At 44.6% G+C, this 144,179-nt stretch overlaps 1 protein-coding gene across 5 annotated transcripts; it reads right to left on the bottom strand.

Moving 5' to 3' along the window:
• Nucleotides 1-75,594: 75,594 nt before the first annotated feature.
• On the bottom strand, nucleotides 75,595-143,555 carry GP9 (glycoprotein IX platelet). 5 transcript variants are annotated; one of them, XR_010791061.1, is made up of 2 exons: nucleotides 142,842-142,904; nucleotides 75,595-75,685 (listed from the first exon to the last, which is right to left on the bottom strand). XR_010791061.1 is itself a non-coding variant. In XM_066594588.1 (2 exons), the coding sequence occupies exon 2, from the start codon at nucleotides 127,484-127,486 to the stop codon at nucleotides 126,872-126,874; it is 615 nt and encodes a 204-aa protein (XP_066450685.1). In that variant the 5' UTR covers nucleotides 127,487-127,492; nucleotides 143,537-143,555; the 3' UTR covers nucleotides 126,682-126,871. The 5 variants fall into 5 exon arrangements, 3 of the variants coding, with proteins under 3 accessions (XP_066450685.1, XP_066450687.1, XP_066450686.1); XR_010791062.1 differs by lacking the exon at nucleotides 75,595-75,685 and adding an exon at nucleotides 119,923-119,970 and having other exon boundaries at nucleotides 142,842-142,906; XM_066594588.1 differs by lacking the exons at nucleotides 75,595-75,685; nucleotides 142,842-142,904 and adding exons at nucleotides 126,682-127,492; nucleotides 143,537-143,555.
• Nucleotides 143,556-144,179: the final 624 nt, after the last annotated feature.

Here is a 144,179-nt window from a genome sequence, read left to right as displayed (position 1 = left end):
CCAATAGCAATAGTGCGCCCCCTTAATGTCCCCAATAGCAATAGTGCACCTCCTTAATGGCACCAATTGCAATAGTGCTCCAATGGTAATATTGCAGTATTATTTTTGAAACATTAACTATAGTGGCCTGAATACTAATAGTGCACTCTCTTAGTGGCCTCAATAATAGTGCATCCCCAATAGTAATAGTATTTCCCCTTAGCGCCCTTGAGCAGCAATCATGGGAATTAGTTTTACTCACTGATCCTGATTCTGTGTGTTAAATCTGTATTGGCTCACTGCTTATCTAAACTGATTACCCATTACTGACTCCAGGGCTTGTTGTTTTCTTTGTTGCCTGCTTACTCCACCAGTCAGCGACTACTCTGGAGATGCAAGCTAGGGATTCGTAGTAGCGGAGTCCAGATCCCTGTACAGGGGTTAAAGGGTGAAAACCTGCGGTCCCTAGCCTCTGCTACCCAGAGTAGCCAGCGCCAAGTCTGGCTGTGGTAGTGCAATTGCTGAACAGGCAATTCCGAACACAAAAATGTTAGAGGAATTTAGCATTATAGAAAATGTGTTTGTAAAAAATTAAAAGTTAGGTTTGAGAGGTTATATGGGAGAGGGGTGGGGTTTGTGGGATAGGGAGGGAGGTGGTGGGGGCTTGTGGGATAGGGAGGGAGGTGGTGGGGTTTGTGGGGTAGGGAGGGAGTTGGTGGGAGGTAGTGGGGTTTTTGTGCTATAAGGAGGGAGGGTGTGTATGGGATATTTATATGTTAAACTTGGCAATGTTTTAAGAGTATTCCGTTTCCAACAGGTTAGCCCCTAATGGCCCCAATTGCAATAATGCGCCCACTTATTGGCCCCAATAGCAATAGTGCACCTCCTTAATGGCGCCAATAGCAATAGTGCTCCAATGGTAATATTGCAGTATTATTTTTGGAGACATTAACTATAGTGGCCTGAATACTAATAGTGCACTCTCTTAGTGGCCTCAATAATAGTGCATCCCCAATAGTAATAGTATTTCCCCTTAGCGCCCTTGAGCAGCAATCATGGGAATTAGTTTTACTCACTGATCCTGATTCTGTGTGTTAAATCTGTATTGTCTCACTGCTTATCTAAACTGATTACCCATTACTGACTCCAGGGCTTGTTGTTTTCTTTGTTGCCTGCTTACTCCACCAGTCAGCGACTACTCTGGAGATGCAAGCTAGGGATTCGTAGCAGCGGAGTCCAGATCCCTGTACAGGGGTTAAAGGGTGAAAACCTGCGGTCCCTAGCCTCTGCTACCCAGAGTAGCCAGCGCCAAGTCTGGCTGTGGTAGTGCAATTGCTGAACAGGCAATTCCGAACACAAAAATGTTAGAGGAATTTAGCATTATAGAAAATGTGTTTGTAAAAAATTAAAAGTTAGGTTTGAGAGGTTATATGGGAGAGGGGTGGGGTTTGTGGGATAGGGAGGGAGGTGGTGGGGGCTTGTGGGATAGGGAGGGAGGTGGTGGGGTTTGTGGGGTAGGGAGGGAGTTGGTGGGAGGTAGTGGGGTTTTTGTGCTATAAGGAGGGAGGGTGTGTATGGGATATTTATATGTTAAACTTGGCAATGTTTTAAGAGTATTCCGTTTCCAACAGGTTAGCCCCTAATGGCCCCAATTGCAATAGTACGCCCACTTATTGGCCCCAATAGCAATAGTGCGCCCCCTTAATGTCCCCAATAGCAATAGTGCACCTCCTTAATGGCACCAATAGCAATAGTGCTCCAATGGTAATATTGCACTATTATTTTTGGAGACATTAACTATAGTGGCCTGAATACTAATAGTGCAGTCTCTTAGTGGCCTCAATAATAGTGCATCCCCAATAGTAATAGTATTTCCCCTTAGCGCCCTTGAGCAGCAATCATGGGAATTAGTTTTACTCACTGATCCTGATTCTGTGTGTTAAATCTGTATTGTCTCACTGCTTATCTAAACTGATTACCCATTACTGACTCCAGGGCTTGTTGTTTTCTTTGTTGCCTGCTTACTCCACCAGTCAGCGACTACTCTGGAGATGCAAGCTAGGGATTCGTAGCAGCAGAGTCCAGATCCCTGTACAGGGGTTAAAGGGTGAAAACCTGCGGTCCCTAGCCTCTGCTACCCAGAGTAGCCAGCGCCAAGTCTGGCTGTGGTAGTGCAATTGCTGAACAGGCAATTCCGAACACAAAAATGTTAGAGGAATTTAGCATTATAGAAAATGTGTTTGTAAAAAATTAAAAGTTAGGTTTGAGAGGTTATATGGGAGAGGGGTGGGGTTTGTGGGATAGGGAGGGAGGTGGTGGGGGTTTGTGGGATAGGGAGGGAGGTGGTGGGGTTTGTGGGGTAGGGAGGGAGTTGGTCGGAGGTAGTGGGGTTTTTGTGCGATAAGGAGGGAGGGTGTGTATGGGATATTTATATGTTAAACTTGGCAATGTTTTAAGAGTATTCCGTTTCCAACAGGTTAGCCCCTAATGGCCCCAATTGCAATAATGCGCCCACTTATTGGCCCAAATAGCAATAGTGCGCCCCCTTAATGTCCCCAATAGCAATAGTGCACCTCCTTAATGGCCCCAATAGCAATAGTGCTCCAATGGTAATATTGCACTATTATTTTTGGAGACATTAACTATAGTGGCCTGAATACTAATAGTGCACTCTCTTAGTGGCCTCAATAATGGTGCATCCCCAATAGTTATAGTATTTCCCCTTAGCGCCCTTGAGCACCAATCATGAGAATTAGTTTTACTCACTGATCCTGACTCTGTTTGTTAAATCTGTATTGGCTCGCTGCTTATCTAAACTGATTACCCATTACTGACTCCAAGGCTTGTTGTTTTCTTTGTTGCCTGCTTACTCCACCAGTCAGCGACTACTCTGGAGATGCAAGCTAGGGATTCGTAGCAGCGGAGTCCAGATCCCTGCACAGGGGTTAAAGGGTGAAAACCTGCGGTCCCTAGCCTCTGCTACCCAGAGTAGCCAGCGCCAAGTCTGGCTGTGGTAGTGCAATTGCTGAACAGGCAATTCCGAAGACAAAAATGTTAGAGGAATTTAGCATTATAGAAAATGTGTTTGTAAAAAATTAAAAGTTAGGTTTGAGAGGTTATATGGGAGAGGGGTGGGGTTTGTGGGATAGGGAGGGAGGTGGTGGGGGTTTGTGGGATAGGGAGGGAGGTGGTGGGGTTTGTGGGGTATGGAGGGAGTTGGTGGGAGGTAGTGGGGTTTTTGTGCTATAAGGAGGGAGGGTGTGTATGGGATATTTATATGTTAAACTTGGCAATATTTTAAGAGTATTCCTTTTCCAACAGGTTAGCCCCTAATGGCCCCAATTGCAATAGTACGCCCACTTATTGGCCCCAATAGCAATGGTGCGCCCCCTTAATGTCCCCAATAGCAATAGTGCACCTCCTTAATGGTGCCAATAGCAATAGTGCTCCAATGGTAATATTGCAGTATTATTTTTGGAGACATTAACTATAGTGGCCTGAATACTAATAGTGCACTCTCTTAGTGGCCTCAATAATAGTGCATCCCCAATAGTAATAGTGTTTCCCCTTAGCGCCCTTGAGCAGCAATCATGGGAATTAGTTTTATTTACTGATCCTGATTCTGTTTGTTAAATCTGTATTGGCTCGCTGCTTATCTAAACTGATTACCCATTACTGACTCCAAGGCTTGTTGTTTTCTTTGTTGCCTGCTTACTCCACCAGTCAGCGACTACTCTGGAGATGCAAGCTAGGGATTCGTAGCAGCGGAGTCCAGATCCCTGTACAGGGGTTAAAGGGTGAAAACCTGCGGTCCCTAGCCTCTGCTACCCAGAGTAGCCAGCGCCAAGTCTGGCTGTGGTAGTGCAATTGCTGAACAGGCAATTCCGAACACAAAAATGTTAGAGGAATTTAGCATTATAGAAAATGTGTTTGTAAAAAATTAAAAGTTAGGTTTGAGAGGTTATATGGGAGAGGGGTGGGGTTTGTGGGATAGGGAGGGAGGTGGTGGGGGCTTGTGGGATAGGGAGGGAGGTGGTGGGGTTTGTGGGGTAGGGAGGGAGTTGGTGGGAGGTAGTGGGGTTTTTGTGCTATAAGGAGGGAGGGTGTGTATGGGATATTTATATGTTAAACTTGGCAATGTTTTAAGAGTATTCCGTTTCCAACAGGTTAGCCCCTAATGGCCCCAATTGCAATAGTACGCCCACTTATTGGCCCCAATAGCAATAGTGCGCCCCCTTAATGTCCCCAATAGCAATAGTGCACCTCCTTAATGGCGCCAATAGCAATAGTGCTCCAATGGTAATATTGCAGTATTATTTTTGGAGACATTAACTATAGTGGCCTGAATACTAATAGTGCACTCTCTTAGTGGCCTCAATAATAGTGCATCCCCAATAGTAATAGTATTTCCCCTTAGCGCCCTTGAGCAGCAATCATGGGAATTAGTTTTACTCACTGATCCTGATTCTGTGTGTTAAATCTGTATTGTCTCACTGCTTATCTAAACTGATTACCCATTACTGACTCCAGGGCTTGTTGTTTTCTTTGTTGCCTGCTTACTCCACCAGTCAGCGACTACTCTGGAGATGCAAGCTAGGGATTCGTAGCAGCGGAGTCCAGATCCCTGTACAGGAGTTAAAGGGTGAAAACCTGCGGTCCCTAGCCTCTGCTACCCAGAGTAGCCAGCGCCAAGTCTGGCTGTGGTAGTGCAATTGCTGAACAGGCAATTCCGAAGACAAAAATGTTAGAGGAATTTAGCATTATAGAAAATGTGTTTGTAAAAAATTAAAAGTTAGGTTTGAGAGGTTATATGGGAGAGGGGTGGGGTTTGTGGGATAGGGAGGGAGGTGGTGGGGGTTTGTGGGATAGGGAGGGAGGTGGTGGGGTTTGTGGGGTATGGAGGGAGTTGGTGGGAGGTAGTGGGGTTTTTGTGCTATAAGGAGGGAGGGTGTGTATGGGATATTTATATGTTAAACTTGGCAATATTTTAAGAGTATTCCTTTTCCAACAGGTTAGCCCCTAATGGCCCCAATTGCAATAGTACGCCCACTTATTGGCCCCAATAGCAATGGTGCGCCCCCTTAATGTCCCCAATAGCAATAGTGCACCTCCTTAATGGTGCCAATAGCAATAGTGCTCCAATGGTAATATTGCAGTATTATTTTTGGAGACATTAACTATAGTGGCCTGAATACTAATAGTGCACTCTCTTAGTGGCCTCAATAATAGTGCATCCCCAATAGTAATAGTGTTTCCCCTTAGCGCCCTTGAGCAGCAATCATGGGAATTAGTTTTATTTACTGATCCTGATTCTGTTTGTTAAATCTGTATTGGCTCGCTGCTTATCTAAACTGATTACCCATTACTGACTCCAAGGCTTGTTGTTTTCTTTGTTGCCTGCTTACTCCACCAGTCAGCGACTACTCTGGAGATGCAAGCTAGGGATTCGTAGCAGCGGAGTCCAGATCCCTGTACAGGGGTTAAAGGGTGAAAACCTGCGGTCCCTAGCCTCTGCTACCCAGAGTAGCCAGCGCCAAGTCTGGCTGTGGTAGTGCAATTGCTGAACAGGCAATTCCGAACACAAAAATGTTAGAGGAATTTAGCATTATAGAAAATGTGTTTGTAAAAAATTAAAAGTTAGGTTTGAGAGGTTATATGGGAGAGGGGTGGGGTTTGTGGGATAGGGAGGGAGGTGGTGGGGGCTTGTGGGATAGGGAGGGAGGTGGTGGGGTTTGTGGGGTAGGGAGGGAGTTGGTGGGAGGTAGTGGGGTTTTTGTGCTATAAGGAGGGAGGGTGTGTATGGGATATTTATATGTTAAACTTGGCAATGTTTTAAGAGTATTCCGTTTCCAACAGGTTAGCCCCTAATGGCCCCAATTGCAATAGTACGCCCACTTATTGGCCCCAATAGCAATAGTGCGCCCCCTTAATGTCCCCAATAGCAATAGTGCACCTCCTTAATGGCGCCAATAGCAATAGTGCTCCAATGGTAATATTGCAGTATTATTTTTGGAGACATTAACTATAGTGGCCTGAATACTAATAGTGCACTCTCTTAGTGGCCTCAATAATAGTGCATCCCCAATAGTAATAGTATTTCCCCTTAGCGCCCTTGAGCAGCAATCATGGGAATTAGTTTTACTCACTGATCCTGATTCTGTGTGTTAAATCTGTATTGTCTCACTGCTTATCTAAACTGATTACCCATTACTGACTCCAGGGCTTGTTGTTTTCTTTGTTGCCTGCTTACTCCACCAGTCAGCGACTACTCTGGAGATGCAAGCTAGGGATTCGTAGCAGCGGAGTCCAGATCCCTGTACAGGAGTTAAAGGGTGAAAACCTGCGGTCCCTAGCCTCTGCTACCCAGAGTAGCCAGCGCCAAGTCTGGCTGTGGTAGTGCAATTGCTGAACAGGCAATTCCGAACACAAAAATGTTAGATGAATTTAGCATTATAGAAAATGTGTTTGTAAAAAATTAAAAGTTAGGTTTGAGAGGTTATATGGGAGAGGGGTGGGGTTTGTGGGATAGGGAGGGAGGTGGTGGGGGTTTGTGGGATAGGGAGGGAGGTGGTGGGGTTTGTGGGGTAGGGAGGGAGTTGGTGGGAGGTAGTGGGGCTTTTGTGCGATAAGGAGGGAGGGTGTATATGGGATATTTATATGTTAAACTTGGCAATGTTTTAAGAGTATTCCGTTTCCAAGAGGTTAGCCCCTAATGGCCGCAACTGCAATAATGCGCCCACTTATTGGCCCCAATAGCAATAGTGCGCCCCCTTAATGTCCCCAATAGCAATAGTGCACCTCCTTAATGGCCCCAATAGCAATAGTGCTCCAATGGTAATATTGCACTATTATTTTTGGAGACATTAACTATAGTGGCCTGAATACTAATAGTGCACTCTCTTAGTGGCCTCAATAATAGTGCATCCCCAATAGTAATAGTGTTTCCCCTTAGCGCCCTTGAGCAGCAATCATGGGAATTAGTTTTATTTACTGATCCTGATTCTGTTTGTTAAATCTGTATTGGCTCGCTGCTTATCTAAACTGATTACCCATTACTGACTCCAAGGCTTGCTGTTTTCTTTGTTGCCTGCTTACTCCACCAGTCAGCGACTACTCTGGAGATGCAAGCTAGGGATTCGTAGCAGCGGAGTCCAGATCCCTGTACAGGGGTTAAAGGGTGAAAACCTGCAGTCCCTAGCCTCTGCTACCCAGAGTAGCCAGCGCCAAGTCTGGCTGTGGTAGTGCAAATGCTGAACAGGCAATTCCGAACACAAAAATGTTAGAGGAATTTAGCATTATAGAAAATGTGTTTGTAAAAAATTAAAAGTTAGGTTTGAGAGGTTATATGGGAGAGGGGTGGGGTTTTTTGGGATAGGGAGGGAGGTGGTGGGGGTTTGTGGGATAGGGAGGGAGGTGGTGGGGTTTGTGGGTTAGGGAGGGAGTTGGTGGGAGGTAGTGGGGTTTTTGTGCGATAAGGAGGGAGGGTGTGTATGGGATATTTATATGTTAAACTTGGCAATGTTTTAAGAGTATTCCGTTTCCAACAGGTTAGCCCCTAATGGCCCCAATTGCAATAATGCGCCCACTTATTGGCCCAAATAGCAATAGTGCGCCCCCTTAATGTCCCCAATAGCAATAGTGCACCTCCTTAATGGCCCCAATAGCAATAGTGCTCCAATGGTAATATTGCAATATTATTTTTGGAGACATTAACTATAGTGGCCTGAATACTAATAGTGCACTCTCTTAGTGGCCTCAATAATTGTGCATCCCCAATAGTAATAGTATTTCCCCTTAGCGCCCTTGAGCACCAATCATGAGAATTAGTTTTACTCACTGATTGAGACTCTGTTTGTTAAATCTGTATTGGCTCGCTGCTTATCTAAACTGATTACCCATTACTGACTCCAAGGCTTGCTGTTTTCTTTGTTGCCTGCTTACTCCACCAGTCAGCGACTACTCTGGAGATGCAAGCTAGGGATTCGTAGCAGCGGAGTCCAGATCCCTGTACAGGGGTTAAAGGGTGAAAACCTGCAGTCCCTAGCCTCTGCTACCCAGAGTAGCCAGCGCCAAGTCTGGCTGTGGTAGTGCAATTGCTGAACAGGCAATTCCGAACACAAAAATGTTAGATGAATTTAGCATTATAGAAAATGTGTTTGTAAAAAATTAAAAGTTAGGTTTGAGAGGTTATATGGGAGAGGGGTGGGGTTTGTGGGATAGGGAGGGAGGTGGTGGGGGTTTGTGGGATAGGGAGGGAGTTGGTGGGGTTTGTGGGGTAGGGAGGGAGTTGGTGGGAGGTAGTGGGGCTTTTGTGCGATAAGGAGGGAGGGTGTATATGGGATATTTATATGTTAAACTTGGCAATGTTTTAAGATTATTCCGTTTCCAAGAGGTTAGCCCCTAATGGCCCCAATTGCAATAATGCGCCCACTTATTGGCCCCAATAGCAATAGTGCGCCCCCTTAATGTCCCCAATAGCAATAGTGCACCTCCTTAATGACGCCAATAGCAATAGTGCTCCAATGGTAATATTGCACTATTATTTTTGGAGACATTAACTATAGTGGCCTGAATACTAATAGTGCACTCTCTTAGTGGTCTAAATAATAGTGCATCCCCAAGAGTAATAGTGTTTCCCCTTAGCGCCCTTGAGCAGCAATCATGGGAATTAGTTTTATTTACTGATCCTGATTCTGTTTGTTAAATCTGTATTGGCTCGCTGCTTATCTAAACTGATTACCCATTACTGACTCCAGGGCTTGTTGTTTTCTTTGTTGCCTGCTTACTCCACCAGTCAGCGACTACTCTGGAGATGCAAGCTAGGGATTTGTAGCAGCGGAGTCCAGATCCCTGTACAGGGGTTAAAGGGTGAAAACCTGCGGTCCCTAGCCTCTGCTACCTAGAGTAGCCAGCGCCAAGTCTGGCTGTGGTAGTGCAATTGCTGAACAGGCAATTCCGAACACAAAAATGTTAGATGAATTTAGCATTATAGAAAATGTGTTTGTAAAAAATTAAAAGTTAGGTTTGAGAGGTTATATGGGAGAGGGGTGGGGTTTGTGGGATAGGGAGGGAGGTGGTGGGGTTTGTGGGATAGGGAGGGAGGTGGTGGGGTTTGTGGGGTAGGGAGGGAGTTGGTGGGAGGTAGTGGGGCTTTTGTGCGATAAGGAGGGAGGGTGTATATGAGATATTTATATGTTAAGCTTGGCAATGTTTTAAGAGTATTCCGTTTCCAACAGGTTAGCCCCTAATGGCCCCAATTGCAATAATGCGCCCACTTATTGGCCCCAATAGCAATAGTGCGCCCCCTTAATGTCCCCAATAGCAATAGTGCACCTCCTTAATGGCGCCAATAGCAATAGTGCTCCAATGGTAATATTGCACTATTATTTTTGGAGACATTAACTATAGTGGCCTGAATACTAATAGTGCACTCTCTTAATGGCTTCAATAATGGTGCGTCCCCAATGGTAATAGTGTTTCCCCTTAGCGCCCTTGAGCAACAATCATGGCAATTAGTTTTACTCACTGATCCTGATTCTGTTTGTTAAATCTGTATTGGCTCGCTGCTTATCTAAACTGATTACCCATTACTGACTCCAGGGCTTGTTGTTTTCTTTGTTGCCTGCTTACTCCACCAGTCAGCGACTACTCTGGAGATGCAAGCTAGGGATTCATAGCAGCGGAGTCCAGATCCCTGTACAGGGGTTAAAGGGTGAAAGCCTGCGGTCCCTAGCCTCTGCTACCCAGAGTAGCCAGCGCCAAGTCTGGCTGTGGTAGTGCAATTGCTGAACAGGCAATTCCGAACACAAAAATGTTAGATGAATTTAGCATTATAGAAAATGTGTTTGTAAAAAATTAAAAGTTAGGTTTGAGAGGTTATATGGGAGAGGGGTGGGGTTTGTGGGATAGGGAGGGAGGTGGTGGGGTTCATAGGATAGGGAGGGAGTTGGTGGGAGGTAGTGGGGCTTTTGTGCGATAAGGAGGGAGGGTGTATATGGGATATTTATATGTTAAACTTGGCAATGTTTTAAGAGTATTCCGTTTCCAACAGGTTAGCCCCTAATGGCCCCAATTGCAATAGTGCGCCCACTTATTGGCCCCAATAGAAATAGTGCGCCCCCTTAATGTCCCCAATAGCAATAGTGCACCTCCTTAATGGCGCTAATAGCAATAGTGCTCCAATGGTAATATTGCACTATTATTTTTGGAGACATTAACTATAGTGGCCTGAATACTAATAGTGCACTCTCTTAGTGGCCTCAATAATAGTGCATCCCCAATAGTAATAGTGTTTCCCCTTAGCGCCCTTGAGCAACAATCATGGGAATTAGTTTTACTCACTGATCCTGATTCTGTTTATTAAATCTGTATTGGCTCGCTGCTTATCTAAACTGATTACCCATTACTGACTCCTGGGCTTGTTGTTTTCTTTGTTGCCTGCTTACTCCACCAGTCAGCGACTACTCTGGAGATGCAAGCTACGGATTCGTAGCAGCGGAGTCCAGATCCCTGTACAGGGGTTAAAGGGTGAAAACCTGCGGTCCCTAGCCTCTGCTACCCAGAGTAGCCAGCGCCAAGTCTGGCTGTGGTAGTGCAATTGCTGAACAGGCAATTCCGAACACAAAAATGTTAGAGGAATTAAGCATTATCGAAAATGTGTTTGCAAAAAATTAAAAGTTAGGTTTGAGAGGTTATATGGGAGAGGGGTGGGGTTTGTGGGATAGTGAGGGAGGTGGTGGGGGTTCATGGGATAGGGAGGGAGTTGGTGGGGTTTGTGGGGTAGGGAGGGAGTTGGTGGGAGGTAGTGGGGCTTTTGTGCGATAAGGAGGGAGGGTGTATATGGGATATTTATATGTTAAACTTGGCAATGTTTTAAGAGTATTCCGTTTCCAACAGGTTAGCCCCTAATGGCCCCAATTGCAATAGTACGCCCACTTATTGGCCCCAATAGCAATAGTGCACCCCCTTAATGTCCCCAATAGCAATAGTGCACCTCCTTAATGGCGCCAATAACAATAGTGCACCTCCTTAATGGCGCCAATAGCAATAGTGCTCCAATGGTAATATTGCAGTATTATTTTTGAAACATTAACTATATTGGCCTGAATACTAATAGTGCACTCTCTTAGTGGCCTCAATAATAGTGCATCCCCAATAGTAATAGTATTTCCCCTTAGCGCCCTTTAGCAGCAATCATGGGAATTAGTTTTACTCACTGATCCTGATTCTGTGTGTTAAATCTGTATTGGCTCGCTGCTTATCTAAACTGATTACCCATTACTGACTCCAGGGCTTGTTGTTTTCTTTGTTGCCTGCTTACTCCACCAGTCAGCGACTACTCTGGAGATGCAAGCTAGGGATTCGTAGCAGCGGAGTCCAGATCCCTGTACAGGGGTTAAAGGGTGAAAACCTGCGGTCCCTAGCCTCTGCTACCCAGAGTAGCCAGCGCCAAGTCTGGCTGTGGTAGTGCAATTGCTGAACAGGCAATTCCGAACACAAAAATGTTAGATGAATTTAGCATTATAGAAAATGTGTTTGTAAAAAATTAAAAGTTAGGTTTGAGAGGTTATATGGGAGAGGGGTGGGGTTTGTGGGATAGGGAGGGAGGTGGTGGGGGTTTGTGGGATAGGGAGGGAGTTGGTGGGGTTTGTGGGGTAGGGAGGGAGTTGGTGGGAGGTAGTGGGGCTTTTGTGCGATAAGGAGGGAGGGTGTGTATGGGATATTTATATGTTATACTTGGCAATGTTTTAAGATTATTCCGTTTCCAAGAGGTTAGCCCCTAATGGCCCCAATTGCAATAATGCGCCCACTTATTGGCCCCAATAGCAATAGTGCGCCCCCTTAATGTCCCCAATAGCAATAGTGCACCTCCTTAATGGCGCCAATAGCAATAGTGCTCCAATGGTAATATTGCACTATTATTTTTGGAGACATTAACTATAGTGGCCTGAATACTAATAGTGCACTCTCTTAGTGGCCTAAATAATAGTGCATCCCCAAGAGTAATAGTGTTTCCCCTTAGCGCCCTTGAGCAGCAATCATGGGAATTAGTTTTATTTATTGATCCTGATTCTGTTTGTTAAATCTGTATTGGCTCGCTGCTTATCTAAACTGATTACCCATTACTGACTCCAAGGCTTGTTGTTTTCTTTGTTGCCTGCTTACTCCACCAGTCAGCGACTACTCTGGAGATGCAAGCTAGGGATTCGTAGCAGCGGAGTCCAGATCCCTGTACAGGGGTTAAAGGGTGAAAACCTGCGGTCCCTAGCCTCTGCTACCCAGAGTAGCCAGCGCCAAGTCTGGCTGTGGTAGTGCAATTGCTGAACAGGCAATTCCGAACACAAAAATGTTAGAGGTATTTAGCATTATAGAAAATGTGTTTGTAAAAAATTAAAAGTTAGGTTTGAGAGGTTATATGGGAGAGTGGTGGGGTTTGTGGGATAGGGAGGGAGGTGGTGGGGGTTTGTGGGATAGGGAGGGAGGTGGTGGGGTTTGTGGGGTAGGGAGGGAGTTGGTGGGAGGTAGTGGGGTTTTTGTGCGATAAGGAGGGAGGGTGTGTATGGGATATTTATATGTTAAACTTGGCAATGTTTTAAGAGTATTCCGTTTCCAACAGGTTAGCCCCTAATGGCCCCAATTGCAATAATGCGCCCACTTATTGGCCCAAATAGCAATAGTGCGCCCCCTTAATGTCCCCAATAGCAATAGTGCACCTCCTTAATGGCCCCAATAGCAATAGTGCTCCAATGGTAATGTTGCAATATTATTTTTGGAGACATTAACTATAGTGGCCTGAATACTAATAGTGCACTCTCTTAGTGGCCTCAATAATGGTGCATCCCCAATAGTAATAGTATTTCCCCTTAGCGCCCTTGAGCACCAATCATGAGAATTAGTTTTACTCACTGATTGAGACTCTGTTTGTTAAATCTGTATTGGCTCGCTGCTTATCTAAACTGATTACCCATTACTGACTCCAAGGCTTGCTGTTTTCTTTGTTGCCTGCTTACTCCACCAGTCAGCGACTACTCTGGAGATGCAAGCTAGGGATTCGTAGCAGCGGAGTCCAGATCCCTGTACAGGGGTTAAAGGGTGAAAACCAGGGTCCCTAGCCTCTGCTACCCAGAGTAGCCAGCGCCAAGTCTGGCTGTGGTAGTGCAATTGCTGAACAGGCAATTCCGAACACAAAAATGTTAGATGAGTTTAGCATTATAGAAAATGTGTTTGTAAAAAATTAAAAGTTAGATTTGAGAGGTTATATGGGAGAGGGGTGGGGTTTGTGGGATAGGAAGGGAGGTGGTGGGGGTTCATGGGATAGGGAGGGAGGTGGTGGGGTTTGTGGGGTAGGGAGGGAGTTGGTGGGAGGTAGTGGGGCTTTTGTGCGATAAGGAGGGAGGGTGTATATGGGATATTTATATGTTAAACTTGGCAATGTTTTAAGAGTATTCCGTTTCCAACAGGTTAGCCCCTAATGGCCCCAATTGCAATAGTACGCCCACTTATTGGCCCCAATAGCAATAGTGCGCCCCCTTAATGTCCCCAATAGCAATAGTGCACCTCCTTAATGGCGCCAATAGCAATAGTGCTCCAATGGTAATATTGCAGTATTATTTTTGAAACATTAACTATAGTGGCCTGAATACTAATAGTGCACTCTCTTAGTGGCCTCAATAATAGTGCATCCCCAATAGTAATAGTATTTCCCCTTAGCGCCCTTGAGCAGCAGTCATGGGAATTAGTTTTACTCACTGATCCTGATTCTGTTTGTTAAATCTGTATTGGCTCACTGCTTATCTAAACTGATTACCCATTACTGACTCCAGGGCTTGTTGTTTTCTTTGTTGCCTGCTTACTCCACCAGTCAGCGACTACTCTGGAGATGCAAGCTAGGGATTTGTAGCAGCGGAGTCCAGATCCCTGTACAGGGGTTAAAGGGTGAAAACCTGCGGTCCCTAGCCTCTGCTACCTAGAGTAGCCAGCGCCAAGTCTGGCTGTGGTAGTGCAATTGCTGAACAGGCAATTCCGAACACAAAAATGTTAGATGAATTTAGCATTATAGAAAATGTGTTTGTAAAAAATTAAAAGTTAGGTTTGAGAGGTTATATGGGAGAGGGGTGGGGTTTGTGGGATAGGGAGGGAGGTGGTGGGGTTTGTGGGATAGGGAGGGAGGTGGTGGGGTTTGTGGGGTAGGGAGGGAGTTGGTGGGAGGTAGTGGGGCTTTTGTGCGATAAGGAGGGAGGGTGTATATGAGATATTTATATGTTAAGCTTGGCAATGTTTTAAGAGTATTCCGTTTCCAACAGGTTAGCCCCTAATGGCCCCAATTGCAATAATGCGCCCACTTATTGGCCCCAATAGCAATAGTGCGCCCCCTTAATGTCCCCAATAGCAATAGTGCACCTCCTTAATGGCGCCAATAGCAATAGTGCTCCAATGGTAATATTGCACTATTATTTTTGGAGACATTAACTATAGTGGCCTGAATACTAATAGTGCACTCTCTTAATGGCTTCAATAATGGTGCGTCCCCAATGGTAATAGTGTTTCCCCTTAGCGCCCTTGAGCAACAATCATGGCAATTAGTTTTACTCACTGATCCTGATTCTGTTTGTTAAATCTGTATTGGCTCGCTGCTTATCTAAACTGATTACCCATTACTGACTCCAGGGCTTGTTGTTTTCTTTGTTGCCTGCTTACTCCACCAGTCAGCGACTACTCTGGAGATGCAAGCTAGGGATTCGTAGCAGCGGAGTCCAGATCCCTGTACAGGGGTTAAAGGGTGAAAGCCTGCGGTCCCTAGCCTCTGCTACCCAGAGTAGCCAGCGCCAAGTCTGGCTGTGGTAGTGCAATTGCTGAACAGGCAATTCCGAACACAAAAATGTTAGATGAATTTAGCATTATAGAAAATGTGTTTGTAAAAAATTAAAAGTTAGGTTTGAGAGGTTATATGGGAGAGGGGTGGGGTTTGTGGGATAGGGAGGGAGGTGGTGGGGTTCATCGGATAGGGAGGGAGTTGGTGGGAGGTAGTGGGGCTTTTGTGCGATAAGGAGGGAGGGTGTATATGGGATATTTATATGTTAAACTTGGCAATGTTTTAAGAGTATTCCGTTTCCAACAGGTTAGCCCCTAATGGCCCCAATTGCAATAGTGCGCCCACTTATTGGCCCCAATAGAAATAGTGCGCCCCCTTAATGTCCCCAATAGCAATAGTGCACCTCCTTAATGGCGCTAATAGCAATAGTGCTCCAATGGTAATATTGCACTATTATTTTTGGAGACATTAACTATAGTGGCCTGAATACTAATAGTGCACTCTCTTAGTGGCCTCAATAATAGTGCATCCCCAATAGTAATAGTGTTTCCCCTTAGCGCCCTTGAGCAACAATCATGGGAATTAGTTTTACTCACTGATCCTGATTCTGTTTATTAAATCTGTATTGGCTCGCTGCTTATCTAAACTGATTACCCATTACAGACTTCAGGGCTTGTTGTTTTCTTTGTTGCCTGCTTACTCCACCAGTCAGCGACTACTCTGGAGATGCAAGCTAGGGATTTGTAGCAGCGGAGTCCAGATCCCTGTACAGGGGTTAAAGGGTGAAAACCTGCGGTCCCTAGCCTCTGCTACCCAGAGTAGCCAGCGCCAAGTCTGGCTGTGGTAGTGCAATTGCTGAACAGGCAATTCCGAACACAAAAATGTTAGAGGAATTAAGCATTATCGAAAATGTGTTTGCAAAAAATTAAAAGTTAGGTTTGAGAGGTTATATGGGAGAGGGGTGGGGTTTGTGGGATAGTGAGGGAGGTGGTGGGGGTTCATGGGATAGGGAGGGAGTTGGTGGGGTTTGTGGGGTAGGGAGGGAGTTGGTGGGAGGTAGTGGGGCTTTTGTGCGATAAGGAGGGAGGGTGTATATGGGATATTTATATGTTAAACTTGGCAATGTTTTAAGAGTATTCCGTTTCCAACAGGTTAGCCCCTAATGGCCCCAATTTCAATAGTGCGCCCACTTATTGGCCCCAATAGCAATAGTGCGCCCCCTTAATGTCCCCAATAGCAATAGTGCACCTCCTTAATGGCGCCAATAGCAATAGTGCTCCAATGGTAATATTGCACTATTATTTTTGGAGACATTAACTATAGTGGCCTGAATACTAATAGTGCACCCTATTAGTGGACTCAATAATAGTGCATCCCCAATAGTAATAGTGTTTCCCCTTAGCGCCCTTGAGCAACAATCATGGGAATTAGTTTTACTCACTGATCCTGATTCTGTTTATGAAATCTGTATTGGCTCGCTGCTTATCTAAACTGATTACCCACTACTGACTCCAGGGCTTGTTGTTTTCTTTGTTGCCTGCTTACTCCACCAGTCAGCGACTACTCTGGAGATGCAAGCTAGGGATTCGTAGCAGCGGAGTCCAGATCCCTGTACAGGGGTTAAAGGGTGAAAACCTGCGGTCCCTAGCCTCTGCTACCCAGAGTAGCCAGCGCCAAGTCTGGCTGTGGTAGTGCAATTGCTGAACAGGCAATTCCGAACACAAAAATGTTAGAGGAATTAAGCATTATCGAAAATGTGTTTGCAAAAAATTAAAAGTTAGGTTTGAGAGGTTATATGGGAGAGGGGTGGGGTTTGTGGGATAGTGAGGGAGGTGGTGGGGGTTCATGGGATAGGGAGGGAGTTGGTGGGGTTTGTGGGGTAGGGAGGGAGTTGGTGGGAGGTAGTGGGGCTTTTGTGCGATAAGGAGGGAGGGTGTATATGGGATATTTATATGTTAAACTTGGCAATGTTTTAAGAGTATTCCGTTTCCAACAGGTTAGCCCCTAATGGCCCCAATTGCAATAGTACGCCCACTTATTGGCCCCAATAGCAATAGTGCGCCCCCTTAATGTCCCCAATAGCAATAGTGCACCTCCTTAATGGCGCCAATAACAATAGTGCACCTCCTTAATGGCGCCAATAGCAATAGTGCTCCAATGGTAATATTGCAGTATTATTTTTGAAACATTAACTATATTGGCCTGAATACTAATAGTGCACTCTCTTAGTGGCCTCAATAATAGTGCATCCCCAATAGTAATAGTATTTCCCCTTAGCGCCCTTTAGCAGCAATCATGGGAATTAGTTTTACTCACTGATCCTGATTCTGTGTGTTAAATCTGTATTGGCTCGCTGCTTATCTAAACTGATTACCCATTACTGACTCCAGGGCTTGTTGTTTTCTTTGTTGCCTGCTTACTCCACCAGTCAGCGACTACTCTGGAGATGCAAGCTAGGGATTCGTAGCAGCGGAGTCCAGATCCCTGTACAGGGGTTAAAGGGTGAAAACCTGCGGTCCCTAGCCTCTGCTACCCAGAGTAGCCAGCGCCAAGTCTGGCTGTGGTAGTGCAATTGCTGAACAGGGAATTCCGAACACAAAAATGTTAGAGGAATTTAGCATTATAGAAAATGTGTTTGTAAAAAATTAAAAGTTAGGTTTGAGAGGTTATATGGGAGAGGGGTGGGGTTTGTGGGATAGGGAGGGAGGTGGTGGGGTTCATAGGATAGGGAGGGAGTTGGTGGGAGGTAGTGGGGCTTTTGTGCGATAAGGAGGGAGGGTGTATATGGGATATTTATATGTTAAACTTGGCAATGTTTTAAGAGTATTCCGTTTCCAACAGGTTAGCCCCTAATGGCCCCAATTGCAATAGTCCGCCCACTTATTGGCCCCAATAGCAATAGTGCGCCCCCTTAATGTCCCCAATAGCAATAGTGCACCTCCTTAATGGCGCCAATAGCAATAGTGCTCCAATGGTAATATTGCAGTATTATTTTTGGAGACATTAACTATAGTGGCCTGAATACTAATAGTGCACCCTATTAGTGGCCTCAATAATAGTGCATCCCCAATAGTAATAGTGTTTCCCCTTAGCGCCCTTGAGCAACAATCATGGGAATTAGTTTTACTCACTGATCCTGATTCTGTTTATGAAATCTGTATTGGCTCGCTGCTTATCTAAACTGATTACCCATTACTGACTCCAGGGCTTGTTGTTTTCTTTGTTGCCTGCTTACTCCACCAGTCAGCGACTACTCTGGAGATGCAAGCTAGGGATTCGTAGCAGCGGAGTCCAGATCCCTGTACAGGGGTTAAAGGGTGAAAACCTGCGGTCCCTAGCCTCTGCTACCCAGAGTAGCCAGCGCCAAGTCTGGCTGTGGTAGTGCAATTGCTGAACAGGCAATCCCGAACACAAAAATGTTAGAGGAATTTAGCATTATAGAAAATGTATTTGTAAAAAATTAAAAGTTAGGTTTGAGAGGTTATATGGGAGAGGGGTGGGGTTTGTGGGATAGGGAGGGAGGTGGTGGGGGTTTGTGGGATAGGGAGGGAGGTGGTGGGGTTTGTGGGGTAGGGAGGGAGTTGGTGGGAGGTAGTGGGGCTTTTGTGCGATAAGGAGGGAGGGTGTATATGGGATATTTACATGTTAAACTTGGCAATGTTTTAAGAGTATTCCGTTTCCAACAGGTTAACCCCTAATGGCCCCAATTGCAATAGTTCGCCCACTTATTGGCCCCAATAGCAATAGTGCGCCCCCTTAATGTCCCCAATAGCAATAGTGCACCTCCTTAATGGCGCCAATAGCAATAGTGCTCCAATGGTAATATTGCACTATTATTTTTGGAGACATTAACTATAGTGGCCTGAATACTAATAGTGCACCCTATTAGTGGCCTCAATAATAGTGCATCCCCAATAGTAATAGTATTTCCCCTTAGCGTCCTTGAGCAGCAATCATGAGAATTAGTTTTACTCACTGATCCTGATTCTGTGTGTTAAATCTGTATTGGCTCACTGCTTATATAAAATGATTACCCATTACTGACTCCAGGGCTTGTTGTTTTCTTTGCTGCCTGCTTACTCCACCAGTCAGCGACTACTCTGAAGATGCAAGCTAGGGATTCGTAGCAGCGGAGTCCAGATCCCTGTACAGGGGTTAAAGGGTGAAAACCTGCGGTCCCTAGCCTCTGCTACCCAGAGTAGCCAGCGCCAAGTCTGGCTGTGGTAGTGCAATTGCTGAACAGGCAATTCCGAACACAAAAATGTTAGAGGAATTTAGCATTATAGAAAAAGTGTTTGTAAAAAATTAAAAGTTAGGTTTGAGAGGTTATATGGGAGAGGGGTCGGGCTTGTGGGATAGGGAGTGAGGTGGTGGGGGTTTGTGGGATAGGGAGGGAGGTGGTGGGGTTTGTGGGGTAGGGAGGGAGTTGGTGGGAGGTAGTGGGGCTTTTGTGCGATAAGGAGGGAGGGTGTATATGGGATATTTATATGTTAAACTTGGCAATGTTTTAAGAGTATTCCGTTTCCGACAGGTTAGCCCCTAATGGCCCCAATTGCAATAGTGCGCCCACTTATTGGCCCCAATAGCAATAGTGTGCCCCCTAAATGTCCCCAATAGCAATAGCGCACCTCCTTAATGGCGCCAATAGCAATAGTGCTCCAATGGTAATATTGCACTATTATTTTTGGAGACATTAACTATAGTGGCCTGAATACTAATAGTGCACTCTCTTAGTGGCCTCAATAATAGTGCATCCCCAATACTAATAGTGTTTCCCCTTAGCGCCCCTTGAGCAACAATCATGGGAATTAGTTTTACTCACTGATCCTGATTCCGTTTGTTAAATCTGTATTGGCTCGCTGCTTATCTAAAGTGATTACCCATTACTGACTCCAGGGCTTGTTGTTTTCTTTGTTGCCTGCTTACTCCACCAGTCAGCGACTACTCTGGAGATGCAAGCTACGGATTCGTAGCAGCGGAGTCCAGATCCCTGTACAGGGGTTAAAGGGTGAAAACCTGCGGTCCCTAGCCTCTGCTACCTAGAGTAGCCAGCGCCAAGTCTGGCTGTGGTAGTGCAATTGCTGAACAGGCAATTCTGAACACAAAAATGTTAGAGGAATTTAGCATTATCGAAAATGTTATTGCAAAAAATTAAAAGTTAGGTTTGAGAGGTTATATGGGAGAGGGGTGGGGTTTGTGGGATAGGGAGGGGGGTGGTGGGGGTTCGTGGAATAGGGAGGGAGGTGGTGGGGTTTGTGGGGTAGGGAGGGAGTTGGTGGGAGGTAGTGGGGTTTTTGTGCTATAAGGAGGGAGGGTGTGTATGGGATATTTATATGTTAAACTTGGCAATGTTTTAAGAGTATTCTGTTTCCAACCGGTTAGCCCCTAATGGCCCCAATTGCAATAATGCGCCCACTTATTGGCCCAAATAGCAATAGTGCGCCCCCTTAATGTCCCCAATAGCAATAGTGCACCTCCTTAATGGCGCCAATAGCAATAGTGCTCCAATGGTAATATTGCACTATTATTTTTGGAGACATTAACTATAGTGGCCTGAATACTAATAGTGCACTCTCTTAGTGGCCTCAATAATAGTGCGTCCCCAATAGTAATAGTGTATCCCCTTAGCGTCCTTGAGCAGCAATAATGAGAATTAGTTTTACTCACTGATCCTGATTCTGTGTGTTCAATCTGTATTGGCTCACTGCTTATCTAAACTGATTACCCATTACTGACTCCAGGGCTTGTTGTTTTCTTTGTTGCCTGCTTACTCCACCAGTCAGCGACTACTCTGGAGATGCAAGCTAGGGATTCGTAGCAGCGGAGACCACATCCCTGTACAGGGGTTAAAGGGTGAAAACCTGCTGTCCCTAGCCTCTGCTACCCAGAGTAGCCAGCGCCAAGTCTGGCTGTGGTAGTGCAATTGCTGAACAGGCAATTCCGAACACAAAAATGTTAGAGGAATTTAGCATTATAGAAAATGTGTTTGTAAAAAATTAAAAGTTAGGTTTGAGAGGTTATATGGGAGAGGGGTGGGGTTTGTGGGATAGGGAGGGGGGTGGTGGGGGTTCGTGGAATAGGGAGGGAGGTGGTGGGGTTTGTGGGGTAGGGAGGGAGTTGGTGGGAGGTAGTGGGGTTTTTGTGCGATAAGGAGGGAGGGTGTGTATGGGATATTTATATGTTAAACTTGGCAATGTTTTAAGAGTATTCCGTTTCCAACAGGTTAGCCCCTAATAGCCCCAATTGCAATAGTGCGCCCACTTATTGGCCCCAATAGCAATAGTGCGCCCCCTTAATGTACCCAATAGCAATTGTGCACCTCCTTAATGGCGCCAATAGCAATAGTGCTCCGATGGTAATATTGCACTATTATTTTTGGAGACATTAACTATAGTGGCCTGAATACTAATAGTGCACTCTCTTAGTGGCCTCAATAATAGTGCATCCCCAATAGTAATAGTGTTTCCCCTTAGCGCCCTTGAGCAGCAATCATGGGAATTAGTTTTACTCACTGATCCTGATTCTGTTTGTTAAATCTGTATTGGCTCGCTGCTTATCTAAACTGATTACCCATTACTGACTCCAAGGCTTGTTGTTTTCTTTGTTGCCTGCTTACTCCACCAGTCAGCGACTACTCTGGAGATGCAAGCTAGGGATTCATAGCAGCGGAGTCCAGATCCCTGTACAGGGGTTAAAGGGTGAAAACCTGCGGTCCCTAGCCTCTGCTTCCCAGAGTAGCCAGCGCCAAGTCTGGCTGTGGTAGTGCAATTGCTGAACAGGCAATTCCGAACACAAAAATGTTAGAGGAATTTAGCATTATAGAAAATGTGTTTGTAAAAAATTAAAAGTTAGGTTTGAGAGGTTATATGGGAGAGGGGCGGGATTTGTGGGATAGGGAGGGAGGTGGTAGGGGTTTGTGGGATAGGGAGGGAGGTGGTGGGGTTTGTGGGGTAGGGAGGGAGTTGGTGGGAGGTAGTGGGGTTTTTGTGCGATAAGGAGGGAGGTGTGTATGGGATATTTATATGTTAAACTTGGCAATGTTTTAAGAGTATTCCGTTTCCAACAGGTTAGCCCCTAATGGCCCCAATTGCAATAATGCGCGCACTTATTAGCCCCAATAGCAATAGTGCGCCCCCTTAATGACCCCAATAGCAATAGTGCTCCAATGGTAATATTGCACTATTGTTTTTGGAGACATTAACTATAGTGGCCTGAATACTAATAGTGCACTCTCTTAGTGGCCTCAATAATAGTGCGTCCCCAATAGTAATAGTGTATCCCCTTAGCGTCCTTGAGCAGCAATAATGAGAATTAGTTTTACTCACTGATCCTGATTCTGTGTGTTCAATCTGTATTGGCTCACTGCTTATCTAAACTGATTACCCATTACTGACTCCAGGGCTTGTTGTTTTCTTTGTTGCCTGCTTACTCCACCAGTCAGCGACTACTCTGGAGATGCAAGCTAGGGATTCGTAGCAGCGGAGACCACATCCCTGTACAGGGGTTAAAGGGTGAAAACCTGCTGTCCCTAGCCTCTGCTACCCAGAGTAGCCAGCGCCAAGTCTGGCTGTGGTAGTGCAATTGCTGAACAGGCAATTCTGAACACAAAAATGTTAGAGGAATTTAGCATTATCGAAAATGTTATTGCAAAAAATTAAAAGTTAGGTTTGAGAGGTTATATGGGAGAGGGGTGGGGTTTGTGGGATAGGGAGGGGGGTGGTGGGGGTTCGTGGAATAGGGAGGGAGGTGGTGGGGTTTGTGGGGTAGGGAGGGAGTTGGTGGGAGGTAGTGGGGTTTTTGTGCTATAAGGAGGGAGGGTGTGTATGGGATATTTATATGTTAAACTTGGCAATGTTTTAAGAGTATTCTGTTTCCAACCGGTTAGCCCCTAATGGCCCCAATTGCAATAATGCGCCCACTTATTGGCCCAAATAGCAATAGTGCGCCCCCTTAATGTCCCCAATAGCAATAGTGCACCTCCTTAATGGCGCCAATAGCAATAGTGCTCCAATGGTAATATTGCACTATTATTTTTGGAGACATTAACTATAGTGGCCTGAATACTAATAGTGCACTCTCTTAGTGGCCTCAATAATAGTGCATCCCCAATAGTAATAGTGTTTCCCCTTAGCGCTTTTGAGCAACAATCATGGGAATTAGTTTTACTCACTGATCCTCATTCTGTTTGTTAAATCTGTATTGGCTCGCTGCTTATCTAAACTGATTACCCATTACTGACTCCAGGGCTTGTTGTTTTCTTTGTTGCCTGCTTACTCCACCAGTCAGCGACTACTCTGGAATGCAAGCTAGGGATTCGTAGCAGCGGAGTCCAGATCCCTGTACAGGGGTTAAAGGGTGAAAACCTGCGGTCCCTAGCCTCTGCTACCTAGAGTAGCCAGCGCCAAGTCTGGCTGTGGTAGTGCAATTGCTGAACAGGCAATTCCGAACACAAAAATGTTAGAGGAATTTAGCATTATAGAAAATGTGTTTGTAAAAAATTAAAAGTTAGGTTTGAGAGGATATATGGGAGAGGGGTGGGGTTTGTGGGATAGGGAGGGAGGTGGTGGGGGTTTGTGGGATAGGGAGGGAGGTGGTGGGGTTTGTGGGGTAGGGAGGGAGTTGGTGGGAGGTAGTGGGGTTTTTGTGCGATAAGGAGGGAGGGTGTGTATGGGATATTTATATGTTAAACTTGGCAATGTTTTAAGAGTATTCCGTTTCCAACAGGTTAGCCCCTAATAGCCCCAATTGCAATAGTGCGCCCACTTATTGGCCCCAATAGCAATAGTGCGCCCCCTTAATGTACCCAATAGCAATTGTGCACCTCCTTAATGGCGCCAATAGCAATAGTGCTCCGATGGTAATATTGCACTATTATTTTTGGAGACATTAACTATAGTGGCCTGAATACTAATAGTGCACTCTCTTAGTGGCCTCAATAATAGTGCATCCCCAATAGTAATAGTGTTTCCCCTTAGCGCCCTTGAGCAGCAATCATGGGAATTAGTTTTACTCACTGATCCTGATTCTGTTTGTTAAATCTGTATTGGCTCGCTGCTTATCTAAACTGATTACCCATTACTGACTCCAAGGCTTGTTGTTTTCTTTGTTGCCTGCTTACTCCACCAGTCAGCGACTACTCTGGAGATGCAAGCTAGGGATTCGTAGCAGCGGAGTCCAGATCCCTGTACAGGGGTTAAAGGGTGAAAACCTGCGGTCCCTAGCCTCTGCTACCCAGAGTAGCCAGCGCCAAGTCTGGCTGTGGTAGTGCAATTGCTGAACAGGCAATTCCGAACACAAAAATGTTAGAGGAATTTAGCATTATAGAAAATGTGTTTGTAAAAAATTAAAAGTTAGGTTTGAGAGGTTATATGGGAGAGGGGCGGGATTTGTGGGATAGGGAGGGAGGTGGTAGGGGTTTGTGGGATAGGGAGGGAGGTGGTGGGGTTTGTGGGGTAGGGAGGGAGTTGGTGGGAGGTAGTGGGGTTTTTGTGCGATAAGGAGGGAGGTGTGTATGGGATATTTATATGTTAAACTTGGCAATGTTTTAAGAGTATTCCGTTTCCAACAGGTTAGCCCCTAATGGCCCCAATTGCAATAATGCGCGCACTTATTAGCCCCAATAGCAATAGTGCGCCCCCTTAATGTCCCCAATAGCAATAGTGCTCCAATGGTAATATTGCACTATTGTTTTTGGAGACATTAACTATAGTGGCCTGAATCCTAATAGTGCACTCTCTTAGTGGCCTCAATAATAGTGCGTCCCCAATAGTAATAGTGTATCCCCTTAGCGTCCTTGAGCAGCAATAATGAGAATTAGTTTTACTCACTGATCCTGATTCTGTGTGTTCAATCTGTATTGGCTCACTGCTTATCTAAACTGATTTACCATTACTGACTCCAGGGCTTGTTGTTTTCTTTGTTGCCTGCTTACTCCACCAGTCAGCGACTACTCTGGAGATGCAAGCTAGGGATTCGTAGCAGCGGAGACCACATCCCTGTACAGGGGTTAAAGGGTGAAAACCTGCGGTCCCTAGCCTCTGCTACCCAGAGTAGCCAGCGCCAAGTCTGGCTGTGGTAGTGCAATTGCTGAACAGGCAATTCCGAACACAAAAATGTTAGAGAAATTTAGCATTATAGAAAATGTGTTTGTAAAAAATTAAAAGTTAGGTTTGAGAGGTTATATGGGAGAGGGGTGGGGTTTGTGGGATAGGGAGTGAGGTGGTGGGGGTTTGTGGGATAGGGAGGGAGGTGATGGGGTTTGTGGGGTAGGGAGGGAGTTGGTGGGAGGTAGTGGGGTTGTTCTGCGATAAGGAGGGAGGGTGTGTATGGGATATTTATATGTTAAACTTGGCAATGTTTTAAGAGTATTCCGTTTCCAACAGGTTAGCCCCTAATGGCCCCAATTGCAATAATGCGCCCACTTATTGGCCCAAATAGCAATAGTGCGCCCCCTTAATGTCCCCAATAGCAATAGTGCACCTCCTTAATGGCGCCAATAGCAATAGTGCTCCAATTGTAATATTGCACTATTATTTTTGGAGACATTAACTATAGTGGCCTGAATACTAATAGTGCACTCTCTTAGTGACCTCAATAATGGTGCATCCCCAATAGTAATAGTGTTTCCCCTTAGCGTCCTTGAGCAGCAATAATGAGAATTAGTTTTACTCACTGATCCTGATTCTGTGTGTTAAATCTGTGTTGGCTCACTGCTTATCTAAACTGATTACCCATTACTGACTCCAGGGCTTGTTGTTTTCTTTGTTGCCTGCTTACTCCACCAGTCAGCGACTACTCTGGAGATGCAAGCTAGGGATTCGTAGCAGCGGAGTCCAGATCCCTGTACAGGGGTTAAAGGGTGAAAACCTGCGGTCCCTAGCCTCTGCTACCCAGAGTAGCCAGCGCCAAGTCTGGCTGTGGTAGTGCAATTGCTGAACAGGCAATTCCGAACACAAAAATGTTAGAGGAATTTAGCATTATAGAAAATGTGTTTGTAAAAAATTAAAAGTTAGGTTTGAGAGGTTATATGGGAGAGGCGTGGGGTTTGTGGGATAGGGAGGGAGGTGGTGGGGGTTTGTGGGATAGGGAGGGAGGTGGTGGGGTTTGTGGGGTAGGGAGGGAGTTGGTGGGAGGTAGTGGGGTTTTTGTGCGATAAGGAGGGAGGTGTGTATGGGATATTTATATGTTAAACTTGGCAATGTTTTAAGAGTATTCCGTTTCCAACAGGTTAGCCCCTAATGGCCCCAATTGCAATAATGCGCCCACTTATTGGCCCAAATAGCAATAGTGCGCCCCCTTAATGTCCCCAATAGCAATAGTGCACCTCCTTAATGGCCCCAATAGCAATAGTGCTCCAATGGTAATATTGCACTATTATTTTTGGAGACATTAACTATAGTGGCCTGAATACTAATAGTGCACTCTCTTAGTGGCCTCAATAATGGTGCATCCCCAATAGTAATAGTATTTCCCCTTAGCGCCCTTGAGCACCAATCATGAGAATTAGTTTTACTCACTGATCCTGACTCTGTTTGTTAAATCTGTATTGGCTCGCTGCTTATCTAAACTGATTACCCATTACTGACTCCAAGGCTTGCTGTTTTCTTTGTTGCCTGCTTACTCCACCAGTCAGCGACTACTCTGGAGATGCAAGCTAGGGATTCGTAGCAGCGGAGTCCAGATCCCTGTACAGGGGTTAAAGGGTGTAAACCTGCGGTCCCTAGCCTCTGCTACCCAGAGTAGCCAGCGCCAAGTCTGGCTGTGGTAGTGCAATTGCTGAACAGGCAATTCCGAACACAAAAATGTTAGAGGAATTAAGCATTATCGAAATGTGTTTGCAAAAAATTAAAAGTTAGGTTTGAGAGGTTATATGGGAGAGGGGTGGGATTTGTGGGATAGGGAGTGAGGTGGTGGGGGTTTGTGGGATAGGGAGGGAGGTGGTGGGGTTTGTGGGGTAGGGAGGGAGTTGGTGGGAGGTAGTGGGGTTTTAGTGCGATAAGGAGGGAGGGTGTGTATGGGATATTTATATGTTAAACTTGGCAATGTTTTAAGAGTATTCCGTTTCCAACCGGTTAGCCCCTAATGGCCCCAATTGCAATAATGCGCCCACTTATTGGCCCCAATAGCAATAGTGCACCTCCTTAATGGCGCCAATAGCAATAGTGCTCCAATGGTAATATTGCACTATTATTTTTGGAGACATTAACTATAGTGGCCTGAATACTAATAGTGCACTCTCTTAGTGACCTCAATAATGGTGCATCACCAATAGTAATAGTGTTTCCCCTTAGCTCCCTTGAGCAACAATCATGGCAATTAGTTTTACTCACTGATCCTGATTCTGTTTGTTAAATCTGTATTGGCTCACTGCTTATCTGAACTGATTACCCATTACTGACTCCAGGGCTTGTTGTTTTCTTTGTTGCCTGTTTACTCCACCAGTCAGCGACTACTCTGGAGATGCAAGCTAGGGATTCGTAGCAGCGGAGTCCAGATCCCTGTACAGGGGTTAAAGGGTGAAAACCTGCGGTCCCTAGCCTCTGCTACCTAGAGTAGCCAGCGCCAAGTCTGGCTGTGGTAGTGCAATTGCTGAGCAGGCAATTCCGAACACAAAAATGTTAGAGGAATTTAGCATTATAGAAAATGTGTTTGTAAAAAATTAAAAGTTAGGTTTGAGAGGTTATATGGGAGAGGAGTGGGGTTTGTGGGATAGGGAGGGAGGTGGTGGGGTTTGTGGGGTAGGGAGGGAGTTGGTGGGAGGTAGTGGGGTTTTTGTGCTATAAGGAGGGAGGGTGTGTATGGGATATTTATATGTTAAACTTGGCAATGTTTTAAGAGTATTCCGTTTCCAACAGGTTAGCCCCTAATGGCCCCAATTGCAATAATGCGCCCACTTATTGGCCCAAATAGCAATAGTGCGCCCCCTTAATGTCCCCAATAGCAATAGTGCACCTCCTTAATGGAGCCAATAGCAATAGTGCTCCAATGGTAATATTGCACTATTATTTTTGGAGACATTACCTATAGTGGCCTGAATCCTAATAGTGCACTCTCTTAGTGGCCTCAATAATAGTGCGTCCCCAATAGTAATAGTATTTCCCCTTAGCGCCCTTGAGCAACAATCATGAGAATTAGTTTTACTCACTGATCCTGATTCTGTGTGTTAAATCTGTATTGCCTCGCTGCTTATCTAAACTTATTACCCATTACTGACTCCAGGGCTTGTTGTTTTCTTTGTTGCCTGCTTACTCCACCAGTCAGCGACTACTCTGGAGATGCAAGCTAGGGATTCGTAGCAGCGGAGTCCAGATCCCTGTACAGGGGTTAAAGGGTGAAAACCTGCGGTCCCTAGACTCTGCTACCTAGAGAAGCCAGCGCCAAGTCTGGCTGTGGTAGTGCAATTGCTGAACAGGCAATTCCGAACACAAAAATGTTAAAGGAATTAGGCATTATCGAAATGTGTTTTCAAAAAATTAAAAGTTAGGTTTGAGAGGTTATATGGGAGAGGGGTGGGGTTTGTGGGATAGGGAGGGTGGTGGTGGGGGTTTGTGGGATAGGGAGGGAGGTGGTGGGGTTTGTGGGGTAGGGAGGGAGTTGGTGGGAGGTAGTGGGGTTTTTGTGCGATAAGGAGGGAGGTGTGTATGGGATATTTATATGTTAAACTTGGCAATGTTTTAAGAGTATTCCGTTTCCAACAGGTTAGCCCCTAATGGCCCCAATTGCAATAGTACGCCCACTTATTGGCCCCAATAGCAATAGTGCGCCCCCTTAATGTCCCCAATAGCAATAGTGCACCTCCTTAATGGCGCCAATAGCAATAGTGCTCCAATGGTAATATTGCAGTATTATTTTTGAAACATTAACTATAGTGGCCTGAATACTAATAGTGCACTCTCTTAGTGGCCTCAATAATAGTGCATCCCCAATAGTAATAGTATTTCCCCTTAGCGCCCTTGAGCAGCAATCATGGGAATTAGTTTTACTCACTGATCCTGATTCTGTGTGTTAAATCTGTATTGGCTCACTGCTTATCTATACTGATTACCCATTACTGACTCCAGGGCTTGTTGTTTTCTTTGTTGCCTGCTTACTCCACCAGTCAGCGACTACTCTGGAGATGCAAGCTAGGGATTCGTAGCAGCGGAGTCCAGATCCCTGTACAGGGGTTAAAGGGTGTAAACCTGCGGTCCCTAGCCTCTGTTACCCAGAGTAGCCAGCGCCAAGTCTGGCTGTGGTAGTGCAATTGCTGAACAGGCAATTCCGAACACAAAAATGTTAGAGAAATTAAGCATTATCGAAATGTGTTTGCAAAAAATTAAAAGTTAGGTTTGAGAGGTTATATGGGAGAGGGGTGGGATTTGTGGGATAGGGAGTGAGGTGGTGGGGGTTTGTGGGATAGGGAGGGAGGTGGTGGGGTTTGTGGGGTAGGGAGGGAGTTGGTGGGAGGTAGTGGGGTTTTAGTGCGATAAGGAGGGAGGGTGTGTATGGGATATTTATATGTTAAACTTGGCAATGTTTTAAGAGTATTCCGTTTCCAACCGGTTAGCCCCTAATGGCCCCAATTGCAATAATGCGCCCACTTATTGGCCCCAATAGCAATAGTGCACCTCCTTAATGGCGCCAATAGCAATAGTGCTCCAATGGTAATATTGCACTATTATTTTTGGAGACATTAACTATAGTGGCCTGAAAACTAATAGTGCACTCTCTTAGTGACCTCAATAATGGTGCATCCCCAATAGTAATAGTGTTTCCCCTTAGCTCCCTTGAGCAACAATCATGGCAATTAGTTTTACTCACTGATCCTGATTCTGTTTGTTAAATCTGTATTGGCTCACTGCTTATCTGAACTGATTACCCATTACTGACTCCAGGGCTTGTTGTTTTCTTTGTTGCCTGTTTACTCCACCAGTCAGCGACTACTCTGGAGATGCAAGCTAGGGATTCGTAGCAGCGGAGTCCAGATCCCTGTACAGGGGTTAAAGGGTGAAAACCTGCGGTCCCTAGCCTCTGCTACCTAGAGTAGCCAGCGCCAAGTCTGGCTGTGGTAGTGCAATTGCTGAGCAGGCAATTCCGAACACAAAAATGTTAGAGGAATTTAGCATTATAGAAAATGTGTTTGTAAAAAATTAAAAGTTAGGTTTGAGAGGTTATATGGGAGAGGAGTGGGGTTTGTGGGATAGGGAGGGAGGTGGTGGGGTTTGTGGGGTAGGGAGGGAGTTGGTGGGAGGTAGTGGGGTTTTTGTGCGATAAGGAGGGAGGGTGTGTATGGGATATTTATATGTTAAACTTGGCAATGTTTTAAGAGTATTCCGTTTCCAACCGGTTAGCCCCTAATGGCCCCAATTGCAATAATGCGCCCACTTATTGGCCCCAATAGCAATAGTGCACCTCCTTAATGGCGCCAATAGCAATAGTGCTCCAATGGTAATATTGCACTATTATTTTTGGAGACATTAACTATAGTGGCCTGAATACTAATAGTGCACTCTCTTAGTGACCTCAATAATGGTGCATCCCCAATAGTAATAGTGTTTCCCCTTAGCTCCCTTGAGCAACAATCATGGCAATTAGTTTTACTCACTGATCCTGATTCTGTTTGTTAAATCTGTATTGGCTCACTGCTTATCTGAACTGATTACCCATTACTGACTCCAGGGCTTGTTGTTTTCTTTGTTGTCTGTTTACTCCACCAGTCAGCGACTACTCTGGAGATGCAAGCTAGGGATTCGTAGCAGCGGAGTCCAGATCCCTGTACAGGGGTTAAAGGGTGAAAACCTGCGGTCCCTAGCCTCTGCTACCTAGAGTAGCCAGCGCCAAGTCTGGCTGTGGTAGTGCAATTGCTGAGCAGGCAATTCCGAACACAAAAATGTTAGAGGAATTTAGCATTATAGAAAATGTGTTTGTAAAAAATTAAAAGTTAGGTTTGAGAGGTTATATGGGAGAGGAGTGGGGTTTGTGGGATAGGGAGGGAGGTGGTGGGGTTTGTGGGGTAGGGAGGGAGTTGGTGGGAGGTAGTGGGGTTTTTGTGCTATAAGGAGGGAGGGTGTGTATGGGATATTTATATGTTAAACTTGGCAATGTTTTAAGAGTATTCCGTTTCCAACAGGTTAGCCCCTAATGGCCCCAATTGCAATAATGCGCCCACTTATTGGCCCAAATAGCAATAGTGCGCCCCCTTAATGTCCCCAATAGCAATAGTGCACCTCTTTAATGGAGCCAATAGCAATAGTGCTCCAATGGTAATATTGCACTATTATTTTTGGAGACATTACCTATAGTGGCCTGAATCCTAATAGTGCACTCTCTTAGTGGCCTCAATAATAGTGCGTCCCCAATAGTAATAGTATTTCCCCTTAGCGCCCTTGAGCAGCAATCATGGGAATTAGTTTTACTCACTGATCCTGATTCTGTGTGTTAAATCTGTATTGGCTCGCTGCTTATCTAAACTTATTACCCATTACTGACTCCAGGGCTTGTTGTTTTCTTTGTTGCCTGCTTACTCCACCAGTCAGCGACTACTCTGGAGATGCAAGCTAGGGATTCGTAGCAGCGGAGTCCAGATCCCTGTACAGGGGTTAAAGGGTGAAAACCTGCGGTCCCTAGCCTCTGCTACCCAGAGTAGCCAGCGCCAAGTCTGGCTGTGGTAGTGCAATTGCTGAACAGGCAATTCCGAACACAAAAATGTTAGAGGAATTTAGCATTATAGAAAATGTGTTTGTAAAAAATTAAAAGTTAGGTTTGAGAGGTTATATGGGAGAGGCGTGGGGTTTGTGGGATAGGGAGGGAGGTGGTGGGGGTTTGTGGGATAGGGAGGTGGTGGGGTTTGTGGGGTAGGGAGGGAGTTGGTGGGAGGTAGTGGGGTTTTTGTGCGATAAGGAGGGAGGTGTGTATGGGATATTTATATGTTAAACTTGGCAATGTTTTAAGAGTATTCCGTTTCCAACAGGTTAGCCCCTAATGGCCCCAATTGCAATAATGCGCCCACTTATTGGCCCAAATAGCAATAGTGCGCCCCCTTAATGTCCCCAATAGCAATAGTGCACCTCCTTAATGGCCCCAATAGCAATAGTGCTCCAATGGTAATATTGCACTATTATTTTTGGAGACATTAACTATAGTGGCCTGAATACTAATAGTGCACTCTCTTAGTGGCCTCAATAATGGTGCATCCCCAATAGTAATAGTATTTCCCCTTAGCGCCCTTGAGCACCAATCATGAGAATTAGTTTTACTCACTGATCCTGACTCTGTTTGTTAAATCTGTATTGGCTCGCTGCTTATCTAAACTGATTACCCATTACTGACTCCAAGGCTTGCTGTTTTCTTTGTTGCCTGCTTACTCCACCAGTCAGCGACTACTCTGGAGATGCAAGCTAGGGATTCGTAGCAGCGGAGTCCAGATCCCTGTACAGGGGTTAAAGGGTGTAAACCTGCGGTCCCTAGCCTCTGCTACCCAGAGTAGCCAGCGCCAAGTCTGGCTGTGGTAGTGCAATTGCTGAACAGGCAATTCCGAACACAAAAATGTTAGAGGAATTAAGCATTATCGAAATGTGTTTGCAAAAAATTAAAAGTTAGGTTTGAGAGGTTATATGGGAGAGGGGTGGGATTTGTGGGATAGGGAGTGAGGTGGTGGGGGTTTGTGGGATAGGGAGGGAGGTGGTGGGGTTTGTGGGGTAGGGAGGGAGTTGGTGGGAGGTAGTGGGGTTTTAGTGCGATAAGGAGGGAGGGTGTGTATGGGATATTTATATGTTAAACTTGGCAATGTTTTAAGAGTATTCCGTTTCCAACCGGTTAGCCCCTAATGGCCCCAATTGCAATAATGCGCCCACTTATTGGCCCCAATAGCAATAGTGCACCTCCTTAATGGCGCCAATAGCAATAGTGCTCCAATGGTAATATTGCACTATTATTTTTGGAGACATTAACTATAGTGCCCTGAATACTAATAGTGCACTCTCTTAGTGACCTCAATAATGGTGCATCCCCAATAGTAATAGTGTTTCCCCTTAGCTCCCTTGAGCAACAATCATGGCAATTAGTTTTACTCACTGATCCTGATTCTGTTTGTTAAATCTGTATTGGCTCACTGCTTATCTGAACTGATTACCCATTACTGACTCCAGGGCTTGTTGTTTTCTTTGTTGCCTGTTTACTCCACCAGTCAGCGACTACTCTGGAGATGCAAGCTAGGGATTCGTAGCAGCGGAGTCCAGATACCTGTACAGGGGTTAAAGGGTGAAAACCTGCGGTCCCTAGCCTCTGCTACCTAGAGTAGCCAGCGCCAAGTCTGGCTGTGGTAGTGCAATTGCTGAGCAGGCAATTCCGAACACAAAAATGTTAGAGGAATTTAGCATTATAGAAAATGTGTTTGTAAAAAATTAAAAGTTAGGTTTGAGAGGTTATATGGGAGAGGAGTGGGGTTTGTGGGATAGGGAGGGAGGTGGTGGGGTTTGTGGGGTAGGGAGGGAGTTGGTGGGAGGTAGTGGGGTTTTAGTGCGATAAGGAGGGAGGGTGTGTATGGGATATTTATATGTTAAACTTGGCAATGTTTTAAGAGTATTCCGTTTCCAACCGGTTAGCCCCTAATGGCCCCAATTGCAATAATGCGCCCACTTATTGGCCCCAATAGCAATAGTGCACCTCCTTAATGGCGCCAATAGCAATAGTGCTCCAATGGTAATATTGCACTATTATTTTTGGAGACATTAACTATAGTGGCCTGAATACTAATAGTGCACTCTCTTAGTGACCTCAATAATGGTGCATCCCCAATAGTAATAGTGTTTCCCCTTAGCTCCCTTGAGCAACAATCATGGCAATTAGTTTTACTCACTGATCCTGATTCTGTTTGTTAAATCTGTATTGGCTCACTGCTTATCTGAACTGATTACCCATTACTGACTCCAGGGCTTGTTGTTTTCTTTGTTGCCTGTTTACTCCACCAGTCAGCGACTACTCTGGAGATGCAAGCTAGGGATTCGTAGCAGCGGAGTCCAGATCCCTGTACAGGGGTTAAAGGGTGAAAACCTGCGGTCCCTAGCCTCTGCTACCTAGAGTAGCCAGCGCCAAGTCTGGCTGTGGTAGTGCAATTGCTGAGCAGGCAATTCCGAACACAAAAATGTTAGAGGAATTTAGCATTATAGAAAATGTGTTTGTAAAAAATTAAAAGTTAGGTTTGAGAGGTTATATGGGAGAGGGGTGGGGTTTGTGGGATAGGGAGGGAGGTGGTGGGGTTTGTGGGGTAGGGAGGGAGTTGGTGGGAGGTAGTGGGGTTTTTGTGCTATAAGGAGGGAGGGTGTGTATGGGATATTTATATGTTAAACTTGGCAATGTTTTAAGAGTATTCCGTTTCCAACAGGTTAGCCCCTAATGGCCCCAATTGCAATAATGCGCCCACTTATTGGCCCAAATAGCAATAGTGCGCCCCCTTAATGTCCCCAATAGCAATAGTGCACCTCCTTAATGGAGCCAATAGCAATAGTGCTCCAATGGTAATATTGCACTATTATTTTTGGAGACATTACCTATAGTGGCCTGAATCCTAATAGTGCACTCTCTTAGTGGCCTCAATAATAGTGCGTCCCCAATAGTAATAGTATTTCCCCTTAGCGCCCTTGAGCAACAATCATGAGAATTAGTTTTACTCACTGATCCTGATTCTGTGTGTTAAATCTGTATTGGCTCGCTGCTTATCTAAACTTATTACCCATTACTGACTCCAGGGCTTGTTGTTTTCTTTGTTGCCTGCTTACTCCACAAGTCAGCGACTACTCTGGAGATGCAAGCTAGGGATTCGTAGCAGCGGAGTCCAGATACCTGTACAGGGGTTAAAGGGTGAAAACCTGCGGTCCCTAGACTCTGCTACCTAGAGAAGCCAGCGCCAAGTCTGGCTGTGGTAGTGCAATTGCTGAACAGGCAATTCCGAACACAAAAATGTTAAAGGAATTAGGCATTATCGAAATGTGTTTTCAAAAAATTAAAAGTTAGGTTTGAGAGGTTATATGGGAGAGGGGTGGGGTTTGTGGGATAGGGAGGGAGGTGGTGGGGGTTTGTGGGATAGGGAGGGAGGTGGTGGGGTTTGTGGGGTAGGGAGGGAGTTGGTGGGAGGTAGTGGGGTTTTTGTGCTATAAGGAGGGAGGGTGTGTATGGGATATTTATATGTTAAACTTGGCAATGATTTAAGAGTATTCCGTTTCCAACCGGTTAGCCCCTAATGGCCCCAATTGCAATAGTACGCCCACTTATTGGCCCCAATAGCAATAGTGCGCCCCCTTAATGTCCCCAATAGCAATAGTGCACCTCCTTAATGGCGCCAATAGCAATAGTGCTCCAATGGTAATATTGCAGTATTATTTTTGAAACATTAACTATAGTGGCCTGAATACTAATAGTGCACTCTCTTAGTGGCCTCAATAATAGTGCATCCCCAATAGTAATAGTATTTCCCCTTAGCGCCTTTGAGCAGCAATCATGGGAATTAGTTTTACTCACTGATCCTGATTCTGTGTGTTAAATCTGTATTGGCTCACTGCTTATCTATACTGATTACCCATTACTGACTCCAGGGCTGGTTGTTTTCTTTGTTGCCTGCTTACTCCACCAGTCAGCGACTACTCTGGAGATGCAAGCTAGGGATTCGTAGCAGCGGAGTCCAGATCCCTGTACAGGGGTTAAAGGGTGTAAACCTGCGGTCCCTAGCCTCTGCTACCCAGAGTAGCCAGCGCCAAGTCTGGCTGTGGTAGTGCAATTGCTGAACAGGCAATTCCGAACACAAAAATGTTAGAGAAATTAAGCATTATCGAAATGTGTTTGCAAAAAATTAAAAGTTAGGTTTGAGAGGTTATATGGGAGAGGGGTGGGATTTGTGGGATAGGGAGTGAGGTGGTGGGGGTTTGTGGGATAGGGAGGGAGGTGGTGGGGTTTGTGGGGTAGGGAGGGAGTTGGTGGGAGGTAGTGGGGTTTTAGTGCGATAAGGAGGGAGGGTGTGTATGGGATATTTATATGTTAAACTTGGCAATGTTTTAAGAGTATTCCGTTTCCAACCGGTTAGCCCCTAATGGCCCCAATTGCAATAATGCGCCCACTTATTGGCCCCAATAGCAATAGTGCACCTCCTTAATGGCGCCAATAGCAATAGTGCTCCAATGGTAATATTGCACTATTATTTTTGGAGACATTAACTATAGTGGCCTGAATACTAATAGTGCACTCTCTTAGTGACCTCAATAATGGTGCATCCCCAATAGTAATAGTGTTTCCCCTTAGCTCCCTTGAGCAACAATCATGGCAATTAGTTTTACTCACTGATCCTGATTCTGTTTGTTAAATCTGTATTGGCTCACTGCTTATCTGAACTGATTACCCATTACTGACTCCAGGGCTTGTTGTTTTCTTTGTTGCCTGTTTACTCCACCAGTCAGCGACTACTCTGGAGATGCAAGCTAGGGATTCGTAGCAGCGGAGTCCAGATCCCTGTACAGGGGTTAAAGGGTGAAAACCTGCGGTCCCTAGCCTCTGCTACCTAGAGTAGCCAGCGCCAAGTCTGGCTGTGGTAGTGCAATTGCTGAGCAGGCAATTCCGAACACAAAAATGTTAGAGGAATTTAGCATTATAGAAAATGTGTTTGTAAAAAATTAAAAGTTAGGTTTGAGAGGTTATATGGGAGAGGAGTGGGGTTTGTGGGATAGGGAGGGAGGTGGTGGGGTTTGTGGGGTAGGGAGGGAGTTGGTGGGAGGTAGTGGGGTTTTTGTGCTATAAGGAGGGAGGGTGTGTATGGGATATTTATATGTTAAACTTGGCAATGTTTTAAGAGTATTCCGTTTCCAACAGGTTAGCCCCTAATGGCCCCAATTGCAATAATGCGCCCACTTATTGGCCCAAATAGCAATAGTGCGCCCCCTTAATGTCCCCAATAGCAATAGTGCACCTCCTTAATGGAGCCAATAGCAATAGTGCTCCAATGGTAATATTGCACTATTATTTTTGGAGACATTACCTATAGTGGCCTGAATCCTAATAGTGCACTCTCTTAGTGGCCTCAATAATAGTGCGTCCCCAATAGTAATAGTATTTCCCCTTAGCGCCCTTGAGCAACAATCATGAGAATTAGTTTTACTCACTGATCCTGATTCTGTGTGTTAAATCTGTATTGGCTCGCTGCTTATCTAAACTTATTACCCATTACTGACTCCAGGGCTTGTTGTTTTCTTTGTTGCCTGCTTACTCCACCAGTCAGCGACTACTCTGGAGATGCAAGCTAGGGATTCGTAGCAGCGGAGTCCAGATCCCTGTACAGGGGTTAAAGGGTGAAAACCTGCGGTCCCTAGACTCTGCTAAATAGAGAAGCCAGCGCCAAGTCTGGCTGTGGTAGTGCAATTGCTGAACAGGCAATTCCGAACACAAAAATGTTAAAGGAATTAGGCATTATCGAAATGTGTTTTCAAAAAATTAAAAGTTAGGTTTGAGAGGTTATATGGGAGAGGGGTGGGGTTTGTGGGATAGGGAGGGAGGTGGTGGGGGTTTGTGGGATAGGGAGGGAGGTGGTGGGGTTTGTGGGGTAGGGAGGGAGTTGGTGGGAGGTAGTGGGGTTTTTGTGCTATAAGGAGGGAGGGTGTGTATGGGATATTTATATGTTAAACTTGGCAATGATTTAAGAGTATTCCGTTTCCAACCGGTTAGCCCCTAATGGCCCCAATTGCAATAGTACGCCCACTTATTGGCCCCAATAGCAATAGTGCGCCCCCTTAATGTCCCCAATAGCAATAGTGCACCTCCTTAATGGCGCCAATAGCAATAGTGCTCCAATGGTAATATTGCAGTATTATTTTTGAAACATTAACTATAGTGGCCTGAATACTAATAGTGCACTCTCTTAGTGGCCTCAATAATAGTGCATCCCCAATAGTAATAGTATTTCCCCTTAGCGCCTTTGAGCAGCAATCATGGGAATTAGTTTTACTCACTGATCCTGATTCTGTGTGTTAAATCTGTATTGGCTCACTGCTTATCTATACTGATTACCCATTACTGACTCCAGGGCTTGTTGTTTTCTTTGTTGCCTGCTTACTCCACCAGTCAGCGACTACTCTGGAGATGCAAGCTAGGGATTCGTAGCAGCGGAGTCCAGATCCCTGTACAGGGGTTAAAGGGTGTAAACCTGCGGTCCCTAGCCTCTGCTACCCAGAGTAGCCAGCGCCAAGTCTGGCTGTGGTAGTGCAATTGCTGAACAGGCAATTCCGAACACAAAAATGTTAGAGAAATTAAGCATTATCGAAATGTGTTTGCAAAAAATTAAAAGTTAGGTTTGAGAGGTTATATGGGAGAGGGGTGGGATTTGTGGGATAGGGAGTGAGGTGGTGGGGGTTTGTGGGATAGGGAGGGAGGTGGTGGGGTTTGTGGGGTAGGGAGGGAGTTGGTGGGAGGTAGTGGGGTTTTAGTGCGATAAGGAGGGAGGGTGTGTATGGGATATTTATATGTTAAACTTGGCAATGTTTTAAGAGTATTCCGTTTCCAACAGGTTAGCCCCTAATGGCCCCAATTGCAATAATGCGCCCACTTATTGGCCCCAATAGCAATAGTGCGCCCCCTTAATGTCCCCAATAGCAATAGTGCACCTCCTTAATGGCGCCAATAGCAATAGTGCTCCAATGGTAATATTGCACTATTATTTTTGGAGACATTAACTATAGTGGCCTGAATACTAATAGTGCACTCTCTTAGTGGCCTCAATAATAGTGCATCCCCAATAGTAATAGTATTTCCCCTTAGCTCCCTTGAGCAACAATCATGGCAATTAGTTTTACTCACTGATCCTGATTCTGTTTGTTAAATCTGTATTGGCTCACTGCTTATCTGAACTGATTACCCATTACTGACTCCAGGGCTTGTTGTTTTCTTTGTTGCCTGTTTACTCCACCAGTCAGCGACTACTCTGGAGATGCAAGCTAGGGATTCGTAGCAGCGGAGTCCAGATCCCTGTACAGGGGTTAAAGGGTGAAAACCTGCGGTCCCTAGCCTCTGCTACCTAGAGTAGCCAGCGCCAAGTCTGGCTGTGGTAGTGCAATTGCTGAGCAGGCAATTCCGAACACAAAAATGTTAGATGAATTTAGCATTATAGAAAATGTGTTTGTAAAAAATTAAAAGTTAGGTTTGAGAGGTTATATGGGAGAGGAGTGGGGTTTGTGGGATAGGGAGGGAGGTGGTGGGGTTTGTGGGGTAGGGAGGGAGTTGGTGGGAGGTAGTGGGGTTTTTGTGCTATAAGGAGGGAGGGTGTGTATGGGATATTTATATGTTAAACTTGGCAATGTTTTAAGAGTATTCCGTTTCCAACAGGTTAGCCCCTAATGGCCCCAATTGCAATAATGCGCCCACTTATTGGCCCAAATAGCAATAGTGCGCCCCCTTAATGTCCCCAATAGCAATAGTGCACCTCCTTAATGGCGCCAATAGCAATAGTGCTCCAATGGTAATATTGCACTATTATTTTTGGAGACATTAACTATAGTGGCCTGAATACTAATAGTGCACTCTCTTAGTGACCTCAGTAATGGTGCATCCCCAATAGTAATAGTGTTTCCCCTTAGCTCCCTTGAGCAACAATCATGGCAATTAGTTTTACTCACTGATCCTGATTTTGTTTGTTAAATCTGTATTGGCTCACTGCTTATCTGAACTGATTACCCATTACTGACTCCAGGGCTTGTTGTTTTCTTTGTTGCCTGTTTACTCCACCAGTCAGCGACTACTCTGGAGATGCAAGCTAGGGATTCGTAGCAGCGGAGTCCAGATCCCTGTACAGGGGTTAAAGGGTGAAAACCTGCGGTCCCTAGCCTCTGCTACCTAGAGTAGCCAGCGCCAAGTCTGGCTGTGGTAGTGCAATTGCTGAGCAGGCAATTCCGAACACAAAAATGTTAGAGGAATTTAGCATTATAGAAAATGTGTTTGTAAAAAATTAAAAGTTAGGTTTGAGAGGTTATATGGGAGAGGAGTGGGGTTTGTGGGATAGGGAGGGAGGTGGTGGGGTTTGTGGGGTAGGGAGGGAGTTGGTGGGAGGTAGTGGGGTTTTTGTGCTATAAGGAGGGAGGGTGTGTATGGGATATTTATATGTTAAACTTGGCAATGTTTTAAGAGTATTCCGTTTCCAACAGGTTAGCCCCTAATGGCCCCAATTGCAATAATGCGCCCACTTATTGGCCCAAATAGCAATAGTGCGCCCCCTTAATGTCCCCAATAGCAATAGTGCACCTCCTTAATGGCGCCAATAGCAATAGTGCTCCAATGGTAATATTGCAGTATTATTTTTGGAGACATTACCTATAGTGGCCTGAATCCTAATAGTGCACTCTCTTAGTGGCCTCAATAATAGTGCATCCCCAATAGTAATAGTATTTCCCCTTAGCGCCTTTGAGCAGCAATCATGGGAATTAGTTTTACTCACTGATCCTGATTCTGTGTGTTAAATCTGTATTGGCTCACTGCTTATCTATACTGATTACCCATTACTGACTCCAGGGCTTGTTGTTTTCTTTGTTGCCTGCTTACTCCACCAGTCAGCGACTACTCTGGAGATGCAAGCTAGGGATTCGTAGCAGCGGAGTCCAGATCCCTGTACAGGGGTTAAAGGGTGTAAACCTGCGGTCCCTAGCCTCTGCTACCCAGAGTAGCCAGCGCCAAGTCTGGCTATGGTAGTGCAATTGCTGAACAGGCAATTCCGAACACAAAAATGTTAGAGAAATTAAGCATTATCGAAATGTGTTTGCAAAAAATTAAAAGTTAGGTTTGAGAGGTTATATGGGAGAGGGGTGGGATTTGTGGGATAGGGAGTGAGGTGGTGGGGGTTTGTGGGATAGGGAGGGAGTTGGTGGGGTTTGTGGGGTAGGGAGGGAGTTGGTGGGAGGTAGTGGGGTTTTAGTGCGATAAGGAGGGAGGGTGTGTATGGGATATTTATATGTTAAACTTGGCAATGTTTTAAGAGTATTCCGTTTCCAACCGGTTAGCCCCTAATGGCCCCAATTGCAATAATGCGCCCACTTATTGGCCCCAATAGCAATAGTGCGCCCCCTTAATGTCCCCAATAGCAATAGTGCACCTCCTTAATGGCGCCAATAGCAATAGTGCTCCAATGGTAATATTGCACTATTATTTTTGGAGACATTAACTATAGTGGCCTGAATACTAATAGTGCACTCTCTTAGTGACCTCAATAATGGTGCATCCCCAATAGTAATAGTGTTTCCCCTTAGCTCCCTTGAGCAACAATCATGGCAATTAGTTTTACTCACTGATCCTGATTCTGTTTGTTAAATCTGTATTGGCTCACTGCTTATCTGAACTGATTACCCATTACTGACTCCAGGGCTTGTTGTTTTCTTTGTTGCCTGTTTACTCCACCAGTCAGCGACTACTCTGGAGATGCAAGCTAGGGATTCGTAGCAGCGGAGTCCAGATCCCTGTACAGGGGTTAAAGGGTGAAAACCTGCGGTCCCTAGCCTCTGCTACCTAGAGTAGCCAGCGCCAAGTCTGGCTGTGGTAGTGCAATTGCTGAGCAGGCAATTCCGAACACAAAAATGTTAGATGAATTTAGCATTATAGAAAATGTGTTTGTAAAAAATTAAAAGTTAGGTTTGAGAGGTTATATGGGAGAGGAGTGGGGTTTGTGGGATAGGGAGGGAGGTGGTGGGGTTTGTGGGGTAGGGAGGGAGTTGGTGGGAGGTAGTGGGGTTTTTGTGCTATAAGGAGGGAGGGTGTGTATGGGATATTTATATGTTAAACTTGGCAATGTTTTAAGAGTATTCCGTTTCCAACAGGTTAGCCCCTAATGGCCCCAATTGCAATAATGCGCCCACTTATTGGCCCAAATAGCAATAGTGCGCCCCCTTAATGTCCCCAATAGCAATAGTGCACCTCCTTAATGGCGCCAATAGCAATAGTGCTCCAATGGTAATATTGCACTATTATTTTTGGAGACATTACCTATAGTGGCCTGAATCCTAATAGTGCACTCTCTTAGTGGCCTCAATAATAGTGCGTCCCCAATAGTAATAGTATTTCCCCTTAGCGCCCTTGAGCAACAATCATGAGAATTAGTTTTACTCACTGATCCTGATTCTGTGTGTTAAATCTGTATTGGCTCGCTGCTTATCTAAACTTATTACCCATTACTGACTCCAGGGCTTGTTGTTTTCTTTGTTGCCTGCTTACTCCACCAGTCTGCGACTACTCTGGAGATGCAAGCTAGGGATTCGTAGCAGCGGAGTCCAGATCCCTGTACAGGGGTTAAAGGGTGAAAACCTGCGGTCCCTAGCCTCTGCTACCCAGAGTAGCCAGCGCCAAGTCTGGCTGTGGTAGTGCAATTGCTGAACAGGCAATTCCGAACACAAAAATGTTAGAGGAATTTAGCATTATAGAAAATGTGTTTGTAAAAAATTAAAAGTTAGGTTTGAGAGGTTATATGGGAGAGGCGTGGGGTTTGTGGGATAGGGAGGGAGGTGGTGGGGGTTTGTGGGATAGGGAGGGAGGTGGTGGGGTTTGTGGGGTAGGGAGGGAGTTGGTGGGAGGTAGTGGGGTTTTTGTGCGATAAGGAGGGAGGTGTGTATGGGATATTTATATGTTAAACTTGGCAATGTTTTAAGAGTATTCCGTTTCCAACAGGTTAGCCCCTAATGGCCCCAATTGCAATAATGCGCCCACTTATTGGCCCAAATAGCAATAGTGCGCCCCCTTAATGTCCCCAATAGCAATAGTGCACCTCCTTAATGGCCCCAATAGCAATAGTGCTCCAATGGTAATATTGCACTATTATTTTTGGAGACATTAACTATAGTGGCCTGAATACTAATAGTGCACTCTCTTAGTGGCCTCAATAATGGTGCATCCCCAATAGTAATAGTATTTCTCCTTAGCGCCCTTGAGCACCAATCATGAGAATTAGTTTTACTCACTGATCCTGACTCTGTTTGTTAAATCTGTATTGGCTCGCTGCTTATCTAAACTGATTACCCATTACTGACTCCAAGGCTTGCTGTTTTCTTTGTTGCCTGCTTACTCCACCAGTCAGCGACTACTCTGGAGATGCAAGCTAGGGATTCGTAGCAGCGGAGTCCAGATCCCTGTACAGGGGTTAAAGGGTGTAAACCTGCGGTCCCTAGCCTCTGCTACCCAGAGTAGCCAGCGCCAAGTCTGGCTGTGGTAGTGCAATTGCTGAACAGGCAATTCCGAACACAAAAATGTTAGAGGAATTAAGCATTATCGAAATGTGTTTGCAAAAAATTAAAAGTTAGGTTTGAGAGGTTATATGGGAGAGGGGTGGGATTTGTGGGATAGGGAGTGAGGTGGTGGGGGTTTGTGGGATAGGGAGGGAGGTGGTGGGGTTTGTGGGGTAGGGAGGGAGTTGGTGGGAGGTAGTGGGGTTTTAGTGCGATAAGGAGGGAGGGTGTGTATGGGATATTTATATGTTAAACTTGGCAATGTTTTAAGAGTATTCCGTTTCCAACCGGTTAGCCCCTAATGGCCCCAATTGCAATAATGCGCCCACTTATTGGCCCCAATAGCAATAGTGCACCTCCTTAATGGCGCCAATAGCAATAGTGCTCCAATGGTAATATTGCACTATTATTTTTGGAGACATTAACTATAGTGGCCTGAATACTAATAGTGCACTCTCTTAGTGACCTCAATAATGGTGCATCCCCAATAGTAATAGTGTTTCCCCTTAGCTCCCTTGAGCAACAATCATGGCAATTAGTTTTACTCACTGATCCTGATTCTGTTTGTTAAATCTGTATTGGCTCACTGCTTATCTGAACTGATTACCCATTACTGACTCCAGGGCTTGTTGTTTTCTTTGTTGCCTGTTTACTCCACCAGTCAGCGACTACTCTGGAGATGCAAGCTAGGGATTCGTAGCAGCGGAGTCCAGATCCCTGTACAGGGGTTAAAGGGTGAAAACCTGCGGTCCCTAGCCTCTGCTACCTAGAGTAGCCAGCGCCAAGTCTGGCTGTGGTAGTGCAATTGCTGAGCAGGCAATTCCGAACACAAAAATGTTAGAGGAATTTAGCATTATAGAAAATGTGTTTGTAAAAAATTAAAAGTTAGGTTTGAGAGGTTATATGGGAGAGGAGTGGAGTTTGTGGGATAGGGAGGGAGGTGGTGGGGTTTGTGGGGTAGGGAGGGAGTTGGTGGGAGGTAGTGGGGTTTTTGTGCTATAAGGAGGGAGGGTGTGTATGGGATATTTATATGTTAAACTTGGCAATGTTTTAAGAGTATTCCGTTTCCAACAGGTTAGCCCCTAATGGCCCCAATTGCAATAATGCGCCCACTTATTGGCCCAAATAGCAATAGTGCGCCCCCTTAATGTCCCCAATAGCAATAGTGCACCTCCTTAATGGAGCCAATAGCAATAGTGCTCCAATGGTAATATTGCACTATTATTTTTGGAGACATTACCTATAGTGGCCTGAATCCTAATAGTGCACTCTCTTAGTGGCCTCAATAATAGTGCGTCCCCAATAGTAATAGTATTTCCCCTTAGCGCCCTTGAGCAACAATCATGAGAATTAGTTTTACTCACTGATCCTGATTCTGTGTGTTAAATCTGTATTGGCTCGCTGCTTATCTAAACTTATTACCCATTACTGACTCCAGGGCTTGTTGTTTTCTTTGTTGCCTGCTTACTCCACCAGTCAGCGACTACTCTGGAGATGCAAGCTAGGGATTCGTAGCAGCGGAGTCCAGATCCCTGTACAGGGGTTAAAGGGTGAAAACCTGCGGTCCCTAGACTCTGCTACCTAGAGAAGCCAGCGCCAAGTCTGGCTGTGGTAGTGCAATTGCTGAACAGGCAATTCCGAACACAAAAATGTTAGAGGAATTAGGCATTATCGAAATGTGTTTTCAAAAAATTAAAAGTTAGGTTTGAGAGGTTATATGGGAGAGGGGTGGGGTTTGTGGGATAGGGAGGGAGGTGGTGGAGGTTTGTGGGATAGGGAGGGAGGTGGTGGGGTTTGTGGGGTAGGGAGGGAGTTGGTGGGAGGTAGTGGGGTTTTTGTGCTATAAGGAGGGAGGGTGTGTATGGGATATTTATATGTTAAACTTGGCAATGATTTAAGAGTATTCCGTTTCCAACCGGTTAGCCCCTAATGGCCCCAATTGCAATAGTACGCCCACTTATTGGCCCCAATAGCAATAGTGCGCCCCCTTAATGTCCCCAATAGCAATAGTGCACCTCCTTAATGGCGCCAATAGCAATAGTGCTCCAATGGTAATATTGCAGTATTATTTTTGAAACATTAACTATAGTGGCCTGAATACTAATAGTGCACTCTCTTAGTGGCCTCAATAATAGTGCATCCCCAATAGTAATAGTATTTCCCCTTAGCGCCCTTGAGCAGCAATCATGGGAATTAGTTTTACTCACTGATCCTGATTCTGTGTGTTAAATCTGTATTGGCTCACGGCTTATCTATACTGATTACCCATTACTGACTCCAGGGCTTGTTGTTTTCTTTGTTGCCTGCTTACTCCACCAGTCAGCGACTACTCTGGAGATGCAAGCTAGGGATTCGTAGCAGCGGAGTCCAGATCCCTGTACAGGGGTTAAAGGGTGTAAACCTGCGGTCCCTAGCCTCTGCTACCCAGAGTAGCCAGCGCCAAGTCTGGCTGTGGTAGTGCAATTGCTGAACAGGCAATTCCGAACACAAAAATGTTAGAGAAATTAAGCATTATCGAAATGTGTTTGCAAAAAATTAAAAGTAAGGTTTGAGAGGTTATATGGGAGAGGGGTGGGATTTGTGGGATAGGGAGTGAGGTGGTGGGGGTTTGTGGGATAGGGAGGGAGGTGGTGGGGTTTGTGGGGTAGGGAGGGAGTTGGTGGGAGGTAGTGGGGTTTTAGTGCGATAAGGAGGGAGGGTGTGTATGGGATATTTATATGTTAAACTTGGCAATGTTTTAAGAGTATTCCGTTTCCAACCGGTTAGCCCCTAATGGCCCCAATTGCAATAATGCGCCCACTTATTGGCCCCAATAGCAATAGTGCACCTCCTTAATGGCGCCAATAGCAATAGTGCTCCAATGGTAATATTGCACTATTATTTTTGGAGACATTAACTATAGTGGCCTGAATACTAATAGTGCACTCTCTTAGTGACCTCAATAATGGTGCATCCCCAATAGTAATAGTGTTTCCCCTTAGCTCCCTTGAGCAACAATCATGGCAATTAGTTTTACTCACTGATCCTGATTCTGTTTGTTAAATCTGTATTGGCTCACTGCTTATCTGAACTGATTACCCATTACTGACTCCAGGGCTTGTTGTTTTCTTTGTTGCCTGTTTACTCCACCAGTCAGCGACTACTCTGGAGATGCAAGCTAGGGATTCGTAGCAGCGGAGTCCAGATCCCTGTACAGGGGTTAAAGGGTGAAAACCTGCGGTCCCTAGCCTCTGCTACCTAGAGTAGCCAGCGCCAAGTCTGGCTGTGGTAGTGCAATTGCTGAACAGGCAATTCCGAACACAAAAATGTTAGAGGAATTAAGCATTATCGAAAATGTGTTTGCAAAAAATTAAAAGTTAGGTTTGAGAGGTTATATGGGAGAGGGGTGGGGTTTGTGGGATAGTGAGGGAGGTGGTGGGGGTTCATGGGATAGGGAGGGAGGTGGTGGGGTTTGTGGGGTAGGGAGGGAGTTGGTGGGAGGTAGTGGGGCTTTTGTGCGATAAGGAGGGAGGGTGTATATGGGATATTTATATGTTAAACTTGGCAATGTTTTAAGAGTATTCCGTTTCCAACAGGTTAGCCCCTAATGGCCCCAATTGCAATAGTACGCCCACTTATTGGCCCCAATAGCAATGGTGCGCCCCCTTAATGTCCCCAATAGCAATAGTGCACCTCCTTAATGGTGCCAATAGCAATAGTGCTCCAATGGTAATATTGCAGTATTATTTTTGGAGACATTAACTATAGTGGCCTGAATACTAATAGTGCACTCTCTTAGTGGCCTCAATAATAGTGCATCCCCAATAGTAATAGTATTTCCCCTTAGCGCCCTTGAGCAGCAATCATGGGAATTAGTTTTACTCACTGATTCCGATTCTGTGTGTTAAATCTGTATTGTCTCACTGCTTATCTAAACTGATTACCCATTACTGACTCCAGGGCTTGCTGTTTTCTTTGTTGCCTGCTTACTCCACCAGTCAGCGACTACTCTGGAGATGCAAGCTAGGGATTCGTAGCAGCGGAGTCCAGATCCCTGTACAGGGGTTAAAGGGTGAAAACCTGCGGTCCCTAGCCTCTGCTACCCAGAGTAGCCAGCGCCAAGTCTGGCTGTGGTAGTGCAATTGCTGAACAGGCAATTCCGAACACAAAAATGTTAGATGAGTTTAGCATTATAGAAAATGTGTTTGTAAAAAATTAAAAGTTAGATTTGAGAGGTTATATGGGAGAGGGGTGGGGTTTGTGGGATAGGGAGGGAGGTGGTGGGGGTTTGTGGGATAGGGAGGGAGGTGGTGGGGTTAGTGGGGTAGGGAGGGAGTTGGTGGGAGGTAGTGGGTTTTTTGTGCAATAAGGAGGGAGGTGTGTGTGGGATATTTATATGTTAAACTTGGCAATGTTTTAAGAGTATTCCGTTTCCAACAGGTTAGCCCCTAATGGCCCCATTTGCAATAATGCGCCCACTTATTGGCCCCAATAGCAATAGTGCGCCCCCTTAATGTCCCCAATAGCAATAGTGCACCTCCTAATGGCCCCAATAGCAATAGTGCTCCAATGGTAATATTGCACTATTATTTTTGGAGACATTAACTATAGTGGCCTGAATACTAATAGTGCACTCTCTTAGTGGCCTCAATAATGGTGCATCCCCAATAGTAATAGTATTTCCCCTTAGCGCCCTTGAGCACCAATCATGAGAATTAGTTTTACTCACTGATCCTGACTCTGTTTGTTAAATCTGTATTGGCTCGCTGCTTATCTAAACTGATTACCCATTACTGACTCGAAGGCTTGCTGTTTTCTTTGTTGCCTGCTTACTCCACCAGTCAGCGACTACTCTGGAGATGCAAGCTAGGGATTCGTAGCAGCGGAGTCCAGATCCCTGTACAGGGGTTAAAGGGTGAAAACCTGTGGTCCCTAGTCTCTGCTACCCAGAGTAGCCAGCGCCAAGTCTGGCTGTGGTAGTGCAATTGCTGAACAGGCAATTCCGAACACAAAAATGTTAGAGGAATTAAGCATTATCGAAAATGTGTTTGCAAAAAATTAAAAGTTAGGTTTGAGAGGTTATATGGGAGAGGGGTGGGGTTTGTGGGATAGTGAGGGAGGTGGTGGGGGTTCATGGGATAGGGAGGGAGGTGGTGGGGTTTGTGGGGTAGGGAGGGAGTTGGTGGGAGGTAGTGGGGCTTTTGTGCGATAAGGAGGGAGGGTGTATATGGGATATTTATATGTTAAACTTGGCAATGTTTTAAGAGTATTCCGTTTCCAACAGGTTAGCCCCTAATGGCCCCAATTGCAATAGTACGCCCACTTATTGGCCCCAATAGCAATAGTGCGCCCCCTTAATGTCCCCAATAGCAATAGTGCACCTCCTTAATGGCGCCAATAGCAATAGTGCTCCAATGGTAATATTGCACTATTATTTTTGAAACTTTAACTATAGTGGCCTGAATACTAATAGTGCACTCTCTTAGTGGCCTCAATAATGGTGCATCCCCAATAGTAATAGTATTTCCCCTTAGCGCCCTTGAGCAGCAATCATGGGAATTAGTTTTACTCACTGATCCTGATTCTGTGTGTTAAATCTGTATTGGCTCGCTGCTTATCTAAACTGATTACCCATTACTGACTCCAGGGCTTGTTGTTTTCTTTGTTGCCTGCTTACTCCACCAGTCAGCGACTACTCTGGAGATGCAAGCTAGGGATTCGTAGCAGCGGAGTCCAGATCCCTGTACAGGGGTTAAAGGGTGAAAACCTGCGGTCCCTAGCCTCTGCTACCCAGAGTAGCCAGCGCCAAGTCTGGCTGTGGTAGTGCAATTGCTGAACAGGCAATTCCGAACACAAAAATGTTAGATGAATTTAGCATTATAGAAAATGTGTTTGTAAAAAATTAAAAGTTAGGTTTGAGAGGTTATATGGGAGAGGGGTGGGGTTTGTTGGATAGGGAGGGAGGTGGTGGGGGTTTGTGGGATAGGGAGGGAGGTGGTGGGGTTTGTGGGGTAGGGAGGGAGTTTGTGGGAGGTAGTGGGGCTTTTGTGCGATAAGGAGGGAGGGTGTATATGGGATATTTATATGTTAAACTTGGCAATGTTTTAAGATTATTCCGTTTCCAAGAGGTTAGCCCCTAATGGCCCCAATTGCAATAATGCTCCCACTTATTGGCCCAAATAGCAATAGTGCGCCCCCTTAATGTCCCCAATAGCAATAGTGCACCTCCTTAATGGCCCCAATAGCAATAGTGCTCCAATGGTAATATTGCAATATTATTTTTGGAGACATTAACTATAGTGGCCTGAATACTAATAGTGCACTCTCTTAGTGGCCTCAATAATGGTGCATCCCCAATAGTAATAGTATTTCCCCTTAGCGCCCTTGAGCACCAATCATGAGAATTAGTTTTACTCACTGATTGAGACTCTGTTTGTTAAATCTGTATTGGCTCGCTGCTTATCTTAACTGATTACCCATTACTGACTCCAAGGCTTGCTGTTTTCTTTGTTGCCTGCTTACTCCACCAGTCAGCGACTACTCTGGAGATGCAAGCTAGGGATTCGTAGCAGCGGAGTCCAGATCCCTGTACAGGGGTTAAAGGGTGAAAACCTGCGGTCCCTAGCCTCTGCTACCTAGAGTAGCCAGCGCCAAGTCTGGCTGTGGTAGTGCAATTGCTGAACAGGCAATTCCGAACACAAAAATGTTAGAGGTATTTAGCATTATAGAAAATGTGTTTGTAAAAAATTAAAAGTTAGGTTTGAGAGGTTATATGGGAGAGGGGTGGGGTTTGTGGGATAGGGAGGGAGGTGGTGGGGGTTTGTGGGATAGGGAGGGAGGTGGTGGGGTTTGTGGGGTAGGGAGGGAGTTGGTGGGAGGTAGTGGGGTTTTTGTGCGATAAGGAGGGAGGGTGTGTATGGGATATTTATATGTTAAACTTGGCAATGTTTTAAGAGTATTCCGTTTCCAACAGGTTAGCCCCTAATGGCCCCAATTGCAATAATGCGCCCACTTATTGGCCCAAATAGCAATAGTGCGCCCCCTTAATGTCCCCAATAGCAATAGTGCACCTCCTTAATGGCCCCAATAGCAATAGTGCTCCAATGGTAATATTGCAATATTATTTTTGGAGACATTAACTATAGTGGCCTGAATACTAATAGTGCACTCTCTTAGTGGCCTCAATAATGGTGCATCCCCAATAGTAATAGTATTTCCCCTTAGCGCCCTTGAGCACCAATCATGAGAATTAGTTTTACTCACTGATCCTGACTCTGTTTGTTAAATCTGTATTGGCTCGCTGCTTATCTAAACTGATTACCCATTACTGACTCGAAGGCTTGCTGTTTTCTTTGTTGCCTGCTTACTCCACCAGTCAGCGACTACTCTGGAGATGCAAGCTAGGGATTCGTAGCAGCGGAGTCCAGATCCCTGTACAGGGGTTAAAGGGTGAAAACCTGCGGTCCCTAGTCTCTGCTACCCAGAGTAGCCAGCGCCAAGTCTGGCTGTGGTAGTGCAATTGCTGAACAGGCAATTCCGAACACAAAAATGTTAGAGGAATTAAGTATTATCGAAAATGTGTTTGCAAAAAATTAAAAGTTAGGTTTGAGAGGTTATATGGGAGAGGGGTGGGGTTTGTGGGATAGTGAGGGAGGTGGTGGGGGTTCATGGGATAGGGAGGGAGGTGGTGGGGTTTGTGGGGTACGGAGGGAGTTGGTGGGAGGTAGTGGGGCTTTTGTGCGATAAGGAGGGAGGGTGTATATGGGATATTTATATGTTAAACTTGGCAATGTTTTAAGAGTATTCCGTTTCCAACAGGTTAGCCCCTAATGGCCCCAATTGCAATAATGCGCCCACTTATTGGCCCCAATAGCAATAGTGCGCCCCCTTAATGTCCCCAATAGCAATAGTGCACCTCCTTAATGGCGCCAATAGCAATAGTGCTCCAATGGTAATATTGCACTATTATTTTTGGAGACATTAACTATAGTGGCCTGAATACTAATAGTGCACTCTCTTAGTGGCCTCAATAATAGTGCATCCCCAATAGTAATAGTGTTTCCCCTTAGCGCCCTTGAGCAGCAATCATGGGAATTAGTTCTATTTACTGATCCTGATTCTGTTTGTTAAATCTGTATTGGCTCGCTGCTTATCTAAACTGATTACCCATTACTGACTCCAAGGCTTGTTGTTTTCTTTGTTGCCTGCTTACTCCACCAGTCAGCGACTACTCTGGAGATGCAAGCTAGGGATTCGTAGCAGCGGAGTCCAGATCCCTGTACAGGGGTTAAAGGGTGAAAACCTGCGGTCCCTAGCCTCTGCTACCCAGAGTAGCCAGCGCCAAGTCTGGCTGTGGTAGTGCAATTGCTGAACAGGCAATTCCGAACACAAAAATGTTAGATGAGTTTAGCATTATAGAAAATGTGTTTGTAAAAAATTAAAAGTTAGATTTGAGAGGTTATATGGGAGAGGGGTGGGGTTTGTGGGATAGGGAGGGAGGTGGTGGGGGTTTGTGGGATAGGGAGGGAGGTCGTGGGGTTTGTGGGGTAGGGAGGGAGTTGGTGGGAGGTAGTGGGGTTTTTGTGCAATAAGGAGGGAGGTGTGTGTGGGATATTTATATGTTAAACTTGGCAATGTTTTAAGAGTATTCCGTTTCCAACAGGTTAGCCCCTAATGGCCCCAATTGCAATAATGCGCCCACTTATTGGCCCCAATAGCAATAGTGCGCCCCCTTAATGTCCCAATAGCAATAGTGCACCTCCTAATGGCCCCAATAGCAATAGTGCTCCAATGGTAATATTGCACTAATATTTTTGGAGACATTAACTATAGTGGCCTGAATACTAATAGTGCACTCTCTTAGTGGCCTCAATAATGGTGCATCCCCAATAGTAATAGTATTTCCCCTTAGCGCCCTTGAGCACCAATCATGAGAATTATTTTTTCTCACTGATCCTGACTCTGTTTGTTAAATCTGTATTGGCTCGCTGGTTATCTAAACTGATTACCCATTACTGACTCGAAGGCTTGCTGTTTTCTTTGTTGCCTGCTTACTCCACCAGTCAGCGACTACTCTGGAGATGCAAGCTAGGGATTCGTAGCAGCGGAGTCCAGATCCCTGTACAGGGGTTAAAGGGTGAAAACCTGCGGTTCCTAGTCTCTGCTACCCAGAGTAGCCAGCGCCAAGTCTGGCTGTGGTAGTGCAATTGCTGAACAGGCAATTCCGAACACAAAAATGTTAGAGGAATTAAGCATTATCGAAAATGTGTTTGCAAAAAATTAAAAGTTAGGTTTGAGAGATTATATGGGAGAGGGGTGGGGTTTGTGGGATAGTGAGGGAGGTGGTGGGGGTTCATGGGATAGGGAGGGAGGTGGTGGGGTTTGTGGGGTAGGGAGGGAGTTGGTGGGAGGTAGTGGGGCTTTTGTGCGATAAGGAGGGAGGGTGTATATGGGATATTTATATGTTAAACTTGGCAATGTTTTAAGAGTATTCCGTTTCCAACAGGTTAGCCCCTAATGGCCCCAATTGCAATAGTACGCCCACTTATTGGCCCCAATAGCAATAGTGCGCCCCCTTAATGTCCCCAATAGCAATAGTGCACCTCCTTAATGGCGCCAATAGCAATAGTGCTCCAATGGTAATATTGCAGTATTATTTTTGAAACATTAACTATAGTGGCCTGAATACTAATAGTGCACTCTCTTAGTGGCCTCAATAATAGTGCATCCCCAATAGTAATAGTATTTCCCCTTAGCGCCCTTGAGCAGCAATCATGGCAATTAGTTTTACTCACTGATCCTGATTCTGTTTGTTAAATCTGTATTGGCTCGCTGCTTATCTTAACTGATTACCAATTACTGACTCCAGGGCTTGTTGTTTTCTTTGTTGCCTGCTTAGTCCACCAGTCAGCGACTACTCTGGAGATGACAGCTAGGGATTCGTAGCAGCGGAGTCCAGATCCCTGTACAGGGGTTAAAGGGTGAAAACCTGCGGTCCCTAGCCTCTGCTACCCAGAGTAGCCAGCGCCAAGTCTGGCTGTGGTAGTGCAATTGCTGATTAGGCAATTCCGAACACAAAAATGTTAGAGGAATTTAGCAATATAGAAAATGTGTTTGTAAAAAATTAAAAGGTAGGTTTGAGAGGTTATATGGGAGAGGGGTGGGGTTCATAGGATAGGGAGGGAGTTGGTGGGAGGTAGTGGGGCTTTTGTGCGATAAGGGGGAGGGTATATATGGGATATTTATATGTTAAACTTGGCAATGTTTAAAGAGTATTCCGTTTCCAACAGGTTAGCCCCTAATGGCCCCAATTGCAATAGTGCGCCCACTTATTGGCCCCAATAGCAATAGTGCGCCCCCTTAATGTCCCCAATAGCAATAGTGCACCTCCTTAATGGCGCCAATGGCAATAGTGCTCCAATGGTAATATTGCACTATTATTTTTGAAGACATTAACTATAGTGGCCTGAATACTAATAGTGCACCCTATTAGTGGCCTCAATAATAGTGCATCCCCAATAGTAATAGTGTTTCCCCTTAGCGCCCTTGAGCAACAATCATGGGAATTAGTTTTACTCACTGATCCTGATTCTGTTTATTAAATCTGTATTGGCTCGCTGCTTATCTAAACTGATTACCCATTACTGACTCCAGGGCTTGTTGTTTTCTTTGTTGCCTGCTTACTCCACCAGTCAGCGACTACTCTGGAGATGCAAGCTAGGGATTCGTAGCAGCGGAGTCCAGATCCCTGTACAGGGGTTAAAGGGTGAAAACCTGCGGTCCCTAGCCTCTGCTACCCAGAGTAGCCAGCGCCAAGTCTGGCTGTGGTAGTGCAATTGCTGAACAGGCAATTCCGAACACAAAAATGTTAGAGGAATTAAGCATTATCGAAAATGTGTTTGCAAAAAATTAAAAGTTAGGTTTGAGAGGTTATATGGGAGAGGGGTGGGGTTTGTGGGATAGTGAGGGAGGTGGTGGGGGTTTGTGGGGTAGGGAGGGAGTTGGTGGGAGGTAGTGGGGCTTTTGTGCGATAAGGAGGGAGGGTGTATATGGGATATTTATATGTTAAACTTGGCAATGTTTGAAGAGTATTCTGTTTCCAACAGGTTAGCCCCTAATGGCCCCAATTGCAATAATGCGCCCACTTATTGGCCCCAATAGCAATAGTGCGCCCCCTTAATGGCGCCAATAGCAATAGTGCTCCAATGGTAATATTGCACTATTATTTTTGGAGACATTAACTATAGTGGCCTGAATACTAATAGTGCACTCTCTTAGTGGCCTCAATAATAGTGCATCCCCAATAGTAATAGTATTTCCCCTTAGCGCCCTTGAGCAGCAATCATGGGAATTAGTTTTACTCACTGATCCTGATTCTGTGTGTTAAATCTGTATTGGCTCGCTGCTTATCTAAACTGATTACCCATTACTGACTCCAGGGCTTGTTGTTTTCTTTGTTGCCTGCTTACTCCACCAGTCAGCGACTACTCTGGAGATGCAAGCTAGGGATTCGTAGCAGCGGAGTCCAGATCCCTGTACAGGGGTTAAAGGGTGAAAACCTGCGGTCCCTAGCCTCTGCTACCCAGAGTAGCCAGCACCAAGTCTGGCTGTGGTAGTGCAATTGCTGAACAGGCAATTCCGAACACAAAAATGTTAGATGAATTTAGCATTATAGAAAATGTGTTTGTAAAAAATTAAAAGTTAGGTTTGAGAGGTTATATGGGAGAGGGGTGGGGTTTGTGGGATAGGGAGGGAGGTGGTGGGGTTTGTGGGATAGGGAGGGAGGTGGTGGGGTTTGTGGGGTAGGGAGGGAGTTGGTGGGAGGTAGTGGGGCTTTTGTGCGATAAGGAGGGAGGGTGTATATGAGATATTTATATGTTAAGCTTGGCAATGTTTTAAGAGTATTCCGTTTCCAACAGGTTAGCCCCTAATGGCCCCAATTGCAATAATGCGCCCACTTATTGGCCCCAATAGCAATAGTGCGCCCCCTTAATGTCCCCAATAGCAATAGTGCACCTCCTTAATGGCGCCAATAGCAATAGTGCTCCAATGGTAATATTGCACTATTATTTTTGGAGACATTAACTATAGTGGCCTGAATACTAATAGTGCACTCTCTTAATGGCTTCAATAATGGTGCGTCCCCAATGGTAATAGTGTTTCCCCTTAGCGCCCTTGAGCAACAATCATGGCAATTAGTTTTACTCACTGATCCTGATTCTGTTTGTTAAATCTGTATTGGCTCGCTGCTTATCTAAACTGATTACCCATTACTGACTCCAGGGCTTGTTGTTTTCTTTGTTGCCTGCTTACTCCACCAGTCAGCGACTACTCTGGAGATGCAAGCTAGGGATTCATAGCAGCGGAGTCCAGATCCCAGTACAGGGGTTAAAGGGTGAAAGCCTGCGGTCCCTAGCCTCTGCTACCCAGAGTAGCCAGCGCCAAGTCTGGCTGTGGTAGTGCAATTGCTGAACAGGCAATTCCGAACACAAAAATGTTAGATGAATTTAGCATTATAGAAAATGTGTTTGTAAAAAATTAAAAGTTAGGTTTGAGAGGTTATATGGGAGAGGGGTGGGGTTTGTGGGATAGGGAGGGAGGTGGTGGGGTTTGTGGGGTAGGGAGGGAGTTGGTGGGGTTTGTGGGGTAGGGAGGGAGTTGGTGGGAGGTAGTGGGGCTTTTGTGCGATAAGGAGGGAGGATGTATATGGGATATTTATATGTTAAACTTGGCAATGTTTTAAGAGTATTCCGTTTCCAACAGGTTAGCCCCTAATGGCCCCAATTGCAATAGTACGCCCACTTATTGGCCCCAATAGCAATAGTGCGCCCCCTTAATGTCCCCAATAGCAATAGTGCACCTCCTTAATGGCGCCAATAGCAATAGTGCACCTCCTTAATGGCGCCAATAGCAATAGTGCTCCAATGGTAATATTGCACTATTATTTTTGGAGACATTAACTATAGTGGCCTGAATACTAATAGTGCACCCTATTAGTGGCCTCAATAATAGTGCATCCCCAATAGTAATAGTGTTTCCCCTTAGCGCCCTTGAGCAACAATCATGGGAATTAGTTTTACTCACTGATCCTGATTCTGTTTATGAAATCTGTATTGGCTCGCTGCTTATCTAAACTGATTACCCATTACTGACTCCAGGGCTTGTTGTTTTCTTTGTTGCCTGCTTACTCCACCAGTCAGCGACTACTCTGGAGATGCAAGCTAGGGATTCGTAGCAGCGGAGTCCAGATCCCTGTACAGGGGTTAAAGGGTGAAAACCTGCGGTCCCTAGCCTCTGCTACCCAGAGTAGCCAGCGCCAAGTCTGGCTGTGGTAGTGCAATTGCTGAACAGGCAATCCCGAGCACAAAAATGTTAGAGGAATTTAGCATTATAGAAAATGTATTTGTAAAAAATTAAAAGTTAGGTTTGAGAGGTTATATGGGAGAGGGGTGGGGTTTGTGGGATAGGGAGGGAGGTGGTGGGGGTTTGTGGGATAGGGAGGGAGGTGGTGGGGTTTGTGGGGTAGGGAGGGAGTTGGTGGGAGGTATTTGGGCTTTTGTGCGATAAGGAGGGAGGGTGTATATGGGATATTTATATGTTAAACTTGGCAATGTTTTAAGAGTATTCCGTTTCCAACAGGTTAGCCCCTAATGGCCCCAATTGCAATAATGCGCCCACTTATTGGCCCCAATAGCAATAGTGCACCTCCTTAATGTCCCCAATAGCAATAGTGCACCTCCTTAATGGCGCCAATAGCAATAGTGCTCCAATGGTAATATTGCACTATTATTTTTGGAGACATTAACTATAGTGGCCGGAATACTAATAGTGCACTCTCTTAGTGGCCTCAATAATAGTGCATCCCCAATAGTAATAGTATTTCCCCTTAGCGCCCTTGAGCAGCAATCATGGGAATTAGTTTTACTCACTGATCCTGATTCTGTGTGTTAAATCTGTATTGGCTCGCTGCTTATCTAAACTGATTACCCATTACTGACTCCAGGGCTTGTTGTTTTCTTTGTTGCCTGCTTACTCCACCAGTCAGCGACTACTCTGGAGATGCAAGCTAGGGAGTCGTAGCAGCGGAGTCCAGATCCCTGTACAGGGGTTAAAGGGTGAAAACCTGCGGTCCCTAGCCTCTGCTACCCAGAGTAGCCAGCGCCAAGTCTGGCTGTGGTAGTGCAATTGCTGAACAGGCAATTCCGAACACAAAAATGTTAGAGGAATTAAGCATTATCGAAAATGTGTTTGCAAAAAATTAAAAGTTAGGTTTGAGAGGTTATATGGGAGAGGGGTGGGGTTTGTGGGATAGTGAGGGAGGTGGTGGGGGTTCATGGGATAGGGAGGGAGTTGGTGGGGTTTGTGGGGTAGCGAGGGAGTTGGTGGGAGGTAGTGGGGCTTTTGTGCGATAAGGAGGGAGGGTGTATATGGGATATTTATATGTTAAACTTGGCAATGTTTTAAGAGTATTCCGTTTCCAACAGGTTAGCCCCTAATGGCCCCAATTGCAATAGTACGCCAACTTATTGGCCCCAATAGCAATAGTGCGCCCCCTTAATGTCCCCAATAGCAATAGTGCACCTCCTTAATGGCGCCAATAGCAATAGTGCACCTCCTTAATGGCGCCAATAGCAATAGTGCTCCAATGGTAATATTGCAGTATTATTTTTGAAACATTAACTATATTGGCCTGAATACTAATAGTGCACTCTCTTAGTGGCCTCAATAATAGTGCATCCCCAATAGTAATAGTATTTCCCCTTAGCGCCCTTGAGCAGCAATCATGGGAATTAGTTTTACTCACTGATCCTGATTGTGTGTGTTAAATCTGTATTGGCTCGCTGCTTATCTAAACTGATTACCCATTACTGACTCCAGGGCTTGTTGTTTTCTTTGTTGCCTGCTTACTCCACCAGTCAGCGACTACTCTGGAGATGCAAGCTAGGGATTCGTAGCAGCGGAGTCCAGATCCCTGTACAGGGGTTAAAGGGTGAAAACCTGCGGTCCCTAGCCTCTGCTACCCAGAGTAGCCAGCGCCAAGTCTGGCTGTGGTAGTGCAATTGCTGAACAGGCAATCCCGAACACAAAAATGTTAGAGGAATTTAGCATTATAGAAAATGTATTTGTAAAAAATTAAAAGTTAGGTTTGAGAGGTTATATGGGAGAGGGGTGGGGTTTGTGGGATAGGGAGGGAGGTGGTGGGGGTTTGTGGGATAGGGAGGGAGGTGGTGGGGTTTGTGGGGTAGGGAGGGAGTTGGTGGGAGGTAGTGGGGCTTTTGTGCGATAAGAAGGGAGGGTGTATATGGGATATTTATATGTTAAACTTGGCAATGTTTTAAGAGTATTCCGTTTCCAACAGGTTAGCCCCTAATGGCCCCAATTGCAATAATGCGCCCACTTATTGGCCCCAATAGCAATAGTGTGCCCCCTTAATGTCCCTAATAGCAATAGTGCACCTCCTTAATGGCGCCAATAGCAATAGTGCTCCAATGGTAATATTGCACTATTATTTTTGGAGACATTAACTATAGTGGCCTGAATACTAATAGTGCACTCTCTTAGTGGCCTCAATAATAGTGCATCCCCAATAGTAATAGTGTTTCCCCTTAGCGCCCTTGAGCAACAATCATGGGAATTAGTTTTACTCACTGATCCTGATTCTGTTTGTTAAATCTGTATTGGCTCGCTGCTTATCTAAACTGATTACCCATTACTGACTCCAGGGCTTGTTGTTTTCTTTGTTGCCTGCTTACTCCACCAGTCAGCGACTACTCTGGAGATGCAAGCTAGGGATTCGTAGCAGCGGAGTCCAGATCCCTGTACAGGGGTTAAAGGGTGAAAACCTGCGGTCCATAGCCTCTGCCTCCCAGAGTAGCCAGCGCCAAGTCTGGCTGTGGTAGTGCAATTGCTGAACAGGCAATTCCGAACACAAAAATGTTAGAGGAATTAGGCATTATCGAAATGTGTTTGTAAAAAATGAAAAGTTAGGTTCGAGGGGTTATATGGGAGAGGGGTGGGGTTTGTGGCATAGGAAGGGAGGTGGTAGGGGTTTGTTAGATAGGGAGGGAGGTGGTGGGGTTTGTGGAATAGGGAGGGAGTTGGTGGGAGGTAGTGGGGGTTTTTTGGGATAGGGAGGGAGGGTGTGTATGGGTTATTTATGAGTTAAACTTGGCAATGTTTTAAAAGAGTATTCAGTTTCCAACAGGTTAGCCACTAATGGCCCCAATACCAATAGTGCGCCCACTTATTGGCCCCAATAGCATTAGTGCGCCCCCCTCATGTCCCCAACAGCAATAGTGCACCTACTTAATGGCCCCAATAGCAATAGTGCTCCAATGGTAATATTGCACTATTATTTTTGGAGACATTACCTATAGTGGCCTGAATACTAATAGTGCACTCTCTTAGGCCTCATGTCCACGGGCAAAAGAAGAATTAAAATCCGCAGCGGATTTTAACTCTTCTCCTGCCCGCGGATCCACATCCCATAGGGATGCATTGACCACCCGCGGGTAGATAAATACCCGTGGATGGTCAATAAAAGTGATTTTTAAAAAAATGGAGCATGAAAAAATCTGGACCATGCTCCATTTTCATGCTGGTCTCCTGCGGGGACGGCTCCCGCGGGCTTCTATTGAAGCCTATGGAAGCCGTCCGGATCCGCGGGAGACAAAAATCAGAATTTACTCACCCGCTCCGGTTCTTCCCTTCGCCGCGGCTCCATCTTCTCTCCGTCGCGGCCGGATCTTTTTTCTTTGGGCCTCATGTCCATGGGGAAAATCAGGCCCGCTACGGATTCTACATGTAGAATCCGTAGCGGGCCCCTTCTGCCCCGCGGACATGATCGCTCAAAATAGGAATTTAAAAGAATTAACTCACCCGCAGTGGGCCAGGAGGGTCTTCTCTTCCTCACGGCTGGATCTGCTTTTTCGGCCGGCGGATGAACTCGGCACGTCGGCGGCACGTCGCCGTCGTGCCCTGCGCATACGCCGGGCACATCCGCCGAGCCGAAGCAAGAAAGATCCGGCCGTGAGAAAGTTAATTCTTATTTTAGGTCTCCCGTGGATCTGGACGGCTTCCATAGGCTTCAATAGAAGCCCGCGGGAGCCGTCCCCGCAGAAGACCCGCACGAAAATGGAGCATGGTCCAGATTTTTTCATGCTCCATTTTTAAAAAAATCACTTTTATTGACCATCCACGGGTATTTAGCTACCCGCAGGTGGTCAATGCATCCCTATGGGGTGCGGATCCGCGTGCGGGAGAAGAGTTAAAACTCGCTGCGGATTTTAATTCTTCTTTTGCCCGTGGACATGAGGCCTTAGGCCTCATGTCCACGGGGGAAAATCAGGCCCGCTAAGGCCTGCTACAGCTCCCTGCGAGCAGCAATGGCTCGCCATTGCTGATGGTTTTCAGCAGGCTGCGCAGTTTCCTAACTGCATTGGGGCCCTGGATGGGAAACACATCCATGTTAGGAAGTCGCCGCGCCAAGGGTCCCGATATTTTAATTACAAACATTACTGTTCAGTAGTCCTGTTGCCGGTCGCCGACAGCGACTACCGTTTTGTAATGGTGGATATCGGGGCCTTTGGAAGCTCTGCTGATGCTCGCATCTTCAAGGCTTCCAGAATGGGCAAGCGGCTTCTTGCCAACCAGCTGGCCCTTCCAGAGCCACGGTTACTGCCTGGTTCTTCAGGTCCAACAGCCCCATTCGTAATTGTCGCGGATGTGGCCTTTGGCCTGTCAACCCATATTCTGTGACCATTTCCCCGCAGAGGGTTGGACACCAGAAGAAGAGTCTTTAACTATCGACTCACGCGTGCTCGGTGTTTCGTTGAATGTGCTTTTGGAATCCTCCCCAGTAAATGGCGAGTTTTCCTGGGCACCATTCAGATGCAACCTGAAAATGCGTGCTCAGTGGTTAAAGCAGCTGTGGTTCTGCATAACTTTTGCCGGAGCAAAGACGCGGGTTGGGCGTTTGAGGATGGTCAAATACCAACAACTTCAACAGTTGACGGTGTGGACCAGAATCAAGCGATAAGGCCGGCATCTACTGGCCTTCGGATTAGAGATCACTTCGCAGACTACTTCCTGACTTCTCAGGGAGCAGTTCCGTGGCAACTGGCCTCTATCCGTTAAGTCTGAGGGTCAGGACTTTCCAAACCGTGAAATTGTTTTTTTTTACCGGCCCATATTTTTTTTAGGTAGATTTTTTTTTTTTTTAAAGTTAGGGACTCGCAAGACAATGAGGACCCTTGACGTGGGTTGCGAGCTCAAGTAATATGGTCAAAATTTGCTCTAGTGACTATTGCCTTTTAGCTGACTTTGACCATATTATGAACCAATACCTCATTTTTCCCTTGTGCTGGAATTTGAAAAAAAAATTAGTCCTAATAAAAACTGTTTTTTGAAAATCTGCTTCCTGTCATTTATGTTATAACTTTATGCAGCGTCTTTTGAGCGGTAATCGTTGTGTGTAACTGCACTGACTTTGTCCAGTTTTCTTTAGCCATCACCCATCATTGTCGTTTAGCATGCTGAAAGACAGAGATGGGCATTTTCAGCGATTCACAGTGGGATACAGCTGATACTATTGTTTCAGCTGTATCCCGCAGCCTGATGAAAGGCAGGGTATGGAGAACAGAGGGGCCCAGCTGTCTTCTGCATTCCCTGCTGGGAGCGCTCCACTGTAAACCAACTGGGTCCCCTTTGACCAGACAACACCTGCATGTAGAATACAAGCGGCTCCCCGCTTGTCCTCTGCATCCTCCACTGGGAGCACTCGGCTGTATGACAGCAAGATGCTTCCAGTGGTGAAACGCCGGATACTGAAGACAAGCGGAAAGGCTTGACCTCTATATCCCCTGCTACGATTGCAAAGGAGAAACACTAACATGGAAAGCAGACTACATTAAATCAAACATTATAAACGATTACATTTAAAAATGGCTAGTAAAATAAGGAATAGCAAAATGTATATTAACAAATTTTTTATTGTAATTTTTTGTAATAAAATATATAACTTTAATCTTTTTCCTTTGTAACAAAGAAAAAACAAAAAACATAAATAACTTTGTAGTATTAGCATTTCAAAAACAAAATGGCCAAAAAACATTAACAGACTATAAGTTGTGGTAATGAGGGACATTCGTTTGCGATGTTGAGGGCAATTCCTGGGCCCAATCTTGCCCGGAGCTGCCGCTGCGTTAAAAATGAGGGTTGGGGGGCTGCCAGACCGTTGAAGGGCCAAGATCCCTTGATTGATGCCCATAATATGGATAAGGACTTCGTGGGGGAGGAGTCGGTGGCGGTGGTGCTGGACGCCCTGCAGCAGTTTGCCCTTGCAAGAATCTTAATTTGCACTGGTCCATGGATGCAATCACCTCATACGGGTTGTTTGGTGGCGTTGCCATTTCTATTATGTAGGTGAAGCATCCCTGTACCCTAGATCGGATGTCTTCCGGCATAGCGCGCAGAGAGGCGGTTAAATATTGTCCATATGTCTCTATGGTGTCTGCAGGTTCCTTTGACCGCCGTACAACCTCTAGGACCTCTTGTCGGATTTCTTGTTTAGTAGCTGCTGCCTGAGGTTTTGCAGCTGCGGCTTCAGCGGCTAACGCAGCGACAGAGGGCCTGCCTCTTTTTCTTCGAGCTGGTAAAGCAGCAGAAGTAAAAGATTCGCCACAGCTCTCTGACTGCTCTTGAGCTGCGACCACTGATGCTGGTGAAGTCGGCGAGGCCCCACTGCCTTCCATGGATCCAATCGAAGGGCTATGCGCTGGTTCAGGTAAACTATCTGTTGTACTGTGAAGAAGTAATGAAAAATTTGTAGTTGACCTCTCAGAGCAGCTGTTTGTAATCCCTTCTCTTCACTTGACGTCAGCGTAGGTCTTGGCAGCGGGGTACTTTCTGCTACTGAACATACCCTTATGTGATAGGGATAGCACGAGATCACTACAGATCTAACGTCATATGGCAGAGGGAGCTGGTAGTCACTGAAAGATCAAAATTATGTACAAAAATTAAAAATAGTAAGAAAAAAGTAAAAATAAACCTTTTAGAATTTTATTTTTTACAAATTACAAAAACGTATGGTTTTTTGAAAAATGGAGAATGACATCTGCCCAAAAGCCCCAAATAGAAGGGCTGAAATTGTGTCAGTGCGAATGTATCCTTACGGCCTCATCCCTGCTGCACGGCGTAGGTATCCCATTGTTTGGAAATATACATATTGGCGCTTCTGCTTTCCTCCTGCGCCACTCCTAGGTACAGCGAGGTAGTCCTTACGCCATTGGTCTTTTTCGCTTCTCCAACGCTCTCGCATTTTATCCACTGCAACAGAGAATGAAGGGGAAAAAGGAAAAAATAATTAGTTCAAAGCGTAACAAAATGCAATAATGAAAATATGCAGCTTCCTTGCAAACATGCATGCGACATGCACATGACATGCATACAAACATTCTACAACACATGCATGCACACTGACATGCACACACGCACGGACACTGACATGCACACACGCATGCGCACGCGCATGCACATAATCACGCGCACATGCATGTACACTGACATGTACACATGCATGCACGCTGACATGCGCTCATGCATATGCATGCACATATGCATGCGCACAGGCATGCACATGTGCATGCACACGGACATGCGCACATGCATACTGACATGAACACACGCATGCATGCACGCACACTTAGCACACACATACACGCACGCACACTGACATGCACACGTGCAAGCACACTGACATGCACACACACTTGGACACTTACATGTAAACACAAGCATGCACATATGCATGCGTGCACGCAAGCACACTGACACGCGCGGACACTGACATGCACAGACGCATGCGCATGCACGCAATCACGCTCACACGCATGTACACTGACATGTACACAAGCATGCTCACTGACATGCGCACACACATATGCATGCATGTATACATGCACACAGGCATGCACATGTGCATGCACACTGACATGCGCACATGCATGCATACTGACATGCACACTGACATGGACACACGCATGCACGCACGCACACTGACATGCACACACGCTTGGACACACGCACGCACACTTAGCACACACATACACGCACGCACACTGACATGCACACACGCTTGGACACACGCAAGCATACTTTGCATACACACACACACACTGGCATGCACACTTACTTACACTCCTGCATGCACACACACCCATGCTGAAATACTTACACATTTTTTTTTGGTCCACAGTCCAAGTTGCCCAATCAGAATTAAGGGCTGCAGCTAAATGCTCCCATGCCATCTCACGCTTGTTCTTGTCTTTGTAGTGCTCGTGTGCGGGATCCCAAATGCATGGATGATCCTCCATTAGGGTCACTAGCTTTCCAGTGTCACAGGACAGTGCTGCCATTCTGTTCCTTTGTTTCTCCCCTTCTGAATCAAAAATGGCTGACGCTGGAGGTGTATTGCCCACTGTGCCACACCTCCAGGTACATTGCCCACCTCCCAGCCTTGTAATCTGCATGCGGATCTCCCGCAACCAAATAAATGGCATTTAACATCCGCAGCGGATCTCCCGCACACCATAGAGATCAATGGGGGCCATCCGGAGCGTGATCCGCACCTAAATGGAGCATGTCCATTTTTTTCATGCTCCATGATTTTTTTAATTCACAATTATTGACCATCCGCGGGTATTTTTCTACCCGCGGGTGCTCAATGCATTCATATGGCGCGTGGATTCGCGGCAGATTTTAATTCCTATTTTCCCCGTGGACATGAGGCCTAATAGTGCGTCCCCAACAGTAATAGTGCTCCCCCTTAGTGTCCTTGAGCAACAATCATGGCAAGTAGTTTTATTCACTGATCCTGATTCTGTGTGTTAAATCTGATTTGGCCCGATGCTTAACCAAAGTGATTACCCATTACTGACTCCAAGGCTTGTTGTTTTCTTTGTTGCCTGCTTACTCCACCAGTCAGCGACTACTCTGGAGATGCAAGCTAGGGAATTGTAGCAGAGGAGTCCAGATCCCTGTACAGGGGTTAAAGGGTGAAAACCTGCGGTCCCTAGCCTCTGCTACCCAGAGTAGCCAGCGCCAAGTCTGGCTGTGGCAGTGCAATTGCTGAACAGGCAATTCCGAACACAAAACTGTTAAGAAGAATTTAGCATTATAGGAAATTTGTTTGTAAAAAATTAAAAGTTAGGTGCGAGAGGTTATATGGAAAAGGGGTGGGGTTTGTGGGATAGGGAGGGAGGTGGTAGGGGTTTGTGGGATAGGGAGGGAGGTAGTGGGGTTTGTGGAATAGGGAGGGAGTTGGTGGGAGGCAGTGGGGTCTTTGTGGGATAGGGAGGGAGGGTGTGTATGGGTTATTTATATGTTAAACTTGGCAATGTTTTAAAATAGTATTCCGTTTCCAACAGGTTAGCCCCTAATGGCCCCAATTGCAATATTGCACCCACTTATTGGCCCAAATAGCAATAGTGCGCCCCCTTAATGTCCCCAATAGCAATAGTGCACCTCCTTAATGGCCCCAATAGCAATAGTGCTCCAATGGTAATATTGCACTATTATTTTTGGAGACCTTAACTATAGTGGCCTGAATCCTAATAGTGCACTCTCTTAGTGGCCTCAATAATAGTGCATCCCCAATAGTAATAGTACTTCCCCTTAGTGCCCTTGAGCAACAATCATGGCAATTAGTTTTACTCACTGATCCTGATTCTGTTTGTTAAATCTGATTTGGCCTGATGTTTATCTAAACTGATTACCCATTACTGACTCCAGGGCTTGTTGTTTTCTTTGTTGCCTGCTTACTCCACCAGTCAGCGACTACTCTGGAGATGCAAGCTAGGGATTCGTAGCAGCAGAGTCCAGATCCCTGTACAGGGGTTAAAGGGTGAAAACCTGCAGTCCCTAGCCTCTGCTACCCAGAGTAGCCAGCGCCAAGTCTGGCTGTGGTAGTGCAATTGCTGAACAGGCAATTCTGAACACAAAACTGTTAAGAAGAATTTAGCATTATAGGAAATTTATTTGTAAAAAATTAAAAGTTAGGTTTGAAAGGTTATATGGGAGAGGGGTGGGGTTTGTGGGATAGTGAGGGAGGTGGTGGGGGTTTGTGGGATAGGTAGGGAGGTGGTGCGGTTTGTGGAATAGGGAGGGAGTTGGTGGGAGGTAGTGGGGTTTTTGTGGGATAGGGAGGGAGGGTGTGTATGGGATATTTATATGTTAAACTTGGCAATGTTTTAAAATAGTATTCCGTTTCCAACAAGTTAGCCCCTAATGGCCCCAATTGCAATAGTGCGCCCACTTATTGGCTTCAAAAGCAATAGTGCGTCCCCTTAATGTCCCCAATAGTAATAGTGCACCTCCTTAATGCCCCCAATAGCAATAGTGTTCCAATGGTAATATTGCACTATTATTTTTGGAGACATTAGCTATAGTGGCCTGAATACCAATCATGCACTCTCTTAGTGGCCTCAATAATAGTGCATCCCCAATAGTAATAGTGCTCCCCCTTAGTGCCCTTGAGCAACAATCATGGCAAGTAAACGCAGGTGGATCTCTGGATGCGGCAATGTCGCAGATCAAGCGATTTGGTAAGTTCTCGGGCCTTACTATAAATTGGAGTAAATCTGACATATTACCAATAGATGACCCTGATCTTGCTGCAGGGGAAAATAAAACTCCTATGCAATGCAAATCAGTTATCACATACCTGGGAGTCAAAGTCTCTAACAATGTGATGGAATATGAGAAGCTGAATCTAAATCCACTGCTGGTGAAATTTAAGAAAAAACACAATGTCTGGTGCAAGCTTCCCCTAACGATTGTAGGAAGGGTGAACCTAGTTAAGATGATATGGATTCCGCAACTGCTGTACCTTCTCCATAATTCACCTCACTGGATTACGCAGGGCCTCTTTTACAGGGTCAATCGCCTATTCAGAGACTTGATCTGGAGAGATAAAGGACCTAGAATTAAGTTGGAGAAGTTGTGTAATCCTAAGGGAGATGGAGGACTCGCGCTACCTAACCCGGTATCATTTTTCCTAGCGTCACAAATGCAACATTTTAGGGGGTGGGAGACGGAGGACACGCGGGAAGGGAGCTTTCGTCTCCTGAAAACTCATTTCCATAATGCACACTTATTTGAAGCCATGGAGAGTTCTAAGTTCCGCAGTAGCCCCCAGAGTTTCCCAACTTTAACCCTCATGCATAGGGTTTGGTGGAAGATTAGAGACATAATGGGGATCAAGGGTTTTACACAATATACTCCTATCTGGGAAAACCCAAGGCTACATGAGTTAGAGAAGTTAGATGGTTTTGTAAGGGTGGAAGACTAGGGAGATTAGACGACTAACTCAGATAGTATCAGGGGATAATATAAAATTTTTGAGCAGTTGAGGGATGAATATGGTTTGCCGCACACTCAATTTTTCAAATATCTACAGCTCCAACATGCATTCCAGGCAGAGAGCTGCCTTGAGAATCTTGAATTCAGAAAATTGCTACCAGCAGAAATTGTAGGAAGTTCTACTAGTACCAGGGGGAAGATATCTTGGGTATACTCCTGTATGCAGGGTCAGATAAACCTGCGCTACCCTCTGGCAACGAGAAGTAAATGGGAGGAGGATATTGGCCCGATTGAGGAATCACTGTGGACGGAAGTGTTACAAATGACTCCTAAATTGTCTCTGAGTGAGTCTCATAGGATATCACAAATATATCTGCTACACAGGGTATATCGCACTCCTGCGTTTTTGTACAATATTGGTGTGAGAGATACCCCTTTATGTAATAGATGTAAGATTCATATAGCGGACCTTATACACATGATGTGGCGTTGTCCTAAGTTGCAGAGATACTGGAGCGAGGTGTGCAGCCTGATCCATGACGTGTATGAAATACAATTGGAATTTACTCCATTGGTATGTGTTCTGGGCTATGTTAACGATGTGCCCCTAGACGAAAATGAAAAGATAGCAGTGGCCAGGATTTTATACTTAGTCAGAAAATTGATAGCACAACATTGGTTGGATGAGTGTCCCCCTGATCTAGCTGAACTTAAAAAGAAAGCCACTCAAATTCTAATTTGGGAAAAAAGTATTTACTGCAAAAGAAAGACATTACAGAAATATTATGGTATATGGTTCAAATGGCTGCATACCTTTGGTTTACTTGAGAATGACTTACTTAGAAGATAATGCTAATATCCACTGGAATGCAGATATTGTGGAAGGGAAAGAGAGTGGAGAGGGAAGGAAGTAGTTGTGCTAACCTTTGCATTACAGGTAACATCGAATTACAATGACTGTACCTTATCTAACTGGAAATATCGACAATCAAAGGACTCTGCAGCGATGTACTTAAATAGTACGAGAGAGACTATTGGATTATGTTTCTTGGGGGGAGGGGTATTTGGGGTTTTCTGCGTTTGTACTGTATGTATGTTGAAGGTGTCTTTGGACGCCAGAAAAAGAATCTCTTTCAATAAAAAAGATTTGAATAAAAAAAAAAAACAATCCTGGCAAGTAGTTTTACTCACTGATCCTGATTCTGTGTGTTAAATCTGTATTGGCTCGCTGCTTATCTAAACTGATTACCCATTACTGACTCCAGGGCTTGTTGTTTTCTTTGTTGCCTGCTTACTCCACCAGTCAGCGACTACTCTGGAGATGCAAGCTAGGGATTCGTAGCAGCGGAGTCCAGATCCCTGTACAGGGGTTAAAGGGTGAAAACCTAGCCTCTGCTACCCAGAGTAGCCAACGCCCAGTCTGGCTGTGGTAGTGCAATTCCTGAACAGGCAATTCCGAACACAAAAATGTTAGAGGAATTTAGCATTATAGAAAATGTGTTTGTAAAAAATTAAAAGTTAGGTTCGAGAGGTTATATGGGAGAGGGGTGGGGTTTGTGGGATAGGGAGGGAGGTGGTGGGGGTTCGTGGGATAGGGAGGGAGGTGGTGGATGTAGTGGGGTTTTGTGGGATAGGGAGGTAGGGTGTGTATGAGATATTTATATTTTCAAGCTGGCAATGTTTTAAAAGGGTATTCCGGCTCCAACAGGTTAGCCCCTAATGGCCCCAATTGCAAAAGTGTGCCCACTTAATGGCCCCAATAGCAGCAGTTTACCCCCTTAATGGCCCCAATAGCAATAGTGCTCCAATGGTAATCCTAATGTGTATTGTGCCACTAATTTATGTAACAGTCCCCTCCTAGCCCGTATGGTTATTGGACCTCGTGTAGCAAACCTGCCTAAAAGAAACACTGTCTTTGTTTCCCATAGTAATTTTGATTAATGAGGCCTATTATATATGTTGACCTGATGGCCATTAGAAGGTGTACATCACCAGGTCAGCATGCTGGGCGGGAAATATGCTTCTAACAGACGAATGGTAGGACACATTTGCGCTGCAGGTCTCACATAGAATACTGTGTACGGTTCTGGACATCGGTGCTCAGCAAAGATGTTGCAGTGCTTGAAGGGGTTCAAAGAGGGGCAACTAAATTAATAAACAGAATGAGAGGACTGGAATAGCCAGAGAGGCTATCAAAAGTGGGATTATTTACCCTGGAAAAAAGACGGCTAAGGAGCGATCAAATAACTCTCTATAAATACATGAGGGAGCAATACAAGGATCTCTCCCATGATCTGTTTATACCCAGGACTGCGACGGTAACAAGAGGGCATCCTCTACATCTAGAAGAAAGCAGGTTTCATCACCAACATAAAAGGGGGTTCTTTACTGTAAGAACAGTGAGACTGTGGAACTCTCTGCCTGAGGAGGTGGTGATGGCAAAATCCATAGAAGAGTTTAAAAGGGGACTAGACATCTTTTTAGAGTGCTATGATATTACAGGATATAGACATTAGGTGACCAGTGGGTTGTTGATCCGGGTCTTGCAGTGAGGTAGGAACTATCAAACGTTGATCCAAGGATTACTCTGACTGCCATATGGAGTCGGGAAGGAGTTTTTTTCCTCCAAATGAGCTCAGTTGGCTTAATGGGTTTTTTCTGCCTTCCTTTGGACCAACGGGAGGTTGAAAGAGGCTGAAATATATGGAGATTGTCTTCATTCAGCCTAACATACTATGCTACTTTGTTATTATGTTATCTGTTTAAGTATAAAAGCCATGGGGTGACATGCAAGATGTCATTGTGCTGGCCGCAGTGGTGAAGCGCACAAGCAGGTGTGAGTTCTGTGGAAGGTTGCGTGTGGCCTGAATCCTGCACCATGAGAGGAATTCTAGAAGCCTGCTGAGAGGTTGGGTGCGGCCTAAATGTGTTAGCCATGAGAGAATCCCTGGAGCCTCCTGTTCAGAGATAAGGTGCATAGTCAGACTATTGTAGCTGCTGTAGCTCTGGTGGATCGTTGAGCCACTGAACTGCTGAGTCAGAGAGAGAGCTTTACACCATAAAGACTGCACCATTGGGAGCCATATTAAGTGTCATGAAATCTCACTAGGCCTGCAGTTAAAGGCTGGGCAGCATGCCATAAGTCCAATGGACACCGTTATAGTCAATGGAGTTGGTCGTGTATGGTTAATGCCAGTCATATGCCGAATCAGGCTCTCCGCTTAGCCAAACGTTAAAAAAGCCCTAGCTCAGGTTTAAACAAAGCTTAAAGGGGTTGTCTCAGGGCAGCAAGTGGGGTTATACACTTCTGTATGGCCATAATAATGCACTTTGTAATGTACATCGTGCATTAAATATGAGCCATACAGAAGTTATTCACTTACCTGCTCCGTTGCTAGCTTCCCAGTCGCCATGGATCCGTCTAATTCTGATGTCTTCTTGCTTTTTTAGACGCGCTTGCGCTGTGCGGTCTTCTTCCTGGTGAATGGGGCCGCTCGTGCCGGAGAGCTGGTCCTCGTAGCTCCGCCCCATCACGTGTGCCGATTCCAGCCAATCAGGAGGCTGGAATCGGCAATGGACCGCACAGAGCCCACGGTGCACCATGGGAGAAGACCCGCGGTGCATCATGGGTGAAGATCCCGGCGGCCATCTTGGTGAAGGAAGAAGAAGGAAGAAGGAAGACGTCACAGAGCAGGGATTCGGGTAAGTAATAAAAATTTTTTTTTTAACACATCCTTTGGGGTTGTCCTGCGCCGAACGGGGGCCTATGGAAAAAAAAAAAAAAACCCTTTCGGCGTGAGACAACCCCTTTAAGTCAGTTACTGTTTCATTTCATTGGGTGTCGGGCTTCTAGATACTATGCTTCATAAATAAATATAATAATATGATAACAGTTTTGCATTTACTTAGGTTTTTTTTCTAATACTTCTCATTTTTTATATAAATGTCAGAAACCATTTACTATGACAAAAATGCAATAATAGACAGATCCTGGAAGGGAGCAAATACTGTTGCAGGGCACTGTAACTGCTGTATTGTAAATCCTCGCAAATTGATCCATAAACTGATTGAAAATTGATCCCTACTATAAAACTGATCAATAAAATTGATCTTGGCAGAGGAAATAAACAGAATATAATATGTTATTCTTTACTGCAGCTCCCAGCAAGCGATGAGTCCAGCTTATTCATGAGGCGCTGCTAATCTGCCCATTCACCCTGATTAGCAGTTTTCTCGGTTTGCAGTGCAATAGCTAGAAAACTGTCAATCATGACCGGTGGGCAGGGCTAGCGGATGACAATTCATGCACCCGTATTGCAGATTTTGGTCTGTGAATATATTTACCTGCGTAAAAAAACAAACAAAATCACTCTGATTTCTTGCATAAAAATGCTGCAAATACGCTGGTTTTCTGGGCATTTATGCATGCCCATCCACTTTTATTAACTATTTAGTTGCTTAATATGTAACAAGATAGGACAAGCTGCGGAATCAGGAGTACCAATTATTTCTTCTAATTGGGTTGAAACTCTGAACAACTAGGCTGCTTTCACACCTGCATCAGTTCAGAGTTTTCATCTCTCTGCTCTGTTTTTGGAGAATACAAACTGAACAAAAATGGAAAAAAACAACTGATTTCAATGGGTTTTCAAGAACCGGAAAGCAAGTGGCAAGGCTTCTGTTCCCCTAGGGCGCATTCAGACGACTGTATATCGGGTGGGTTTTCACGCTGGCCGATATACAGTGTCCCTCTCTGCAGGGGGAGGAGGCTGGAAGAGCCGGGAGCAGTGCTCTGAGCTCCCGCCCCCTCTCTGCCTCCTCTCCACCACCTGCAAGATTTTCAATGAGTAGAGGCGGGGTAGGGGCGGGGCTAATTCCCCAAATGTAGCCCCGCCCCCGCCTCACCTCTCATTGCAAATAGTGCAGAGGGGCGGAGAGGGGGTGGAGAGGAGGCAGAGAGGGGGCGGGAGCTCAGAGCACTGCTCCCGGATCTTCCAGCCTCCTCCCCCTGCAGAGAGAGACGCCGTATATCGGCCAGCGTGAATAACCGGCCGATATACGGTCATCTGAATGCGCCCTTAGGTTTCCGGGTTTTTTTCGACAGGAAAATAGTGCAGTCTGCAGCGTTATTTTCCATTCCAAAAAACAGAAACCTGATGGAATAGAAGCAAACGGAAGCCTTTCCATTTGCTTTCCATTTTTTAAAATTCCTATTAAATTCAATGGGGAAAAAAATGTAGTTTATTTCCATTTTACTTCATTTTTTCTGCTCACATGAGTGGAAAACGTGTGAACGGGCAAAGTTTTATATATGGAATGCATGAAACTTTGCGCTTTCACTGGAGCAGCTGTTCTTGGAGAAGTGCAGCTGCTCCACGAAGGTCATTTCATCACTGAACAATGTGACAGCAATTTCACAGTATTCAGTGATGATGGGACTCCCTGCGGGGACGAAAGAATCCCCTGCCACAGCTGTGGCAGAGGAGTGCAATGCTATCCCATTGCTTTCAATGGGCCAACGCTGCAGTCGCCTCATTGAAAGCAATGGCATGAAAGCAATCCCGCAGCGATGATTTTGTTTGGGTGTGCTTTGAAAAAATTGATATTTTATTTTATAAGTCTATTCTGTAAAGGGTTACTTTCGGAGAGGGCTTGTATTTGAAGCCTCTCCCAAAATAGCCAAAAATCAGGGTAGGGCTTATTTTCAGTGTAGGTCTTATTTTTTGGGAAACACGGTATGATTGATAGATTATCCCAGGAGAATTTATACCTCAGCAGTATAAATAATAAGAGCTGAGCTGTGATTGGTTACTACAAGCAGCAAGGACAGATTTGATAAATTAGGCCATCAAAGTTAACGACAGCCACACCGCCAAATGTTCTCTATCCAGAGGGATAGTCAGTATGGGCATTGTTACCATGGTTGCTATGGTCGCAGCAGCCATTTTGTTACAGTCAGTTAGACTGAGACCTGAATGTAAACAAAGAGACGATAAGTCAGAAGTCGGAAAAAGACGGAACATAAAATAAAACACAATAACTGGAGGGTAATGACATTTATTATATGAAGTAAATAAAACGTGATTAACCCCTGAATGATGGCCCCATAGTCTTTTTATGTCCTGTTTATTACAGCTGACACCAGCAGGTAATAGCTGCAATCGGCCGCTGATCGATGTTTGGGGGTCCTGTGTGCCCCCCCCCACGTTGATATTGGGGGAGCCGTGCATGTGTCATGGCAGCCGGGACCCTTCTGAAAGGCCCCACAGCTGTCTTGGCAGTATGGCCATCAAGTCATTCACATGGGGTGGCTTGATAGGCTGCCTGCCAGAATGCAGAATGACGTAATGCTATGCCATTACATCATACTGCAGGAGCGATCAAAGCATCACTGGTTGTTGTCCCCTCCGGGGACTACAAGAAAGTGTAAAAGTAAAAACAATAAAGTTTTATTAATTAGTTTAAAAATAAATAAATAAATAAAATTTAAAAAAGCAAAACATTTTGCCATATTTGCAATAAAAAAAAATCTAAATAATAAAGCAAAGATATGTGTATGGTATCTTGCATCCATAAAAGTCCGATCTACCCAAGTAATTCTTTATTAACCCCACACGGTAAACGACGTTCGGAAAAAAAATAAAGAACACCAGAAATTAGCTTTTTTGGTCATCCTATCTCCAAGAAAAAATGTAATAAAAAGCAATCAAAAAGTCGTTTGTATTCAAAAACGGAAACGGCAGGACGTACTGCACAAAATGAGCCCCAACACAACTATATTGACGGAAAAATAAAAAAGTTATTGCGTGCAGGAAAGGGAGAGAAAAAAATCATTTTTAAAAAATTAAATATTTTTGAAAAAGTAGTACAGCAAAAAAAAAAAAACTCGATAAGTTTAGTATCGTAGTAATCGTACTGACTCATAGAATAAAGTTATCAGGTCATTTTTGTTGCAGTTTGTGAAAGCAGGACGCACCGAAAGATGGCGGAATGTCATTTTTTTTTCCATTTCTCTCCACTTAGAATTTTTAAAAAGATTTTTAGTACATTATAAGGTGCAATAAATAGTACCATTGAAAAATACAACTCGTCCCGCAAAAAAAAAGGCCCCATACAGCGACGTCGATGGATAAATAAAGGAGTTAGGATCTTTTGAAAGGGAGGAGGAAAAAAATGGAAAAAAGCAAAAAAGCTCCGTTACTAAGGGGTTAATGCAAATTACTGAAACTTCTGGAAATAGTAAAAATATGAGAAAATGATACAATTCTGATTGTGTATGTAACGACTACCCAGCACTGTACATTGTATAATGGGGACAAATACAGACCGCAATGCCGTGCGTTACACATAATCTAAGTAACAGTGTCTTCCGTCAGCCGCAGTAACGGGTCCTCTGGTGGGACTCACAACACATAGCAAAATATATAATAGAGATGGTACTGCAGTGTAATCAGTGAAAGCTGCGATGTGATTGGCTGCTAGATAAGGTCACAAATCTCCCATTGTCAGTATGGATAAGCCCCGCCCTTGTGTGTTAGATTACATATTACATCCCATAATGCATCATATTCAACTGCCAACCATGGAACACAACAGATCATCCGCCATTTATCTGCCACGGTATAATATGAAGAAACCCGTGTGGACCAGCGAATACAAAGTGCTGACGGTGTGAAGGTATTGTACGCTCGTACTTGGGCAGAATCAGAATTAGGCTTTGTGTCACCCAGTAAAAAAGATTTTATTTCTTGCCCCACCCCTATGTCTACATCAGGGCCGAGGTTTGTTGGGGCCCCTTCTGATACCCGATACTATGCAAAGCCCACCTGCTACACCCATTCCCTGAAATTCACTGTCAGCCATACCCCCAAATGTGTTATATCCATAGCAACAGTCAGCCAGCATGGGCATTATCACTGCTGTTGCCATGGCAGCAGCAGCCATTTTGAAAACCGTGCATGCGGCTACTGGGCATAAATATAGACAGTAAGAGGGTAACAAGGTAACTGATAAAAAATGATAGAAGATAAAGAGAAGCCACCACCAGAGAGGAGAGAAGTGTTATATAGCAATGTGTAATATGAAGGCGCTCAGCTCCACGCCAGGCAATGTCTCCCTTCCTCCATTTCTCTATGGGAGCAGCTCCTCATGAAAGCATGCTTCTCAGCCCACAACCGGCCTCTTGTATCAAGTGTATAATAATTGTCAGGAGCTTCGGACTTTCATAAAGTAAGTTTCATGCTTTATTACATTGTTGTGCAGAGGGGCAGTCAGAGAGCCAGTATGGGCCTTGTTACCACGGTTACTATGGTCGCAGCAGCCATTTTGTTACAGTCAGTTAGAGGGAGACCTGAATGTAAACAGAGAGACGATAAGTCAGAAGTCGGAAAAAGACGGAACATCAAATAAAACACAATAACTGGAGGGTAAGGAGATTTATTATATGAAGTAAATAAAAGGTGATTAACCCCTTAGTGACGGCCCCATAGTCTTTTTATGTCCTGCCATTACAGGACGTGTATGGAGGGAGATAGCGCCTCCATACAGTGCGGCCGTCAGCTGTGTATTACAGCTGTGTCAAGTGTATAATAATTCTCAGGAGCTTCGGACTTTCATAAAGTAAGTTTCATGCTTTATTACATTGTTGTGCTCCCCACATCATGGTTTCCAGGTGTTTCTGGAGTTCGCGTTTCCATCTATAGTTTAGATCTTGATCACCTCCTATTCCCATGGTGCAATAGGTGTCTGTAAAACCCTTCATCTATTAACCTTCACCTGATGTGTTAACCCCTTATCTCTTGCTCCCTGGCAACCCGCACACTTTTCTTTTTTCTAATTCTGGATTCTAATATTTATATATAAATATCTTGTATGTGTCCGTAGAGATACCGCGTTTCCCCGAAAATAAGACAGTGTCTTATATTAATTTTTGTTCAAAAAGGTTTAACTTTTTTACATGTATAGCTGCCTGGACACTTTTTAAATTGACTTTTTAAATTAACTGTTAGCAGGGCTTAATTTTGGAGTAGGGCTTATATTTCAAGCATCCTCAAAAAGCCTGAAAAATCATTTTGCATCCTCAAATCATGATATGTCTGGAAAATCATGATATGTCTTATTTTCAGGGAAACAGGGTACTTTGTCCGGCTAAGTAATAATCAATCTGTTGTGAAGTGTTTTATAATTCATCATATAATTAGTTCAAATCCCATAAAGCAGCGAGAACAGAAGAGAAATATGAGACGACTATATAATTACTATTATTCTGAAGTGATGAAGCGCCAACATACTACACAGCGCTGTACAAGGGTAAATACAGTAGTACCAAGAGATCCTTACAGCAGTGGAGCTTACAATCTATGGCCTGCATCAGCTATAGACGGCCACATACATTCAGGCATTTCATAGATCAGGCATTCTGAATTCTCTAACAGCGTATTTGTATTGGGGTGTTTTCTCATAACTTTTCTGCTTTTCTTCCTAGGAGGTCTTTCATTTGCTACAGAAACATACAACATCTGGAAGCAACAAAGTATCAGCCGACAAATGGAGCTCGATGTGAAGATGAAGATGCAATGCTGCCGGTACTTCGTGCCAGGTAAGTCATTAGTAGTTAGGGCTGCCCCAATAGCAATAGTGCACCTCCTTAATGATCCCCAATAGCAATAGTACTCCCCCTTAATGACCACAAAAGCAATAGTGCTCCCCCTTAATGGCCCCAATATCAATAGTACTCCCCCTTAATGGCCCCAACAGCAATAGTGTTCCCCCTTAATGGGCCCAGTAGCAATGCACAGTGCACCCTATTATTGGCCTTAACAACAATAGTGTGCCTCCTTAATAACCGAAATAGCAATAGTGCGCTCCCTTAATAGGCCCAATACCAACAGTGCACCCCCTTAATGGGCCCAATAGCAAAAGTCTGCCTCCTTAATGGCCCCGATAGCAATAGTGCGCCCACTTAAAGGCGGCAATAGCAATGGTATGCCCCCTTAATGGCCCCATTAGCAATAGTGCACCTCCTTAATGGCCCCAAATAGTGGCTACAATGGTAATATTGCACTATTATTTTTGGAGATATTAAATATAGTGGCCTGAATACTAATGGTGCACTCCCTTAGTGGCCTCAATAATAGTGCATCCCCAATAGTAATAGTGTTTCCCCTTAGCGCCCTTGAGCAACAATCATGGGAATTAGTTTTACTCACTGATCCTGATTCTGTTTGTTAAATCTGTATTGGCTCACTGCTTATCTAAACTGATTACCCATTACTGACTCCAGGGCTTGTTGTTTTCTTTGTTGCCTGCTTACTCCACCAGACAGCGACTACTCTGGAGATGCAAGCTAGGGATTCGTAGCAGCGGAGTCCAGATCCCTGTACAGGGGTTAAATGGTGAAAACCTGCGGTCCCTAGCCTCTGCCAGCGCCAAGTCTTGCTGTGGTAGTGCAATTGCTGAACAGGCAATTCCAAACACAAAAATGTTAGAGGAATTTAGCATTATAGGAAATTTGTTTGTAAAAAAATTTAAAGTTAGGTTCGAGAGGTTATATGGGAGAGGGGTGGGGTTTGTGGGATAGGGAGGGGGGGTGGGGGTTCGTGGGATAGGGAGGGAGGTCGTGGGGTTTGTGGGGTAGGGAGGGAGTTTGTGGGAGGTAGTGGGGTTTTTTTGCGATAGGGAGGGTGTGTATGGGATATTTATATGTTAAACTTGGCAATGTTTTAAAGGAGTATTCCGTTTCCAACAGGGTAGCCCTTAATGGCCCCAATTGCAAAAGTGCGCCCACTTATCGGCCCTAATAGCAATAGTGCGCCCCCTTAATGTCCCCAATAGCAATAGTGCACCTCCTTAATGGCGCCAATAGCAATAGTGCTCCAATGGTAATATTGCACTATTATTTTTGGAGACATTAACTATAGTGGCCTGAATACTAATAGTGCACTCTCTTAGTGGCTTCAATAATGGTGCGTCCCCAATAGTAATAGTGTTTCCCCTTAGCGCCCTTGAGCAACAATCATGGCAATTAGTTTTACTCACTGATCCTGATTCTGTTTGTTAAATCTGTATTGGCTCGCTGCTTATCTAAACTGATTACCCATTACTGACTCCAGGGCTTGTTGTTTTCTTTGTTGCCTGCTTACTCCACCAGTCAGCGACTACTCTGGAGATGACAGCTAGGGATTCGTAGCAGCGGAGTCCAGATCCCTGTACAGGGGTTAAAGGGTGAAAACCTGCGGTCCCTAGCCTCTGCTACCCAGAGTAGCCAGCGCCAAGTCTGGCTGTGGTAGTGCAATTGCTGAACAGGCAATTCCGAACACAAAAATGTTAGAGGAATTTAGCAATATAGAAAATGTGTTTGTAAAAAATTAAAAGGTAGGTTTGAGAGGTTATATGGGAGAGGGGTGGGGTTTGTGGGATAGGGAGGGAGGTGGTGGGGTTCATAGGATAGGGAGGGAGTTGGTGGGAGGTAGTGGGGCTTTTGTGCGATAAGGAGGGAGGGTGTGTATGGGATATTTATATGTTAAACTTGGCAATGGTTTAAGAGTATTCCGTTTCCAACAGGTTAGCCCCTAATGGCCCCAATTGCAATAATGCGCCCACTTATTGGCCCAAATAGCAATAGTGCGCCCCCTTAATGTCCCCAATAGCAATAGTGCACCTCCTTAATGGCCCCAATAGCAATAGTGCTCCAATGGTAATATTGCACTATTATTTTTGGAGACATTAACTATAGTGGCCTGAATACTAATAGTGCACTCTCTTAGTGGCCTCAATAATGGTGCATCCCCAATAGTAATAGTATTTCCCCTTAGCGCCCTTGAGCACCAATCATGAGAATTAGTTTTACTCACTGATCGAGACTCTGTTTGTTAAATCTGTATTGGCTCGCTGCTTATCTAAACTGATTACCCTTTACTGACTCGAAGGCTTGCTGTTTTCTTTGTTGCCTGCTTACTCCACCAGTCAGCGACTACTCTGGAGATGCAAGCTAGGGATTCGTAGCAGCGAAGTCCAGATCCCTGTACAGGGGTTAAAGGGTGAAAACCTGCGGTCCCTAGCCTCTGCTACCTAGAGTAGCCAGCGCCAAGTCTTGCTGTGGTAGTGCAATTGCTGAACAGGCAATTCCGAACACAAAAATGTTAGAGAAATTTAGCATTATAGAAAATGTGTTTGCAAAAAATTAAAAGTTAGGTTTAAGAGGTTATATGGGAGAGGGGTGTGGTTTGTGGGATAGGGAGGGAGGTGGTAGGGGTTTGTGGGATAGGGAGGGAGGTGGTGGGGTTTGTGGGGTAGGAAGAGAGTTGGTGGGAGGTAGTGGGGTTTTTGTGCGATAAGGAGGGAGGGTGTGTATGGGATATTTATATGTTAAACTTGGCAATGTTTTAAGAGTATCCAGTTTCCAACAGGTTAGCCCCTAATGGCCCCAATTGCAATAGTGCGCCCACTTATTGGCCCCAATAGCAATAGTGTGCCCCCTTAATGTCCCCAATAGCAATAGCGCACCTCCTTAATGGCGCCAATAGCAATAGTGCTCCAATGGTAATATTGCACTATTATTTTTGGAGACATTAACTATAGTGGCCTGAATACTAATAGTGCACTCTCTTAGTGGCCTCAATAATAGTGCATCCCCAATACTAATAGTGTTTCCCCTTAGCGCCCCTTGAGCAACAATCATGGGAATTAGTTTTACTCACTGATCCTGATTCCGTTTGTTAAATCTGTATTGGCTCGCTGCTTATCTAAACTGATTACCCATTACTGACTCCAGGGCTTGTTGTTTTCTTTGTTGCCTGCTTACTCCACCAGTCAGCGACTACTCTGGAGATGCAAGCTAGGGATTCGTAGCAGCGGAGTCCAGATCCCTGTACAGGGGTTAAAGGGTGAAAACCTGCGGTCCCTAGCCTCTGCTACCTAGAGTAGCCAGCGCCAAGTCTGGCTGTGGTCGTGCAATTGCTGAACAGGCAATTCCGAACACAAAAATGTTAGAGGAATTTAGCAATATAGAAAATGTGCTTGTAAAAAATAAAAAGTTAGGTTTGAGAGGTTATATGGGAAAGGGGTCGGGCTTGTGGGATAGGGAGTGAGGTGGTGGGGGTTTGTGGGATAGGGAGGGAGGTGGTGGGGTTTGTGGGGTAGGGAGGGAGTTGGTGAGAGGTAGTGGGGTTTTTGTGCTATAAGGAGGGAGGGTGTGTATGGGATATTTATATGTTAAACTTGGCAATGTTTTAAGAGTATTCCGTTTCCAACAGGTTAGCCCCTAATGGCCCCAATTGCAATAATGCGCCCACTTATTGGCCCAAATAGCAATAGTGCGCCTTCTTAATGTCCCCAATAGCAATAGTGCACCTCCTTTATGGCGCCAATAGCAATAGTGCTCCAATGGTACTATTGCACTATTATTTTTGGAGACATTAACTATAGTGGCCTGAATACTAATAGTGCACTCTCTTAGTGGCCTCAATAATAGTGCGTCCCCAATAGTAATAGTGTTTCCCCTTAGCGCCCTTGAGCAGCAATCATGGGAATTAGTTTTACTCACTGATCCTGATTCTGTGTGTTAAATCTGTATTGGCTCGCTGCTTATTTAAACTGATTACCCATTACTGACTCCAGGGCTTGTTGTTTTCTTTGTTGCCTGCTTACTCCACCAGTCAGCGACTACTCTGGAGATGCAAGCTAGGGATTCGTAGCAGCGGAGTCCAGATCCCTGTACAGGGGTTAAAGGGTGAAAACCTGTGGTCCCTAGCCTCTGCTACCCAGAGTAGCCAGCGCCAAGTCTGGCTGTGGTAGTGCAATTGCTGAACAGGCAATTCCGAACACAAAAATGTTAGAGGAATTTAGCATTATAGAAAATGTGTTTGTAAAAAATTAAAAGTTAGGTTTGAGAGGATATATGGGAGAGGGGTGGGGTTTGTGGGATAGGGAGGGAGGTGGTGGGGTTTGTGGGGTAGGGAGGGAGTTGGTGGGAGGTAGTGGGGTTTTTGTGCGATAAGGAGGGAGGGTGTGTATGGGATATTTATATGTTAAACTTGGCAATGTTTTAAGAGTATTCCGTTTCCAACAGGTTAGCCCCTAATGGCCCCAATTGCAATAGTGCGCCCACTTATTGGCCCCAATAGCAATAGTGCGCCCCCTTAATGTCCCCAATAGCAATAGTGCACCTCCTTAATGGCGCCAATAGCAATAGTGCTCCGATGGTAATATTGCACTATTAGTTTTAGAGACATTAGCTATAGTGGCCTGAATACTAATAGTGCACTCTCTTAGTGGCCTCAATAATAGTGCATCCCCAATAGTAATAGTGTTTCCCCTTAGCGCCCTTGAGCAACAATCATGGGAATTAGTTTTACTCACTGATCCTGATTCTATTTGTTAAATCTGTATTGGCTCGCTGCTTATCTAAACTGATTACCCATTACTGACTCCAAGGCTTGTTGTTTTCTTTGTTGCCTGCTTACTCCACCAGTCAGCGACTACTCTGGAGATGCAAGCTAGGGATTCGTAGCAGCGGAGTCCAGATCCCTGTACAGGGGTTAAAGGGTGAAAACCTGCGGTCCCTAGCCTCTGCTACCCAGAGTAGCCAGCACCAAGTCTGGCTGTGGTAGTGCAATTGCTGAACAGGCAATTCCGAACACAAAAATGTTAGAGGAATTTAGCATTATAGAAAATGTGTTTGTAAAAAATTAAAAGTTAGGTTTGAGAGGTTATATGGGAGAGGGGTGGGGTTTGTGGGATAGGGAGTGAGGTGGTGGGGGTTTGTGGGATAGGGAGGGAGGTGGTGGGGTTTGTGGGGTAGGGAGGGAGTTGGTGGGAGGTAGTGGGGTTTTTGTGCGATAAGGAGGGTGGGTGTGTATGGGATATTTATATGTTAAACTTGGCAATGTTTTAAGAGTATTCCGTTTCCAACAGGTTAGCCCGTAATGGCCCCAATTGCAATAGTGCGCCCACTTATTGGCCCCAATAGCAATAGTGCGCCCCCTTAATGTCCCCAATAGCAATAGTGCACCTCCTTAATGGCGCCAATAGCAATACTGCTCCGATGGTAATATTGCACTATTAGTTTTAGAGACATTAGCTATAGTGGCCTGAATACTAATAGTGCACTCTCTTAGTGGCCTCAATAATAGTGCATCCCCAATACTAATAGTGTTTCCCCTTAGCGCCCCTTGAGCAACAATCATGGGAATTAGTTTTACTCACTGATCCTGATTCCGTTTGTTAAATCTGTATTGCCTCGCTGCTTATCTAAACTGATTACCCATTACTGACTCCAGGGCTTGTTGTTTTCTTTGTTGCCTGCTTACTCCACCAGTCAGCGACTACTCTGGAGATGCAAGCTAGGGATTCGTAGCAGCGGAGTCCAGATCCCTGTACAGGGGTTAAAGGGTGAAAACCTGCGGTCCCTAGCCTCTGCTACCTAGAGTAGCCAGCGCCAAGTCTGGCTGTGGTAGTGCAATTGCTGAACAGGCAATTCCGAACACAAAAATGTTAGAGGAATTTAGCATTATAGAAAATGTGCTTGTAAAAAATTAAAAGTTAGGTTTGAGAGGTTATATGGGAAAGGGGTCGGGCTTGTGGGATAGGGAGTGAGGTGGTGGGGGTTTGTGGGATAGGGAGGGAGGTGGTGGGGTTTGTGGGATAGGGAGGGAGGTGGTGGGGTTTGTGGGATAGGGAGGGAGGTGGTGGGGTTTGTGGGGTAGGGAGGGAGTTGGTGGGAGGTAGTGGGGTTTTTGTGCGATAAGGAGGGTGGGTGTGTATGGGATATTTATATGTTAAACTTGGCAATGTTTTAAGAGTATTCCGTTTCCAACAGGTTAGCCCCTAATAGCCCCAATTGCAATAGTGCGCCCACTTATTGGCCCCAATAGCAATAGTGCGCCCCCTTAATGTCCCCAATAGCAATTTTGCACCTCCTTAATGGCGCCAATAGCAATAGTGCTCCAATGGTAATATTGTACTATTATTTTTGGAAACATTAACTATAATGGCCTGAATACTAATAGTGCACTCTCTTAGTGGCCTCAATAATAGTGCATCCCCAATAGTAATAGTGTTTCCCCTTAGCGCCCTTGAGCAACAATCATGGGAGTTAGTTTTACTCACTGATCCTGATTCTGTTTGTTAAATCTGTATTGGCTCGCTGCTTATCTAAACTGATTACCCATTACTGACTCCAAGGCTTGTTGTTTTCTTTGTTGCCTGCTTACTCCACCAGTCAGCGACTACTCTGGAGATGCAAGCTAGGGATTCGTAGCAGCGGAGTCCAGATCCCTGTACAGGGGTTAAAGGGTGAAAACCTGCGGTCCCTAGCCTCTGCTATCCAGAGTAGCCAGCACCAAGTCTGGCTGTGGTAGTGCAATTGCTGAACAGGCAATTCCGAACACAAAAATGTTAGAGAAATTTAGCATTATAGAAAATGTGTTTGCAAAAAATTAAAAGTTAGGTTTAAGAGGTTATATGGGAGAGGGGTGTGGTTTGTGGGATAGGGAGGGAGGTGGTAGGGGTTTGTGGGATAGGGAGGGAGGTGGTGGGGTTTGTGGGGTAGGAAGAGAGTTGGTGGGAGGTAGTGGGGTTTTTGTGCGATAAGGAGGGAGGGTGTGTATGGGATATTTATATGTTAAACTTGGCAATGTTTTAAGAGTATCCAGTTTCCAACAGGTTAGCCCCTAATGGCCCCAATTGCAATAGTGCGCCCACTTATTGGCCCCAATAGCAATAGTGTGCCCCCTTAATGTCCCCAATAGCAATAGCGCACCTCCTTAATGGCGCCAATAGCAATAGTGCTCCAATGGTAATATTGCACTATTATTTTTGGAGACATTAACTATAGTGGCCTGAATACTAATAGTGCACTCTCTTAGTGGCCTCAATAATAGTGCATCCCCAATACTAATAGTGTTTCCCCTTAGCGCCCCTTGAGCAACAATCATGGGAATTAGTTTTACTCACTGATCCTGATTCCGTTTGTTAAATCTGTATTGGCTCGCTGCTTATCTAAACTGATTACCCATTACTGACTCCAGGGCTTGTTGTTTTCTTTGTTGCCTGCTTACTCCACCAGTCAGCGACTACTCTGGAGATGCAAGCTAGGGATTCGTAGCAGCGGAGTCCAGATCCCTGTACAGGGGTTAAAGGGTGAAAACCTGCGGTCCCTAGCCTCTGCTACCTAGAGTAGCCAGCGCCAAGTCTGGCTGTGGTCGTGCAATTGCTGAACAGGCAATTCCGAACACAAAAATGTTAGAGGAATTTAGCAATATAGAAAATGTGCTTGTAAAAAATTAAAAGTTAGGTTTGAGAGGTTATATGGGAAAGGGGTCGGGCTTGTGGGATAGGGAGTGAGGTGGTGGGGGTTTGTGGGATAGGGAGGGAGGTGGTGGGGTTTGTGGGGTAGGGAGGGAGTTGGTGGGAGGTAGTGGGGTTTTTGTGCTATAAGGAGGGAGGGTGTATATGGGATATTTATATGTTAAACTTGGCAATGTTTTAAGAGTATTCCGTTTCCAACAGGTTAGCCCCTAATGGCCCCAATTGCAATAATGCGCCCACTTATTGGCCCAAATAGCAATAGTGCGCCTTCTTAATGTCCCCAATAGCAATAGTGCACCTCCTTTATGGCGCCAATAGCAATAGTGCTCCAATGGTACTATTGCACTATTATTTTTGGAGACATTAACTATAGTGGCCTGAATACTAATAGTGCACTCTCTTAGTGGCCTCAATAATAGTGCGTCCCCAATAGTAATAGTGTTTCCCCTTAGCGCCCTTGAGCAGCAATCATGGGAATTAGTTTTACTCACTGATCCTGATTCTGTGTGTTAAATCTGTATTGGCTCGCTGCTTATTTAAACTGATTACCCATTACTGACTCCAGGGCTTGTTGTTTTCTTTGTTGCCTGCTTACTCCACCAGTCAGCGACTACTCTGGAGATGACAGCTAGGGATTCGTAGCAGCGGAGTCCAGATCCCTGTACAGGGGTTAAAGGGTGAAAACCTGCGGTCCCTAGCCTCTGCTACCCAGAGTAGCCAGCGCCAAGTCTGGCTGTGGTAGTGCAATTGCTGAACAGGCAATTCCGAACACAAAAATGTTAGAGGAATTTAGCATTATAGAAAATGTGTTTGTAAAAAATTAAAAGTTAGGTTTGAGAGGTTATATGGGAGAGGGGTGGGGTTTGTGGGATAGGGAGTGAGGTGGTGGGGGTTTGTGGGATAGGGAGGGAGGTGGTGGGGTTTGTGGGGTAGGGAGGGAGTTGGTGGGAGGTAGTGGGGCTTTTGTGCGATAAGGAGGGAGGGTGTGTATGGGATATTTATATGTTAAACCTGGCAATGTTTTAAGAGTATTCCGTTTCCAACAGGTTAGCCCCTAATGGCCCCAATTGCAATAATGCGCCCACTTATTGGCCCAAATAGCAATAGTGCGCCCCCTTAATGTCCCCAATAGCAATAGTGCACCTCCTTAATGGCGCCAATAGCAATAGTGCTCCAATGGTAATATTGCACTATTATTTTTGGAGACATTAACTTTAGTGGCCTGAATACTAATAGTGCACTCTCTTAGTGGCCTCAATAATAGTGCATCCCCAATAGTAATAGTATTTCCCCTTAGCGCCCTTGCGCAGCAATCATGGGAATTAGTTTTACTCACTGATCCTGATTCTGTGTGTTAAATCTGTTTTGGTTCGCTGCTTATCTAAACTGATTACCCATTACTGACTCCAGGGCTTGTTGTTTTCTTTGTTGCCTGCTTACTCCACCAGTCAGAGACTACTCTGGAGATGCAAGCTAGGGATTCGTAGCAGCGGAGTCCAGATCCCTGTACAGGGGTTAAAGGGTGAAAACCTGCGGTCCCTAGCCTCTGCTACCCAGAGTAGCCAGCGCCAAGTCTGGCTGTGGTAGTGCAATTGCTGAACAGGCAATTCCAAACACAAAAATGTTAGAGGAATTTAGCATTATAGAAAATGTGTTTGTAAAAAATTAAAAGTTAGGTTTGAGAGGTTATATGGGAGAGGGGTGTGGTTTGTGGGATAGGGAGTGAGGTGGTGGGGGTTTGTGGGATAGGGAGGGAGGTGGTGGGGTTTGTGGGGTAGGGAGGGAGTTGGTGGGAGGTAGTGGGGTTTTTGTGCGATAAGGAGGGAGGGTGTGTATGGGATATTTATATGTTAAACTTGGCAATGTTTTAAGAGTATTCCGTTTCCAACAGGTTAGCCCCTAATGGCCCCAATTGCAATAATGCGCCCACTTATTAGCCCCAATAGCAATAGTGCGCCCCCTTAATGTCCCCAATAGCAATAGTGCACCTCCTTAATGGCGCCAATAGCAATAGTGCTCCAATGGTAATATTGCACTATTGTTTTTGGAGACATTAACTTTAGTGGCCGGAATACTAATAGTGCACTCTCTTAGTGGCCTCAATAATAGTGCGTCCCCAATAGTAATAGTGTTTCCCCTTAGCGTCCTTGAGCAGCAATAATGAGAATTAGTTTTACTCACTGATCCTGATTCTGTGTGTTAAATCTGTATTGGCTCGCTGCTTATCTAAACTGATTACCCATTACTGACTCCAGGGCTTGTTGTTTTCTTTGTTGCCTGCTTACTCCACCAGTCAGCGACTACTCTGGAGATGCAAGCTAGGGATTCGTAGCAGCGGAGTCCAGATCCCTGTACAGGGGTTAAAGGGTGAAAACCTGCGGTCCCTAGCCTCTGTTACCCAGAGTAGCCAGCGCCAAGTCTGGCTGTGGTAGTGCAATTGCTGAACAGGCAATTCCGCACACAAAAATGTTAGAGGAATTAAGCATTATCGAAATGTGTTTGCAAAAAATTAAAAGTTAGGTTTGAGAGGTTATATGGGAGAGGGGTGGGGTTTGTGGGATAGGGAGGGAGGTGGTGGAGGTTCGTGGGATAGGGAGGGAGGTGGTGGGGTTTGTGGGGTAGGGAGGGAGTTGGTGGGAGGTAGTGGGGTTTTTCTGCAATAAGGAGGGAGTGTGTGTATGGGATATTTATATGTTAAACTTGCCAATGTTTTAAGAGTATTCCGTTTCCCACAGGTTAGCCCCTAATGGCCCCAATTGCAATAATGCGCCCACTTATTGGCCCCAATAGCAATAGTGCGCCCCCTTAATGTACCCAATAGCAATAGTGCACCTCCCTAATGGCGCCAATAGCAATAGTGCCCAATGGTAATATTGCACTATTATTTTTGGAGACATTAACCACAGTGGCCTGAATACTAATAGTGCACTCTCTTAGTGGCCTCAATAATGGTGCACCCCCAATAGTAATAGTATTTCCCCTTAGCGCCCTTGAGCAGCAATCATGAGAATTAGTTTTACTCACTGATCCTGATTCTGTTTCTTAAATCTGATTTGGCCCGATGCTTATCTAAACTGATTACCCATTACTGACTCCAGGGCTTGTTGTTTTCTTTGTTGCCTGCTTACTCCACCAGTCAGCGACTACTCTGGATATGCAAGCTAGGGATTCGTAGCAGCGGAGTCCAGATCCCTGTACAGGGGTTAAAGGGTGAAAACCTGCGGTCCCTAGCCTCTGCTACCCAGAGTAGCCAGCGCCAAGTCTGGCTGTGGTAGTGCAATTGCTGAACAAGCAATTCCGAACACAAAAATGTTAGAGGAATTTAGCATTATAGAAAATGTGTTTGTAAAAAATTAAAAGTTAGGTTCGAGAGGTTATATGGGAGAGGGGTGGGGTTTGTGGGATAGGGAGGGAGTTGGTGGGAGGTAGTGCGGTTTTTGTGGGATAGGGAGGGAGGGTGTGTATGGGTTATTTTTATGTTAAACTTGGCAATGTTTTAAAAAAGTATTCCGTTTCCAACTGGTTAGCCCATAATGGCTCCAATTGCAATTGTGTGCCCACGTATTGACCTCAAAAGCAATAGTGAGTCCCCTTAATGTCCCCAATAGTAATAGTGCACCTCCTTAGTGGCGCCAATAGCAATAGTGCTCCAATGGTAATATTGCACTATTATTTTTGGAGACATTAACTATAGTGGCCTGAATACTAATAGTGCACTCTCTTAGTGGCCTCAATAATAGTGCATCCCCAATAGTAATAGTATTTCCCCTTAGCGCCCTTGAGCAGCAATCATGGGAATTAGTTTTACTCACTGATCCTGATTCTGTGTGTTAAATCTGTATTGGCTCGCTGCTTATCTAAACTGATTACCCAGTACTGACTCCAAGGCTTGTTGTTTTCTTTGTTGCCTGCTTACTCCACCAGTCAGCGACTACTCTGGAGATGCAAGCTAGGGATTCGTAGCAGCGGAGTCCAGATCCCTGTACAGGGGTTAAAGGGTGAAAACCTGCGGTCCCTAGCCTCTGTTACCCAGAGTAGCCAGCGCCAAGTCTGGCTGTGGTAGTGCAATTGCTGAACAGGCAATTCCGCACACAAAAATGTTAGAGGAATTAAGCATTATCGAAATGTGTTTGCAAAAAATTAAAAGTTAGGTTTGAGAGGTTATATGGGAGAGGGGTGGGGTTTGTGGGATAGTGAGGGAGGTGGTGGGGGTTCATGGGATAGGGAGGGAGGTGGTGGGGTTTGTGGGGTAGGGAGGGAATTGGTGGGAGGTAGTGGGGCTTTTGTGCGATAAGGAGGGAGGGTGTATATGGGATATTTATATGTTAAACTTGGCAATGTTTTAAGAGTATTCCGTTTCCAACAGGTTAGCCCCTAATGGCCCCAATTGCAATAGTGCGCCCACTTATTGGCCCCAATAGCAATAGTGCGCCCCCTTAATGTCCCCAATAGCAATAGTGCACCTCCTTAATGGCGCCAATAGCAATAGTGCTCCAATGGTAATATTGCACTATTATTTTTGGAGACATTAACTATAGTGGCCTGAATACTAATAGTGCACCCTATTAGTGGCCTCAATAATAGTGCATCCCCAATAGTAATAGTGTTTCCCCTTAGCGCCCTTGAGCAACAATCATGGGAATTAGTTTTACTCACTGATCCTGATTCTGTTTATTAAATCTGTATTGGCTCGCTGCTTATCTAAACTGATTACCCATTACTGACTCCAGGGCTTGTTGTTTTCTTTGTTGCCTGCTTACTCCACCAGTCAGCGACTACTCTGGAGATGCAAGCTAGGGATTCGTAGCAGCGGAATCCAGATCCCTGTACAGGGGTTAAAGGGTGAAAACCTGCGGTCCCTAGCCTCTGCTACCCAGAGTAGCCAGCGCCAAGTCTGGCTGTGGTAGTGCAATTGCTGAACAGGCAATTCCGAACACAAAATTGTTAGAGGAATTTAGCATTATCGAAAATGTGTTTGCAAAAAATTAAAAGTTAGGTTTGAGAGGTTATATGGGAGAGGGGTGGGGTTTGTGGGATAGTGAGGGAGGTGGTGGGGGTTCATGGGATAGGGAGGGAGGTGGTGGGGTTTGTGGGGTAGGGAGGGAGTTGGTGGGAGGTAGTGGGGCTTTTGTGCGATAAGGAGGGAGGGAATATATGGGATATTTATATGTTAAAGTTGGCAATGTTTTAAGAGTATTCTGTTTCCAACAGGTTAGCCCCTAATGGCCCCAATTGCAAGAGTGCGCCCACTTATTGGCCCCAATAGCAATAGTGCACCTCCTTAATGGCGCCAATAGCAATAGTGCTCCAATGGTAATATTGCACTATTATTTTTGAAACATTAACTATATTGGCCTGAATACTAATAGTGCACTCTCCTAGTGGCCTCAATAATAGTGCATCCCCAATAGTAATAGTATTTCCCCTTAGCGCCCTTGAGCAGCAATCATGGGAATTAGTTTTACTCACTGATCCTAATTCTGTGTGTTAAATCTGTATTGGCTCGCTGCTTATCTAAACTGATTACCCATTACTGACTCCAGGGCTTGTTGTTTTCTTTGTTGCCTGCTTACTCCACCAGTCAGCGACTACTCTGGAGATGCAAGCTAGGGATTCGTAGCAGCGGAATCCAGATCCCTGTACAGGGGTTAAAGGGTGAAAACCTGCGGTCCCTAGCCTCTGCTACCCAGAGTAGCCAGCGCCAAGTCTGGCTGTGGTAGTGCAATTGCTGAACAGGCAATTCCAAACACAAAAATGTTAGAGGAATTAAGCATTATCGAAATGTGTTTGCAAAAAATTAAAAGTTAGGTTTGAGAGGTTATATGGGAGAGGGGTGGGGTTTGTGGGATAGGGAGGGAGGTGGTGGGGTTTGTGGGGTAGGGAGGGAGTTGGTGCGAGGTAGTGGGGTTTTTGTGGGATAGGGAGGGAGGGTGTATATGGGATATTTATATGCTAAACTTGGCAATGTTTTAAGAGTATTCCGTTTCCAACAGGTTAGCCCCTAATGGCCCCAATTGCAATAATGCGCCCACTTAATGTCCCCAATAGCAATAGTGCACCTCCTTAATGGCGCCAATAGCAATAGTGCTCCAATGGTAATATTGCACTATTATTTTTGGAGACATTAACTATAGTGGCCTGAATACTAATAGTGCACTCTCTTAGTGGCCTCAATAATGGTGCGTCCCCAATAGTAATAGTATTTCCCCTTAGCGCCCTTGAGCAGCAATCATGAGAATTAGTTTTACTCACTGATCCTGCTTCTGTGTTAAATCTGTATTGGCTCACTGCTTATCTAAACTGATTACCCATTACTGACTCCAGGGCTTGTTGTTTTCTTTGTTGCCTGCTTACTCCACCAGTCAGCGACTACTCTGGAGATGCAAGCTAGGGATTCAAAGCAGCGGAGTCCAGATCCCTGTACAGGGGTTAAAGGGTGAAAACCTGCAGTCCCTAGCCTCTGCTACCCAGAGTAGCCAGCGCCAAGTCTGGCTGTGGTAGTGCAATTGCTGAACAGGCAATTCCGAACACAAAAATGTTAGAGGAATTAAGCATTATCGAAATGTGTTTGCAAAAAATTAAAAGTTAGGTTTGAGAGGTTATATGGGAGAGGGGTGGGGTTTGTGGCATAGGGAGTGAGGTGGTGGGGGTTTGTGGGATAGGGAGGGAGGTGGTGGGGTCTGTGGGGTAGGGAGGGAGTTGGTGGGAGGTAGTGGGGTTTTTGTGCGATAAGGAGGGAGGGTGTGTATGGGATATTTATATGTTAAACTTGGCAATGTTTTAAGAGTATTCCGTTTCCAACAGCTTAGCCCCTAATGGCCCCAATTGCAATAATGCGCCCACTTATTAGCCCCAATAGCAATAGTGCGCCCCCTTAATGTCCCCAATAGCAATAGTGCACCTCCTTAATGGCGCCAATAGCAATAGTGCTCCAATGGTAATATTGCACTATTGTTTTTGGAGACATTAACTTTAGTTGCCTGAATACTAATAGTGCACTCTCTTAGTGGCCTCAATAATAGTGCGTCCCCAATAGTAATAGTGTTTCCCCTTAGCGTCCTTGAGCAGCAATAATGAGAATTAGTTTTACTCACTGATCCTGATTCTGTGTGTTAAATCTGTATTGGCTCGCTGCTTATCTAAACTGATTACCCATTACTGACTCCAGGGCTTGTTGTTTTCTTTGTTGCCTGCTTACTCCACCAGTCAGCGACTACTCTGGAGATGCAAGCTAGGGATTCGTAGCAGCGGAGTCCAGATCCCTGTACAGGGGTTAAAGGGTGAAAACCTGCGGTCCCTAGCCTCTGCTACCCAGAGTAGCCAGCGCCAAGTCTGGCTGTGGTAGTGCAATTGCTGAACAGGCAATTCTAAACACAAAAATGTTAGAGGAATTAAGCATTATCGAAAATGTGTTTGCAAAAAATTAAAAGTTAGGTTTGAGAGGTTATATGGGAGAGGGGTGGGGTTTGTGGGATAGGGAGTGAGGTGGTGGGGGTTTATGGGATAGGGAGGGAGGTGGTGGGGTTTGTGGGGTAGGGAGGGAGTTGGTGGGAGGTAGTGTGGTTTTTGTGCTAAAGGAGGGAGGGTGTGTATGGGATATTTATATGTTAAACTTGGCAATGTTTTAAGAGTATTCCGTTTCCAACCGGTTAGCCCCTAATGGCCCCAATTGCAATAATGCTCCCACTTATTGGCCCCAATAGCAATAGTGCACCCCCTTAACCCATTAATGACATGGCCTATTTTGAGCTTAAGGACCAAGCCTTATTTTTCAAATCTGACATCTGTCACTTTCTGTGCTAATAACTTTTGAATGCTTTTACTTATCAAGGTGATTCTGAGATTGTTTTTTCGTGACATATTGTACTTTATGTTAGTGTAAAAATTTCATCAATAAATTTTGTCCTTATTAGGAAAAAAAATCCAAATTTACTGAAAATTTGGAAAAATTCACAATTTTCAAACTTTGAATTGTTTTCTTTGTAAGATAGAAAGTCAAACACCACAACATAGTTATTAATTAACATTTCCCATAGGCCTACTTTACACAGCAATCATTTTTTAAGTGTTATTTTACTTTTTGCAGACTCCACAAAGTATATAAATTTAGCAGTAATTTTTCACATTTACTAGCAAATTTCAAAATCTAAATTTTTTAAGGACCAATGCAGTTCAGACATAGTTTTGCCGAGCCTGTATATCAGAATCCCCCATGAATTGCCCCATTTTAAAATCAGCACCCTTCAAAGTATTCAAAATGGCATTTAGAAAGTTTATTAACCCTTTAGATGTTTTACAGGAATTAAAGGAAAGTGCATCAAAAATTAGAACAGTTCCTTTTTTCTACTGATTTTCAATATAAAACCTTTTTTTTTATATAAAACAGTAGGAGTTAGCAAAGAAACAAAACTTGGAATGTATTACCCAGATTCCGCAGTTTTTAGAAATGCCCCATATGTGGACGTAGCCTGTTGTATGGGCACATGGTAGGTCTCAGAAGGAAAGGAGCGCTTCTTGTCTTTTTGAATGCAGATTTGGCAGGAATAATTTTCAGACCCCATGTAGTGTTTGCAGTGCCCCTGAGGTAGCAGTACATTTGAAACCCCCAATAACTGACCCCATTTTGGAAACTACACCCCTCAGGGAATTTATTAAGGGATGTAGTGAGCGGTTTGAACCCACAGATGTTTGAGGAATTTTTTTTAACAGTTTGAGTTCAATACGAAAAAATCCAATTTTTCACATAATGTTTAGCTTTAGGCCCAGATTTTCATTTTTCACCAGTGGCAGAAGGAAAAACGTACCCCATGATGCGTTACCCAGTTGCTCTCGAACACGGAAATGCCCCATATGTGGACGTAGCCTGTTGTATGGGCACATGGCAGGACTCAGAAGGATAGGAGCGCTTCTTGGCTTTTTGAATGCAGGTTTTGCTAGAATAATTTTCAGACCCCATGTAGTGTTTACAGTGCCCCTGAGGTACCAGTGCATTTGAAACCCCCAACAACTGACCCCATTTTGGAAACTACACCCCTCAGGTACTTTTTTAAGGGGTGTAGTAAGCGGTTTGAACCCACAGGTATTTGAGGAATTTTTTTTAACAATTTGAGTTGAGAACGAAAAATTCACATTTTTCCAATAATGCTCAGTTTAGACCCAGATTTTTATTTTTTACCAGGGGCAGAAGGAGAAAACGTAACCCATGATGTTACCCAACAGGGAAATGCCCCATATGTGAATCTAAACTGTTTTTAGGGTGCAGGGCTCAGAAGGGAAGGACTTAGCATGTGGCTTTATGTACAAGCTGTGCGAAGTACATCAGGGTAAAACGTCAGGGCAATAAAAAAATAAAAATTTCAGGGATGTGTGGTAGATCTTAAAACACTCATTTATACAGAGGCCGGGTTGTGTGGGGCACGTTTCACACTGGTATCTGGTGTCTTTTCTTATCCCCTGTTTGTAGCACACTCTGCACCTCTTTTGGGTCCTTCCCTTCGTCGCAGTGGAGGGAATTTCACTGAGAAAATGCTGCCCTGGTACAATTCTTGTGGCCTCGCTTCCAGAAGTACTGGGCCTCTCCCCCACCTCCTGGTCCCCAAATATTAGGTCCTTGATAACTTCCTCTTGAAATTCAAGGAATGTCCCCCTGTGGCCTGCACCTCGGAACAGCACGTAGGCATTATACAGTGCCATCTGTACGAGGTGCACGGCCAGTTTTTTGTACCACACCCGTGTTTTCCGCATGGCTCTATAGGGCTCCAGTACCTGGTCTGATAGATCGACCCCTCCCATGTACTTATTATAGTCGAGGACGCAGTCTGGTTTGGGGGTCTCTGCACTGGTACCTCGTACTGGGCAGGGGGTACTGCTGTGGCCGTGTATTGTCGTCAACATAAGGACATCCCTCTTGTCCTTATATTTAACGCACAATACATTGTCGCTGCATTGGGCCCGGCTCTCACCCCTTCTGAGCAGTTGCCCAAGCAGCGTCTTAGGGAGGCTTTTTTGATTTTTCCGAACAGTGCCACATGCCACTGTTCCTCTGGAAGCGAGGCACTGAAACAGGGGGACACTGGTATAAAAGTTATCCAGGTACAGATGGTAACCCTGGTCTAATAGTGGGTGCACCAGTTCCCACACTATTTTCCCTGTTACTCCCAGCATGGGGGGGCATTCTGGGGGCTCAATTTTAGTGTCCTTCCCCTCGTAAATACGGAACTTGTGGGTGTACCCTGATGTACTTTCGCACAGCTTGTACAACTTCACACCATACCGTGCCCGCTTACTGGGCAGGTACTGGCGGAATTTTAGCCTCCCCTTGAAGTGTACCAGGGACTCGTCTACTGCAATGTTTATCTGTGGGGCATACGCCTGGGCAAACTTGGCGTTAAAATGGTCTATTACGGGCCTGATCTTATACAACCGATCGTAATTGGGGTGATCGCTGGGGGGGGCACAGCTGGTTGTCATTGTAGTGCAGAAATTTTAAAATACACTCAAAGCGCGTCCTCGACATCGCCATGCGGAACATTGGGGTGTGGTACAAAATATCGGTAGACCAGTACGCCCTGATTGTTGGCTTCTTTATTAGCCCCATGGTTAGTATAAGCCCCCAAAATTTTTTTATCTCTGGTGCATCCACAGGGGTCCACTTATCGGGTCTGGCATAGCTGGAGGTGGGATTTTCTTCTATAAAATTCTGGGCGTACAAATTCGTCTGGGTAACAATATGGACAATGAACTCTTCAGAAAAAAAAAACTTGAAGAAGTCCTTCCCTCTGAGCCCTTCCGTGTCAAATTGAATCCCTGGGTTCCCAATAAAATCAGGGATCTGGGGTCTGTAATCTTCCGGGCTACTCCAGTGAGCATCTGATGCATTGGGGTCAGTGGCGGTCCTTGGACGCCTTCTCGGGGGTGCAGGGAGCTCAGACTCGCTGGATGAGGATGAGGATGAGGAGTCAGAGAATGCCAAAAAAGTGGGGTCGTCATCACCACTACCTGAGTCCGAGTCTGATGCAATGATTGCATACAGTTCCTCTGAAGTGTACCTCCTGCGGGCCATATTTATATAAAATGGGGCACACGGGGAAAAAGTTTTATTAGATGGGACACTGCGGGATGGGGTGACCACGGGACGGGGGTCGGAAAGAACGCGGAAACTTATGTGGTGTATTCACGTAAGTGTTTTGTTTTTTTTTTGTGTTTTTTTGTGTTTGCAAAAAATTAAAAGTTAGATTTGAGAGGTTATATGGGAGAGGGGTGGGGTTTGTGGGCTAGGGAGGGAGGTGGTGGGGGTTTGTGGGATAGGGAGGGAGGTGGGGGGGTTTGTGGGGTAGGGAGGGAGTTGGTGGGGTTTGTGGGGTTTTTGTGCGATAAGGAGGGAGGGTGTGTATGGGATATTTATATGTTAAACTTGGCAATGTTTTAAGAGTATTCCGTTTCCAACCGGTTAGCCCCTAATGGCCCCAATTGCAATAGTGCGCCTACTTATTGGCCCCAATAGCAATAGTGCGCCCCCTTAATGTCCCCAATAGCAATACTGTAGTGCACTTCCTTAATGGCGCCAATAGCAATAGTGCTCCAATGGTAATATTGCACTATTATTTTTGGAGACATTAACCACAGTGGCCTGAATACTAATAGTGCACTCTCTTAGTGGCCTCAATAATAGTGCATCCCCAATAGTAATAGTATTTCCCCTTAGCGCCCTTGAGCAACAATCATGGGAATTAGTTTTACTCACTGATCCTGATTCTGTGTGTTAAATCTGTATTGGCTCGCTGCTTATCTGAACTGATTACCCATTACTGACTCCAGGGCTTGTTGTTTTCTTTGTTGCCTGCTTACTCCACCAGTCTGCGACTACTCTGGAGATGCAAGCTAGGGATTCGTAGCAGCGGAGTCCAGATCCCTGTACAGGGGTTAAAGGGTGAAGACCTGCGGTCCCTAGCCTCTGCTTCCTAGAGTAGCCAGCGCCAAGTCTGGCTGTGGTAGTGCAATTGCTGAACAGGCAATTCTGAGCACAAAAATGTTAGAGGAATTAAGCATTATCGAAAATATGTTTGCAAAAAATTAAAAGTTAGGTTTGAGAGGTTATATGGGAGAGGGGTGGGGTTTGTGGGATAGGGAGGTGGTGGGGGTTTGTGGGATAGGGAGGGAGGTGGGAGGTGGTGGGGGTTTGTAGGATAGGGAGGGAGGTGGTGGGGTAGGGAGGGAGTTGGTGGGAGGTAGTGGGGTTTTTGTGCGATAAGGAGGGAGGGTGTGTATGGGATATTTATATGTTAAACTTGGCAATGTTTTAAGAGTATTCCGTTTCCAACAGGTTAGCCCCTAATGGCCCCAATTGCAATAGTGCGCCCACTTATTGGCCCCAATAGCAATAGTGCGCCCCCTTAATGTCCCCAATAGCAATAGTGCACTTCCTTAATGGTGCCAATAGCAATAGTGCTCCAATGGTAATATTGCACTATTATTTTTGGAGACATTAACTATAGTGGCCTGAATACTAATAGTGCACTCTCTTAGTGGCCTCAATAATAGTGCATCCCCAATAGTAATAGTATTTCCCCTTAGCGCCCTTGAGCAACAATCATGGGAATTAGTTTTACTCACTGATCCTGATTCTGTGTGTTAAATCTGTATTGGCTCGCTGCTTATCTGAACTGATTACCCATTACTGACTCCAGGGCTTGTTGTTTTCTTTGTTGCCTGCTTACTCCACCAGTCAGCGACTACTCTGGAGATGCAAGCTAGGGATTCGTAGCAGCGGAGTCCAGATCCCTGTACAGGGGTTAAAGGGTGAAAACCTGCGGTCCCTAGCCTCTGCTACCCAGAGTAGCCAGCGCCAAGTCTGGCTGTGGTAGTGCAATTGCTGAACAGGCAATTCCGAACACAAAAATGTTAGAGGAATTAAGCATTATCCAAAATGTGTTGGCAAAAAATTAAAAGTTAGGTTTGAGAGGTTATATGGGAGAGGGGTGGGGTTTGTGGGCTAGGAAGGGAGGTGGTGGGGGTTTGTGGGATAGGGAGGGAGGTGGTGGGGTTTGTGGGGTAGGGAGGGAGTTGGTGGGAGATAGTGGGGTTTTTGTGCGATAAGGAGGGAGTGTGTGTTAATGGTATATTTATATGTTAAACTTGGCAATGTTTTAAGAGTATTCCGTTTCCTACAGGTTAGCCCCTAATGGCCCCAATTGCAATAGGGCGCCCACTTATTGGCCCCAATAGCAATAGTGCGCCCCCTTAATGTCCCCAATAGCAATAGTGCACTTCCTTAATGGCGCCAATAGCAATAGTGCTCCAATGGTAATATTGCACTATTATTTTTGGAGACATTAACTATAGTGGCCTGAATACTAATAGTGCACTCTCTTAGTGGCCTCAATAATAGTGCATCCCCAATAGTAATAGTGTTTCCCCTTAGCGCCCTTGAGCAGCAATCATGAGAATTAGTTTTACTCACTGATCCTGATTCTGTGTGTTAAATCTGTATTGGCTCGCTGCTTATCTGAACTGATTACCCATTACTGACTCCAGGGCTTGTTGTTTTTTTTGTTGCCTGCTTACTCCACCAGTCAGCGACTACTCTGGAGATGCAAGCTAGGGATTCGTAGCAGCGGAGTCCAGATCCCTGTACAGGGGTTAAAGGGTGAAAACCTGCGGTCCCTAGCCTCTGCTACCTAGAGTAGCCAGCGCCAAGTCTGGCTGTGGTAGTGCAATTGCTGAACAGGCAATTCTGAGCACAAAAATGTTAGAGGAATTAAGCATTATCGAAAATATGTTTGCAGAAAATTAAAAGTTACGTTTGAGAGGTTATATGGGAGAGGGGTGGGGTTTGTGGGATAGGGAGGGAGGTGGTGGGGTTTGTGGGGTAGGGAGGGAGTTGGTGGGAGGTAGTGGGGTTTTTGTGCGATAAGGAGGGAGGGTGTGTATGGGATATTTATATGTTAAACTTGGCAATGTTTTAAGAGTATTCCGTTTCCAACAGGTTAGCCCCTAATGGCCCCAATTGCAATAGTGCGCCCACTTATTGGCCCCAATAGCAATAGTGCGCCCCCTTAATGTCCCCAATAGCAATAGTGCACCTCCTTAATGGTGCCAATAGCAATAGTGCTCCAATGGTAATATTGCACTATTATTTTTGGAGACATTACCTATAGTGGCCTGAATACTAATAGTGCACTCTCTTAGTGGCCTCAATAATAGTGCATCCCCAATAGTAATAGTGTTTCCCCTTAGCGCCCTTGAGGGTTTGTGGGATATGCAGGGAGATGGTGAGGGTTTGTGGGATAGGAGGAAAGTGGTGGGGGTTTGGAGGATATGGGAGAGGGGTGGTGGTGGTTTGTGGTTAGGGAGGGAGGTGGTGGTGGTTTGTGGGATAGGGAGGGAGGTGTTGGGGGTTTGTAAGATAGGGAGGGGGGTAATGGGAGGTTGTGGCGTTTTTTGGGCTTGGGCATGAGTGTGTGTGTAGGATATTTATATTTTAAATTTGGTATTGTTTTAAAGGGGTATTCCAGTTCCAACCGGTTAGCCTCTAATGGACCAAATAGCAATAGTGTGTCTGCTCAATGGCCCCAATAGCAATAGTGTGCCCCCTTAATGGCCCTAATAGCAGTCATGTGCCCCCTTAATGACCCCAATAGCAATAGTGCACCCCCTTAATGGCCCCAGTAGAAATAGTGTGCTTCCTTAAAGAGTTTTTTGTGGAAATAACATTGATGAGCTATCCCTAGGAGAGGTCCTCAATTGTTGATCGGCGGGGGTCCACCGCTCGGGACACTAACCTATCAATTGTGCGGGTACATGTTGTCAGCACCGCAATAACAGAAGTCAGAGTGGAAGCCTCTGCATCAATCTCCCATGTAATGGTTGGCGCTTGTTAGTGCAGGCACTGCTTTCATTGAAATTATTGAGAGCTGTTCCTGTTGTTATAAGCGCCAGCCACTACATGGAGGTTGGTGCAGAGACTTCCGCTCCCACCTCTGTTATTGCGGCGCTGGCAGCTTGTGCACGCACAGCTGTTCGGTCGGGTCCTGAGCGGCATACCCGACTGATCAACTATTGATGACCTATCCTGAGGATAGCTCATCAACAGTATTCCCACAGAAAATCCCTTTAATGTCACCACTAACAATAGTGCACTCCCTTAATGTCCAAAATACTAATAGTGTGCGCCCTTAATGACTCCAATAGCAATAGTGTGCCCCTTTAACCCATTCCCGCTGCAGGGCATAAGTTTACATCCTGGCAGCGGGGTACTTCCCGCAACAGGGCGTAAACTTACGTCCTGGGGATAGGGCGGGATCACATATGATCCCGCGCTATCCCGCAGTGGGAGCCGGCTGTCAGTCACAGCCGGCGTCCCGCTGCAACAGCGTGGGGGCATCGGAGATGCTCCCCCCCGCGTTTAACCCCTTCCCCGCCGCGATCTACGAGTTCACAGAGGGAGCGCACTCCCTCTGTGTCTCCGGCCGGCTCTCGCGATGTTATCACGAGAGCCCGGCCTGTCGCCATGGTAACAGGATGCCAGACACTGGCGTCCTGTGTTACCAGTGCCTGAGATCGCTGTATAAGCGATAAGGCATGGCAGAGCAGTAACTCTGCCATGCCTTATGACAGCGATCATCAGGGCAGTGGTCAAAGTCCCCCAGGGGGACACAAATGTTGTTAAAAAAACAATTTAAAAAATGAATTAAAAAAATGTAAAAAAAAGAGTTAAAAAAAAACACATTTTTTTATGCTTTTTCTGAGATTAGCATAAAAAAAGGTTAAAAAAAAAATAAAACCCCACATATTTGGTATTTTCGCGTCCGGAACGATGCGTACAATAAGACACACATGCTTTTGACTGGGCACAGAAAAAAAACGCAAAAAAAACGCTAAAAAACTGAGGCAAAATGCTAATTTTTAGCATTTTGCCTCACTAAAAACGCAATAAAAGTGATCAAAAAGACTTTATGCACCCCAAAATGGTACCAGTAAAAACTACATCTCGTCTCGCAAAAATTAAGCCCTCATAGAGCTCCGTACATCAAAAAATAAAAAAGTTACAGGACTTTGAATGCAGCTATTTAGAAAAAAAAAAATTCCAAAAAAAGGGTTTTTATTGCAGAATAGTGGAAAAACCTAAAAAAAGGTAAGAATTTTGGTATCGTTGTAACCGTACCAGTCCGCAGAAAAAATGGAATGTTTCATTTATGCTGCATGATTAATGCTGTAAAAAAAAAAATTTGAAAATCTATGGCAGAATTGATGCGTTTTCTCTCCCTGCTATCATAAAAAAAAAATAAAAGTTTTACAATATAGTTAATGTACCCAAAAATAACGCTGATAAAAACTACAGTTCGCCACGCAAAAAACAAGCCCTTACACGGCTGCGTCGACGGAAAAATAAAAAAGTTATGGCTTTTGATAAAAGGAGAAAAAAATCCGCCAAAAATTGTTGCGTCCTTAAGCCCAAAATAGGCCATGTCATTAAGGGGTTAAAGGGGTTCTGTCAGCAAAATAAAAAAATTTATACTGATCTGAATCCTTCTCTGCATCCCTGTAGAGTCTAACCTGTGGAAAGAGAAGAGTTAAAAAGCAAAGGAAACACACCTAATCCAGTTGTACTCGGTCCCTCCATCGTTCACCTGGCACATAAGGGGGGGGCTCCTGCGCGCTCATGCTGACCTGGCCGCATCTAACCTCTGACATCCATGTAGAGTCGGCAGTGAGTGCGCAAGTGACAAGAAGGGGGACACGTGCACTTGTCAGAGCTTAGACGCAGCCAGTTCAATCAGTGGGCAAAGCGTCACTTGTGACTCCTCGACCACTGACCCGGGCGGCAGGACTTGCCGTCCGGTGTTGTTCGGAGCAGGGGCAGAAGTTGGCATTTTGCTAGCTTCTGCCCTGCGTTTGGGCGGCTGCCGGAGGGACAGGAGAAGATCAGCAGGTTCCTGGTTACCCATCCCGTAAGGCACAGGTGAGTATTTTTTTTTTTTCTGACAGAACCCCTTTAATGGCCGCAATAGTGCGCCTCCTTAATGGCCCCAATAGCAATAGTGCACCCCCTTGATGGCCCCAAGGGAAGGAAGGTGGGGGTTGTGGGATAGGGAGGGTGTGTATGGGATATTTATATTTTAAATTTGATAGTGTTTTAAAGGGGTATTCCGGTAAAACAGGTTAGCCACCATCCACGGGACAGGGGATAACTAGGTGAACAGGAGATGTCCAACCACTGGGACCCCAACTGATTAAAAAGAATGGACACCTGGTTGGTCTTTGAATGAAGGAAACCCAGGTTGGGCAGTGCGAAATTTGCTTCTTCATTTCAATGAGAGTGCCAAAGATTCCTGAAATGAATGGAGTGCTGTGTTCCTGCCACACCTGAGCTTCCTGCACTGCCCAACCTGCGCTTCCTTCATTTGGGTACCGTCTGGGCCCCCGTTCTTGTGATCCATGGGGGTCCCAGTGGTTGGACCGCCACCGATCAGCTAATTATCCCCTATCCCATAGATAGGAAGCTTGTTGGAACCCTTTCATGCTTTTAGCTAGAATACCTATTAAAATCATAAAACATCTGCTAACTATTTGAATAAAAATTATTTTTCTAAAACCAGACGTGTCTATAGTTTATTCTTATGAAATTGTTCAGTGTTCTCACCATTAATGGCTCTCTGCTTCCAAACTGTTTGCTCCTTAAACAGTTAAAAAAAAAATCACTCCATCACTCCAAATAGTGAAATGTTAGTCTAGTTAGGAAAACCTCTGGAGCCCCCCACCCCACCCCCCATTGACAAAATAAATGTAGTTAGAATATTCTGGTGGAATGCTTCTCAGGGCACAATATAAAGCAAACCTGCACAGATGTGAGGATGAAGAAAGGTGCAGATAGCAGATAATTACATACAGTTGGTTACTAATCTGGAAATTTCTTCACTAGTAGGCCTCAGTCACACGGGAGCATCGGCACCCGTACACCAGAGCCGATGCGCCCGTGTGACTGTCAGTTAGAAGACGGCCGTACCTGAAGACGGCCGTCTCTCTCCAGCGCTGATCATAGAACACATGACCGGCAATGGAGCCGGTCACATGTTCTTCCTCCCAGCGCTGCAGAGAGACGGCCGTCTTCAGGTACGTCCATCTGCTGGTGTCAGTCACACGGCCGCATCGGCGCCAGTGTACGGGTGCCGATGCACCCGTGTGACTGAGGCCGTAACCTGTACATTGAGAGGAGAGCACAACTTACAGCATGTATAACTGCACAGGGGTCCAGTAGGTAGGGAGCCCCACTGCCACCTTAGGCCAAATGTCCATGGGCTGATTTAAATAGCAGAATCCGCAATTCAAAGTGCCCATAGGTAAGCATTGGCATCTGCAACTGAATTTAAGCATGCGGATTTAATTTGAGGACCGTTTGGTGCGGAAAACAATTCACAGGATACTCCATTTCAGTGTGGATTCCGTGCGGATGGGCTCAACAGAAGTCAATGGGTGCGGCCGATCTGCCGTGGATCCACATATAGAATTGCGGATGCACTGCAGATTTGTGTTCAATAAATTTTTATTAATTTTACAAACCGTTAACATTGTATACAGTTTCTAATCTTTAACCACATTAATGACCAGTTTCATTGGCCACACATTGCTGACAATATAACCTTTGCTGGATAGTAATATAGGCCCGATGCCTGGGCCACATATACAGATATGCAATATAACATGACACACCTCTCTTATACTTAACTATACACAATGACCACAAACATGGGGAGACAAGGAAATCAGGGGAGACACAAGAAGAAAGGGATGGGGGCAGGGGCGTACCTGAAGGCTAAGGGGCTCGGGTGCAAAAGTTCAGCTGCCCCCCCCCCCCCTCCATCTGTACCCATACCTATACCTAAACCGTGCTAATTTACAAACATGATCTAGCCCCTTGGTGTAAGCCTTCTCATTATGACTCCTTTCTATGACTACGTAAAAACCTGCTGGTAATGTCTTAGACCGCTTTCACACGGCCGCGAAAATTATGCGAGATTTGTGCATTGCAAGACGCACAAATCGCACATGAATATGAACCCCATTCTTTTGAATACGATCATTCACAGGAGCGATGTTTTTTTTCTTCTCTGCATCGCATGAGAATCTGATGATGTGATGTGAGCTGGTTTTAACACAATAACCCCTCACATCCGTGGGGACAGCACACGTTGGCGAGTGTGATATGGGGCAGAGTTTCACGGCCCAATATCAGACTCACTCGTGTAAAATTAGCCTAAGGCCAGCTATACATGGCTTGATTTGCATTGCGGAATATGGAGCGAGCATCCGCCTACGGATTCAGCAGCATGTACCGCCCATAGCATGCTATGGAAAAGCGTTTTTTCCTCTACATGAGCAGAAATCAATTGCGGTTTTCCGCTCATGGAGGAAAAATCACTGCATGCTGTTTTAGTGCAGGTTCTGCACGGACGGCCTCTGTTGAACTCAATGTAAGCCGTGCGACCCGCTGCCCTGATATTGCGGAAAAGTCGCGGGCACCAGCGTCATCTCCTAGCGACGGCGCTGGAAAGTGAGTGATTAAAAGAAAAAAAAAACTGTACTGCGCAGGTCCGACGGCTCGCCTTGTGGACCATTCACAGTACACAAAGCAGAAAGAAATTACAGGTACGCGTGGATGCCAGCGGGGCACAGGGTTGGATTCCGCTGCGGGCTCACAAATGCGGAATCTGACCCAGTTGTGTGCAGCCGGCCTAACACTGTGTGCATGGATTTTGTTGCATTTTTGAACCACAATTAAAATCACATCCAAAAACCGCATGCACTATTATAAACCGCATGCAGTATTAAAAAACACTCGTGGATTCAACCATTACAGGCGGTTTTTAAACTGCATACAGGTTTCTGAGGCGTCTTTCAGTTAATTATTAGTTAATAATTATATAGAGTATATATCCAGGCTATACCTGCTGTACATATAATTATATACAGGAGAGGTATAACTTATAGCAGCTGTATATATATATATATATTGTGAGACGGTGACCGGCAAGGTGCTGGAGGGCAGGTATGTGTCGCCTAGGATGCTCTCCTATGCTGCCTTGGGGAGCGCTTGGGCAGATACGTGCCACCGAGCAGCCTGGGCTCGGTGGAGGAAGCCGGCAGTATAGTGTTAGTAGCATTAAGCTACTAACACGATGTAGTGTGTAAGTGGCTCCAAGCCACATAATCCGGGCCGGCTTTTCCTGGAGTGACCAAAGTGAAGGGTGGGATGGTCACTCCCACGTACCAGGTGGGGCTGGTACCAGGCCTTATAAAGCCTGGGCCTACAGGGCCTAGAGAGAGAGCTGAGACCTTTGCAGGTCTGAGAGTCCTGGCTGGCTGTGTGCAGGAGCCATTTGTGTTACCAGTGTGTAGACAGGGACGCTCCATGTATAGTAAGTGCTCAGACGAGCAGGATTTACGTTATGTTTGCCTGATGTTAAGGCCTGTATTTTGCTTTTGTTTGCTTGGAAATAAACCCAGGCAAAGCCTGGACTAAAGACTTTATCGCAAGTGTCACTGTCTCTGACTGCTTATGCCCAGGTTGCTACCGATCCTAAACGCTAATCCTTCACATATGGTGTTTGGATGCGGGCAGCGGTCTTAAAGAGACATACACCAATTAATGGACATTTTGCTGCAGCAGCTGGAGAACCGTTGCTAAGGGCAACCGCCCAGGAGAGATTGACTGGAGAGTGCTGTAACCCCCATGTCCTGGGTGAAAGCTGCAACGGCACAGCCATCAGATACTGCCAAGATGGAGGAACTGATAAAGCAGCTGGTACAAATGAACGTGCAGCAAAAGCAAGCGTTGGCCCAGCAGCAACAAGTGGCGGCGACCCAGCAAAAGATCCATGAGGAGGCCATGAGAGCTCAGGCCGAGACTAATGTTCTCCCGGCGCAAAGTGTGCAGAGGTCGTCTGGTTTGCTCCCCACCACCCGTACCGCGGTACAGGCAGCCTTACAAAAGATGACGGCCACCGATGACATCGAGGCCTATCTCGCGGTCTTTGAGATACAAGAGATACACAGGTTACACCAGCATGGGACATACCACTATATACAGGGGGATATACATCCTGTATATAGTGATATGTACCATGTTGGTGTAATCTGTGTATCTCCTGTATATAATTATATATATATACAGAAGAGGTATAACTTATACCAGCTGCACATATATAATTATATACAGGAGATACACAGGTTACACCAGCATGGGACATACCACGATATACAGGGGGATATACATCCTGTATATAGTGATTTGTACCATGCTGGTGTAACCTGTGTATCTCCTGTATATAATTATATATGTACAGCTGGTATAAGTTATATGGCTATGTCAATGGTGCCATCAGCAAAGATTTATATTTCTAGACCATGGGTTGGATTACCTATATGATGGACTCCTTGCTAGAGACAGGTTGAACCTTACAAAGACAGGAGAGTATATAGTTGACATGTGCCTTGCTACAATCATCAGGAGAGCTTTAAGCTAGAACAACGTGGGAAGGGTAGTAAAAGGCCAGTCAAAAATATACAGCTAAGAAATACAATTAAGAACCTTGTCATTAGAAGTGGCAAGAAAGAACATAGACAAAAAAAATTCAGAAGCAAAGTAGAAGAGCAAGAGACACGGATCACAAACTAAATTGTTTCTACACAAATGCCCAAAGCATAGGAAACAAGGAGAATTGGAGCTCCTAACACAAGAAGAGAAATCATAGGCATAGGCATCACAGAAACTTAATGGGAAGATACACAAGATTGGGATACAATGCTTGAAGGATACAACTTATTTATAAGAAACAGACCTAATAAAAGAGGAAGAGGTGTTGGGTTGCATGTTAGGAAAGCATACATCTCCACATAGATTCAAGCTTCAGAGCATGGTAGTTCTGTAGAAACTGTTTGGGTAAGAATACAAGGAGAGAACAACACAAGGGACACTATTGTAGGCATTTACTATAGGCTGCCTGGACAAGCAGAAGATATTGATGAGCTTTTTCTACATCAGATGACCAAGCTCTCAAAAGAGCAAGGCACAGTGATCATGGAAAATTTAAACTATCCAAACATTTTTTGGAAATCTCTCTCAGACAGAGGTAATGGGTCAAACAAATTCTTATCCGCTCTTGCTGTCAACTTTATCTTTCAAAGATAGAAGATAAAACAAGGGGATTTGCTATCTTGGACCTAATTCTTATGGCCCATTTACACATAACGATCATCGCTCAAAATGTGTTCGAACTAACAAATTAGAGCAATAATCTTGCAGTGTAAATGCAAAAAAATTGCTCACTATTCATTCGGAAGTTGTTATCGCTGACTTTCAGTCAGCATAAAAACTATCACTGGATTGCTGGCTTCTCATTCCGTATAAATGCTACCCGCTCAGCGTTCCACATAGCAAGTGAAGTGCTGAGCGAGAACCCAGAGAGAATCCAGTGATCCAGAGGCGAAGTCTGTTTGTCTAAATGCTCTGCACAAGCACTAACAACTTTAGCTGTGACATCAGTGCTTGTGCAGTCATTTAGCTGACTGTCGTACTGTGTAAAAGGGCCATTACCAGCAGGGAGGAAATGGTTGATGAAGTATGGCTGGCTGCAACCTTAGGAGGCAGTGATCATGCTATCCTTGAATATTGGATAACAAGATAAGGAAGAGGATTTCAGAAAGGCAAAATTTAATGGGCTCAGAAAGACAGTAGGAAGGATCCAATGGCTGGATGTTCTTAAGGACAGAAATGTCCAAAAAGGTTTGGAAATATTGCGAAATGAGATTCTCAAAGCACAATCGTTAACAATCCCTAAAAGAAGGAAGAATGGGAAACATTTAAAGAGACCAGGATGGATGAACACAAAACTTAAATACATGCTAAAAAGGAAGAACAATGTGTTTATCAAAGTGAAAGGGAGGGAACTAAAGAAGACTATAATGCAGTCTGTAGAAACTGTATGGCAAGTGTCAGAAAAGAAAGCTAATAATGAATTGAGACTTGCAACAGAGGCCAAGAGCAATAAGAAAGGATTGGGGGGGGGGGGGGGGAAGGGCGTATGTCAAAACAAAAGAAAAGATTGCTATAGGATGTTTACAGGATGAAAATGGGGATTTGGTTAAAAATGATGTTGAGAAGGTTGAACATTTAAATTCCTATTTTGTATCTGTTTTCTTTCAGAAAGTAGATGTAACATCAACTGACCTTCCCTATGCTATTGGGGAATAAAAGAATGCAAGCTATCTATAAGCACAGAGATGGTGAGGGAACACTTAGATGATCTAAATGAATTCAAGTCTCCAGGTTCAGTTAAATTACATCCTATGACTGGGTTGATCAGGGAAATGCGGTAGATATAGTGTATCTTGACTTCAGTAAAGCATTTGACAAAGTATCTCATATAGTACTTATTGAAAAAATGACCAAACATGGGATTGACAAGGCAACTGTTAGGTGCATTCACAACTGACGGGGTGATCGTAATCAAAGAGTGGTTATAAATTTAAGTTGAAGAACGTGTCAAATGGATTACCACAAGACTGTCCTGGACCCAGTATTGTTCAACATTTTTATAAATGTTCTGGAGGAGGAAATTGAGGGGAAACTGATCAAATTTACAGACGACACAAAGCTAGGAGGGATAGCTGTCACCAGAGAAGAGAGGATTTAAATAGACCTAGACAAGCTTGAACAGTGGGCAGTGACTAACAGAATGGTATTTAACAAGGATAAATGCAAGTTCCTACATCTGAGCAAATGAAGCAAGCTCATACAGAATGGGAGGAATTTGGCTAAGCAGACTTGGGTATACTAATGATCACAGAGTGAACATGAGCCAACAGTGTGATGCATCAGCAAAAAGGCAAACATAATTCTGGGATGCATTATGAGAAGTATAGAGTCTAGATCAAGTGAGGTAATTATTCCCCTCTACTCTTCCTTAGGCCGGCTGTCCATGGGCGATGTGGTATCCCACGGCGAAGCTCCGCCACGGGAGCCGCCGCTCGGGGGCAGGAGCCGCTGCCGAATCTCCACCGGTTAGCCCTATCTAATAGATAGGCTGACCGCGGAGAATCGGGGCAATTCGCAGCATGCTGCGAATTGCCCGCCGGGAGTGGAGAATCGCAATGATTCTCTGCTCGTGGACAGGTACCGGCGCTTTCCATAGCAATGCTATGGGAAGCGTAAAGCGCCGGCGAATAAACTGCCGTGGACAGGGGACCTTAGTCAGACCTCACCTGCAGTTCTTGGCACCTCAATTTACATAAACAAACTGGAGCAAGTTCAGAGAAGAACTACCATATCCTATGAGGAACGGTTAAAGGATCTGAAAACATTTAGCTTGCAAAAAAAGAAGGCGGAGAGGAGACCTAATAGCTGTCTACAAATATCTGAAGGGCTGTCACAGTGCAGAGGGATCAACCCTATTTTCTTTTGCACAAAGAAAGACTAGAAGCAATGGGATGAATGAAACATAAATGCAGCACAAGAACCAAACTCATATCATAATTATAGCACCAACACTAAACTCAGTACATAAAAACAAAACCAGAACCAAGAACTACATTTCTTATCTTGCAATTGCGATTACAATGCAGTTACCGCCAGTGATCACAGGTGATGTTATCTCTGTGTGGGAGTCATTTACATTTGGTTTTCCTTTTCTCTGGGTCCACTAAAATTTCTTCCAGGTCTTACTTGCTTCTCTTATCACTCTCTCTATCCTGCTGCAGCTAATCCTAATGAGCTTTTCAGTGTCTCATATAGTAGCAATGTGCTGCTGTGGTACCATTAATAATAGTGCCTCTGCAGTGGTCCAAGTAATAGGAATGCTTTGTGGCCACAATTAGTTATAGGACCCAAGCTTTGGCCCCAATGAATAATAGGATGCCCGCTGTGGCCCCAATTAACAATAAGACCCCTGCTATAGCTGCACTAAGTTATAGTATCCCATTTGGCTCCATTTAGTAAAAGGACCCATACTGTGGCCCCAGTTAATAAGATAATTATTAGTAGACTGCACCAGATAGCGCCCACCGTGATCTTCTCCCCCCCTTTCTCAGAGATTCTGTAGTGATAAAGTGAACTTCTGATCTAAGGAATCCTTTGGATGGTCGTACTTGCTCAGAGGCATCTACTGCAGAGATTTTGCCTATGGCATTGCATATGTGACCGCTGGCATGAGACCCTACAGCTGCATCACTTGGCGGAAAGAAACTTATCTGAGTTCAAATAGATCTTGAAACAGAAGGGTATCTCTGCATTGTCGGACTATTTGTCATCTCCTCTGAATTGATCACAATGCCCAGGAGCTGGTAGCAAGTGATGGAGATCAGGTTGGATTTCTTGACATTCACAATTCTGTTTAGAGCAGATAGAAAGAACATTACTCTGTTCCAATGACTCAGTAGGGTGGACTGTGAATGCACCTTGATGAGCTAATCATCTAGATACTGTACAATTGGTCCATCTAGATGCAGACAGGCAACCATTTTCAGGACCAGTTTGCAGAAAATCCTGGGTGTTGGAGAGATGCCAAAACAGGAACTGAAAACTGAAAGTGATGGGTATTCTTCACTTGAACAATAGCCAATTTCAGATATTTCCTGTGGTTTGGATCCACTGATACATGCAGGTACTCTATGCATCTTTTAAATCCTCTATCACCTGTGGGAGATTAGCTCGGTAGCATGCGGGTTTCGCAATAGGCAGAGACGGAACACCAGCGGATGCAGTCCAAGGCAGGCGTGACCTGCATTTTATTTATATAACCGCAACATAAACAGTCCAACCTTAGCTTCAAGCAAAACGGCAACATAAAAGTCCAACCTTAGCTTCAGGCAAACAAACAATAGTCCAGATCCAGTTATCAGGCCTTCCCGGCCTGATCCAGTCACACAGCAGGGTCTCTCTCTCCAGCCGGTCACACAGGCTGCCAGGGTCCAGCAGCCATCTTAGCTCCCTCTGTGTCCATGCACCTGCTATTTATGTGCACCCTTAGTCTGGCTCAGCCTCAGCACTTGGGCCAATTGGCCTCGCCCACACCCAAAAAACAGATCTCCAGCAACTACTTGCTGGAGACCACATTACACTCTTGGTTTTCTACGTCTCCAATAGCGGGACGTGACCTTCCTCCAGTCCCCTTATGCATAATACCAGAACCGAGGGGCCATGTAGCGACCATCCACCACTACACCCCTCAGTACCTCACACACCCTATAGCTGTATCTTTGGATCAAGAAAATTACAGAGTGAATGCTCTTGATTCTGAATCGCTCTCTGCGGATGAAGGTATTCTGCTACCTTAGATCTATTATAGTTCTGAGAATGGACACCCACTTGCATTTTTCTTGAACATTTTTTTCACGCGATTGTCAATGGGACTTTCTAATGTTAAACGCATCGCAAGTTTGTGCTTTGCGATTTTTGTGTGATGCGTTTTTTAACATTAGGAAGTCCAGTTGTTTACATTCACTCTTTCAGTAAATGTGAATGACTATACAATCGCGGTTTACACGCAACGTTTATTTTTATGCCTGCATAAAATGAACAACGAACAAGAAGTAAACGAATTCCCATTTGTTGTTCAATCGTTAGCCATGATTACACTGAACGATTATTCAAATTTGCACAATCCAATCATTTTATGGACAACAATTGTTTTGTGTAAATCTGCAATCAGCATGCTGGTCACTACCTTATGCTGCCCTCAAAGACAGATTCCCTTTAAAGGGTCACTGTAATTTTTAACATGGAAACATGCAGGGTTGCTTCTAGTCTTGCTGAATGAGGTGAAAATGAAATGGTGCCCCCCTCCCAAAATTCAATAAGATGAATGTGTTTGGCTATAGGTAGTATATTGCCTGTAATCTTTGAGAAGACTTCAAAAAATGCTTAAAGGGATTGTCCCGCGCCGAAACGTTTTTTGTTTTTTTTTCAACCCCCCCCCCCCCCCCCCCGTTCGGCGCGAGACAACCCCGATGCAGGGGTTAAAAAAGATCACCGGACAGCGCTTAACTGAATCCCCGCGCTCCGGGGACTTCTTACTTACCCGGTGAAGATGGCCGCCGGCATCTTCTCCCTCGGTGGACCGCAGGGCTTCTGTGCGGTCCATTGCCGATTCCAGCCTCCTGATTGGCTGGAATCGGCACGTGACGGGGCGGAGCTACACGGAGCTACACGGAGCCCCATTGAGAAAAGCAGAAGACCCGGACTGCGCAAGCGCGTCTAATTTGGCCAATAGACGGCGAAAATTAGACGGCAACCATGGAGACGAGGACGCCAGCAACGGAGCAGGTAAGTGAAAAATTTCTTATAACTTCTGTATGGCTCATAATTAATGCACAATGTACATTACAAAGTGCATTAATATGGCCATACAGAAGTGTATAGACCCACTTGCTGCCGCGGGACAACCCCTTTAAAGTGAATGTGCACCCTTGAATAATTTTTTTAATTTACTGACAGCTGCAGGTTGATAACACCTATCGTTTCCACTTTTCTTCCAGTGGCGTTTTGTATGGCCTTCATCTTATTTGGCATTAATAACTTTTTCGGGAGTTGCAGAAAGTGATCTATACCATGAATGTCTATGGTTGTAAACCAAATTAGGGGGATATAATTAAAAAGCTTTTATAGTTTCTAAAAATTAATAACCTATCTACAGGATGGGTCATCAACAGCTGTTCAGTGGAGGTCTGCCACCTGGGACTCTGGCCAGTTAGCTATTCACTGGGCCTACTGCCAGCCTATATGGAGCAGGAAGCATATAGCTCTGTATATTGTGCTCTGACCCAGCATGGAATTGCAAACACAACTCCCATTTGAGTAAACTCCTCACCAGCATGGATTCATGAAGGGTCGATCATGTCAGACAAATCTGATCAGCTTCTACGATGAAGTAAGCTCTAGGCCAGACCTATTGATCTCGTATATCTGGACTTCTCTAAAGCATTTGACCCTGTGCCGCATAATAGGCTAATATACAAAATGAGACAGCTCGGATTGGGTGAAAACATGTGAATTGGCTCAATGATAGAAAGCAGAGGTTGGTAATAAATGGTTCGTACTCTGATTGGGCCACCTTCGCTAGCGGGCTGCCACAGGGTTCAGTATTAGGCCCCATTCTGTTTAACATATTTAATAATGACCTGTGTGAGACGGCGACTGGCAAGGTGCTGAAGGGCAGGTATGTGTCGCCTAGGATGCTCTCCTATGCTGCCTTGGGGAGCGCTTGGGCAGATACGTGCCACCGAGCAGCCTGGGCTCGGTGGAGGAAGCCGGCAGTATAGTGTTAGTAGCATTAAGCTACTAACACGATGTAGTGTGTAAGTGGCTCCAAGCCACATAATCCGGGCCGGCTTTTCCTGGAGTGACCAAAGCGAAGGGTGGGATGGTCACTCCCACGTACCAGGTGAGGCTGGTACCAGGCCTTGGTAAAGTCTGCCCGGGGTTACCAACATATATTGGTGGTTGTAGACTACGCCACCCGTTACCCCGAAGCCGTTCCTTTATGCAATATGTCATCCAAGGGTATTGCAAAGGAACTACTTCACATGTTCTCCCGCATGGGCATACCAAAAGAGATCCTGACGGACCAAGGAACCCCCTTTATGTCAAAGGTCATGAAGGAATTGTGTAAGCTGCTGAATATTAAGCACTTACGGACCTCTGTGTACCACCCACAGACGGATGGTCTGGTTGAGAGATTTAATAAGACCCTAAAAAGCATGCTCAAAAAGGTAGTCAATAAGGATGGGAAGGACTGGGACTGTCTGCTGCCATATTTAATGTTCTCAATCCGTGAAGTCCCACAATCCTCCACTGGGTTCTCTCCCTTTGAATTAGTTTATGGTAGACATCCCCGAGGGCTCCTTGATGTAGCTAAGGAGACCTGGGAGCACGAGTCCACCCCCTACAGGAGTGTTATTGAACACATCTCCCTCATGCAAGATCGAATTGCGGCGGTCATGCCCATTGTTAGAGAACATTTACAGCAGGCTCAAGAAGCCCAAAGCCGGGTATATAACCGGTCCGCCAAGGTGAGAACCTTCAACCCTGGGGATCGGGTACTAGTGTTGGTGCCCACCCTAGAAAGTAAATTCCTAGCAAAATGGCAAGGGCCCTATGAAATAATTGAGAAAGTCGGAGAGGTAAATTATAAGGTATACCAGCCAGGTAGGCGGAAACCAGAACAGTTGTACCATGTAAGCCTAATTAAGCCGTGGAAGGACAGAGAAGCCCTGACTGCAGTGAGCACCCCACATGGTGAGGTCCCAGAGGTGTGTGTATCAGGGTCCCTGTCCAAATCCCAACAACAAGAGTCGAGGGAATTTATACAACGTAATTCAGATGTGTTCTCTGATATACCAGGGCGTACTGGTGTCATAAAACACGACATTATAACTGAACCAGGGGTAAAGGTTCAGTTGAAACCGTACAGGGTTCCAGAAGCCCGCAGACGAGCCATCTCAGAGGAGGTCAAGAAAATGCTAGACCTCGGAGTAATTGAGGAGTCGAAAAGCGAATGGTCCAGCTCTATCGTGCTGATACCAAAACCTGATGGCTCTCTGCGCTTCTGTAACGACTTCCGGAAGCTAAATGACATGTCAAAATTTGACGCATACCCAATGCCGAGAGTGGACGAGTTAATTGAGAGACTGGGTCATGCCAGGTACTTTTCCACTCTCAACCTTACTAAAGGCTACTGGCAGGTTCCCCTTACAGAGAGCGCAAAAGAAAAAGACCGCGTTTGCCACACCAGAAGGGTTGTTTCAGTACATCTGCCTACCCTTCGGTTTGCATGGAGCCCCAGCAACCTTCCAAAGATTGATGGATATCATACTCAAACCCCATCGTCAATATGCGTCAGCATATTTAGATGATATCATCATCTTTAGCGAAGACTGGGACAGCCATCTACCCAAGGTACAGGCAGTACTGTACTCCCTTAGAAAAGCAGGGCTCACAGCAAACCCAAAGAAGTGCGCCGTAGGCCTCGAAGAAGCACGATACCTGGGGTATGTAATAGGCAGGGGTATTATAAAACCCCAGATCAATAAAGTTGAAGCCGTTCAGGACTGGCCACAACCCACTACTAAAAAGCAGGTGAGAGCTTTTTTAGGCATTGTAGGGTACTATAGGCGGTTCGTGCAAAACTTTGCTAGCATAGCAGCACCCCTAACAGACTTGACCAAGAACAGTAAGTCAGTCATGGTCAAGTGGAACCCTGACGCAGAAAAGGCGTTCCAAGAGTTAAAACGGGCCCTCTGTAGACGTCCAGTGTTGGTCACACCTAATTTTAATTAATTTGTCGTTCAAACAGACGCGTCCGATGTGGGACTGGGAGCAGTTCTGTCCCAAGAAGTAGAGGGAGAGGAACATCTTGTGATATATCTGAGCAGGAAGCTCACGCCCCCAGAAAAAAATTACAGTATCGTTGAGCGGGAGTGCCTAGCCATCAAGTGGGCCCTGGAATCCCTAAAATACTACCTGCTAGGTCGGCACTTCAGGCTGATCACAGAGCACTCCCCCTTAACCTGGATGTCACAGGCAAAAGAAAGAAATGCCAGAGTCACTAGGTGGTTCCTGACACTTCAAAACTTCAGTTTCTCTGTTGAACACAGGGCAGGAAAGCTACAGGGCAATGCCGATGCCTTGTCAAGGACGCATTGCATGGCGGCTAAAGGTGTCCGACCCCACAGGCTCGAACAGAGGGGGAGGGTATGTGAGACGGCGACCGGCAAGGTGCTGGAGGGCAGGTATGTGTCGCCTAGGATGCTCTCCTATGCTGCCTTGGGGAGCGCTTGGGCAGATACGTGCCACCGAGCAGCCTGGGCTCGGTGGAGGAAGCCGGCAGCATAGTGTTAGTAGCATTAAGCCACTAACACGCTGTAGCAAGTAAGTGGCTCCAAGCCGCATAATCCGGGCCGGCTTTTCCTGGAGTGACCAAAGCGAAGGGTGTGATGGTCACTCCCACGTACCAGGTGAGGCTGGTACCAGGCCTTATAAAGCCTGGGCCTACAGGGCCTAAGGGAGAGCTGAGACCTCTGCAAGTCTGAGAGTCCTGGCTGGCTGTGTGCAGGAGCCATTTTGATTACCAGTGTGTAGACAGGAATGCTACATGTTTAGTAAGTGCTCAGACGAGCAGGATTTACTTTATGTTTGCCTGATGTTAAGGCCTGTATTTTGCTTTGTTTGCTTGGAAATAAACCCAGGCAAAGCCTGGACTAAAGACTTTATCGCAAGTGTCACTGTCTCTGACTGCTTGTGCCCAGGTTGCTACCGATCCTAAACGCTAATCCCTCACACCTGATAGAGGGGCTGCACAGTAAAATATTAATATTTGCAGATGACACAAAATTATACAATATAATCAATGCAACGGAGGACAAGGTACAGCTACAAATGGACCTAGATAAGCTGGGGGCTTGGGCAGAAAAATGGCAAATGAAGTTCAATGTTGAAAAATGTAAGGTTATGCACATGGGTAGGAGAAACTGATGTCAGCAATATACACTAAATGGGGTACTGCTAGGGAAAAGTGATATGGAAAAAGACCTGGGGGTACTAGTGGATTATAGACTAAACTGGAGTAACCAATGCCAGTCAGCTGCTGCAAAAGCTAATAAGGTCATGGGGGGGGTGCATAAAAAGAGGTATAGGGGCGAAGGACGAGAACATTATCCTTCCACTATATAAGGCACTTGTCAGGCCCCACATGGAATACTGTATACAGTTCTGGTCACCGGTGCTCAGGAAGGATGTTACAGTGCTGGAGGGGGTTCAAAGAACGGCAACTAAACTAATACATGGAATGACGGGACTGGAATACCCAGAGAGGCTATCCACATTGGGATTATTTACCCTGGAAAAAAGACTGCTAAGGGGTGATCAAATAACTATGTGTAAATACATGAGGGGACAATACAAGGATCTCTCCCATGATCTGTTTATACCCAGGACTGCAACGGTAACAAGAGGGCATCCGTTACGTTTGGAGGAAAGCAGGTTTCATCACCAACACAGAAAGGGGTTCTTTACTGTAAGAGCAGTTAGACTGTGGAACTCTCTGCCTGAGGATGTGGTGATGGCAAAATCCATAGAGGAGTTTAAAAGGGGACTGGATGTCTTTCTGGAGCAGAAGGATATTACAGGATATAAATCTTAGGTAATTGTGAATCTGGGTAAACAGGCAGGTAGGAACTATTAGGGGTTGATCCAGGGATTAGTCTGATTTCCATTAGGGAGTCGGGAAGAAATTTTTTCCCCAAAATAGCTAATTGGCATCTGCTCTTGGGGTTTTTTTTGCCTTCCTCTGGATCAACAAAACAGGAGGATAAACAGGCTGGACTAGATGGACATTGTCTTCATTCGGCCTTACAAACTATTTTACTATGCTTGCAATACCATGCTAGGCCACTGCATAATGTATGGCACTATATGCTTCCTGCTCCATACCCGCTGACAGTGGGCCCAACACATAGCTAATTCTGTACTGATACAATATACAAGGGCAGGTAGAAGCACCACATTTATCAGCATGCAGACAATCAAATTGTTATATGAAGGAGCATTGCACAGGTTCAATATACTGATGGACAACCACTCACATACCTATTACATATTGGGGGGAGTGGTTGCTTAGTATTATACTTGCACATGATAAGGACCACAGCAAAATAAAAAATGTATAAATGTAAAATGTATCTTTATAAGGCCCCCTGCACATGGGCGAAAATTTTGTGGCGGGATTTCCCGCAGAATTTCCACCTGTGCCTGCCGGTATAGGATTGCATTACAAAATGCAGTCCTATGCACACAGCCGCGATTTGTTCGCGTGAAAAGACATCTGAAAAACAAATCGTACCATGTTCTATTTCTGTGCGGGTCTCGCAGAGGCCCCATGACGGGCTGGCTCCGCTCCGCACATGGGTCGCCTGAACGTCAGCTGGTGCATAAGCAGAGACGGAAGACGCCGGGAGCGAGTAAGCCGCAGGCCTCTGCGGAGGCATGGGTCCGCATCCCACTGCGAGAATTTGTCCGTCTGCAAGCGACCTAAAGCTGCCTGTCCACCAGCGATGATCTACGGGCGATAAATCGCCCATGGATCACACTCTCTGAAGCTCTCCATTGCATTGCTGATTTAAATTGTGGCATGCTGTGATTACCGCAATTCTTCGCGGCGAGCCTATCTGTTGGATAGGCTCACTACTGAGACCTGTCAGCTCTCTCCCCTCGTCCCCTGCTGGGGAATATCACCAGAGATATTCTGCCTCGGCCGTGGACAGGGGGCCTTAGTGCACAGAATTAAAAACACCCATACTAAGGCTGGGCTCCCACGAATGATCTGGATTCTGCACGCAGGTTCCTGCAGCAGAACTCAGCTGTGACCTTGGCGGGCGACCCTGCGTACCTGCTTTTTCTGGACTGCGGACACTCAACGTCAGTCATGTGCAATATAGATTTTTTTCAAAATATTTGTTCACCCCATGCCATCGCTAGATAATAACAAGGGTACCTGCAGTCGATCTGCAATGTCAATAGCGGATGGACTGCGGGTCAGGCGGCTTCCATTGACCTCAATGGGGGCTGTCTGCGCAGAGTCCGCAGCAAAATAGCGAATGCTGCAATTTGTCTTCCACTTGCAGAATACACAATTTGCATCCGTGAGTGTGAAGGAAAAAGCAATTTTACGTACCATTGAATGCAAAACCATTTGCTGCGGATCCTCCGTGTGGACATCGAATGTATATTCCACAATAGATATCCATTCGTGTGAGACAGGACTAACAGGACAGGATACTGCTATATTAAAGCCAAGCAGAAGGGCAAACCATAGCCATGTTCCACATAGAACCATTATACAGGGTAAGTATATACTGTATATCATCCTTAATTAGCACGGCTAATTAAGTTAATAAAGTACAAGTGCCAAATGTATCCAAAGTAACATAACAGATATATAGGGTCGATAAATAGAACATACTCCATGCAGAATAACAATATAGTATAAATACAGAGTATACAAAGGATTGCATATGCATCTAGATCAAAATCTCATAATAATCCAGTGGCATAGTAATGCCCTGAAGTTCAAAAGACCGTGTTATTTAGGAGTTAATGACAGAACATATGGCTGTATTGTGGCTTCTTGTTGTGCGGAGCTAATAGGGCACCCATAACAATGAATGGGAACTTACTGGGACTCTGTATGTCACATTTTTTTTAGAGCCCAATAACATGTTGGCATCCTCCATCAGACAGTTTTTTTCCCATTGAAGAAGTTTTTTCAAGTAGGCAGCAAGTTGAACGCACCCTGTAATGTAGACTCGTCTGTTGTTTTTCTTTTCAATAATGGCTTGAAATTGCTTGCCATTTTACGTCAGTCATTCTACAGAAATTGACAAAGTTATTTTACTTTTGTCCATTTAAAATCAATTTCTATCCGAATAATACATGTTTATTTCTAGCCTGTGCAGAGTGGAGTATAGGCAGAAGTGAAGCATAGTAAATGACATTAGTAATACTGACGTAGGCAGCTCCACTTTCCATTCTCCTGGTTACAATAGTAAGAATGGGCTGTGAGTAGTGAGATATTCTTCACAGCTGTGTGGGTGTATTTGTATAAATGGCTTTTGTGCTATATTGTATGTGTGACCACCGTGTAATATCATGCTGCGCAGTCTGTCATTTATTAAGCTCTAGACGTGATGGGTTTGTCAATTTATGCTGTTACAGTTCCGTGATCTGTCTGTGTTCAGGTGTCATGCCGAGATTTGGAGCTCTTGTTCCTATCCATTAACTTATAAATGATAACAAATACTTTATACGAAGAAGCTGTGAGGGCTCCGAGATAGAAATATTATATAATTAGCACATAAATATCTGTGCAAGTAAACTGATACAGCGGTGTATCAAACTAGTACCTATGTGCTATATGCTACTGCTAGGGTGAGTGCCTGCTGTTGGGTTCTTCTCACGTGTCTTGAATCGCTAATCCTGATCATACAACTAGTGGAAACTGTAGACAGACTGCAGAATATGTAGGAAACTTAGATGAAAGTCTCTCGATTTGAAGGGGAGTAAATAATTAAAAACTGGATGAAGTCAGTGTACTGGTATGCAAATTAAGGAGCCCTTTGTTATTCCAATTGCAAACCAATTGCTTGAAGGTTGTAGTCTCGGACCCCAATGCAGTGTGATTCGTTAACCCAATTTCACTGCCAGCAAGAACTTACCTGATGTACCGCCAGACGCAACTGGACACGTGAATGGAGAACAGCTGTGTTTAGTGACGAGTCCCGATTCTGTCTGGGGCAAAGTGATAATCATCAACGTATTTGCAGGCATTTTGGAGAAAGGGGCAACCTAGCTGTGATTATAGAGTGCCACACAGGTCCAACCCCTGGAGTCATGGTTTCGGGGGCAATCTTATGACAGCAGGACTGAGTTGGTGGTTACTGAAGACACAATGACTACTGTATGTAGACAGAGTGGTACACCCTGTTGTCATACCCTTCATGACCACCATTCAAAATGGAATTTTCCAACAACATAATGCCCATAATGCCATACTGCAGTCATCATAGGATATGCCTAAGGTGTCACGACCGTTGATTGGCCCATATGGTCCCCATACTTATCCCCAATGGAGCATGTCTGGGACACCATAGGAAGACTCATTATGTCACATGGCCACCCACCACAAATTGTACAACAACTGACTACAGGCTTGGAGAAACCCCAACAAGATATCCAAACACTTATTGATTCAATGCCTGCAGAGATCCAAGAATGTATAGGGGCTCATGGTGGGCACACTTTTTAGTGATACCTGAACCAAACAGTAATAAACTATCTGATTCTTTCCAATTTGCTGTAAAATAGAATAACTCTGTTAAGGTTTTGCATATCCAAGTGATTCTGACATTGTTTTTTCACCACATATTGTACTTTATTTAGGTGGTAAAAGTAAAGCAATAGAATTTGTGTATATTTATTAAAAGTACCAAAATTGGGAAACTTTTAAACATTTTTTCACATTTTCAACTATAATATATCAAATAAGTGCAAACATACTGTACAAATTTTTATTAAGACATATATTTCCATCTGTTTACTTTATTCTGCACGCGCATTTGAAAATTTTTTTTTTTTTAACCATTTAGGAGACGTACAAATTTACCATTACTTATTAACATTTTGAGGGCTTATTTACACGAGTGTATATCGGCCGGCGTTTTCATGGGTGGACGATATACGCTTCCATCTGAACAGTCCTCCCCTTTCCTCCCCCTCACCGGCTCTCTGCCTCTCTCCTTCCCTCCATCTGTTTGCAATAAGAGTGGGTGGGACAGAGTGGAGCTTAGCTCTGCCCCGCCCCCACCCATTGCAAATGCTGGAGTGGAGGAGAGAATCAGAGAGCTGGTGAGGGGGAGGGAAGGGGGTAGCTACTCAGATGGAAGCGTATATTGGCTAGCTATGAAAATACCGGCCAATATACACTCGTGTAAATAAGTCCTTAAGAACACTTTGTTTTCCTACACCAAACCAAGATTGCAAAGGCTCATAGGTATCAGAATGATAGATACCCTCACCCCTTAATATAAAACGACACCCCTTAACCCCTTAGGGACCCCATGGTTTTGCTTTTTTCGATTTTCGTTTTTTCCTCTCCCCTTTAAAGAAATCGGAACTCCTTTATTTATCCATCGATGTTGCTGTATGAGGGCTTGTTTTTTGCTGGACGAGTTGTATTTTCAATGGTACTACTTACATATAATGTACTGAAAAACGTTTTAAAAAATCTAAGTGGAGAGAAATGGGGGAAAAACACGATATACCGCAATCTTTCAGTGCGTCTAATTTCTACGGCGCATAAACTGCAGCAAAAATAACATGATAACTTTATTCTATGGGTCAGTATGATTACATCGTTTGGGGGATTTAAATGCTGCTATCAGATTTGACAGCGGCATTTAAAGGGTTAACAGTCCCGATCGGCCATGAGAGGAGGTGAAACTTTAACTTCATTTAACTTTTTAGAACTTTTTGGTCCCCGGTGACATCTCCTGCCTCTCGGCTACTGAAGGAGATTTCAAATCCCGCAATCTGGTCTTCTGCGCATGCACCACCAACCTTTCTTAGGCACGCATGCGCAGAAGACGGCCGAATGTCCTTTTCAGGCCAGATCATGACAGGACATCCCGGAGGACGGGGGTGAGTAGTTTCAGCTGCCTTCATGGATGCAATTCATAGGGTGAGCTGAAACTAACTTTTTTCCCTTTTTATTTACTTTCATACAATCGGCACTATCCATCAGCATGGAGCTGTCACGTCCATAGCCCACGTGCCTTTAATCCTCAGAGGAAACATGTTTTATGTACCTGAGAATTAAACCCCACAAAGCCAGAACATAAAAAGCCTATGGGGTCGTCGCTAGGGAGTTAATTGCCAATTGACAACCAAGCTAATAATTGAAAGTATGGCCTGTAGGACCAAAAGACTCAGGATTTTTTTAACATTTCAAATATTTAACTCAGCAGTCTACAGTTCTTGGAAACAAGATCTCTGCTTTCTTGACACCACAGACCTGTTTGGACAGTTATTTAGCAAGTTGTAATATAAAGTTTTGCAAAGTTATTGTATTCAGGAACTCAAGGATCCATAGGAGGAATTTACTGCCCATTGAAGTCTTAATATCTTGCCTATTATGCTCTGAGAGTCCTGTGTTCTGCTATGGTCATTATTTGTATCCTTGCTGTGCTCACAAATGTTTTGTCTATATATTTCTTCTTTAGCATCTCGCTGCACACTGCAATAGCTTGTGTGTCTCTAGGGCTTTTGAACAATAAATTGCTCACTTGAAGGAGGGAAGATAACATTTTTATTTTTAGAGCTGTTCATGTGTAGTGGACTAGATCGAGAAATAGCTTCAACATGGTGGATTATTCTGTTTTCTAACATCTTCACATCTTCGCAGTCTTTATCTGCATTGCTGGATGGAAGTTGGTTGGAGCCACCAATTCAATAGCCGTGTCATATTATGCTTGACTTACTTTTGCCTAATATAAACAGTAGATAACTGACAACAGGTCCTGCTGATATGAACAGGCAGTCTAGTGTGAATGAGATGCCCACTCTACCCTCGTGCCCACTGTCACAGGAGACAACATTCGGCATGTTAGATTTTACAATGTCCAATGTCATCGTTAACTGGGAAATAAGCCCTATGATATGAAAGCTGCTTATCTCCCTATCCCTATGGCAACAACCATGCATGACTAACCAGTAGGTTTCTTAAAGTAAGCAGTGCTGGCAGGAGATTAGTGATTCCACCTATAACCCTTTAGTGACTAACCTATTTTGCATTTAGTGACAGGGCAATTTTTTTTTCTTGTTACATTCCAAAAGCCATACCGTTTTCATTTTTTTTTGTCGACAAAGCACTTGGTGAGGTCTTGTTTTTCGTAGGATAAGTTGTATATATTTTGTATATTATTTCTTTGCCAATGTAGCTATCTGAGGTATTGTTTTTTGCAGGATAAGTTTCTCTTGGTACCATTTTGGGGTGAATGCAAATTTCTGATAGATAAACAAAAATCGGCAAATCTTTTTGTTTCTTATGTTGTTTACTATGCAGAATAAATAGTAGGCTAACTTTATTCTTTGCATCAAAACAACTATGGCAATACCAAGCTTATATATTTTTTTTTTTATTACTTTGGCACAGTAGAAACCCTTTTTATAAAAAAAAATATATTTGCATCACTGTCTTCCATGACCCATAATACTTTTATTATTTCGCCAAATGAGTTGTGCAAACACTTGTTTATTGCAAGATAGGCTCTAGTTTCCATGTGTACGATTTTGGGGTACCTGTGACTCCTTGATTGCTTTTTATTGTGTTTTTGGGAGATGGATGAGTTAAAAACAGCAATGTTGGCATTGCCTTTCTTTCTTTTAACCTCTTAGTGACCACCCCATAGTATTTTTACGTCCTGCTTTACTGGGCTTTAATCCCCAGGGCCATAAAACATGCTTCCCCTGGGGATTAAAGCCCTGCAGGCTCTGGACGCAAGCTCCATGCTGTTGTTCCCGGATATAGCCGACATCCTGGAGCTGACATGGGGGAGCTGCAGGGATTCGCCGGTATCCACACCGATCACGGAAAAGTCAGAAAAAACGTATTAAAAAAGTTAAAGTTTCAGCTGCCCTCATGGTTTAGATCTATAAGTGTAGCTGAAAATTCTCACCCTCGTCCTCTGTGATGTCTTGCGGCGGTCTGGACCTGCCGCAGGCCTCTGCAGGTGCGCCGATATGTGCACTGTGAAAGATAGCAGAGTGCAGGGAGATGTCACCAGGGACCGCTGTATGCGGTTCCTGGTCACATGATAACTGTTATCCATCAGATAACGGTGATCATGTAAAGTTAAAAAGTGTAAAGAAAAAAAATGTAAAAAGTTACAATTTAATCTCCCCTTACAGATCATATCCGTAAGGGGAGATGAAATTACATACTGAAGGTCCACAGATTTGCCCTCCAATCGGATCTTTATCCGCAGACCTTTCTGAGCTTTGGCGCATGCAGTTGTCCATCAGCTGCAAAATGGTGGACGCATGTGCAAAAGTCAAGGATTGTCTGGTAAATTTAAAATCTCACTGCTCTTGGCTACCAAAGGTAGCCGAGAGCCTGGAGATGTCACAATGGGCTACAATATGCAGTCCCCGGTCATTTGATCGCCATTATCCAATGGATAATTCACAGATTTCCAAAATTTGGCTTGGTCATTAAGGCACAAACAGGCTTGGTCACTAAGGGGGTTAATAAACTTTATTTAACTTTTATTTATTTATTTCTTTGTCCCACAAGGGGACTTGAAGAAGCGACTGTTCACTTGCAGTTATATTACAGTGCACTATTTATGTAGTGCAGTGTAGTGTAGTGTATTTTTAACAGCTCAGACATCGAACTGTGCTGGAGACAAGATCTGATGGGCTGGCATACCTGGCAGATCTGAAGGCCTTTATTAGGCCTCCAGCTGCCATGGTAACCCATTGGCACCCTGCAATCGCAATGGGGTCTTAATGAATTACAAGGAGAGCCTCCTCCCCTTGTCACTTGCTTACATACAGTGATTGCTATTAAATGCGTGGCATGTAAGGGGGTAAATAGTCGGAACACAAAGTTTCCATGCCTCTGGCCATGAGAGCCGGAGCCTAGCTGTTAGTAGACAGTCAAGCCCCAACTCTTGCCAACACGGGACTCCCGTTCAGGTCTTACGTCACCAATCAGACACATTTCACTTATCTTGTGGATAGCTGATAAATTGATATGGTGGGACAATTCTTTTAAATATTATCAAACCTACATAATTACCTATTTTGTTGAATGAATGCTTAATATCTTTCAAAACTCCCATGTTCTGCTGTTGAGAGTGTATGAAAAGAAGTTGAGGGAGCCACATAAAGACTTTTAGGTAATTGCACCATTTGTCTTTCTTATAATCCAGTCTTGTTTACTGGTTTTAACACTAGGCCAGCATTATATTTTATCATTCATATTCCTTTCAGTCTTGGACATACAACAATGGTTGCACACTGTGCAACAGTATGCATCAGTTAGTCTAAAGGTGCATTTACACACACAGATGACCACTCGAGATTCGTCAGAAACTGACAGTTTTGAGTGATCATTTTGTACTGATGGGCTAAATGAGCCCTTTAGTACTTCATTGCATGTAATTAGAGAACAACGAGGGGTCTGTTCTCTAAATACATCGCTATTGTTCTCCATCGGGACAGCGGCTGTTAACAGCTATAAAGAATGTTATCAGCTGTTATCTGCGGAGAACTCAGTATGCGGTCCGTCTTATCTTATCATCTTGAGGGACAAGGATTTTATACGGATCTGAAGTCAGCAATGGATGAAAACTGCACGGTAAGTGCGCGATGGGCGCACATTTACACAAAACAATTATCGCTCAAAAGATGGCTTTTGAGCAAATTTCGAGTGATAGTCGTTGTGTGTAAAAGGGCCTTTAGACACTCACGTGGGCAGCACTGGCCAATCAAGGCAGCACTTAGTCTAATGATGCATACCATTACATATTGTGCATTTGGTAGGCAGAGACGTGATGAGGCCATCTTTGCTTGTCCAGAAGTGAAGGGTCGCTTTAAGAAACCATTAACTTGGTACAAAATCTAAAACATTGCTGCATTATATATGATGACATGAATTGTTCGCTGCATGTATCACATTTAGCATGACAGAGAAAATATGTTCTGAATTTGTTTCTGTTTACAAATCATTTATATTCCTTATAGAAGGCAATTTATCTGTAAATGTTATAATTCACAACATCCTGGATTTGCACGGTGATGAATTCCTTGTAATAACTTATGATACCAGATGTTCTGTGTTTATCTCCTCCTAAGATGTAACTCTAACTTCAGCTGCAATTGTCAATTATACAATAAAAGCTAGTAGACTAATTTTATATCCATTCATCAGCAGTTCTAAAGGCCTATTTAGACACGAGTATCGCTCAAAACTCGCTCAAAAGCCATCTTTTGAGCGATAATAGTTGTGTCTAAACATGCTGTCATCATGCACTGTTCATGCACTATTCGTTCATCACTGATTTCTAGCAAGCAAGCAAGAAATCACCCATGACTGTTGTCAGTGCCACACGCTGATAGTATTCTTTCAGCTGGTATCCCGCTGGCAATTCTCAGCGGCACACCAGCTGAAAGCTCCGAGAACAAAGCAGCCGTTTACACATACAAAGCAGCTGCTGTTCTCTGAGTTATCAGCAGTTTCCCATTCCTTCTGCATTTAACTCTTAAGTAGCTAATTAGCTACTTAAGAGTTATGCAAAGATGATCGCTCAAAACTGTCACTCAAACTGTTGTTTGAGCAATTTTTGAGCAATCATCTTTCAGTGCAAATGCACCTTAAGCTGGAAGTAAAAGAAGACAGTCTGTCTACAAAATTTGTTATATAAAGAAACATTGAGTTTAATATTGAAATTATTTCTATATCCAAAATTAACAATTTCCAAAGCAATGATATACAGCGATGTCTTGAGACATTCACACTCATTCTATTACTTTTGATTGATTAAAATGTGGGTTGGATCCAGGATAGTCCTTGGCTCAACTTTGATTTTAGACATCTCAAATCCACTATTACTATTAGACTTTGTATTACTCTGACTTGTAGCTCTCATTTGAGGTCTTTTTATGACGAGAGCAGGTATTGACTGCAATACGACAAGCCAGTTTTCTTGCCATCCTGACCACATAGGACATCAAAATGAGCACCAACACAGCAAGGCCAATCAAATAAAGATCTCGTATAAAGAACCTTTTACACTTGATGGGCCATGTTCTTCTACATGGACTCATATCATTGCCAGTGAGGTTCTGGAAGGGTTTCATTGATACTGTATTTGGGGTTGCACATCTCATATTTGCAGAGTTTCTCTGAACAGGTATAGAGTCAAGCCAGCTTTTCAGATACAAAATTTGACAATCACAGTTCCACGGATTGCCAGACATATCAAATTCTTGGAGGCTGACCAAGTGATCAAGGGCTCCAGGAGAAACAGATGTTATCAAGTTATTTTGCAAATAAAGCCGTACAGTAATCACTGGGAGATCTGGCAGGTCCCTGAGATGCCTTGAGCTGCAATTAACTATTAGTCCTCTTGTCTGCAATGGAAAACAGCTGCAAGGTGTTGGACACAAGTCAATACTGCAGTTGCAAAGTTGAACCAAAGCAATGAGCTGGATGCACACAAATATTTTTATCCAAGCCATTTATACCTAGAAAACAAAATACATTACAGTTTATAAAGGTGACAATTATATATACTGCATGTATGTGTGTATATATATATATATATATATAGTAGATATCTATATAGCATCTATAGCACACTGCATGTAAGCTGACGGGCCGAGGCAAGGCCACCACGCATCTGTCAGAACCTACACTATCTCACTGATAACTAAATGAAAATCACAAAGAGAAAAAATGTACAAAGACATAACTCACAGAAAAAGAAGCCAAACACGCACCACCTGATAAACTGCAGGGCAGGTTCAATTACTATATACCCTAATGGCATGCAGAAAGCACCGGTGTGGTGCACTGTGGTGATACAGGGTAACTTACTGCTTTTCCAGTAGGGGTTGTATTCCTGTATGGTGTGGCACACTTATCTATGGCTGGCATCTTTGGTATCAGCTCATATGTGCGACTATGTTGCCTGCAGTTACCCCTCCCCCAATCTTCTGTTGAGTTGAGTGGCTGCTCATTAGTCTGCACTGAACATTTAGCTCCTCCATATTACAATCTGGCTTTCTGCATGTCACTAGGGTATACGATGATTGAGCCTGCCCTGCAGTTTATCAGGTGGTGCGTATTTGGCTTCTTTTTCTGTGTTACTTTTAACATGAGTGTAAATGTGTTTGCCTAATTCTGATCACAACCACATCCACAAATATAAGTTACACCTAAGCAACCACAATATTTTAATTTTGCTATTTTTATTTCTCAGTTTGTTTTTCAATGGATTTGTACAGATAATGGTTCAAATTGAAGATGAAAATATATCTGAAATTATTCATCTGTCAGATTTTTTTTACATGACTGAAAGATGGCATTTTAACAGGGGTGTGTAGACTTTTTCTATCATAAAAACACACACATATATATATATATATATATATAATCATATAAATATTTCTATAAGAGAGAAAGTTATCAGTTGTAGGCCTCAGTCACACGGGCGTTTTGACGCACAAATTTTTGAATGCATCACTTATGACCGAAGCGGGTGTCACGGCAGAAAAAATGCTGCTAGCTGCGTTTATCCACTCAAGAAGAGCGCTGCCCGCTATCCCCTGCTGCGGCTGTGACAGATGCAGCAGGGGATTCCTTGGATGTGAAACCCCTGGATGCTGTCACATCCAGGGATTTCAGCTGTGGCGGCCCCTTTGACATACAGAGAACATCACAATCCTGTGCTACAGCTGTGACAATTGTGGCAGAGGATTTCTTCATTTCCGCTGGGAGTCCCATTGTTACTGGACACTGTGAAGAAATCCTCTGCCACAGCTGTCACAGCTGTGGCAGAGGAGAGCGATGTTCTCCCATTGAAAGCAATGGGCTACCGGCAAGCGCTGCAGGGATTTTCGGGGAAGGGCTTAAAATATAAGCCCTTCCCTGAAAATCAATCTAAAAATGTGTAAAAAAAAATGTATACTCACCTCTCTGCAGCTGCCAGGTCTCAGCCACTTCCAACCAGCTCTTCTCCTGCACTGCTCTGAGTGGTATTCAGCAGGCGGGGATTTAAAATCCCCGCCTGCTTGAAAGGGCTGCCTCTGATTGGCTGAGCACTTTGACCAATCAAAGGCAGCTCTCAGCTATTGAATGACAGCTGAGAGCTGCCTCTGATTGGTCCCTGCGCTCAGCCAATCAGAGGCAGCACTCACCCATTCATGAATTTTTTTTTACACGTTTGGATTGATTTTCAGGGAAGGGCTTATATTTTAAGCCCTGCCCTAAAAAATCACTGCAGTGCTTGCCAGCAGCCCATTGCTTTCAATTGAGCTGGCTGTATTGCCGGCTCTATTGAATTCAATGGGAGAACATCGCTCTCCTCTGCCACAGCTGTGACAGCTGTGGCAGAGGATCGCGATATTCACTGTATGTTCTGAATGGGGCCGGCTCTTCACATACACAGAACACCGGTTTGCCGCAGAACGCAGTTACATGCGTTCTGCGAACTGGTGTCCTATAATTTTCACTGCATGCGTTTGTGCGCATGTGAAATTCGCACATGTGCCTGTTCCCATTGAAAACCATTGTTTCTATTTAGATGCGGCCGGCAAACGCAGCTGATAGACGCGCATACAAACGCCCATGTGACTGAAGCCGTAAGCTAACTCTTCAGTGATTATGCAGTACACCATAGAAAACATCTGTTATTGTAAATCAACCTATTAAACTAGAAACATTTTGGTGCATCCAAGAATTAATAATGCTAACATGTTTCAAACTGATCCCAGTTCTTAATCCTATATGCTACAATTAAGAGCTGGGATCAGCTTGATACATGTAAGTGGTTTTAATTATCTTCTATGCACCAAGATGTTCCTAGTTTTTTAAATTAATCTACAACAAAAGATACATTTTTAATTGAAAAATGGAGTGCCGGAAGCCATCCCTTTGTGTATACAACTTGGATTATCTCTGTAAAACATTATAAGGATGATTTAAGAAAATGAATGCAAAAGCAATGTTGTACATATCTGTGCTGCTCACCTCGTAACCTCTTTTTCTATATGGACTGACAGATCTCTATGTATACTGAGGCTCTGTTCATAATACATCTGAGCATTCCGTATATTGCAACCTTTTGTTGGAGGTATATGTTGGGAAATCCTACCAATGCACAGTATACCTCAGATGGAAGGCCATTGTAAAGGCATACAAGGGTATATGTCACCAATAGGCTCCCATTGTAAAAAATGAATACGGCATGTACAGTATAGGTTTTTTTACTGTATGTAATAGCGTAGACTACTAACTTATTCTATGCAGGTATGATGATACTCTTTGGTATATGTCGGATATGGCCCTATGAATACATTTGGCATATGCATCTGCAGCTTTTTCCATGCATGTGACAAATTAAGTTCATAAATAGAATAAGAACAGAACCAAAGATGCAGGAACTGCTGGAGAAAAGTAAAAAAAAATAGGCAGGGACTTCACTATAGGAGATGCAAAGATTGCAGTTGCAGACCGCATTTAGGGTGGTGCAAAACAGATAGAGCAGTGGATTTGCAGTTTAGAGAGCTTGTCCAGGGTTAAAAAAAACATGGCCACTTTCTTAAAAAATACAGCTCCACCCTTGTCCATAGGGCTGTGTGTGATATTACAACTCGGCCCCATTGAAGTGGATGGGAGTTGAGCAGCAATACCAGACACAGTCCATTGACAAGGGTGGCCCTGTGTTTGAAGGAAAGCAGTCATGTCTTTCTAACCCTGGACAACCCTTTTAAATGCAGGCTTTATTGGCTGTGGATAGTAAAAAAAATGGCCACCACAGTAAGGCAACAGTCTTTGGTAGATAAGCCAATACAGGAAAATATAGGCATCGGTGGTATTTTTCTGTGGTGTATAGAATGGCCACAATGACTAAATTCAGGTCTTACTTACTGATACTGAATCGTGTAATGTTGCAAAGTCTGTACTTGCATAGTCGGATTCCCTGGGCAATCTACACATTTTGCTAATGCAACAATCTGTTCACATTACTGACGCCCAGAGATCCATCAGCACTGCACTCTGCTTATATAACTTCTGCAATGCCTCAAGAAGATGTCACTCTACTACATCACACTGCAGGTGGGAACTAGGCCCCATATATGAGACTTAGAATACTCATTTTATTCCTTTGAATAGGCTGAATAGCCATGAAGAAGTACCGTATACAGGACTAGTGATGAGCAAACTTTTGTTTAGTTCGGCCAGTTCACTGAACTTTTGCAAAAAATTCGGCTTGGTCTGAATTAGTTCGAACTAAACCGAAAGTTCACCAAAACCCCTTAAACTGGTGTATAACACGGTCCAAACGCCATAAAAGCCTTGTATAAAATCTTCAGACTTCCTTCAAGCGAGTGCTTTAGAAATTTGGCCATGGGAACTGCAACCATTAAAACCCATAGGTTTCAATGGGTGTGTTCACATTGGCCAATTCCCTACCAATCCTCTATTTTAGATGGAATTTGTGTGCGCGAGGCTCAATAGGAGTTTATAAAGTGTACAAATGCGCCCATGTCCCGAATGAAATTGCAGTATTCACAGCACATTTTTGTGGTATTAATAGATAACACCAGGGACTAATTAGGCTGACCTGCCTACTTATTAGGCTGGCCCCTCCAATAAGTAGGTTGGCCTGCTTACTCAATTGAATGCCTCTCTATTCAAACGCGGGTGTCTTCCGCGCTGCTGTGAACAGGGCAAGCAGTGGGGCAAAGAAGAGTAAGGAGCGTGGATCCACTCACCAGAGGACAAGATCAGGCTCCATTTAGAGCGCAATCACGTCCTTCTCTGGCAAGCACGATTATGTCACGCTCATGTGAAGGAGCTTTTATGGCTCTTAGACCGTGTTATACACCAGTGTTTAGGACTAGTGTTGAGTGAACTGAACCAGTAGAACTCTGTTTTGGGTAGAACTTTGCTGAAAGTTCAGTTTGGGTTTGTACCAAACTGAACTTTTAGCAAAAATCAATCTGAAACGGGGTCCGACTGGTTTGTTTCACTCAACATGATCCAGGACCATCATAGTTCACATAAGGGCTCTGGCACACAAGCATTTTTACCACATATTATATATGCGGGTTTTGCGCACATAACAGGCAGTAACTAACTTTACATTACTTTCAACAATGCCTCTCACACACAGTGCACGAAATGTGTGCGCAATAAATAATGCAACATTCACTATCTTGCCGCGTATTACGTATTACTGAGTTTTGCTTTGTTTAGTTGAGTGAAGAATAAAGCATTGTTTGTGATGGAATCATTTGTCTGTTATGGACAGTTGATGCTGTGCAATTGAATGATATTTGTGAAGGCGACACATCGTTCAAGTGCCTGTGGTGCTGACATCCACCGAGGATGTAATGTCTGATACACTATCACAGCACATTTCTCAGCCCTGGGATCTGCAGCGCCTTTCAATGGCTCCATGTTTCCTTGTACTTTCTGTCACATAATTCCAATAGCTGTTCTCCTGTGCAGTGAATTATCCCCAATATATTATTTTCCAAACACCTTGCAGCAAAACATTATTGCTATAGATTATATTTTAGTTGCTGAGTTGTATCTTGCATTAATTCATTTTCAACTTCAGTATCAATTTTTCATCTGAGGGACCTAATTTATCTACCTGCCCATACAGTTTATCTCCACTTTGTGCTAGGCCAACAGTTCTGCTGCTGCAATGAAACTGCCTGGAAATTGGGAAAAAAATATATTATTTATTCGTGCTGCTAGCATGTTGCCGTTAGACAGGCCTTTGCATTACTAAATACATATAAAAGCTGGAGAAGAGTTAGAAGATTACAACACTCAATAGATGAGGTCACCTTGGATTAAACAATGTAGGATTTAATATCCGTCATATTTGTGATCATCGTTTTGTCGTCACAGTAACGCTAGAAATTTGAAGCCGTAGATATTTATGATTATTGCTGAAGAACGGTCATTTTTTTTCTCAAAATATTTCGCCATTTCAATATATGTGTCATTTTCTGAATTGTAACCTGGTGGAATGCGTCCTAAAGCTAGATTCACATGCACACGCAAAATTTGTGGGCGCAATACGCTGAGACTAGACTAGAACCCATTGATTTCAGTGGGTTTGTTCAGATTTTGGTATTTTGCATGCGCATTTCGGTCACGCAAAAAAAAAAAAAAAAAAGCATGATCTAGTTGTCTGCACTGGTCCGCATATGGGGGTTCAATGGGTGGGGGTGGGGGGTGCAAATGCGCACACAATTTTAATGGTATCTTTTTACGTACCATAAAATGTATTTAAAAACTTTAAATTTTTTGGAGGGTAGAATGGGAAAAAAATAGCCGTTGCATATTTTTTGTCATTGCTTTCTGGGTTTAACTTTTACTGCTTTTACTGTGTGGTAAAAGTGATATGTTAACTTGGTTTTGTGGGTCAGTATGATTATAACCTTACCGAATTTATACGTTTTTTTTTGGTTTACTATTTTTACAAAGGACAAAAAAAGTTTAAAAAAAACGTAACACTTGCTTTCTCTTGTCATATTCTAAGACCCATAACTTTTATTTATTTTTCCATTGAAAAGCTGTAGTTTTTATTGCTACCATTTTGGGGTACATACAAATTTTTATTCAGTTTTTTTGAGGCAGTGCGGTTACAGAAAAAAACAGCAGCATGGTGTCTTTTGAGCTTTTTTTATGGCATTCATAACACATTTTAATAGTTTGGACTTTTATGACTGTGGAGATATAAATTATATTTTTTTTATTGATTATTTGGATAACACATTACAGTACTGTATTGCAGTATGCTGTGATTGTCAGTGTTACCTCATTCAAGGGAACCTGTCATCACCTATGACAACTATAAACTAGGCTATGGTTTCATAGCTCAGGTACGGAGGAGTTCAGGGATGTACTTTTTATACTTCCCTGGCTCCTGGTCCTGCATTGTCCCCATAGATGTGGAAATGCAGACAGTACAGCAGACTCCTCTCTGTAGGCTGTGCACATATACTATCATTGTCCTCTATGCACATCCACAGGCTGCAGAGATGAGTCCAATGCACTATACGTGCGTAAACTAACAGGAGTGATAACACGGGAATGGGGATCTGGCCTATGAGCACCATAACTCTATGGTGCTCATAAGTGATGATGACGGATTCCCTTTAAGCTCTACCTCTGGCAGGGCCTAATAGAAATATTGAGATGGCAGACCTGGGGCCTTCATTGGCCCTCCAGCTGCCATGATGACCCATTGGCACCCTACATTCACATTGCTAAAGAGCCAGAGAGAGGGGCAGAAGGAGCCCCTCCCTATCCAACAGCTTGGATGCTGAAGTCACTACTGACAGCAGCATGTAATGGACTAAAAAACTGGGATGAAATTATCTCCAATACCAGCGGTTACTGCAGAGCATCAGCTGTAATATGCAGCTGACACCCACTGCCTATTGAACGGGCTCAGAACAGGAGCCCCTTCAATATACTTCCTGCACTCAACATAAATATATATGGCAGATATATAGGGATTCAAGCAAGTTGGAGGTTATGTGGACTAAGTAAGGCTTTAGAAACATCCATTGTTCTGCTATTAGAAGCAGAGAAGCATAGTATTACATACTGACCATTCAAAGTGAAAGGCAGATATCCTATGTTTTCCATATGCTACATACGGAAAGCGGCTATCTTTATGTGTGCCATAAAAATGTAGAGTTATACAGTTAAAGTCAGGATGTTTTTATAGTCAGGAGGTATCATCGGTCTGGTAAATTAAAGTCAGTAACTAAGTAAGTTTAATGCCATATCCAGTTAAGGTAATTTCCATTGGGAAGCTTGGCTTCGAAATGAAATATTAAAACTGAAATTTAATTGCGGAAATGTCTCCAAGAATTGCAAATTAGGTTTGTGCACCTTACACAGACTGCAGCTAAATTAGTGTTTTACCTTGGACAAGGGAATTGAGAGGCCATAGCTTAATGGAAAGCTTTAATTGTAGTGGGGATATCCTAGGGAGTGCAATATCTTTGTATTAACGTCATTGTATGAGAAAATATGTCTTCCATTTGGTTGAATGTCTTATTCTATCCATGTAGTTAAATTAATTAATAGTTGTAGAGCCATACTGCAGGTCCAACGGCAACTGTAGACCTGTTCAGACATATTTTTTGTGTTTATCATAGCTGATTATATCTGAGTTTATTGGACCCCACCGATTAAAGCTTCTGACTTGTCACTATAACATGCATCCTTTTATTGAATTACATGTATGCTGTCCCGGGGAGAGACTGGTGAACTGTCCGTACAGTTTACCAGTAATACCGATAAGTTTCCCCCATAATGTCATAAGATCCTAATTTCTGAAAAAAATGCTAATTACAATTACTATTTCCATCTGTTCCCAAAAAATGTATAAAAATGCCTAGAATCTGTAAAAAAAAAACTAACCTGGCTATGGTCCAATGACTCTTCTGCAATTGCCTTATAACATCTGCTTGCTGTATGTTTTTGCCCCAGCAGGTTCTGATCTTTTAGCCTCCCTTTGTCTATTATTTCCCCAGTTAGTTTTGTAACCATACTTACCTTGCTCCTTTGGCACTCTAACTGATCCGTTTTGACTTGGCAAGGCATCTGTGGGATCTTCCCTTGCTTATAGGAAACACTTGCTCCTATTCAAATGATCTACATAATTTTTTTACCAAACCAATAACCATGGCCAGCCTTAGCTATGTGCGACCAGTGCGGTCACACAGAGTGTCGGTCACTAGCTTGTAGGAATGCGAACCAGCAGATTTAGGGTGAGTGTGATCTCTCCCCTTGTGTCCAACCAGTCAAATGATCCTTCTCCATGCGGTGTGCTGCAGCATCTTGTGGAGCTACATGAATCATCCTCCTGCCAGCTCTGTCTCCTCCGCTTGGAACATCAGTGGGGAGTAGACAGAGCTGGGGGGAGTCTGATCAATATAGCTTGACAAGATTCTACTGAACAGGGAAAATGAGTGTATTAAACAAGTAAACCTAAACTTTGCACTGAGGAGGGACTTCTGGGCACAGAGAGGGAACTATTGTATATGGGGGGGGGGGGGCACAAAGGGTCCACTATTACTTTGTAGAGGTACAAAATGTCATGAGTTTGGTTTTGGTTTTGTATTTATGTTGGGAGCTTGGTACTGTTACCATATTTATTCACTAAACTATTCGGGTTTGGGTATGCTGCATCTTGCTGCTTTCTGCAGAAGCAGAATGCAGGGCAGTATCAGTGCAATATATAATAAGGAACATTTATTAAGACCAGAGGTTCAAATGACTGTCTTAAAGGGGTTGTCTCGCGAAATCAAGTGTGGTTATACACTTCTGTATGGCCATATTAATGCACTTTGTAATATACATCGTGCATTAAATATGAGCCATACAGAAGTTATTCACTTACCTGCTCCGTTGCTAGCGTCCCCGTCGCCATGGTTCCGTCTAATTTCGGTGTCTTCTTGCTTTTTTAGACGCGCTTGCGCAGATCCGTCTTCTCCCTTCGGCTCCGCTCGGCAGCATCGGCGTTTTGGCTCCGCCCCCTTGCACGCATCATCGCGTAGCTCCGCCCCATCACGTGCCGATTCCAGCCAATCAGGAGGCTGGAACCGGAACACGTCATGGGGCGGAGCTACGCGATGACGCGTGCAAGGGGGCGGAGCCAAAACGCCGATGCTGCCGAGCGGAGCCGAAGGGAGAAGACGGATCTGCGCAAGCGCATCTAAAAAAGCAAGAAGACACCGAAATTAGACGGAACCATGGCGACGGGGACGCTAGCAACGGAGCAGGTAAGTGAATAACTTCTGTATGGCTCATAATTAATGCACGATGTATATTACAAAGTGCATTAATATGGCCATACAGAAGTATATAACCCCACTTGATTTCGCGAGACAACCCCTTTAATATTGTTTCCCCCGGCACACAATGTGCGTAATAAATGAAGAGGCACACGTCTCTACATATGTTAGGTGCATCTTGTTATCCGGAAATATACTCCAGGTCTGACTGGGCATATATTATTGGTATAACTTATACCAGTAATGTATGCGGAAATTATACATAAATTTGTCGGTTGCTCTAAGAAGCCATACTCCAAGTCTTGTACAAAATGTTTAAGCTTTTTTATGCCAGAAACTGGGGGAATATGTTTTATCAATGTCCGACATTGTATTTTCTTATGATGAGGGGGAAAAAAACAGCAAAATTATTTCTGTAGAGAGTGCCATCTAACCTAAGGCTACCCCTGCCAATAACATACACAGAAGTCCTAGGATCAAGAGACTATCTAGACCCTAAATGAAGTTGTGGAAAAATGGGGTGCCGTATGTAAAGTGTGATGTCAACCCTAGGTATTGCAGGACTATAGTCAGTATGGTATCATTCAATATTATTTTTGCTGCATGGTTAGCCAGTATTTTGTTCATACCATGTAATTATCATTATACATTTGTCTAATTAAGAGTAGTCAACTTTCAAATATTCATTTTATGTCAGATTTATAAATGTTGCGAGTCTCACATTAATAATCCAGATAATGGACTTTTGAGTTATAAAAGCCAGGTGGTTAGGGAGAACGCCATAGATTATATTATCTGCTTCATATCTCTCCAGCTCCTTTCTAATCAAACAATGCAACTCTTGAAGAACTTATAAACCCAAGTTGGAATTAATTGTCTATGTGAGAAATATCTTCCATTAAATTGATTTTGTCAACTTCATTAGGAACTGTTATGGAGTCATAATTGAAACGAAATGTCCTTTTCAAATTAGTTCATTCCATGATCAAATAAAAGCTGTCTTAAAAGGCTATTAAATCTCCTAATACGAGTTTATCCAGTGTGAGGTGACATTCAAATGACCTCTACTAGAGATGGACAGCATGCCTATTGCCATATTAGGTGCCATACCAATCGTAGCAAAATGTAAAGTTGTAGTATTTTATAGTACTGGTTTGACAACTCTGTATATAGCTGTAGTATTAGAAGACGTCAGAGATATAATTATTTTGTTTGTCTCAGTAGCTGTATTTTAGCAATGTAGACATGTTTTTACAACTTGACACAGTTGCATTCCAAATTTGCAAGTAAATTGCTAAGTAATTTATCCTTTATTAAAGCCTTTAGATTCACATTTACAAGAATTATAGGGACCACAGAAGAAGAGAGCAATAACTCTCTTGTATAACAGGAAATATTAACACATCTATTCACCATAGAATCATCAAATGGTGGAGTTGGAAGGGACCTGCAGGGTCATCGAGCCCAACCCCCTGCTCAGTGCAGGATTCACTAAATCATCCCAGACAGATGTCTGTACAGCCTTTGTTTGAACACTTCTATTGAAGGAGAACTCACCACCTCCCGTGGTAACCTGTTCCACTCATTGATCTCCCTCACTGTGTAATATCTAATTTGTGTCTCCTCCCTGTCAGTTTCATCCCATTGCTTCTAGTCTTTCCTTGTGCAAATGAGAATAGGGCTGATCCCTCTGCACTGTGACAGCCCTTCAGATATTTGTAGACCTCCATTAAGTCTCCTCTCAGCCTTCTTTTTGCAAGCTAAACATTCATAGATCCTTTAACCGTTCTTCATAGGACATGGCTTGCAGACCGCTCACCATCTTGGTAACTTTTCTCTGAACCTGATGTTGTGTCTCATGTAATACAATGTAGTGTTCATATAAATTGTCCTTGTTGCAAATAATATTTAGATACTAGGTGATATACCCGTGTGTTGCATGTCAATTTTATGAATAGCAGTCCTAGAATATACAAAGTTGGCCACAAAAATGAGCCCAGCACCGCAAATTTTATGAAATCTGTCCAAAAGAAAATCTGTGTTGCCCGTAGCAACCAATCACAGCACAGCTTTCATTTTACCTCAGCAGTATAAGAAATAGCAACCAATCAGAGCACAGCTTTCATTTTACCTCAGCAGTATAAGAAATGAAAGCTGAGCTGTGATTGGTTACTATTGGCAACAAAAATCAAAAGGGAAGTCGGCGAGTTTTCCATTTTTAATTACCCCAGTATTCGTCGACTGGTGATGAAGAACGCTCATGCAAAATTTCACTCAAATTGGAGCAGAACTGTGGATTTGTATACGACACAAACCAACAGATTTGACATAAAAGGGTAGACTTACTATTGAAAATTCACCAGCTTTTTGGTGAAATTGCGTAAGAAAACTCTTACTTCATTTGTACCACATTCATCAATTGTTTTCAGACACTTTCGTACACTTTAAAACTCAGGGGCGTGGCTTCATGAAAATTGGTATGGCCTGCATATAACACAGTGCAGCAAAAATTGTACCAAAATTCCTAATGGAAACTAATGGCCCTTTTACATGGGACGAGTATTGTTTAGAATTCTTCAGATTCCTGCGCTTCTGTTGCAATCTGATCGATAATTGTTCCACCATTACTGCCTGCTTACTGTGAATGGAGGCGAGCTGAGGGAAAACGCTCTCTTACTCACTCCGCCTCCATGCCAGCAGTGCTGTGAGCAATGCCAGTAATACTCACTCCTTTGTAAGAGCACAGAAGAAAGCAGCACTGGGACGAGTTATAGGGCATCGTTTGCACAACAGCTCGTCCCGTGTAAAAGACCATAAGATGGTTAATAGGTGGTGTAAAGTTAGACTAGACAGTCTAAACATACCCCAAATTTATCATCCAGAATGAGCCACTGTGATAGATTTGGCACATTTTAAGAATGTGTAGTCTAAGTTTGCACTGCCTTATTATTAGACAGTTTTAGTAAATATGCCCCAATATGTTTTCCACCCAGCAGACCATTGACCGCTATGGAGACCATGGCCGATTGGCCTTGCCTCCCATCTGCCTGACAGTGCTGTTCTATGCAGGGCAGAGTCTGACCTCTCCCCAATATTTTGCTTTACTAAAATGTCATAGAGCAGGAGACAGGCAGAGGAGTCTGCACTGCACAGAGCTGTGGTATCAGGCAGGACTGAGAGGAGAAAGAACTGTTGCTGGTTGGACTTTTGGGTGGGAACACACAAAGGGGGCATTATAACTTTGCAGGGCACAGATGGGGGTATTACAGATCATGACTGAAATAAGTCTTTACGCTGGTTTGGGCCTAGATTTAGAAGAAAAATGAAAATGGACTATGCAATCAGAAAACGCTGGAGGTAACTATGTTATAATCACTATCACAGTGTCCAGAAAAATAATGGTTAGTATGTTATTTCACCCACACAGTGCACATCGTAAAAAAATATACAAAAAACATGTCACAAATAGCAAATTTTCCCTATCTTTCCTTATAAAAAAACGGAATAGAAAGTGATCAAAACATCACATGGATCAACAAATGATGCCATTAAAAAGTAAAACTCATCCCACAAAAAAAAAATCTTACACAGCACCGTTGACAAAAAAGAAAAATGTTAGGGTTTTTAAAAAAAAAAAACAAAAACCTATATGAATTTGTTATTGGTGTAATCATACTGGCCTTCAGAATTAATGTAATATATCATTTAAGGCTTATTCACATGATTGTAAATCGCCGGCATTTTCACGGCCGGCCGCTATACGCTACCATCTGATGCATTGGATTCCAATGCATGAGATCACATAGGCATATTCCAGCGGCGTAAAAGCGCCCAGCCAGGCATTTTTATCTATCTTCCTGGCCTCTCTACGGCCGCTGCCATAGACTCCTATGGTAGCCAATAAAAGTGGCCTGAAAAGGGATGTGGGAGGGTGTTTAGCAGCGTGACTGCTAAACTCCCAACCCCCTTCTCTTTCCTCTCCGCCCCTTACCACTGTTTGCAATGGGAGGGGGCAGAATGAGGGCAGAGATAAGCTCCGCCCCCTCTCATTGCTGGCTGCAGACAAGGGGTGGGGAGGGGGCAGGAGCTTAGCTCTGCCCCAACCCCTCCCATTGCAAACAGACTGAGGGGAGGATAGAGGAGATGAGCCGGTGAGCGGGAAGGAAGGGGAAGACAGCTTAACAGAGCTAAGCAGAGCTAATTCCGCAGCAATGTCCGTCCATAGCATGCAAGCAGAGCTAAGCTGTCTTCCCCTGCCCAACGGCATATACGTTGAGCCCGTGCATCACATGGTAGCATATATCAGCTGGCTGTGAAAACGCCTGACAATATACGCTCGTGTGAATAAGCCCTTATACTGCAGGGTGACTTCCATTAAAAATAAAAAACTGTCAGATTTGCAAATTTTATTACTCTTGCATCTAGAAAAAAATTGAATGTGAAGCAGTCGAAATGCTAGATGTTCCTAAAAATATGATAAACGAAGACTAGAGTTCATCCCGCAAAAAAAAGCCCCATAGAGCTCCATCGATGGAAAAATAAAAATGCTATGGGCGGGATGGGGCGGAGCTAAGCGCCAGGACTTAGTTCTGCCCCCGTCTCACCCCCTCCTATTGCAAATAGTGGCAAGGGGCAGAGAGGGGACGGGAGCTCAGTTCCTGCTCCTGACTCTTCCATCCTCCCCCCCCTTCTGCAGACAAAAACACTGTATATGGGTTTCGGCATGAAAAACGAGCCGACATATGGTCGTCTAAATAAGCCTTTTAGGTGATTCCAAAATGTCACTTTCGAAATCACAGTGAACACGCGTCATCGCTGGTGCGATGGCGTGTCATTCTCTGCCCTACGCATGTGCGGCGGCATGTCAGCCGGCAAATCCGCAGTGCATCCGAGACGGGTACGCGAAGGTCACTGGCCCGTACAGGGTAGGATTTCGCTGTGAGATCTCGTGCATGCAGCCTTAGGCTGCATTCAGACGAACGTATATCGGCTCGGTTTTCACACCGAGCCGATATACGTTGTCCTCATGTGCAGAGGGGGGGGGAGGATGGAAGAGCCAGGAGCAGGAACTGAGCTCCCGCCCCCCTCTCTGCCTCCTCTCCGCCCCTCTGCACTAATTGCAATGGGAAGAGGCGGGCCTAAGTTGCGAGAATTAGCCCCGCCCCACCTCTCCCTATTGCAAATAGTGCAGAGGAGGCAGAGAGGGGGCGGGAGCTCAGTTCCTGCTCCTGGCTCTTCCATCCTCCCCCCCTGCACACGAGGACAAGGTATATCGGCTCGGCGTTAAAACAGAGCCGATATACGTTCGTCTGAATGCAGCCTTAACCTGTGTCACATACTGCAACATATATTATCTCTGCTAGGGCCATTATACTACATACACAATGTGCCTCATCTTACTGATAAATATAGTTTATTTAACAAATAAATATTATTCTTTATGTGATGTAAAATTAAACAATTTTTCACTTTATGTTCCTTTTTAATTTGTCACTACTTTCAAGATCTCTGCTTGCTATCAGTAATACGAATTGTATTTTTTACTTCTTCTAATGAGCCACCCACAGAGCTGCACAGCTTGTTACAATTCAGAACTCCGATAACATGACAGACTTTTATGCCTTTGTAATAAGCAAAGGAGGTCTTTTTAAAATGACAACAAGCAGCGATCTTTAAAACCGAGGAATTGATACACAAAGTATATAGCAAATGTCTAGGGCATTTCATCAAACAATGAATAATCTTTGCCATAATAACCTACTAAATAGTAACAATGTATAAATAATAATAATGGATATACTTAGTTAATGCTCTAAGTAAGATATGCCCAGTATTGTTGTTAGGATCAAGATGAAAATGTATAGGCTGTATATATGACTCCCACTCATCCCATTATTAGAGTCCATTACATTGGCATAACGTCATACATCTAGTTCTCTAGTGGTAATCTTTCAAACTAATTAAAAATAAGTAATGAAGATGATTTTGGAAAATGATGTTATAATAAATGTCTCGTACCACATATTTCCCTTACCTCTGTTGAATGTTGTTGCTCAAGGTCAGTAATGATGCAAGTTGTACTACTCAATTCCTCCAATACTTAAGACTTATCTAACCTTCAAAAGAGCCAGGAAGGAAATGCTAACTCCTCTAAATGTCTTGCTCCCAATGCTCACAGGCTGATAATGCAATGTGGCATGTGTTAAAATGACAGAAATGAGTTGTAGGATGACCCTCTGGTTTCAATATATTATATTTTTAGAAGTAAAGAACACCACAAAGATATCAGTCTAGCACAGTTGCTCTACTCCACGTCCGCAGCTGATTTCCAACCCTCATTAGGCTTATACAGCAGAAACTCTTCAAATATACATAATATAATGTTATTAAGAACTAAGTTGTTAATTTATAATGTGCCCTATTAAAAAGGTCATACACTTTTGTGGAATTTTATTAAAATGGTTGTCCACCTCTTAATGCAGGTACAGCTCCCACTGAATTCAATGAGAGCTGCGCCTGCATTACCGACCCGGACTGTTGCTATGTGCACCACACAGCTCTGCTACATGCACGTCTCACACACACAGCACTGCTACATACATTGTTCATGCAATACAACAGGGATCAGAAGTAGCACAGCACTGGAGATGAAGTACCTGTGATGACGTCACCGTCATACTCTGTGCCTGATCACATGAAGGTGACGCTCATCCTGAGTGAATTACTTACATGCTCTGCCCCTGATCACATGACGGTGACTTCATCAAAGATCCTGTATTCTTGTGCAGATTACAGGCGGCCTACAATCCCCCCCTCCCGCGGCGTCAGTTACTATGGAATAGTAATGAACACCTAGCCGTATATACAGGACCTGTGATGATGTCATGTGATCATGGGAGGAGCATGTATCTCCCTTACTGGGGATTAAGGACCTTTGATGACATCACCGTCATGGGATCAGGGACAGTGCATGTAAGTCACTCACAAACCCACATACTCACGCACGGATCTAGAGGGCGTCATTTGTAGTTTGATACAAGAGGCTTCAACCTAGAACCAGACCATTACACAGATAGAATTGGTGTCATAGTAGTGTAAGGGGCAGCATTGAACTGGATGGATATAGGTTTTTTTTTCCGGTCTAACATACTATGCTTAAGAAAAAATATCTTAGCTTAAAGGGGTTTTCCCGCGGCAGCAAGTGGGTCTATACACTTCTGTATGGCCATATTAATGCACTTTGTAATGTACATTGTGCATTAATTATGAGCCATACAGAAGTTATAAAAAGTTTTTCACTTACCTGCTCCGTTGCTGGCGTCCTCGTCTCCATGGTTGCCGTCTAATTTTCGCCGTCTAATGGCCAAATTAG

Source organism: Eleutherodactylus coqui, chromosome 3 (assembly GCF_035609145.1).
Source record: "Eleutherodactylus coqui strain aEleCoq1 chromosome 3, aEleCoq1.hap1, whole genome shotgun sequence".
Taxonomy (NCBI): domain Eukaryota; kingdom Metazoa; phylum Chordata; class Amphibia; order Anura; family Eleutherodactylidae; genus Eleutherodactylus; species Eleutherodactylus coqui.
Note: the sequence above shows the minus strand (reverse complement) of the source record. Positions and strands in the feature narration are given on the sequence as shown.

Coding starts and splice junctions, on each gene's coding strand:
- GP9 (XM_066594588.1), bottom strand. CDS start 127,486: ATGGCTTGGATAAAAATATTTGTGTGCATCCAGCTCATTGCTTTGGTT.